At 42.1% G+C, this 130,199-nt stretch overlaps 1 protein-coding gene across 2 annotated transcripts; it reads left to right on the forward strand.

The window, feature by feature from the left end:
* The first annotated feature begins 27,733 nt into the window (after positions 1 to 27,733).
* LOC147894724 (arginine--tRNA ligase, chloroplastic/mitochondrial-like) lies at positions 27,734 to 89,142 on the forward strand. Of its 2 annotated transcripts, XM_087384430.1 has the most exons (18): positions 27,734 to 27,777; positions 27,936 to 28,032; positions 28,125 to 28,261; positions 28,344 to 28,419; positions 43,124 to 43,225; positions 55,698 to 55,913; positions 56,177 to 56,257; positions 57,623 to 57,706; positions 73,405 to 73,509; positions 85,578 to 85,756; positions 85,990 to 86,074; positions 86,509 to 86,689; positions 86,773 to 86,842; positions 87,015 to 87,084; positions 87,283 to 87,372; positions 87,509 to 87,577; positions 88,424 to 88,522; positions 88,720 to 89,142. In XM_087384430.1, exons 2-18 carry the CDS (start codon positions 27,994 to 27,996, stop codon positions 88,828 to 88,830), a joined length of 1,794 nt encoding a protein of 597 aa, XP_087240556.1. In that variant the 5' UTR covers positions 27,734 to 27,777; positions 27,936 to 27,993; the 3' UTR covers positions 88,831 to 89,142. The 2 variants fall into 2 exon arrangements, with proteins under 2 accessions (XP_087240556.1, XP_087240555.1); XM_087384429.1 differs by lacking the exon at positions 27,734 to 27,777 and having other exon boundaries at positions 27,795 to 28,032.
* The last annotated feature ends 41,057 nt before the right edge of the window (positions 89,143 to 130,199 follow it).

Genomic DNA, 130,199 nt, shown 5'->3' on the forward strand with positions numbered 1-130,199 from the left:
AGTTCGTGCTTTGTCTACAGTGTCTGTTGTTTCCAAAACTTTGATTTTGAAATTTTCTTCGAAGGGCTTGTAACGCTGCAAGTCCTCTTTCATTTTCGCCGGTGGTTTTTTATTGTGCTGTTTGATCCTCCGTGGCAGGTCCGTCGTGCTCCCTATGTATTTTCTGTTGTTGGGCTTGCACGTGATGCAGTAGACGACGAGGCTCGCGCGATTCCCTTGCGCGGGCGCTTCAGTGGAGGCTCCTCCTTCATCTCGAGGCTCGCGTCTTTCAATGTCGTACCTGCGTAAACATTGACAATTACGTTAGTCATCGATGTTTTCGGTCTTTTTTTTTGTTTGAGGTCCATAATAGAATGCATTTATTTACTTGCCCTGGTTTTTCTCTGTTGGCGTGAAAGGATCGTTTCCAATACCGAAGCGCTCCTCGTATAAGTCCCTGTCGAAAATATACGTAAGCTTCTCCATTGTCGTCACCGGGTGCGTCGCGTCGTGCGTCCCTCCAAATTGTTCCATGAATTGTTCGAGTATAGCTGTTCCTTGATCGCGCGTCGTGTCCATCAGCAACTCCAAGGATACGTTGTACCCGTAATGCAGCAGCTCGCACGCATACGCTGTGATCCCTTTCGTCTTCGTGTCTAGTAGCTTCTGTCCCTCCAAACTTTCCATAATCCTATCGGTCTCATCGAACTCAATGTCAAGCTCGACAAGGATCTCTTTGAGGAGTCCTGCAGGAGAAGTGCAATCCATGATGAGTTTGTTGTTCTTGCAACTCGTTAATTCTTTTTCTCAATTGTTGCGGTTTTTTTTAATTTTCGGAAGCATTACGTACCATTTGCGAATCTCAAGCCTCCCGGCTCTCTTTTAGCTGGCAAACGCCTATTGCAGTTGTCAATGAAGTCGCGTAGTTCCGCATACGTGTTAAAGCCGTTGATGTAAGCTCCCGGACGTTCTCCTGCATTGTTTGCTAGCCGGAATTGCTTTGTGGTTAGGAAGAACCTCCTCTTTGCTGGTGGAGGTTTTGTTGCCTTCGCGTTGCTTTTGTATAGCTCAAATAGCTGCTTGCAGGCACAAATGAGCCGTCTTTTTAAATCTTCAAGAAAAAAAGATTCTTTCATGCTGGTGGAATTTACCTTGTCTGCGTCCATGTCTTATGTTGCAATGTCCCGAGCTTTCTGATTCTTTGCACCTGTTCTCGACAACAGACAAGATATTAAAACCATTTTCCTTGCACGCATGTTTGACGTAACATATTCATGACTTGCTTCTGCCTTTTTCAATCTCTGGTAGTGAATACCTTTATGCACGTGGTTGTGTTGTCGGCTGTGAGAACTCTCGTGGAATTGGTCTGAATATGTCTGGATGTGGGCAATGTAGTATGCGCAGCCTTGTTCTCTCAGTCACTCTGGACAACATCACGTATGCTAGGCCAGGGGCAAACACTCCTCGAAATATGAGCAGCGCTTTGTTGGATATGGTTGCGCCTTGGGATTTGTGTCCCGAGATAGCGTATGCTAGGGTTAGTGGAAATGTGGACTTGTGGAACCATTTTCCATTTATTGCCTTTCGCTAATGCTTCCAGCATCGTAATGTGAGCACGGCCGCTGTGTGTCCACAACGACAGTGATACCGTTGATTTCTCCCCTGCTAGTTGCATCGATGCTCTTGATTTTGCACATTGCTCCATTTGCGGCACCTATTGCGAGGTCGATGTTTTCCGTTATCATTGCCTTCGCCCCCATGCAAATTTTTCCTATCTCGTTGAAGCTTTTGTCCTCCAACCATTCTTTGAGAGCTAGTTCGCTCGCGGCGTTACTGTGTATTTGAACATGCACAATCATCTCGGGAGTGTTGAATTTCTCCACAAGCTCATCGTTGAAGGTAGCGACATCAACTCTGTGCGTGCAAATGATGGTTGTTTCGGCATCGATGAAGTGGCATGCACCTTCCTTGTCGACAATGCACTGCCCCAAACAGTCGGAAATCTCGTCAGTTGTGGGCATCCTGAGTCTTATGGTATGCAAGAATGCCAGGAACGGCATGTCTCGTGCATGTCGCACCGAGAATTGCATGTGGTACATTTTCGCTTGAGCCCAGTGCGCGGAGGACGTGATGTGGCACGGCTCGCAGAGATCCTTGCGGTGTTTGCAGACTGGCGGTAATTGCGCCAGGTCACCAAAAATTATGAGCATTTTGTGTCTGAATGGCTCATGCAATGTGCCATTAGTCACATTGACGATTTGTCTTACCACGAGATCGAAAGTCATCCTTGTTAGCATGGACATCTCGTTAATGATGATCGCGTTGGCTTCCTTGATTGCGAGGTGTCGCTCATCCGTCTCATGGATGTTCAGTGGGTACTGACTGCTGCGCACAGGGATCTTGAATTGGTAGTGTACAGTGGTTGCAATCCCGCTCAGCCGCGTCGCAGCCACCCCTGTTGATGCACAGAGTATTGCCGTTTTGTTTTGCGCTACCAGATGCGAAACATAGTACCGTATCAAGAAGCTTTTGCCGCTACCTGGTGTTCCACAGACAACGTGCAGCCCCGAGCTTGTTGAAGCTAGGCTTTCGAAGACTCTTTGTTGTTCTACTGTTAATGCGGCATTGGCGACAGTGCGAAACTCGGCCATTTTTTCCAACATCCTCGCACGTGTTGGCCCTTCGACGGTTTGCTGGTCGATGTTAGGTGCTTCCATCAGGCAGTCTCGGATGATCGCAACCTTTTGCAATATCATATTGATCAACTGGTCCGTGTGGTCAGTCGCTAGCAAGTTCCTTTGCGTGTATTCGGTCACATACATCTCGAGGTCCTCGTCGCTCAATATGAGGCCGCGCATTTGGCATTCGACAAAGTAGGATCCAGCAGTGTTGGCAAGTGATATGAGCTCCGTTTCATTCCTGAAGCTGAGTTTTCGCAAGAGCACGTTGCAGAAGTACCCCTCTGGTTTATGTCCAGGGTGGTAGTCAGTGAATCTGACTACTCGCTCACATTTTGCGATCCTGTTGCCTAAGAGGTCAAGACCGACCGTTCCACGTTGCGTTTCCTTGGGCTTTCGGATCACATATTGCCTATGGTAATCATAGAACGTGCTATCCTCGATGACGCTCGGTCTCCCGCAGTATATGTCAACCGGGTGCAGGGTGACGGTGTTGTTTCGCGAGACGATGCGTTGTCTTAGAGATGGTGGCGAGGAGTCGACATAGTGAACGGTCTCGCTCCTTGTGATTGTTGGTATCTGCATGCAATTTAGCGCGGCCTCTGTTAGAGAGGTTGGTTTTGATAGGAGGCTTGCGGCGATGAGATTCAGCTTTACTTCGTCGAGATGTTGCAACCCCAAACGCGAGGCATCTTCTGAACGGATGTTCAGTTTGCCCATTGGTTCAGATTTCATCGCGTACTTGAGGAGGTAGTGAGAGATTGAAGAGTTTGTCACCCGCTATATGTTCATGTGCGCACCCCACAACAGTAACACGGAAGGGTGGTAAGGGACGATGTTTCGGTGATCATGTCCCGGCCGGTAATACAACCAACGTTGCATCAGAGGGTCAAGGATGGGTTCATATTCTGGCTGTGTTGCGAAAGGGAAGCCGTGCTTGCAACTGTGGTGTGACGGTCCGACATAGCACGCTTTCCTGCATACGTGCAACTACTTCCTGAGAACTAGTTCTCGCAGCCTTGTGTTTCGAGGATCAAGGGCCTCGTCCCTGGGGACGTAAGCCGCAATCTCATTTGCAATTCGTTGACGGTCATCATGGTGGACCCACAATATGACATGGGCATGTAGGGAGCCCCTGTTTTGTATCTCATAACAAACGACATGGTGTTGTATTCGGCCAAGCAGACCGTCGGATGAAAGCAAATGCTTGCGCATGAACATGTGGAAGTGTGCGTGGAAAAGTGCCATGCATTCAACAGGACAGTCCTTCCAAGTGAATTGCGCATTATAATGTGTTGCGATGCTCTCGATCACATTAATTTCTTGCCACCGTGTATCGGTGACCTCGTCTGCAGTGAATGTCAGAAATAAATCTGGGAGGCCCCAAGCATCGACCATCGTTATGAGGTCCTTCAGTTGCCGTCGATGCCACGATGGGGACCCCGGCATTGTTGATGGCATGCTGTAGCGAAGCACGTGTCTCATTGTGTCTTCATCGGTCGTGGCAGGGTTGGCTTTCCTATATTGGTCGATGTCTCGTTGCAAGCATGTAGAGTTGCTTGAATTGACAATCATCACTGCCTGTTTTAACTGGAACATGATCAACAAGTACGGCTTGTAGAGCGTGTAGATAGAGAATAAGGTGCGTATTCTCATTTTCACATAGTTGCTGAACTGTATGCAGCCATCATAGTAGCCCCGTCCGAAAGGGAACAGGAAGGGGAACACTGCTGACTCCATGGTTATGTCAACGCACGCACTGCCAGCTGCTGCTACTCCATCGACGTGGAATGAAGCGACCCTCTCTGAAAGCATTTCTGTACCCCGTAGCTGTATGGAGGCAAACTCATGCTTGTCCCTTGCATCAAAGGCGCGACGGTTCGCGGGGTCCACCATGTTTTGCAAAAGCAGGAGCTCAGGCTGAGATTCCGCTATTGACATTAACTCGAAGGGAGCTGTCTCATCGTGTAGTTCCAAGATACCTGCAATGGTTTGAGGACTCAAGATGCACATACCCATCTTGATGTCCGCACGCTCTGCTAAAGAATTGTACTTGCGCAATATTGGATTGTTCTCGATGTTGTATGCGAGCACACCTGATAGCTCGTTCGTCACGATTTCTTGAGCCGAGCTTAGTGGGACGTTTCGCCAAGATATCAGAGGATTGTCTAGAAGTGACCTTCGATCGAGTGTGCCACGAGCAATCGCATTTGCAGTCGTGGTAATTGAAATGGATATATCTATGATGCTTAGCAGTTGCGTGTGGAGGTGGTTTGTTTTAAGCAACTGCCGAGAGTACTGTGGCATCAACCGCACAATGTATCTGCTCCGCTGGGCATCTCGTGTGCAGCTTTGGCATTTCCAGTAAGTCACTTGCATGCCCATATTCTCGCAGGCATCCAAAAGTATCATGTTTCCGAGTGCGGCGCTGTGGCTCGAGATGCCTATGCCTTGCGAAGAAACGATCCTTTGGTTTGCAGACAGTAGCGTGGTTATGCCACAGACACCGCAGATTTGAAGGCTAGAGAAAATAGCCGCGCAATTACTAACCCATTACTTGTATCTATCTGCGATGGTCAACCACGATGACGTAGCTGGCCTCAAGGACATCTTTCTTGATGTTATATCAAGTTGAATAGCTCGACCTCTGGCTGCTCTGAGCGTTGACGAATGGTCATGTTCAAAGGAGTTTCCGGTGGTCATTTCTACATCGTGACATGAATCGATGTCTTATGTTCGGGTTTAAACACCTACAGGGATTAATAATAAAAACCATCCGAAACTTTGCTACAATTTCACTCACGTGGTTTTGTCTAAACGCAACAGGAAAAACAAAATGGACTGAACCTCTATCTTTAGAAGGTGAAAGAATTGATAAAATAACTTGAATCAAGCAAATACATTTTGTTGTGCGTACCTTTAGGAGAAGACACTCGTTTGGAGGCTGCAAACATCTCGAAAACAGAAGTGTTGCAGACATGATTAGTATGTTGGTCGAACCAAGAAAATGTAATGTTCCCTTGCGGAAACAGAATGTGCGAAGAAGTGTGCGTGCTCAAGATGAGGTGTTTTTTAAAAAAAACCATACGTAATGTATGGTGGAGAGCCGGCACATGTCTCTCCAAAAATTATATATCATAGGGGAACGTGCCATCCCCCCGTTTTGAATAGTCACCTCCAGTGTTGGAGGTGTAGCGCATTAATGCGGACCAGAGCAACAGACGATGCAGAAACATTTCAGAATTGAAATGACCGTACATTCTACTTACGTGGAGTATCCTTTGTGACGTCCACAGCTCGACGAGAAGTCGCCTATTTCTTTGCTGAATGTTGGAATGTGAAAAACAATCATGATTAGTCAATATGCATTCCTCATGTTCTGCATGTTTGGATATGTTGGTTAGCATATGTGCAATTTCCTAAAGATGATAAATTCAAGCACAAAAGCTATACACAATCCAACGATCAAAGATGTAGACTATGGTCGTGTATGATGATGCCGACTATGTAGACACAGTACCTACGCATAGTAGAGAATGCATGCGCAACTCGAATTAAGGAATGAAAGCACTGCAATTCACTGCACTTCATCATCAGCTAGACGGGGTGCTTATGCACAAAAGAGACTAATGCCTAAATCCTCGCGGTCGACTACGATTTAGTGTAGAGCACCAGAAACGACGTCACAAATTATGGGAGCTATTGAGAAAGGATCGCAGAGACTTTTGGCAAGCTTACAGCTGCAGTTAGTTACTGGAGCATTGGCAATATATAGTAAGCTAGATATAGAGAGATTCAACCATTTATTCAGGCCTGGGCGAATGCCTCCTTTCACACTGTAACTAGCCTTGAACCTTCATCTCCTCCATCGCCAACCTTCCAAGCTTCATCTCCGCCATAGCCTAACATGTCTCTCTATTCCATCTCAAAGATTTTGTTGAAAACGTGTCTTGAGGAATGGATCCAATTTCGAACTCTTAAATTAGAATCGCAAAGTATGCCGAGAAGATTCGACTCGCCAGAGTCACCACCCGACTAATTGAAGCCAGCACTTACACATCAGTACTGCCGCAAGATATTGGGCAGCATAACCTATTAAGGCCGGTTTGCTTTTTGCATGGATACGAACTTTGCGCTACGAGTTGCTTTCCCATCGTCTTCAGCTTCAGCTTCAGCAATCGTTCTGCTTTGCAATCGTCTTCAACTCCAACGTACCACCATGCCACCATGCTCCAGGTGCGTACCTTTGTTAATGGGCTTTTTAGCTTCAACTGCTTTTCCTGACGATGGGAGAGCTGCTGGTGTGCTGTGTGCGATTTGGGAGAGATTTTCTTTTTGAGCCTACATGCAGCCCTGGAATAGATCTGCGACTGTTCCAGGCTATTTCAAACCTCCAAAATCAGCGACAATGCCTACCTAACCAGTCATCTAAGGCTCAGCCAGTGTTGGAACAGCAACGAGCCTATTCCTTGAGCCTATACACACAGACAGCGGGTTCTCTTCTATTATCGAAGAGAACTTGCTCGGGGCAACGCAGAATGGACGACCCAATTGTTTTCATGTCCAGGTTGATTGCGGAGTTGTTGGAGCTGTGCAGCTCATTGAAGGGTCTGTTGAGTCCCAAGGGCCGGAAGCGGTGGTTGCAAACGGAGCTTCTTCGCTCGAATTGGGGAATGCAAAAGCTCCACCAATTTAGAGCTTGAAGGAACCGCTTGATATGATGATATGAGCACTTGCACGTCCACGGATTTTTGGAAAAAAAATCTGGGCGCTGAACTACACGACCTCGTTTGGATGAGGAAGAGAAATGGGATTTAGAGCATGCAGGGAGGAGGGAGGCGAGAACTACACGACCTCGTTTGGATGAGGAAGAGAAACGGGATTTAGAGCATGCAGGCAGGAGGGAGGGGAGTGAATGAAAGATTCCTAAGAGAAGGGAGGCAACCAAGGTAGCAATAACAGGGATGATCTGAGTGGACAGTTTCACCTATATTTATAGGTTTTGCCTTGGCTTTTTACGCAGTTGGCTTTTTACGCAGCTTTTGGGCTTTCAGAATTTAAAAAATCTAAGGGTGAGATTCCTAAGAGAAGGGAGGCGACCAAGGTAGCAATAAGAGGGATGATCTGAGGGATGAGGAAGAGAAACGGGATTTAGAGCATGCAGGGAGGAGGGAGGCGAGAACTACACGACCTCGTTTGGATGAGGAAGAGAAACGGGATTTAGAGCATGCAGGGAGGAGGGAGGCGAGTGAATGAAAGATTCCTAAGAGAAGGGAGGCGACCAAGGTAGCAATAAGAGGGATGATCTGAGTGGACAGTTTCACCTATATTTATAGGTTTTGCCTTGGCTTTTTACGCAGTTGGCTTTTTACGCAGCTTTTGGGCTTTCAGAATTTAAAAAATCTAAGGGTGAGATTCCTAAGAGAAGGGAGGCGACCAAGGTAGCAATAAGAGGGATGATCTGAGTGGACAGTTTCACCTATATTTATAGGTTTTGCCTTGGCTTTTTACGTAGTTGCCTTTTTACGCAGCTTTTCAAAAGCTTTCAAAGCTTTTGGGCTTTCAGAATTTAAAAAATCTAAGGGTGTATATTGTGCCATGTGGAAGCACAGGATTTCAGAATTTGAAAAAACGTCCTAGTGCTGGCCAAGTAAAAAGGTTGACATACTGTGAACCAAGCCTTTTCTTTTGACATCCAGACAGTAAAAAAATCGTAGTAACGTGCCCTGAGATACTATTTCTTGTAAAGTGGATTTTAATGCAGCTAGTATGCTAGTATGGCAGATTTTAAATCTTAACATAATTTTCATGTAAATAATGACATATGTTTGCAGACTGTGGTCCCTGAGGTTTCAGTATAGACGCAGTACTCAGCCATGTGCACCTTGCTATTGAAGCGCTCCAGGTTTAACAATCATTATGCAGACTGGTCCCCGAGGCATCAGTATCAACGCAAGAAAGTATTCTGCCATGTACACATTGTTATTGACGGGTTGCATGCTCTAAGAAAGTTTATGCTGCATTCATTCTTCTGACATCCTATTGGAACTTGATATGTGCATGACATGTTATGGACAATATTTTTCTTTGTAATCTTGTTTACCTTCATATTCTGAGAGATCATCTCCATTTATTGAAGTGATTTTGCCCTGCAATTATCGAACTGGAAGTGAAAAAAACACACAGTTTATTGTTCCAAGGTCTCTTTAAAAGCCAAACTTTCAAAGAGAGAGTATTAAAAAAGGATTGACACAAGGGTTCATCACCTAGTCTCCTACTTAGTATAGGTATTAGTTGTAGATACTAGATGTACAATAATTAAGACCATGCTTCCCTTACTGTCTGATAAAATTGCAGTTTTATTGTTTCAAAGTCCTGTCTGTCACCATCAGTCCTTGCTGAATGCTAAAGGTTGCACGCTCTGCACCTTTTTCCTAAGTTTAAATTCAATGTCCTGTCTGTCACAATCAGTCCTTGTGGAATGCTAAAGGTTGCACGCTCTGCATCTTTTTCCTAAGTTTATTCAACACAGTTGATACCAATTTTCGGAATCGCCCAAGAGAGTGTTTTGTAGTATCAGAATCCAGAGAAGGCCTTATCGTATTCTTGCTCTGAGGTATGCCGATGTCAAGTCAGGGCCTACCTCAAGGATAGTTCTTGGAGTTAGACTTGAATTAGGTATTTCTTTTAGAAGAATAAAAGAGTGTTTTGTAGTATCAGAATCCAAAGAAGGCCTTATCATATTCTTGCTCTGAGGTATGCCGATGTCAAGTCAGGGCCTACCTCAAGCATAGTTCTTGGAGTTAGACTTGAATTAGGTATTTCTTTCAGAAGAATAAAATGTTAAGATTGTGGGTATACCTTAAAAACCCCTTCTATATAATTCTTTCTTAATGAAGAATAATGCTAATTTTATTTTAGCCCAAGGTGGACTCTCTCTCTCTCTCTCTCTCTCTCTCTCTCTCTCTCTCTCTCTCAGCCTACGCCCGTCTTTCAGCCTGCGCCAGTCGTTGCCCATCGGCCGTCGTTGCTCGTAGCTCGTAGTTGCTCGTAGCCCATCGCCCGTCTCTGCATAGCCCGTCACTGCTCTCTACGTAGCCCGTCGTCGCTCGTTTCTCTCAGCGTACACTCAGCCTACGCCATCTCTCAGCCTCGCTCAGCCTCGCTCAGCCTACCCATCTCTCAGCCTCGGCGTCTCTCAGCCTACGACATCATTTAGCCTCGCCAACGCTCCCGCTCCCCTACGCTTAGCCTCTGGTGAACTAACTCTAGTTAGTAGGCTAGTTACAGGCTAACTAGACTGTCAGCTAACCAGACTAGAACCAATCAGTCTGGTTAGTGTAACCAAACAGCTACTCAACCCCCAAAAAAAAGGCGATGTCACCTGTCATTTTTTATCTGTCAAAGACAATATGTACCTGTCAGAAAACAACATAAGAATTAGAGAAAATCCTTCTCCATTCCCCTCCACATTCACCCATTCTCCTCCGCCCCAACCTACAACCCCGCCTTTTGCCCCCTCCATTGAGCTCTCCCGCTCCTTGCCTTTTTTCAACCCCCTAGGGGTACCTCCCATCATTGGGGGGGGGGGGCTCATGCTCCCGCTCTTGCACTAAGACCTGCACCGAACACAGGTCAGTCAAACGAAATGGGGAAAGGTGGCAAAGATACGGATAAAGCCGCCAAGAAAAATGACAACAAAGCCAAGAAACAAACAGAGTTGAAACTTGAGGATGTGAACACACGCTACAACCGCAGTGGGCTCGGAGTTGACAGCAAAGCAAAGGCGGGGTCCACCTCTGCCTCAGCTTCAGTCTCAGTTTTAGCTTCAGCTTCAGTCTCAGCTACATCCTCATCCTTAGCTTCAGCGTTAGCTCTAGTTCTAGTTTCAGCTCCACTTCCATCCACAGCCTCTACAGTTACAGCTACTAGCTCTGATGCACCCCTACCCATGACATCGATTGCTCCACCCTCCCCTATGATAGAGGGGTTGTCACATTGACACCATCTCTTCCTTCTTCTCTCGCTACAGTTCTCTTTGATTACGACACCTACTTTGGAGGGGTCATACACTATTCCGCACTACTCAACCTTTTTCTCCCCTCTACCTCTCAGTCAGCCCACGTTCCACACCCTGTTGGAATCGTCTCCTCCAGGCCACTATCATCTCCATACCACACCCATCTCACCCAATCATCACCCAGCCTCCAGTCTCATCATCACACTTTCATGCCACGGTCCTTTCAGTTTTCGCAAGAGCACGGACGAACTACATCAAAGGCTTGGGAGAACTTGCTAATGGAGGTTCATAGCATCCGAGAGCGCGAGAGGGAGTTGTCATGCTTCGCACAGGATCAAACACACTTCACCCAAGAGTAGGCGTGTCTCATACAGGAGCACAGTCTCAGGCTATCCAAGACTAGGCTGATCTTATTCAGGGGCTCAGACAAGAGATCTTGCAGCTCCGACAAGAGGTCACTCCTATACGTACAGTCCCAGGGAGCACCCCAGTTGTGGAGGCACATATTGCGAGCATGCAATCTGCCATTGAGGAGATGTCCAGATGGGTCGAAGTAGCCAAACAGAAACCTGCAAGGGTAACCATTTCGGCTACCCTCCTGGAGCAGCAATAGAGAGCCAGCAAGGCTCTCAACATCAGAGTATGTGGGATCCCACGCATTGAGGCTACACTGATGGCAGATGCGACGGCCTTCATGGCCACTACTCTAGGGGCAACTGAGCATAGGATTGAGAGAGCATGGCGGGTAGGGAGAAACCCCAACCAAGAGCAGCCCCTTATCATACGGTTCCATGATGCTTAGGCACGACTTTTGGCTTTACGTCGTAGGTCAGCCTTACGAGACCAGCCAGTGATCTCCATGGATGAGGATCTCACTCCACTACAGGTTGAGGAGAGGCGCTTTCAGTTGCAGCAGCAGGATTAGGCCCACAAGGAGGGAAAGTGGGCAGCAGTACGAGATGGACGACTCCTTACAGGCCCCTGTCAGGCACCCATCTCTTCTCCCGCATAGGGAGGCGGGGTCTATGAGACTCAGATATTTGAGACCCTGTCCTGTACCATCTAGAACTGTAATGGTACCTTATGGTCAGAACCAGGGAACTTCTCGGAATCCTATATAGGTCACGACATAGTCTTTTATACAGAGACACATCAGAGTCTAGAGCACCCACTACCAGTAGTCAGCGAGTATACATAGGAGTCTACCTACAGAGATGAGACAAGGGATACAGGAGGGGTTCGAGGGTCAGGAGGAGTCGTAGTCCTTTATAGATCCACACTTTTGGGGGCCATCTCAGTGGAGCAGAGAGATACACATTCCAGGTTTCTCTAGATCCGGATTCGGCACATGGACAGTCGGGATCTGTTTATCGCAGTTTGCTACTCCCCCCCCGAGACCTCCCACTTTGCCACAGATATTTGAGGGGAGGATGAAAGATCCCCATTTGCTACTCTTTATCAATCCATTGTTGACTTCTCTAGCCGTGAAGAAGTCATCCTAGTTGGGGACTTCAATGCGAGGATAGGCACTCATCAGGCACCACTCGACTTCAAGGATGATTCCACTCTACTGCCAAACATTAACCTCGAGGAGGTAGGTATGCTACGAGTTTCGGATGATAGACGAGGACTTTACATCTTCTGGGCAGGCCCTATTAGACCTCGGCAGGATGCATGATCTCATTATTTATAATGGTCTTGACAGATGGCCTGTATCAGGTGGCTTCACGTGCTTTTCACATGGGGGAGGCTTTAGTGTTGTGGACTACATCATGGGATCCCCTACCTTCACATCTCACATCACTGACTTTACTGTAGCACCTCTCCCTCCAGGGGCTGATCATACCTATCTTTTCTTTAGCATTTCTATCCCCCGTCGTACAACACTTTCTACCACGTTGAGTTCTTACTCCACCTACCATGATATACGCTTTGATCGCAATCACTCGCCTACTTACTCTGGCCGTTTGTACATACTTCTCGCATACATTGATTTTATACCCCTATGAGAGAATCGTGCTGCCCTAGTCACCCACTCACTACACGAGGCTGCTCTTCATGCCTTCCCCCACACCACCCGCTCCACCTGCCCACCACCACCTGGGACTGTACCTTGTAATAGCTAGTACAATGATGAGTGTAAGGCTTTATGCCGTCAGGTCATATTCGAAACCAAAAACAGTCTTTCGAGCGAACCAGAGATGCTACGTGAGTACTGCCGACTAGTACGCAAGAAGAAACTTGACTTTGTGTGCGGAAACGAGGAGTTACTGAACATTCTGTTGAGTAACAACTCTAAGGACTTTTACCGGAGATTTCTAGAGGGACAGTCCCCCTCACCACTCACTGACACTCAGGTGTGGTTTGATATGCACACACACTCTATGATATCCCAAATCAGCTAGTTCCCTAGCCTATCACACATGCCACGCCCCACATCCTGCACCCTCTTCACTAGGGGGGGGGTAAAGGATGTTGTAATGAAACTTCATAATGGCCGAGCGAAGGATCGTGAGGGACTATGCACTGAGTTCATTGCATATGGGATTAACCTCCTAGCCCCGGTCTTAGCAAAGTTGTTTGCTTGGGGTTTCGACTTAACACGAGGGTGGGGGAGATAATGAGTAAGAGGTGGAGGCTAAGGAGTCAAGCAAGTGTGAGTATCTTCAATACCATCACTTGCTGTGAAGATGTCTGTGGATGAATATTTGTGATTGTGGCATCATCATCCATAGGACAGTGGTACTTTCTCAATGCCGCATACTTTACTTCTCTCTTCTATGGGCTATGCTCAAGAAATTTGGTACTGGAAGGCTGGCACTTAGCTCAAAAGTGAGGAATTCCTCATCTGGTGGAGGACAAAGGCATATAGCATTAATTTCCTTGTGAAAGCATACCAGAAAGGCATGTACCCATGCCATCATTTTACCATTCTCTGCCTTTAAAATCCAAGACATAGGTTGCATGGACGCATGAATAGTTTTATTTTGAGTGCATGTGCTATGATAAGTGTGCACTCAGCTTGTTTCATTCTGGCAGGATCTCCCAAGATGAATATTAGCCACATGATTGGCTACCCACCAAAGTCCACCTACTATTTATTACTCTACATACATCTTCAATGCCCTCATTAGGAGTGGGTATAGGTATCAACTGAGGAGGATTCACCAAATTGAACTCTTTAGAGTAGCTTAGGGTTGAGCCTCCCTTTCACTAAATGTTCTAATCCCTTAACCAATCAACAACTTCATTTGAAAATATGAATTTCTGATCTCAAGCCATGTCATCCATCTAAGCTAATCTCTTAACCATAAGTTGGCCCAAGATTGTAACCATAGACATCCTGACTTTGCATTTTATTTCTTCAAATGTAGACCAAAGTGAACTCCACAACTAATTGCCTTTGGTTGAGCAAGTTTCAAAGCAACAAGATAGGATGATTTTTCCATTTTAGAGCTCTTAGAGGCCTAACCTACTGAAAGTTTCTAGCCAGGAGCTAGGGGCCATTCCATCTCAAGGCTTAGCATAAAAACTTATTGCCTTTGTAGAAGAAAGACAAATAGAAAGTAGTGCCTTTAGGAATTCTTTGCCAACCTAGTTATTCAAGTAAAATTTGACTTTTACCAGTGGCATAACCAATCTTCAATTGGTTTATTTGAGATCTTGATAGCATGCTCCAACTATATCCGTTTATACAACTATGGTTTTTTGCTATAGTTACTTGCTTACTCCCTCTTAATGAGGATGATGTTCAAAGGCACTTCATGTTAAAATTTCCTTATCATAATGTATTGCAAATATATTTTTCCTGCCCCAAAGAAATAAAAGACACACTTGGTGGACTCATATCCAACTTTGCCTTGAGTCCATTGAGAGTGTTTACATAAGCAAGAGATCCAAAATCTCTCAAATGACTAACAGAAGGCTTCACAACTACAAAGCCATCTTCTAGACTAAAATGCTATTGAAATTTTATTCATGAGACAGTCCATAGTTTCACATGCTTTGGACATGTGTCTGTTTTTTCAACAACCCCCTTGAAAAAGGAGTGCCTAAGTAGCCTATCCTACCATCCTCACCCTTGAGAAATGATAGACTAAAGTGGGTGACCGTGCTCTAAATTTGGTGGAGAAAAATGGCCATAACCTCTATAAAAGCCTATTTTAATGCAAAGTTTACTAAATGGTGTGTGTAGTCTTGACAGTGACTCACGTGTCATGGGGATCTTGAAGGAAGGTCGATGGAGCCTCCACTCCAAGCTACTCCTTGTGAGAGCGTTGCAATGTGTTTCCATGATAGAAGGAAAGAAAGGGGAGACGGGAGAAGAGAGGAAGAAGGGGAGGAGAAGAGGAGAATGAATGGGGATGGAGTGGCAAACACAAAGGAAATAAGAGAACACCCAAAAACACTCTTGGAAGAGAAGAGGGAGTTTGTATTCCAAATTTGGTCGACTAAAGCCCACAAGGAGCATGGAGCAGACATAGGATGTACATTTACAGACAAGACCAGCAATAAAAAACATGTCTCTCAATGGTAATGTTCATGTCAAGGTGAGCTACTATGTTGGCTCCGTTGATTTCATAGGGTCACTTGTAAATACAACATTGTTTAAGGGATATCTCAACAAGAATCTCAATACAACATTTTTAAAGGGATATCTCTGAAGAAATGTGCCGTTGGATTGATGATAAAATAGGAGACAAATAAGTAATATGGCACTATTGTAGAAAGCCTACCTTTTGTGTTGGCACTTGCAATTGCCAAGTCTACTATGTCATGCCACATGTGTAAGCCATGAGAAGATTACCTTCGGGACATAATCATCACTACCCTAGTCAACTACCATAGCAAAAACCAAATGTATTTCAAGTGCTGCAAAGGATGAAAAAACTTTTGCACTCTCTACATCAATTTTCTTTCACAAGGTTCTTTCCTAGGACAACAATGGATAACGATGAACAATGATATAGTTCTCATTACATTCCACATCGACATGGCTTGTACTTTCACTGGAATGGTTGAGTTCTCACCGTCACCTAGAGCAGATAGCACAACATTAAAGCTTTAGGAAGTGTAAAGAGGGTGCTGAACTTTCCAAATATTGACAACTTACAATCACTCTTTCTTGAGCTAATTTAAGTGACTTACTAGAGTGGGTGGTGGAGGTATCATCAAAAGGACTGCTTCCAAATCCATTGTGAAAGTAGGGAGAAGATGCACCAATTCAATATGAGAGGGCATAATTGTTGTTACAAAAATTGAGCAAAAATTAAAATTAAACATGATCACAAATTCATGATTTACCAAAACCATAGAAACCGAGAACAAGGAAACAAGTGGGGGAGAGAAGAGAAAGAGAGAGCAACACTACATGGGGTCCAATCTGCCCCCCTAGATGGTGGCTCTTACTTCCCATCTAGAGTATTCATAATTATAATTCCAAAAAGAAAAGAGCCAATAATAGTACATCCAAAAGCATCCCTTGTGCACAATTAGAGGGATTGCTCAACATAGCTCCACGAGCTCAAAATATCACAAGGTTTAAAATGCCCTCATCCACAATTAGTAAAATAAATTAGCCCACGGCTTAATATTCATTACTATACAATATGGCCCATTGCCTTTGGCAACCATTCGATACTTCGATCAATCCAAATCACCTTCACCATCTCCAAATCATCATCTATACTCAAGCCGCCAATTGTGTTAGTTGTTGCAATCAGTTTTGATAAATCATCACACCAACTAATCCCAACCCAATTGTACGCTTGATATACATACATCAAAATACACACATTGCAACCAATTGCAATAACACCAGAACACTAGCGACATTAGTATTAACATGGAATCACCCACAATACTAACCATTTAACCTAGCAAAAACATAGGCTAGTTAGGCATCCCCAACTAAACCACACAAAGCATCCACTAGGACACCCACCGCATCCAGTGCGCTCCTATGGAATACTTTGCCATAGTCACACTTGACTAAAATAAAATAATTTCCGTAGCAAGAAATAAATTCCGTAACAAAAATCAAGCAATATGAAGGAAAGGCCAAATCAATATAATATGAAGAAGAAGGCACTCTGCTCTGCTTCATGACACTCCACCATAGGAGAACTATTGATGTGCTCATTGAGGATCGAGCTCAACACCTAGCTTGAAACAAGGCAAAGATAGATGGGTTCAGTCTCTCTAGAATGCTTGGTTGGAGAAATGAAAAGCAACAATGCAAAAAATAAAACTTGCAAAGCCATGAAGAATGTTCTAGAAAATTGTGAAGCACATGGAGCAATAATGGTGAATGTAGTGTAGCACATGGTGTAGTAATGGTGACTATAGTGGCATCACATAATGAAATGAAAAAATTTGATATAAAGAGTGGCCCCCATTCCTGGAAGCACCCAACATCTAGCGATATTTTGTTAAATGACAAAAGAGTTGTGATAATAACAAAATTTAATTGGGTGAAGGTTGCATTTAAGTGAATATTCTAAAACATTGTGGAGCACATGGAGCAGTATTTGGTGAGTGTAGCGTAGCAGATGGTGTAGTGATGATGAGTGTAATGGCATCACACAATGAAAGAATAAAATTGATATAAAAATTGCCCCCCATTCCTTGAAACACCCCACACATTTAATATGATGTGAAAAGATATAGTGAGATATCATGTTTAATGAAAAAATATTTGTGATAATAATGAAATCTTGTTGGGTGAGGGGTGCATCTAAGTGAAATGCAATGGCTTTAATGTGTTTCTCTCCTCCCATCATCATTCTTTTCAAAGGATAATGGCTAGTGCTTGATGCTCTAATGTCTTATGTTTATGTTGAATGTATAATGACCAATGGCTTTCTTATGGATAAAGGCTTATCCACCATACTCATGGCAATGCCTTAATACCTTCATGGATTTCTTTTGCTTACGCCTTAATGGCTTTTCCACAATGATCTTTCAACCTCTTCAAGTGAATCTTTTTTGCTGAAAGAAAGGAAAATATAGGAGCCCCTAAAACTCGGCTAGGGGCGCTAGGGGCGGCATTGGCACTAGGGGATCCTATTTTTGCCTTTCTTTAAGGCAATTATAGAGCTAAAAGATGTTCTCATGGAATTTGTACATAGAGACAAGACATGTTTTGATACAATTGGGCCTTCATAAAGGCAATAGAAGGAGCCCCCAAAGCTTGGCCAGGGGCATTTGTGCTAGTGCAACCTCTAGACACAAGCTCTTAGAAATCCTTTTTTTTTTTTTGTTTGCGACTTGAACATGCAAATGTTGAGCTTCAAAAACCCATACAAAGGAGGACCCCTAAAGCTTGGCCAGGGGCTACACTACTATAAGCATAGCCACTACCCAAGCTTTGGGGGCTCTTCTTTTTGTGTTCTTGAAGCTCAACAATGGCATAAAAGGCCGTTTATTATGGGGATATTTTCATAGGAACATAGGTCATAGATCCAAGGTCTTGACTGCATTGGAACATCATAATACAAGGCACCATAGAGATCACATTATTTTGTCTCATCTTCCATTTTTTTCTTTCAAGGAATAGTGCATATATTCTCATGATTCAATATGGCATCTTCATCTCTTGTGATTAAAGATACATGAAGCTTTGACCATGCCTGAAGAATATTTAATTTGAGTAGCAGGTGAATGGAATCATATATGATATTATGTATGGAGTAAAGTATGATATTTCAATGTCTTCAATGCTAGTCATTTGGATTTGTTTTTTCTTGGAAGGCCTCTTGTAACCCTCATTGTCATCTCTATAATGTTGGGTAGCCACTGCCATCTTCATTGCAATTCTCATTATTTGATGCATTCTTGATTTTTTGTGCTTGTCCATGATCTTTGTTTATTGGGTTTAACTTCAAAATAGGTGTGTCTTTTCACTTCAAATATTAAGTTCATGTCAAATGCATGGAAGGGCTTCTACTTAAAATGGATATGTTGTGATTTTGTAGGACCCATTCATGCTTGTTGCAGTGCATGCAAGCCTTGGTTTCATGATTGGATTGCTTGCTTGGAATTCATGATTCTTGTAGTCTTTGTAATGCTATTGCTTTGAATACATGCATGGTTAGAGTATACACCTTGTACTCATGCTTGGAGTGGATGCATTGCACGAATCCATGCTTGAATTGTAGGCTAAAAATGCATGCCTTCCACTTCCAAGTGCTTTGAATATATGGTTTTAATCATTAAATTGCTTTTCCTTTCAAGCGTGCATGATTGGAATTCATGCTTAGAGTGCTTGCTTCCAATGGAAGATGCTGTGTATACCCTACTTCAAATTCATGCTACTATTCAAGATCATTGGCTTTCAAGACTAGAAGCTTTGAAGGGTTGGATACATGCTTTGAATGCCTAGAGGGTTTGGTTTCATGTTTTCACTTCTTTGTACTCTCAATGCATGCTTCATGCGGACTTTCAACCCATGCTTGCAATAAATGTTTTCAATACAGGATTAGAGTGCATGCTTAGAATTCATGCTTAGAATGCATGCATGGAATGCACTTGGAATAATTACTTTCCAATACACGATGCACATATCCTCAAAATATGCTTCTGATGCATGCTACTAAACTCTGCAATGCTTTGAAGATGATTGATTTGAGTACATACATAATTAGAGTGCATGCCTTGAATTCATGCTTGTAGTGCATGCATTGAATGAATGCAAGCTTTGAATGCATGACTTCCAAGTAGTTCAAATGCATGCTTCTAATCATTACATTGCTTTGTACAACATACTTAAAATGCATGCTACTGCTATTGAGGATTGCTACCTTCCAATACATAAGCTTTTAAGAGTTGGACACATGCTTTGAATGCTTGCTTAGAGTTCATGGTTTGATTTCATGTTTTCATCGCTATGTAATCTCAATGCTTGCTTCATATGAGCTTTCAAATAAATACTCCCAATATAGGCTTCCTACACATGAAGCAGTTCAATATGTGATGCTTTTTCTTGGGTCAGCATGTGAGTAGGTGGCAAGTACTATCAGCTCAGGTGCTCTTAAGTTTATGTCCTTTTTTAAAATTATTATTTAATAAATTTTCCAATTGACTAGATTGGATATAGCATGAAATGGGGTCAACAAGAGCTATGAGTAATCGTGAGAGAAAATAATAACCTCTCTTATGTTTATTTGTTTTGTTACTCTTTTTTGCTTCCAACATCGTTGAAGAATGCATTTCATTTGGCTAGGGATTTGGCTAGGGATTAATAATATTTAATCTGATATTGAAACTTTGTTCCTGAATTGGTTAATAGGAATATCAAAGTTGTCTCAAGTTGTCAATCTCTTCAACAAGGATCGTGACCAGGCTTTTAAGGAGCTTTAGATGGCCTCTTGGCTTTAAACACCAAGTGTGTCTTCGTCGACTATAGTGAAGAATCAACTCTTTGATCAAGTCAAAAGGAAAAATCTCCAGAGATGTTATTGATGACATAGCATTATATTTTGATAAGCTTACCATAGTTTAAGTAGCACCATCTACAACTTTGGCGAGTCAAGAAATTATATTTGAATAGTTTCTAGGTCACTCAGAAAGTGTTTAGTCCATCATTCATGACATCAATTCATCTTTTTCACAATTTAGACCTCTGATTGAATGCTCGACCGTATAAAGTTATGTTTCTCACTCTCATCTTTTCAATTTTGAGCTAGAACGAAAGAAGATCATGGATTTCTTACAAGGCCCAAAATGACCTCTAGGATTTGTTGTACAATCAATTGTTTGTTTCATTGTCCTTAAGCCCCTGAATCCACATCAAGAATCTTGCCATTGAGCTTGAGGGTAAGATGACATTACATGGAAAGAGGCTAATCCAATACATGTAAGACAAAGAACAAAGCACGAGGTAGAGTCAAATGCAAAACAAAGACTGGAACAAAGTGTATGATAGAATGAGTAGAAGCAAGAAGCACAATGTAGTCTATAGAGCAAACAACAAAGTGAGAAGTAACTTTAGAGGCTCCATTCTACTTTAGATCAACTGAAAGGACATGCAAAAAGAAGGAAGAGCTAGCCACCATGGCAAGAAATCGGGAACATTGATCAAGAAAGGAGAGTGGTAGATCGCCCATCCTCTCTACATCCTTGTTCATCATGCAGAAGAGATATTGAAAAGTAGTCATGAAGGTTCAATTTAAAAATCTACAAAGATTTAATTCAAAAGGCTATAAAGGCATTGTGTACCAAAAGGTAGATCATGTATTAATGAAGGGTCTAGTCATCCTATTACCTTGATCTTTTGGGAAACATAGATTAACACCTCAATCCTCAAGATCTTCTACATAATGCATGGTTCAATTGAAGAAAGCTACAAAGAAATGATGTACCAAAAGGAAAATTTTCTATATTACCTTGATTTTTCAAGAAACCATAGATCAACACCTCAATCCTCATTCTATTGTGTCATGCAAGGGTTGTAGTCACTAGGGGAGGGGTGCGAGGAGAGTCAAACCTTTGTATTCGGAGGGGGGAAAACAAAAAGAGGAAGGTCTACAAATAGTTTTTCTTAGTTGAAACATGGGCTAATTCACTGAACATAGGTAGATTCATTAAAACAAACACACACACACACACACACACACACTCCCACATTGCAACAAAGATTAACAAACCCTCGATAATTTGTGAGTTTTTCTCGCAATTGGTTTGTACTCTTTCACATTGGGCCCTGCACACTTAGTAATATAATGCTTACTATCACCTTAAAAATGGCATCTTATACATGGAGCATCTCTACTCACATCATTTTTTAAAGCCGGGCATCTTTATGGGATGCAATCGTCTTGTGTCTGTGCCACCAAATTCCACATAGGATCAAGTAGCTTAGTTGGTTTCTGTCATGTACTTTGGGCTATTTATGACACACTTTAGAGGTTATGTAGCCATGGTTACTATAACTACCACAACGCAACAATTCCTTCCTGTATATATAGAGCCTAGGTATGATAGTATTCCCATGAAAGAGAGAATATCTCAAAACCCTCCTTTACATTCATCTAATCCCTGATGATGCAACCAAGTCTAATTCAAAGCACACGAAAGCCTATATTCCGCACTTGTGGAACGTAGAATTCTAGACTTAAAAAACACCTTTTAAACTCTAATTTCCTTCAAAGAATTGCCCAAGTCCCGATACTAAAGAGGTGAAAGTCTTCACAATCCCACAAACCCAGATGTGTAAAACACCCCCTAACTCCAATCTCTTTTAAACCCAAGCCTCAATGCTAACAAAGTAAGAGCTCTCAATCCCAAGAAAAAAGAGATGCTCTACACATCCTGTATGTTGTATTCTCTTTCTTAGAGTTTGTGTGTGTTCTGTATTTTGAATGTTTAGTGACAAATAGCACGTGTGCATGAGAGCCTGGGTTTCCAACCATGTCTCTCGATAAATTCAATGCACATGGTGTAAAACACTTTTTATATATCGAGATGAGAGTTCAATTGCATGTTTCACATCTTAACTATAGTGCTTAGATAGAATAGACAATGCGTGTGTGTAGATAGATACACATACACGCACACACTCCAACCATGTCTCGATAATTTCAATCCACATGGTGTAAAACACTTTTTACATATCGAGATGACAATGCAATTGGGTGTTTCACATCTTAACTGAAGTGCTTAGATAGAATGGACAATGCGTGTGTGTAGACAGTTAGACACACGCACATGCACACGCACACGCACATGCACATGTGCACACGTGTGCGCAATGCCCACATGCACGTGCATCCATGCACACACGTATATGGTGTGCATGTGTGTGCACGCACGTGCATGCGTGTATGTGCGCACATATATGGGGGTTGTATGCGTGTGCGTGCATGCATGCTTGTGTGTGTTGTGTGACGGGCGAGCACTGTTTTCCACCCTTGGAGCACCAACTCAATATGTATTATGTTACTACCCTTGTCCAAAATTGGGGGTATGGGGGGACAAGGTCCATATAGAATATGCATGGATTTCCTGCAAATTTTTAAAATATGGAAGGGAGAAATATGAAGATATTAGGTCCCCCCTCCTACAGAATAGAAGGTATTTACCTTGAAAAATATGCAAAATTTCATGATTTGTATATATTTTTCATAATATGTGAGGCCCAAGGAGGGAGGTCTTTTGGATGAGGGCGGATCAAACAAAAAATACACTAAAATATGAAAACCCATCTCCTTTTAAAATCATGTAGCTTTTTCATGTGTTACCCAAATTTCAAGGTGTAAAAGATATGTTTGAAGCTCTTTTATTGTAGAACACAAGCATGCTAATTTGACTAATTTTTACTCATGGTTTTGGTAAATTCATCTCAAAGTCAAGATTCTGATAGGTATTCTTATCAAAGGGAGTTGGTGCCCCAAGCTTCCACCCTTGGCCACTTTGGTTGCCATCTGACAGGAAAGTTTTTACACCCTACACGCCAATTGGGAGCGCGGGACATCATATTCTAGAGTGACTACCAGAAGACGAGTATGCTTGACTTGCATGCATTTTCTAGATTCTAACTTCACGTGGGATTCAATAGTTGTATAGTCCTTCTCCATGGCTATTAGCCCCTATTTCAGAGCTTCCCTAGACAATGAGTTGGGTTTTCCGTAAATAGGCTGGTTTTTCTTTCAGGTAGTATCATGTTATTGTTTCCTATAATTAGCGCCTTAGGGATAATGAAGCAAGCTATCATTAGTACCATGAGGACATAGCTTCAACAAGAACTAGGGATAATGTTGAGTCCCTAAAGTGAAGAAATTCAAGAATGAAGCAAAGGACAAAAATAAGGCTAAGGAAAAGGATGAGTTGAAGGACAAAGCAAGACAAAAGTTTGAGTTGAAGGGACTAAGCCCTAGTAAGCCTCAAGATCGAGGGAGCTAGCGATACAAACACATCAAGCAAGGTGGTTGAAAGTCACACGGGACCCCGCCACAAGTTATAGTAATAACGTCATGGGAAAGTCTTGGTAGAATCGCCAACAATCAATAGCAATAGTTTCGGCATCATTAGGGAAAATCATTCAGGAGAGATTCCTAGCTTGGAGAATACATCAAGCTTGATGGAGGTGGAGTACTTAGGTACTCAATTTGTAACCAACACATGCTGTTAGAGATAAATGTCTTACATAGGGTGCGTCATTTATACAAGCAAAAACCTACGAGAAGGTCTATCGACCGTGTTTTTCAAGTGGTTTTTTTCCCTAGAACTAGATCCCTTTATCATAAAAATATACAGAATAGTCACTCATTCACTTTCACATAACGTAAATTTTATTATTCATAGACATCCTTTGTGCCTCTGTTATTACCTAAAAAGAGTTTTGAAAATTAAATTCTTTAAGAAACATCCTTATAGTCACTCTCAATGCACATACATAATTACTTAGCTATTAAAACGTTTGTATCAATATGATAAGAGCTTTCTAGTGCTTTTATAGCATAAATAACAAGACATTTATGAATACATTTCTAAAGAAGATAAAATTACTATAAATAAGTACTAACTTTGGCCTTTCATATCTACTATCATAAAATACATGTAGGATTTACAACCATATATGCAAGATTTTGTAAAATATAACCTTGTAGATGTGCTCAAATGGCATTTTTCAATCAATTAATGGCTGAATGACTATATTTGGACATTGTATGTGAAAGTTATGACACTTTTAAAAGTGTTGTCTAAGGTAGTTTCGCCAGTGAAACTACCTTGGAAGACCTACTTCAAAGGGGTTTCGCTAGCAAAATTACCTTGTACAGCTTGATTCAATGAGGTTTCTTTGGAAAAAACCTTTCATGAAGATGGGTTGAGAGAGGGTTTTCAATTTCACTCCCTATTAAGTAAAAGTTGTAAGAAGGATCATTAGGGAATTTTTATAGATAAAAATACTCTACATGTGGGTTTCTTCAAAAGCCATCCCATTACATTATTCACCAAAAGATTTTTGTATCAAATAGGCATTCCTATAATACTTTGCATATTTCTAAGTGAAACTATGTTTTCTTCTGATCCATTCTTGCCATGTTGTTACATAGTTGGAAGCTTTTTTTTCCCCTTCACTCGTACGCTCGAAAGGTTTCACTCAGAAAATGGTCCTCGCCCCTTACATATAAGCCCCCTTATCATGAGAAGGACAATGAGGTAGATGATAAACAATCTTCAACCTTCCCCATAATGCCAACATATGAAGTAGTATTCAGCCTTCTCACTGATGCTGAAGTACAAAGATGTATTTGGCTTCTTATGAAACCTAAATCACATGGGTATCCCAGATTGGGTTTCGAAATGCATCTCAGATTTGATTTGGATGACAAGTAAACCTCTAGGTAACCTGAACTATGTTTCAAAAGGTAAGAGTCCCACATTGGATTCAAACAGCAAGCTAACCCTCCAAGCATCCTAGTTTGGGTCCCAAAGTTAATTGTCTCGAATGACTACTGAAATTACAAATTAAAACATTGATTTAGGGGTTGGCTCATAAACAAAAAATCCAGAGGTCATCTCTTCACGATTCTCTAATAAAATTTGTGGCATTGACCAACTGACTAACACCACTGCCATTTATAAGATGGTGTGCAAGAAGGGAGCTCTCAATGAAGGAATTGCAGATGGGAGATGAGGCTTAGTAGTGTGCAAGACATGGCTTAGCCATGTGCAAGACGTCACAAATCCACCATCCAACAACTATGAAGCTTAGTAGCAAGTGAACACCCACAACCAAAGCTACTAAGCTACGCTAAGCTTGAGTGACATGCTAGTAGTCGCACAATGGATGCTAGAGCAATGGGCTAGAAGTCACACAATGAGAGCCCTTGTGTAAGGGGAGTCAAACTATCCAAGGAGCTGTGAAGTTAAGCGAGCACAAAAAATCCTATTGAAAGGCATGCACGATCAACAACATCTATTCAAAGTTGCAAGGAAAGTGTTGTATATTCTAGTAGGGTCAAAATGATTGAACCTCTTTGAGAGCAACATGTAATCAAAAGCCCATTGATAGCTATGTAATTATGAGCCCCTTGATCAAGGAACAAAGTGATGTGATCTTCAGTAATGAATTCGGCATTTTTTCTTAATGTGCATCATTCCACTATATTTGGTACTAATCGAGTGTAGGGCCAAAGAGAGGCTTTTGTGTTGTGTTGTCAATGAGTTTTTGCTATGTTTCATTTGAGGGTGATTGGTCATGATCTCTGACACAGTATCAAGAGTCCCCATGCTTTCTAACATGGTATTAGAGTGAATAGTGATATCTAACATGGTATTATAGCCTTAGTATTAAAAGTCTGCATCAACCTTGAATGAAGGCATCCTCTTGTTGAGGAAGCTCAATGATTAATGCTACCCCATTCTCACTTTTTCATTTCTTTATTCATGGGTGTGGACTACCCCCATATATGTTGTCTTTCTATCTTAGGATATATCATGCTTAATTCTCTCCTCTAAACTTTGGGAGATTGTTTGGAGATGGGCATGGATGACATAGATGCTTACAGTGGCATGGACTACTCCCCATCGTGGAAAACACATCTACACTTTCATAATTGTATCTTTTTAAATACTATCTTTCCTTGAAATAGTTCTTGATATCTATATGTCCTACAAGCATGGTCATCACATGAACCCTTAAAAGAGTAGGTCCATGGATCCATTTTCTAACCAATTGTTGTTGTTGCTGTTGCGAGTTGATCTCTTGCTACTTTCACCTTTGTGATGAAGTCCTACAGAAAGATCCGTATCATGAACAAGCATTAAAGCTTTTTTGTTCACCTCAAATGTCTCCTTGAGCACCTTCCACGCCTCTGCTAACATTTTGCTACTTATATGTGTGGAAGGATAGCGTCCACGGTCGTGCCGATGATGATTGCCATGGCCTCTGCATCCCACACTACCCAATCTTTCACAACAACAAGATTTGCTGTAGTGGGTCATGACGTCCACAACGTTCGTGATGTCCTTGGATCTCAACTCCATTCTGGTAGTGATTTGCCATACTCCTTTGACAATAAGGTAACTATAGACCTTTATCTTCCAAAGTGGTTGAGTTAGACACATTCATCTTTTCGGTCTCCGTGAATCTTGGGCATCAACCGGCCAAGGCGAACTTTCTTACTTTGGTACTTAACTCATATTTGTCTTATAGATTAAACTTAACAAAACCATGACATAGTTTCTGGGTATCTTAAGTAGTTTTTAACAAATTTTTAAACATAGAATTCTCAAGATCATAAAAGATCCAAGTTAGTTATTATAATCAAAGTTGAGTTTACTAAGCGAGTTCATCTTCATTGAACCATAGACTAGGTACCAGACTATAAAGTGCAATATTTAGAACTCACCACTCAACCATAAGGCACTGAACTCATCTTTGCATTTGAGGACATAAGGAACGTCCATAGCTTGACCCTAGCTTAGTAGACCATTGTGTTCCATACCGCAACAATCCCTTCCATGAAGGAAGCATTGAACATGCTTGTCAGCTAGTTCCATGTGACTAGCAGCTTTGGTGTCTATAGACGTCATATAAATGATTCATGATATGAGTAGTACACTACATGGTCATTTTCAACAATCTACTCAACTTAGCAAACTTGTAGGAAATCGAATTTTGAGTGAGCAAAGGTGGCTCATTACTGTGTTAGTGTCATCTCTGTGCCATTAAAAAAAAAGGAACCAAAAAGGATCTAACATGTGGTAGAAGATTAACAATTATACACCAATACATCTAAAATCTTTATTGTTCTGTTTTGATATACTGTGGTGTGAAGAAGAAAGATTCATGTTTTGATATACTGTGGTGTGAAGAAGATTCTTGTCTTTGATATATTGTGTTTGATATACTGTGGAGTGAAGAAGGAAGATTCTTGTTTGGACATACTGTGGTGTGAAGAAGATTCCTGTGATATCGGAATACAAATCTGAGGACCGGAGCCAATACAAAGGTTGCCTTCGAAACAATGATACCTAATAGAGGGACGTGCCAAGCAAGCTAAGGAAGAACGTAAAAAAGTTAATAAAAAGAAGAGTTATAAGCGTGTTTTTCGTGAAAGTGGAAAAATTGGTGTGTGCTCTACCCAACCTCAGGTACGATTCTAAACCCTAACCCTAATTTAGAGTTCCGTTCCTCCTTCCATGGCAATGCTTTGCCCTCCACTCCATCCCCTTCCCCGAAGAACTTCCTCATTCTTTCAACAAAACACTCACTCCTTCACTTCTTCCTTCCTTTCATCTTCCCCTTGCAGCAATCTTTCTGTGCAGCTGTCCACTCCTTGTCGTCTTTCTTGCTCAGCCCGCCTGGCGATGGCCGGGGATGTCCTTCAGCAGAATGGTGAACATACGGTAGGCTTCCTTGTCTCGCGAGTTTCAGTGAAAGTTTTCCCCTTGATTTCCGTCTGCTGCCCGTGTAATTAGGCCTGTTGACATCCATTCAGGCTGCTGCTAGCGGCGGATCCGTGCGCCACCAACTTGCAAGGCTCGTCAGAGAGTCTCTGGCCGCGACATTTCCTGAAGAAGGTGGTATGGAGCCCATCGTGGCTGCATGCACTACTAAGTTTGGGGATTATCAATGGTGCGTTCTGACTCTGTTTTCACAATTCTGTACGTGCTGATATTGCGAATTTCAATGAATCATGGCTCACTGTTTTTTGCAGCAACAATGCCATGAAGATTTGGTCGACCATAAAAGGGAAAACTTCGGACTTTAAGAGTCCAAATGCAGTGGGCCAGGTAACGGTCCTACTATCTCTTTTGCGCTGAGTTAGTGTTATTCGAGCCATGACATCGAAACAAGAGCAATTTTTCCAGACCTCGTATCGTCATCGATGTGTAATTGTCGACACTTTCTCTTGCAAGATGCATATAAAGTTCCCAAATGAAGGCAGCCTGATTCATGGAGCTTTCTGTTTTGATAATAATCCACCGATCCCCAAATTAAAATTGGATGTACAGAACGTTCCATTTAACATTTTACTTTCTCTCTTCAAAGAAAGTGCACTTGATTTAGACATTGGATACGTGAGGCACACAGCTGGCTTGTGGAACCTCTCTCTTTTGATTTAAGCACCGAGATACCATAGTGTGCTCCTAAAGAATGTGTATACAAAATGAAAATGGCTATCAATTCTCTATCGAAAATCTAACTTTTGAATGTAAAGGTTTTTGCCTCTTTGAGGAAACAATCAAGACGCCTAGACTAATGGAACTCGGTGTATCTGCTGTAGAGTACAAAGTAGAGTAGCATATGGTTGCAATTAGAACTGCCAGGGGGTTGAATGTTATAAAGCACCAAATACCAATCTAGCTGACCTTTTAATCAAATTTATGCTTGTTTTTTAGCAATCTCTAGATCTATCAATCTAGAGATAGTCACGATAGCTAGGATTGGTTTACACCCTATGTCCCCACTTGGAAGTGCAGGACATCGGATTCTAGAGTGATTGCTGAAAGACAGACACATTTTTACAAGGCTTGGCGCATTTTCTACATTCTTGTGCCGTGAGGGATTTGTTGGTTGTGAGTCCTTCTCTCTGGTGTTAGCCCCTATTTCAAAGTTTCCCTCCAGAGATGGCCGTTATCCCGAGGGCTGACTAGTTTCCCACATGGAGGGGAGACAAATTCACTTATGGACTCCCCACCCTTTGTATCATGTGTACATGACTCACTATTCCTCCCCCCACTTGGCACCAACCACTCCTATTTGAACTCAGCATCTCGATTGCCATGCCAATCGCAAGATGGAGACCCTTTTGCCTCTAGTCATGCCCTTGATGCCGTATATATGAGCCACTTGACTTGTGGGCTATGATCTCGCTTGGTGGTGATGCAGATCTTACCTGTCTCAGATGTAGCTGCCAGATCATTCCATATGACCTGCTCTGCATCACATCCCCTAGTTGGGAAGATGGCCAAGAACCCATGGTTTGATGAGGAGTGCCAATCTCACCTCATGCCTGAGTGGGCTTTGGGGCTCTTGACAACGCTTGAGGTGTAGCACATCTCATGCCGCCTAGCATGCCGAAAGAGGCAAGCTTTCCTCTCACAAAAGATGGATGAGGCAATGCAATCATTTTGAGGAGAGCACCCTACCATTGCATCGGGGCTTCTCCCCGAGGGAATGCCATCATAGATCCTGGTGCTTGGCATACATACATGACATCACTCTACGATGTCCTGACCCAAGCACCTGGATAGATCGCATAGAATGTGGAAGTTGCAGTGCGTCGGCTCCACAATCGGAGAGCCGACATAGTTTTGCTTATCGAGGGGAGTTGCTAGAGATCGTGCAGTCCTTCACTTATTTATGAGTAATCTTTATGAGACCAGTTTTCACGATCGTTCATGTAGCTAGGGCATGGCTTACATGAGGTTAAGGAGTTTGAGCCTTTTTGCACTCTTCCAAGTGCTACACAAACCAATGCTTTAACCCATTAAATTAGTGAAATGCATGGATTTCTAGTTCTTGACTAATCCTAGTCTCTTCTGGGAGTTCCCACTCTTCTCTTTTATCAATGCAAAGCAAAAGGAAACTAGATTTGCGGCAGGTTGCCTTTCCATCGTGGAGCACGAACTACTAACTCTAAATTGAAGTTGAATCCTATTATTTTATCAAACTTTTCAAGGAAAAAAGCAAATGAGTAAAATAGTGGACATGAAACGCGACGCAGGGTCCGTTAGGACCCAATCCTCCCTGCAAATGTCAGTGGTGGTAATTTATTATTGATTTTGTGATGTCCATATTTCGAAAGCTGAAGTCCAACAAATACATGAATAAGGCGATACAGTAACTGATCCTCGTTGCAGTTTATACAATATTATCAGGTTGACTATTAGTCGCCCTTCAATCTTGCATCCATCTTGGATTTCTTGCTCTCTTGCATCGATAACATGCATTAAATGAGAGGAATGTTGTAAGAATTCAGACTAAAAACAAGAAATTTTGAATGGATGAGTAATTAAAAATATTTATATTATAATATATAATATATAATTATTACAACCACACAGTGTGGGCGGGGAGGCGGCACACTTCCTTTCTCAAAGAGTTATAATCGCAAGGAACAGGCCCTTCCCTGGGTGTCGAGATAACGCCGAGAATATAAAGGCCAAGAGTATTAGCGATGAGGATAAGTCTCACGAATGGATAAGAAATTGGCATATACTTGAATGTCAATAGTCGTAATCGTAGTCGAACGTCGAGAAACAATATGTCAAAAATGTGCCAATGTGAGCCTGAGAGGATTTGTGCGTGTCCGTGAGTGAGATGATTCCAACATGCTTAGATTGTTCAGCAGACTCTGGTCTGCACAAAAAGACAACTGTCATTAGAGGAAGAGCACGTAACATTCTCACTCCTCTTAGCGAGTGTTACGTGGCTCTCCAATCTCGGGAAAATAAGAGTTTCATCATTGTAATAAGTCGAGCTTTGAGGCTTGTCAATCCCAGACATAACTCTTCATCGTAGTCCACATGTAACTCTTCGCAGTGCGGTAACCAAACGTGTCTCCACATTTGTCATGTGCACGGATTGGTATCCGAAGTGTACTGGGTACACAAGACTAGTTCAGGTAGCCTGGGGAGGCTTAGAGCTAGGCAGGCTTGATTCTCGGGTTGAGTGGCAAGAGTACGAACCAGTTAGAGGTCTTCGCTATTTTCGGCGCTTGGGGCCCGAGTCTATATAAGGGGCCCAGAGGTTCAGCTCTCAGAGAGTCGAGGGGAGCAAGTCTCGTTCCCAGGTGCTAGGTCTGATCCTGGATTGAGTTGCGGACGCGCGCCTGCATCATAGCGTAGCCTAAGGCCCAGCAGCAGATCCCAGGCTTCACAGTGCCACTTGGTGGTATGGGACACTAGGCTGGTTAGGATCTGGTTGGGAGTTCGTGCCAGTAGCTCAGCTCGTGGCTCGGAGGGGACATCTCCTGATTCGGGATCACATCCCGTAGATGTCATGGTTGGGTGGCGAGCAGCCTGCTCAGCTTCCTCACGTTGGTGTGTTCTTGTGTTTGCTTGCAGATCAGAGGTTTCAAGAGTGCTGGGGATGTGTCAGTTGGTATCAGAGCCAACTCCTGAGGTAGGAACTTCTGTTTCAAGAATTTTGGACGATTTTTTCCTCTAGGTATGCCCTAATTTCGAAATTCATGTTTATTACCCTGCACGTGCCTTATGGTTCATGGTTAAGGATGGCGGTTAGATGGGGAAAGAAGGAAGGAGAGAGAGAGAGAAAGGGTGAATTCGCAAGTAGCAAGGTGGAGTGGAAGAGAGGCCATGACAAAGGTCGTCAGTAAGGGGAAGAGCTTGGGAGCAGTTCGTTAGTTGTAGGAGTTGGCGCAGGAAAGAAGTAGGAGCGAGTTTCAGAATAAAAGCAGAGAGCAAGGACGGGATGGAAGGCAGCGGGCAACCTTCAGGATGAGAGTTAGGGAGCGGGTATTGATGGCTGGAGTGAGGATGGAGGTGCGCAGCAGATGACAGTCTCGAGGGACTGGCTTGGGCGCGAATCAGGCTGGGGAAAGCTGCGTCCAAATTTGGGCTTGGAAAGCTAAAAAAAGCAAAAGCCCTACCAAAAGTAGGGGTCTGTTTTTTTTGACGTGCAGGCTGCTATAAGCCTGGAGTATGGCGCTCTTTGTTCAGGCGGCCATCTCGCATGCTCTAGTTCGCAGTCCATGAGTGCGCATAGCCAACCATCCACCCGCCCTCACCTAGTATCACCCGTTAGCTCAGGCTGCTGAATCGCAACTCTGAGTAGGAACATCCCTTCTCTCATAGCCTTCCAGTTCGCCATCTTGCTGCTCCTCTGCTTCAACGCTCTCCCCTCTAACAAAATGTCCAGGCAGATCGTTGTTTGCTGCCTGCTTTGGGATTCCGTTCTCTGCTGCCCCCTCCTTTCCTCACGACTCTCTCCTTTCCCTTTGGCCTTCAGAGCTCCTTCACTCCACATCCTTTATGGCTGATTCTGTAGACCCTGAGCTTGCGATGGGAGACCAGGATATGAACTACCATGTGGAGGATGACCAGGGTCTCTACGATGATCTGATTACGAAGAAAGCCTTCAGTGAATTCACCACTGCTCTTGATGGCAAGTTTGAGCAAGTTAACACGAATCAAACAGGGTTGACAGAGGAACTCCAAGGGATTCATACTACACTCACACTTTTGACTAGCACTGTTCAGGCGCTCACGCATGTGGATGCCATGGCTTCAGTGTTAGGTCCGAACATCACTCCAGATCCTTTTCCCGGAGACGAGAAGTCTCGTACCAAGGAGGTTGTTGACACTTGGTTGCACAAGTGGCAAGTACACTTCCAGTTTCACCCTTACCCAGATGAAAAGAAAATACAGCTTGTAGTCGGGTTTATGTCAGGAAAGGCTTTATTGTGGTGGAAGGAACTCCAACCCAAGTCTGCAACATGGATAGAATTCGAAGGGGTCTTCAGGAAAGAGTTTCTGAAGGAGAAAGATTACGATATCGTAGGCAAGCTCAAACCCTCGATATGTCCAAGCTGAATTTGACTTTTGAGGTTTATCTTCAGAGGTTTCGGGATTTGCAAACCAGAGCTACAAAGATGGATCTAGTGACCTTGTTAGGTTTCTGTGTGGATGGTTTGCCTGACTCCTACAAGTTACAGATCAAGAACAACTAGTGTACCACGTTGCAAGAGGCCATGAATTACGCGCGTATTTATGATGATACCATGGCCAGTGCAAAGGGAACCACAGTTGCCGACACGGGTGGGAAGAACAAGAGGAAGTTCTTCCAGTCTACCACTGGTATTGGGGGGTCGAAGTCTATAGACAACGCCTCCAAGAAACATTTGACTCAGGCGAAGAATGGTCGTGCTCGTTTCCTTCGTACCTTGAAGCTAAAGAAAGAGGGACGTTGCTTCATCTGCGAGGAGCGGGGCCACACTAAGAATGATTGTCCTAAGCGCAAGAACCATAAGCAAGCGTTGGGATCGAAGCTCCAGGCGGGTTTGGGTACCAAAGCTAAGGGAGCTAATAAGTGTCGATGACAGGTATTTCTGTAAATGTCATTACCTGCCCACTTTCTTGTAATTGCACTTTTAATACTTCGTTATTTGGTTCCCATGATCTTTTCCGAGTTTATGGAGAAGTTAGGGACCAAAGAGTTCACATTCTCTTTGACCCGGGCAGCTCTCACAACTTTGTTAATTACAAACTTGTGAAGAAGATGGGGCTGTCCACGATACCTAGCGATCACACCTATGAGATGCAGCTTCTAGCTGGGAAGCAGTTTTGGGATCGCAAGATTGAAGCGCTATCTATCCGGATTCAAGAATACACAGTGGCTCTTACGTGCTATGTCATGCACTTGGAGCATGTGGACTTGTTAATCGGAATAGAGTGGTTTAAAACCCACGATATTCGGATTGGATGGAAGGACCATACTCTTTCTTTTTTGGATAAGGACACCCAATTTTGTATTCAGTGTGATAATATTCCCTCTTCTCAGGGACCTATTGTATCTGCGATGCAGCTTCGGAATATATTAAACACTTCTCATTATGATGTCTATAATTGTGTTTTGATTCCGCTTTCTTCATTTGTTTTTTTGGATAAGGACACCCAATTTTGTATTCAGTGTGATAATATTCCCTCTTCTCAGGGACCTATTGTATCTGCGATGCAGCTTCGGAATATATTAAACACTTCTCATTATGATGTCTATCAGTGTGTTTTGATTCCGCTTTCTTCATTTGTTGTCTCTGTAAATAACAAGAATGATTTAAGTGTGTTTGAACACCGTGAATTGAGAACGTTGTTAGATGATTTCATGGATGTATTCTCTGCTCAACTGCTCGAAGGTTTACCTCTAGAACGGGCAGTAGACCATCGCATAGATTTAGTACCTAGGGCTCAACCTATTAGTGTTCCACCTTATGGGATGAGCCAGCTTGAGGAGGATGAGTTAGCTTCACAGGTACATGATTATTTGAATATGGGCTATATTCGCCCAATTAAATTACCTTGGGAAGCACCTGTCCTCTTAAGAAAGAAGAAAGATACTTCATGGAGAATGTGTATAGATTATAAACGATTGAATAAAGTGTCAATTAAGAATCGATACCCTCTACCTCGTTCCGATGATCTAATAGACCGTTTGGCCGGAGCGAAGTATTTCACTAAGATTGATTTGCGAACGGGTTATCACCAAATCCGTATGTATGCTAAACACATAGATAGAACCGCATTTCGAACTAGGTATGGCCACTACGAGTTTCTTGTATTACCTTTTGGTTTGACCAATGCTCCTGCCACCTTCCAGCAAATGATGAACGATTTGTTCCGAGATTTTCTGGGCAAATTCGTTGTAGTGTTCTTAGATGACATCTTGGTATATAGCCGAATGCTAGAGGATCACATAGGACACCTCCGGATTGTCTTAGTTCTTCTAAGACAGCATAAGCTCTATGCCAAGATGAGTAAATGTGACTTCTTTATGAAGGAGATCATTTATTTAGGACACAAGATTTCTTCTGAAGTTATTAGCATTGATCTGGATCGTATCCAGAAGGTTTTAGAATGGCCTATCCCTCAGACTGTGAAACAACTTTGTTCTTTCCTAGGATTTATGGTATTTCTATAAAATTCTGCGCGTGATTATTCACACATTACGGCACCCTTGACAAACATATTGAAAGGTCGCGGACGCAGGTCTAGTCAGCCGATCTCTTGGAATGATGCATTGAACAAGGCTTTTGAAACCTTGAAGTTAGCTATCAAGGAAGCACCAGTTCTTGCATTACCTGATCCTACCCGGCCTTATGTTTTAGAGGCCGATGCGAGTGATTTTGCAATTGAGGCAGCTTTATTCTAAGAGGGCAGACCTGTAGCTTTTGAGAGTAAGAAGCTAGACGACACCCAATATTGTTGGTCCACACTAGAAAAAGAACTCTATGCAGTCGTGTATGCCCTGAAGGTTTGGTGACACTACTTGTATGGTTCGAAGTTTCTTGTATTGACCGATCATCAGTCAATCAAGTATGTGTGTGATGCGGGGACGGAAAGCTAGATGGGCAGAATTAATGCAAGATTTTGATTTTGAAATACGTTATCGCAAGGGTTCGTTGAATAGTGTGGCGGATGCCTTAAGTCGAGTCAAGTTTGTAAATGATGCTATGTCATTTACGGAAACATCCTCAGACCTATTTCAATCCTTGAGAGGGCTTTGCGCAATTGATAGTCATTTCAGTTCTTATTGGCAGAAAGTCCAGGATGGGAGCTCCATGGTTGACCAAGACTCAGGGATTGTGCCTCCTACGGTACACGCGGCGAGATGTCAGTGGATGATTAGGAACGGCTTGCTGTGTGCCAGATGTTCTGGAACTTCGGTCCAAGATTCTCTGGGAGTGTCATGATGCTCCTAGTGCTGGATATCCGGGTATACATCGGACTCTGTCTCTTGTGAAGCATACCTTTTATTGGCCTAAGATGCGTGCATTTATTGAAAACTATGTGGTAGGTTGCCAGGTTTGTCAGGTTACTAAGGCAGAACGCCTTAGAAGCGCGGGTTTATTACAGCCATTGCAAATTCCATGTAATAAATGGGAAAGTATTTCCATGGATTTTATTACTGGTTTACCTCAAACGCGCAAGGGTCATGACTCCATTTGGGTCATAGTCGACCGTCTGACAAAAATGGCTCGATTCTTACCTACTAGAACAACTATTTCAGCTGATCAGCTGGCTCACGAGTTTGTGGACCACTTGTTTAAGCTGTATGGTTTGCCCTCTGACATAGTCAATGACAGGGACTCAAAGTTTACAAGTACCTTTTGGACACTTGTTTTTGAGAAGTTAGAAACTACTCTAAGTATGAGTTCAGATCATGCACAATTCGATGGCAGTACAGAGAAGATCAACCAATTGGTTGAAGATATGCTTCGGGCATATGTTTGTAAGAGATCATGGGAAGATTATCTACCTATGATAGAATTTGCTTATAACAGTGCAAAGCATTCGAGTACTAGTTAGAGTCCTTTTATGCTTATGTACGGGTTTCAACCTAAGTCACCAGTTATGGTTGGGTTAAAGGGAATCCAAAATGATGCTGCAAAGACCTTCTTGCTAGACATGCAGGAAATGTTGCAATTTGCCAAAGAGTCTATTAGAAGTGCCCAAGATCGGGACAGATTTTATGCTAATCACCTAGAGAGTTCTCTGAAGGAACGATGATATATTTGCGAATTCCCAAGGAATCCAAGAGTCTGACTACTGGTTTGGTTCCGAAATTATCTCCCAGATGCTGTGGTCTGTTCAAGGTTATTAAAAGAATTGGACCAATTGCATATCGACTAGAATTGCCTCTTGATGTTAAAGTACATCCATTATTTCATGTCAGTAGACTGAAAGAAGTAGTGGGTGCGGACGATCAACTTGTTTCTCCTTAAGAAATAATAGAATTTACAGATTTGACTTTTATTCCAGACGAACCTGAGTGTATCCTTGAATTTCGTGATAGACAGATTCGTAATAGAACTATCACGGAATACAAGATGAAGTGGAAGAATTGTGTTGAGGAGGATGCAACATGGGAGACATTACAAAACCTCCAGAGGACATTCCTAGGTTTTTAGCGAACTCAGGAGTGAGTTCTTAGAGGAGGGGAAGTATGTCATGTGCACGGATTGGTATCTGAAGTGTACTGGGTACACAAGACTAGTTCAGGTAGCCTGGGGAGGCTTAGAGCTAGGCAGGCTTGATTCTCGGGTTGAGTGGCAAGGGTACAAACCAGTTAGAGGTCTTCGCTATTTTTGGCGCTTGGGACCTGAGTCTATATAAGGGGCCCAGAGGTTCAGTTCTCAGAGAGCCGAGGGGAGCAAGTCTCGTTCCCAGGTGCTAGGTCCGATCCTGGATTGAGTCGTGGATGCGCGCCTGCATCATAGCGTAGCCTAAGGCCCAGTAGCAGATCCTAGGCTTCACAGTGCCACTTGGTGGTATGGGACACCAGGCTGGTTAGGATCTCGTTGGGAGTTCGTGCCAGTAGCTCAGCTCGTGGCTCGGAGGGGACATCTCCTGATTCGGGATCACATCCCGTAGATGTCATGGTTGGGTGGTGAGCAGCCTGCTCAGTTTCCTCACGTTGGTGTGTTCTTGTGTTCGCTTGCAGATAAGAGGTTTCAGGAGTGCTAGGGATGTGTCAACATTGTCCCCTACTTGTAAACCGCCAAGATTGTGAGCATGCGCTTTAAGAAACAAAAGAGTGTGAGGATGTGTTTGAAGAAAACAATAGAAAGTTATAACATATATGTAGAACTATCGAAACAAGGAATACATAGTTACCGATTTTTATTAACTTGATATATTGCAGGAAGTATTCACGTGTCGAAATTAGTCTATTGTAGCTTAAATAAACATTTGGTGCTAGCTTTAAAATACGGTATTGAACAAGTACAAAGCAATGGATTTGGACGCCATCATTACCTTAGTGCGTTCTTTGGTTGATTGGTTCAACTAGTTTTTGGCTATTAGTGCATCAATCACTGCATTTTTCACCAAGTAGTGATTCAACTACAAGCTCGCCAAGGTCTCGCCAAGGTCTTGAGCTTGCAGTTACGGCCCCATCTTACTGACATCATCCACGACACAGACGGGGTTTGTCTAGGAGCGCAGCATCCTAGACAACATCTTCACTTTTTGGGAGGCAGTGGATTGGTCCAAGGAGGAGTCATAGCCGTTGGCCGTTCTTCCCTTGGATTTTGAGAAGGCGTATGACAGGGTGGAGTGGTCCTTCCTGGAGGGTACTATGCATAGCCGTTGGCCGTTCTTCCCTTGGATTTTGAGAAGGCGTATGACAGGGTGGAGTGGTCCTTCCTGGAGGGTACTATGCATAGATTGGGTTTCTCCGATAGATGGATCAGAGGAGTTTCAGCGCTCTATGCGGGGAGCTCTGGCCAGATGCTTATTGGAGGACACACGAGCGACCTTTCCTCTGTCGTGCTCGGTCCGCCAGGGCTACCCACTCGCTCCCTTCCTCTTCTTGTTCGTGACAGAGGCTTTAGGCTACTACTTGAGATCATAGGTGGCGGGTCTCACAGGGTTGAGGCTCTTAATCCGACAGGAGGAGGATCTTTTTTACTCTGAGTTTGCATATGACACGGCCTTGTATGTTGAGGGTACCACAGTGAGTTTGGAGAGAGTTAGGGGAGCCCTGGCTATCTACTGCGAGGCCTCGGGTGCGTGGGTCAATTGGACAAAGTCTACAGGTTTCTTCACGGGTCATGAGGAGACACATGAGATCCGTGAGTGGGGGAGTGATTTTGGCTTCAGATGGATACTGCGGGGCCAGAGATCGAGATACCTCGGTTACCAAGTTGGTATTGATATTAAAGCAGAGCAGCAGATTGCTCCAGTCCTTGAGAGCGTTCGGCACAAGCTTCTCTATTGGAGCAAGGTGAGTGGCAAACCAGGTCCTTCTCACAATGGTCTGGTATATCATATCGCCTCTTGCTGGTGCTTTCACAGAGGATGCATCGGGCAGCTCCGACGGTTGGTTCGGAACTTTCTTTGGGCAGGATCGGACGGCAAGCGGAACACTAGAGCCCAGGTCGCTTGGTAGACGGTGATGCAGAGCAGAGCCCTTCTAGGCAAGTTGGTTGTTCGCGGCCTCACTCCAGGTGCAGAGCCTTGGAAGCTCCTCTTACAGAGAGGGCTTCTCAGGAACACCCCACGTACCGGAGGACAGTGGCAGCCTTCACACATGTGGATCTTCTTAGAGGCTTTCCTTACAGGAAAGAGTTTCCCTTTGATGCGGAGCCTTCATAGGGTTTGGCAGAGACTAGTAGGGGGTCTCATTCGCGCTCCGCCCAAATGCAAAGAGGAGTTTGAGCGTCAATCCCTTATGTGGCACCCAAACATCCGAGATCAGGAGGGGCGTATGCTTGGATAGCCGACGCACATTGGTTGGGCATAGTGGGATAGTGGCCAGGTCGGGTCTTTTGCCAGATGGAGCAGATTATCCATGGAGGCAGAGGCGAGGCTCGGTGTCGTAGCGCATCTGCGAGGGACAAGGCAGCGGATGAGAGAGATCGATCTAGCCATCCCCGAGTCCTAGTGGGAGGGACTCCACGCTTGGAGGGACAGCACTTGGCTGGTGTAGTTTTCTTGAACTAGTGTCCCTTTAAAGATGATGATGCAGAGAGGTAGAACGCATAGTGGGATAGTGGCCAGGTCGGGTCTTTTGCCAGATGGAGCAGATTATCCATGGAAGCAGAGGCTCGGCTCGGTGTCGTAGCGCATCTGCGAGGGACAAGGCAGCGGATGAGAGAGATCGATCTAGCCATCCCCGAGTCCTAGTGGGAGGGACTCCACGCTTGGAGGGACAGCACTTGGCTGGTGTAGTTTTCTTGAACTAGTGTCCCTTTAAAGATGATGATGCAGAGAGGTAGAACGCATCTCGGCTTCTACCGTGTAGGTTGTGGAGGCCTACTTCACCCGCTCACTGAGAGGGACCTTGAGATGGATGAGAGTCTTGATGGGATTCACTGGCAAATGATTAGAGTGGTGGGACGTTTGGGGAAGGAGTGGCATATTGACCCTCTCAATATTTCGGAGGAGGATGCCCCTAGATGGCGCCTTTGGCTATGGGAGAGTAGACCCTTGAGGGAGGTCCAGTGGGATCCGGGAGTGTGGCTCTGGTCCTCCAGGGGCGGCCTTGGCGAGCAGAGGGATGAGATGCCCTTCTTTTCCTATACCATACGGATTGGCAGGAGGCTTCAAATGGACTCTTCGAGGTGGACCCCCTCGAGGGAGCGGCATTGGGTGACCCAGAGAGTGCCTCGGGATGTCCGTTCCAGGTTTTGGACACAGTTATGGTTCAGTTTGCAGCCAAGAAAGATATCCTACTTCTTCTAGCTGGCTGCCCACGGAGGCTTGCCCATTGAACTGTGGTTGGAGCAGATGCGAGTGGAGGGGTAGTGCCATTGTTGCTCTGGTGGTTTCCTGGAGACGATTCCACATTGCCTTTGGAGTTGTCGCAGAGTAGCAAGGATCAGGATGGGAGCCCTCAGGATTATGACCCGCATGCAGAGTCTTTAGAGGGACTACATGTGGAGGATGGTGGCCTAGTTGACGGAGGGATGACACGCGTTCTAGATCGATGAGATCTCCCCAACCTACCGGATACAGGGTTAGAGCATATAGAGGATAGAGCTCCATGAGGCAATACCTCGTGATAGCCTAGCTCCCCTTTCTCCTCTGGAGGATAGCGTTTGGGAGGTGGTAGCCAGTATCATTGCGTGGAACATTTGGGTGGCTCGTTGCATTCTCGTGATGGGTGAGCATCAGGTTCCACCGGCGGCTACCATGGTCGCCATCTGGAAGGATATCATCTATACTCTACGCTTCGCCTGGGAGTGTGGGACTCCAGGCTCTAGAGCGACTATTGAGTGGCGTGCTCGATTCTGCAAGGCTTGGCCTGCAGGAGTCTTCTACATCTTCACTCCGTGAGGGATTCGCTAGTTGTATAGTCTCCCCACTTGGCTGTTAGCCCCAGTACCAGAGATTCCCTAGGCAATGAGCTGGGTTTCTCTTGAACAGGCCGGTTTTTCTTTCAGCCTTTTCCTAGTTTTTTCCATACTCAGCACCTTTGGGGCTATTGTTTGAATGAAGTCTTTCAAGCATTAATAGAAGGTTCCTTTCTTTGGAAAAAAAGAAGGTTAAGTATGATGTACAAAAGACTCTAGGACTCTTGATGCTACTTCCGATATTGCAGAGGCCATGGGAGAGTATTGCTATGGATTTTATCTTTGATCTTCCACGATCAAAGAACGGGAATGATGGGATCTGAATCATAATTGATAGGTTTAGCAAGTAGGCCTCCTTCATCCAAGTCGCGAAGACTATCAAAGCGGACCATATGGCGCACAGATCTTAAGGCTTCATGGGATGCCTAAGTCAATAGTAAGTGACCCAGATCCAAGAATGTCTGGTTTATTTTGGAGAGCACTTTTTGATAATATGGATACAAAATTAGCGCTCTCATCGACGTTGCATCCTCAGACAGAAGCCTGTTCTCTCAGCCTGCTTACTATACTAATGTGTATCTCAAGAGTAGACCCCTATACCTTGGCCATTAGATGGTTAACCATAATAGTCTGGTGATTGCTTGCATCCATGGGAAGTACCTCCCATCCATGGATTAGGAGTTTTGCTTGGAGGCCCTCTTGATCCTTGGTTTTACGATTTTGGAACTTTTAAGCAGCAGGCTATGGTGAAGAGCGCGTGTTGGGGCGAGGGATATTCTGCAAGTCAAGTATGGGCTGGTTAGCAATATCATATAGTATATCCACTTAAGCTTTCCAGAGGGTGGGCTCGATGATAGGACATGGGTGATTTCTTCTTTTAGAATTCTTAGGAATTACTATTGTAATACACACTTAAGAGATCTTCTTCATGGCAGAAAAGAAAATATCGTTTCGTCTATCACACGACAAACGGGAAAGGTAGTGCATTGAGTTGTGGACTAGCTCCCATTCTTGTTTCCTGATGGTGGCCAATACTCTTTTTCAATATGATTTTGAGCAGGGAGTTCTTGGTTTGTCTTAGAGTGCCACTGTTGCCTAAGCGCTTTTGCGCTCTTTTCATACCAACTAATCCAAGGTATGGATCCTTCATGTGACTTCCTGTGTTTTTAGTTGTGTATGGAAAGGAGCGCTGTGCTGCGATGTGGATTGTGTTAGTGAGGAGAAGAGCTTTGGCATCTCTGCAAATGTGCGCTAAGAAAATGACAAGATAGCTACCATAGATGCGGTCTAGTAAATGTTGTAATAAACAAATGCTTATCAAAATTTACTATGAAGATTGTAAGTTATTCTTTTTTTTGTCCTTTATGAAACATGGAATCGCTGCGAACGTGTTTGCTTAGAGTCTTGTGTGTTGATAAGATATCTCCAAGCTGGGCACTATCATGTTTTTAAGACAAGAATTTTCGTCCAAGTGGTGGCCAGTTGCTATGCTTCAATGATTTATCTTATCTTTTGAGGGTGCGTATGCTACCTTATTGAATTCGCTTGTATTATATAACATTTTAATTTGGATATATTCTAATCTTATGAAGGTATGTCTTTTTGTCACCTTAACGGACATGCAAGTTCTATAAGAATTTTTGTCCAAGTAGTAGCCGGCTATTGTGCTTCAATGATTTATCTTTTGAGGGTGTTTATGCCTCCTCCAGCTACATTATTCACTTGCTGTATACAAGTTTTAATTTGTAAGATTGGATATATTGTAGTCTTATGAAATATATAATATTACATTTATGTTGGTGCATAAGAGGAGTAAGCTTGCTTACGAATCACATGCTTAAAAATATAATGCGTGACTTGTTTTTAATGCTCCTACTATTTTCCCAAGTAATGCGATCTTTCTTGTACATTTTTAGTTTTTGTAACACTTTCACTAAAGAACATGTTGGTTCTTGTAGGCTATTGCAAAAAATCTACCTTCGTCTCTGATGATTGAAAAGACAAGTGTCGCAGGGCCTGGCTTTGTTAACATTGTTCTCTCAAATAGATGGCTTGAAGAGGTTTGTCAGGCTGCTTCATCGTTTTCATATCTCTCTCTAGTCGATGGGTTACTTTTAAATTACCATAGTTGTGTGGATTGAAACAAGCATGCTTCTCATTTTTTGGAGGGACGTGTTGATTTAAATATAACATTTGCTTCGGAGTGTGAAAAGCGCACACGCACACTCTCTCTCTTTCTCCCCCCCCTCCCCTTCACCCCCCTTTCTCTCTTTTCTTTCTCAGAAGTTTTTCTCTCAAAATTTTTGATTTTTGAGATTAGATATGTTTGTGTCAGGAAGGTATATTCATATGCATGGCGCTTTATTCTGCACAAATAGGTCAACTAAAGGTGAAAGGGATTCGTTTCAGTCACTAAGTCAGTTATCAGTTTTATTGTTGCGGTTGCAAGCACATATGCATTGAAGGCAAAAGGTAGTTACACAATGCTTGTCTTGGCTCCACATGAGAAGATTTTGAAGTATCTGAAAAGTATAAAAGAGGAAGTTGTTGCATCCATATGTGATGAAGCAAGGATGTCCAGTTTGCAAAGGTTTATGCATGATGAAAAACCCAAGCTCAAAGCTTCTAGGTGCAAACAGTAGGCATGGTGGCATGTATGTGCTTGATAGTGAAGGATGGAGAAAAAGCATGCATGCTCCACTTTTAAATAGCACTCCTGCTTAATCCTTTCGGTGAATGCCTCTCAAATGAGGTCTTAAATGGCTTAAGGAGGAGCCCCTCGGACCTTTGTCAGCTCCCCTTCAGCACCTCTTTGATCTGCTCACTTTTTGAGCTCTTCACTACTGCTAGGGTCTGCTGGATCTGCTGCTGGTGCCTTTGCTGCGCCCTGCTGCTGCCTTTGGTCCATCTTCTCCAATGCCTGGAAGATGGTTGGGAACTTCTGCTGTATGCTGAGCCTTATCGCTTCCGTTCTCTTCCCTCATTGATCCTCCTACCTTGTGTGGATTCTTTATAAACGGCTTGGCGAAAGAGCACATATATACCTTTGTAAGACTAGAATAAGTGCAGGTAAAGAACAGTCTCAGTAAAAACCTGAGGATGCTATTAGATATCCAAAATCTACAATGACACTCTGACCAAAGGAGTTTGTTCACAGAAATCTCAGCCTACCACAGGTGTCAAGCCAAAGAACTTTAGGCAGAAGAGGTGATTCCTCTTACAAAAGGCTATCGAGACTGAAGCTCCAAGTCCTTCCAGTTGAGGCGGTCTACAAAGCAACTTAAGAAATCTGAGCAAACCTCCACATGTTAAGGTAGTCCCGGTACAAGTGCCATAGGGTTTTTCGGTACCATATTGTACCATACGGTACACGTACTGTATGTCTGGCTGTTTGCATACTTACCTTACCCATCGCGATTCGTGCTGCCTTGCTGTCTTTTACACCGACTGCAGCCGCTCCTTGTTCTTCAGTTCCCCTAAACTCTTACAGCTCCAACCTCCCTACAACCTCCCTTCAACTTCCTTCACCTCTCCTACAACTCCCTTCAGCAGCCAGCTCTCCCTAAAGATCCCTTCCTTCAGCTCCCTTCCCTCACTCCTCATTCAGCCCATTCCCCTTCCCTCACCTCGGTCCTCTACATTCAGCCTTCCTCACCTCAACTTTCCCTCCCCTCTACATTCACTTCTTCATTCAGCCCCCTTCCCTTACATCTACATTCGGCACCTTTTTTTCATCTCTACATTTAGGCTGCTGCTGCCTATTTCAGAATCAAGAACAGTCCGCCGTCCCCTTTTGTTGTTGTAGCCCGTTGCAGTGTGCAACAGCCCGCTGCACTCTTTGCAAGACATAAGGACATTCAACTCACGAAGCTAGTATTTATGATTCTTTCTTTTTTCTTGGTCCCCTTCATCTGTGTTTGTAAAGCACACCATTATTTTTTCATCAAATTCAAGTGCAAGCAAGATCAAGTGGAAGGGGGGATTAAGGTTGCATTGCGATGCCACAGGCGGATGCAGATGATATCTTGTATGAGTATGCAGTCCAATTTATGATGACTTGGCTATGGCTACTGTTGCTACTCACGATCTTCCTCTTGACGATGTCAAGGAGAGAGAGACCATCGGCAGGAATACTAAAGAGTGTTGTACCGTTGCTTCTTCATTTTGATATGAGACTACACATAGCTGAGTTTGAAATGAGCAAAACAGTAGTAGACGGTGATCTCTCTTTCAACGTCTTGCACACACACCAATGGAAAAGAATGGTCAAGGTAGTTGTGGAGGTGGGATCATAGCATATGGGATTGGATTGCATTATAAGAAGATACATACCACCATGCTCGAAGCTTCCACTTCAGCCAATTAGTGAGGGATGAAAAAAGTATGGGGGCAGCATACTTTCGGATAGATGGATTGATGTGAAGAAAAGGAGCATTATTAATACCTTGGTCTGCTCTTGTCTAGGCACAGACTTGTTGCGGGGTGTTGATTTTATGATGGTAGAGTGGGCCATTGTAGAGATGGGCATAGAGAACGCCATTTCGGATAATGCTTCCAATTGCAGAAGGATGGGAGATATGGCAGAGGAGGAGTTTCCTTCCATATTGTGAGACTTATTGATGGAGGACACATGCAAGCTTGGTTGGGTGTTACACTAACATGAGGGAGGCAAATAATATCCTGGTATTCTTCAGGAGAAAGCTCAAGTCATTGTCTATTTTTTGGAAGTGCTCAAGGATGGAGATACTGTGGTCCTTCAATACTTGATTCACTTAGATGTTACTTTTCTTGGAGCGGCTGTATGCTGTGCACCATGACTTGCGCCAGATAGTGGTATCTGATCAGTGGACACTTTGGGACAGCTCATAGATGCCCTTCATGTGCAGGAATAGAGGCCATTGCGACTTCTTTGAGCTCACTGTTTGTGATGCTTTGTGTGACAGACATGGACAGATGCACCCTTGGTCTTTTATACCACTTGATGCCGAGGGTACATACAGAACTAGACAAATGTACCAGCCCTTCTACATCTAGATAATCATATTTACCCATTGTGGTAATTTGGAGGTTTATTGAGGTTAGACCTTGTTACTAGGGGATGCATTCTTTGAAGCTTAACTCTTAGAACTTGTTTGAGGATGAGGATGAGTAGGTTGGATCGGAGTTAGAGATTCAAGAGTGTGAGTATGATAGTGATGATAATACCGTCATTGATGGAGATTTCGACTCCACATCTTTCTCCGAGAAAGAGAAAGGTGACATGGAGTCTTGATTCATGTCCACTGTCCATTGTCACATGAGTTTTGATTTTTAAACGACTTGGACATGATCATTCATACATTTGATATGTGACATGTCACGTACATTATAACTTCTATATCTATTTTGTGATTCAATTAGACTACAATGGACTTGATGTTTCAATTTTCTTTATCTTGAATGCTCAATGTTCAATCTTATTCTGTAAATAAATATGTCACATGTGACGCGTGTTTAAACTTTAAAGTTAACTTGTTTATATCTTGTGGATGGTAATCTTTAAAGTTAACATGTTTATATCTTGTGGATTGCAATGATTGTTTTGTGGATTTAAATTTCATACTATAGATACTAAAATGTTTCTATAACCCCTCCTCTCTCTCTCTCCCCCCCTTCTCTCCCTCTTTTTTTGGGAACAAAAAAATTACAAAGGCGGTGTACCTGACGTACCTACATTTATTTTACGTAGTATGCAGGGTACCGGTACTCGTGTTGTATGTATCATAACTAACATACGCTACCAAGGAGCAGTCCTGCGGTGCATAGTTTTTAGAAATGCCATTTCGGGGCTTTTGAAATGGTATAACATTTTAGAAACATTTCTTGAAACGGAAACTCTGTTTATGGGCAAGCATTTTCCTCTGTCCGAAAATAATGTGCGAGTGCCTGTCGCCATTTCGTTCTTACTCCCCCTTGTAATGGTTTCGCTTCATTTCTGCCTCCTTTGGCAGCTCCCCTCCTCCACCCGCTCCCCTCATGCACACATTGGCAAGGGTAGCCTGAAATCAGAGTGTCCCAATAGAGATTAGGGGGGGGGGGGATCTGTTGCCCCCACTTCGACAAATCCAGAGGAGCAAGATCATCCCTATGATCATTTGATGCTGACATTTAGGAGTCGAAGGAGACAAATGACTCCATGGATGCTGATGATCTTGAGGAGTGATTTTTGGATTATGCTATTGCACTTACCTCTATGATTTTATCAGATTTTTGGATCTGATATGGACCATGTTTTGTATTGACTACATCATAGGCTGTCGTACTTATTTCTAGGATATTGTCATGTGACATGGATATGGATCATGGATCATATTTCGTATTAATTTTTTGAGGCTTCTACTTAGGCCCTAGACTATTCGTCATTTATGATCTATCATCTATGGTAATTGATGTAGCCTGTGTGGCTTTGTCGAACTTTGAATCTCTGAAGTTATAAGACATTGTGAAATTCGGACTTGAGCAAAGAATCAGGATGTATGCAATATCTTTGAATCTTTCAACTTTCAAGCTTCCGTAATGTCAGCATTAATGATACATGTATGACATATATATAAATAATAAATATATATGCTTTATTAACCTTAACCAAAACTCCGTTTCCATGGTTTCTTCTGGTGATCAAAACTCAGAAACACTGTTTCTCTGTTTTCGAAACTCATGGGAACTTGCTACGGTGGAGGACAAGATTGCCATGATGGAGACGGTCATTGAGAAGGCCTCCACGTGGGTGGACTTGTAAAAGGGTCTTGCAAAGGCAACCGTTTCAGACACTCTACTTGAGTAGTAGCAAAGGGCTAGCAAGGCTTTGTGGGGTCACTATCACTTTTGTTACCCTTTACCTTGGGTGTATTAGAGTATGGTATTGAGGGTGCATGATGGGTCAAATGAGTTCCTACCCAATATTAGTCTCTTGTGATGCGATTCAGAGACACTCAGGCCGAGCTAAGGACACTATATAGGCAAACATCCCTACCAGCCCATCCATATATTAATATCATGGATGAGGACCCTACTCTTGTATATGTAGAGAAGAGGCGAGTCCTCTTACTGTAAAAAGTTGTGGCATGCGAGAGTCTTGACGGACTTGGGCGGGGGTCTGTTGATACACCCGCATAAGGATGCGAGGTCTATGAGACCTGCAATATTGAGACCTTGGCATGTATAACTTGGAACTATAATGACACTTTATGGTTAGAGGTAGTAGGGCTCTTGGATTTCTAGGATGAGATATTGCTTTCTATCTAGAGACTCATCAGAATTCAGAGTGCCAGTGTGTGGATACCCATAGGAGTCTAGCTATTGGGATGAGATCAGGAAGGGTGCGGGGACTATGTGGATATGGTGTAGCAATAGTTTTGTATAGATAATCTGTTACAGTGATGATCATTTTTTGCGGTGGAGAGACGTGACTTGATGCCAGTTTCATGTGGATCCGGACTAGGAGCTTGCAGGCTGCTACTTTCTTTTAGACAACATCACATTTTGTCAGGGAGTTTCAAGAGGATGAAAAGACATCTCCATGCACTGTCTTATACTAGGGTATCATGGATTTTTCGAGCCGCCAGGGAGGAGGCGGGGGGCGGAGGGCGAGGGTTGAGGAGCCGGCGGAGGGGAGGAGGTGGGAGGCGGAGGAGATGGCGGAAGAGGGTTTGAGGAGAGTGCGGTAGAGAAGGGGAGGGGGGTGGATGAGACGGCGGGGGGAGGAGTTGACAGGGTGGAGGCGGCGGAGGAGGAGGGTTGGGGGTAGGTGGAGTAGGATGCAGGAGGGAGGAGTTGGGGGGGCAACATGCAGTAGCTCCAAGAGCTCCTCGCAACGGATCGGCTTCCGTCTTCTAGTTATATTATAACTTATCGGTCCTGTGCTCGTACGATATGTGTGTATGGTCTTGTGCCGTCAGCTCAGGTTGGAGAGCAAGCATCACTTCTGATTGTGATAGAGTTCACATGAGAGTATCATAGCTTGGTCTTTTCGAAGAAGAGGAACCATATTCGTTAGAATGAGAAAGAACTATTGGCTACCCTTAAGCTAGACAATGGTTGAGCCAAAGATATAGAGGGGCTTTGGACGGAGTAGATTGCACATGGTACTAGTACACTAGTTCTAATCTTGGTAAAGCTATTCAATGAAGTAGTTTGCACCAATTTCTCCCTCACTCGGATGCGTAACACCATTATTGCAATTGACAAGGTAGGAGATCCCATGAATCCAAAAAACTATAGGAACATTATGATTGAATTTGTTATGTCTAAGATTTATGAAGCGCATTCATGCTTCCCTAGAGATAGAGTGTGAGGCGGATTAAGAGAGATGGGGGAGGTAGGCTTTTGAGTAGATCATGAGAAATGGGTACATTGACCTTGTTTGGCTTGTAAATGGACAAGCTCGATTCCTTTATCATGACTTTGGGACGTGTAGGTCCCCTACCAGTTAGCTTCTTGGTCAAGCTATATGCAGATGACATGTGCTACCCTCCTTCTCGGCTAAGGGTCTTCAACGGCATTTGGATGCGCTCCAGTGTTTTTGTGATACACAAGGTCATGATCTTCAACACATCCCAAGCGGCCGCAATAGAGAGTAATTTATCTTCGATGGGGCTCTGATAGAGATGGTTTTCATCGTACACATATGCATGTGTTCTCTTTTTAGGTCGAATCTTTATGATGCAACCAACTATGCTGGCACGTTCGAGCAGGGAATCTGCCGCACTAGCCAGACTCGAGTGTGAGTGCTTCCACTCAACATTTTTAGGATCCTTAAACAAGTCTCTTTTTTGGCTCACTTATAGAGACAAAGTGGTCCCGCATAGAGAGACTTCAAGTTTTTCTTTTTGCTCGGATGATCTGCCATCAAGCCATTGATCTTGTAGCAGATTGTACTATTAGAGTTTGGGACTACTACTCTACAGTTTGATGTAGTCTTCAAAGTGGTCCTATATCTCCATTTGGTCAAGATTTTGGTAACAGGACATCCGGGCTATGCGGATTGCAATGACTACTGTTGACTTCATCTATGGCATTGGGATAAGAGAAAATGGTATGATGCTTAGATACACAAGTAGTCTGCAAGGTTGGGACTAGAGATGGATGGATCGCCACCATTTCAGTATAGCTTGGAGGCACCATTCATTCCGCTCGCTTGTCAAGAGGTGAATCACGATATCAGAGAGGATATCTTACAGCTCCACACATGCAGGTTAGGCCTGGTTAGCACCTACTGAGCTTCCGGTTAAACTCAGCTTCTACAAAGATCATTGCTTACGGATATCAAAGTAAGGGTTCATTGAACCGCTGAGCTAACATCCAGATTCATCTCTTGCATGCAATAAAGATCTTGATTTGTGAGTTTCGGGTATCTTCACGCATGCTACGGGTTGAGATAGGGTGGGCAGAGGGCATCCCATGTGAGAGATGGGTCTGCTCTTTATATGATATGTATGAGACCGTGACAGAGGATCCTATCATTTAGATGCCTTGTATACTATGAGATCCATGGATGACACCACGGTCTTTTTAGTAGCGGTTTTGGCCCTCTTAGAGAGTTCTTGGCATATTCGAATTCTTGAGGCCTAGAGTCACAGAGGCTAGTGTTTACTGTTGGAATGGTCACCTCCCCATCTGTAAGCCCCCATATGAGGAGAGCATGGGGGAGGTAGACCTGGAGATATGGGGCTACCACATGGGCAGCACATGAGCTGTCATGTGGACAGCACAAGAGACCTTGTGCAGGAGAGATAGCAAGGGCATGAAGCCCTGGATCTGACCTGGCAAGACGGAATTGCAGAGCAAGCGTACGGACTGCAGCAGGGCACGATGACATCAGCAGGGTGTACGGAACTGTACGGCGCTGGAGAAGGGCCTGGCAGAGGTGCAACATGGCGGAGATTACCAGCACCCTGGTCGGCCAGGTATAGGGCTGGTTCCAGCCAGCCTACCATGCCTAGAAAATGGCAGGGCAGAAGGGGGCTGGACCCTGCATATATAAGAGGGCATCAGCTCTTGAAGTGAGGGCCAAAAGTCCTAGTTTTGTGGGCCAGGGGCCCTGGTTATGGGAGCCCTTTTAGGGCGGTTTTGTAGCAGCCTGGTTGGCCTATTTGGGTCGGCTAGATTGAGGCCTATTTGGGTCGGCTAGATTGAGGCTGCTGGTCAGTTTCTACAAGGGGCCCTTGAGGGCCTATAAAGAAGAGGCCTCAGGCCTCATTTGATATCCAGCCAAGCAGTTTTGGGAGGAGCAGAAAGGAGAGGCACATCCACCATCCTTGGGCCTCTACACAGGAAGTGAAGGAGAGAGGTGTTGCTGCAGACTTAGCTCCAGGGAGTGGCTGAACCTAGACTGTCTTACAGGGCAAAAGGTTGCTGAGATCATCATCTTCTGGAGCAGCCATTCACAAGCAGTTTGGAGCAGTGGAGCAGCTATCTTGGAGCCTACATTCAGGAGGACCAAGGGGACCTGTGCGCTGCAGACAAAGCTTGGCAGGGGCTGCCCTCCTAGGCTGATTCACAGGCAGTAAGGTGGAGAAGAACACACTAGACAGAGAGTCTACAAACGCTTGAGGTGGAGCACTTGGGCTCAGAGATCTAGAAGTGCTTGACATCTAGTAGGAGAACCTTTTGGTATTGTATCCTGTCCTACTTTGTGGACGGAGGGAAATATAAAGAGTTGCTGCTATATTTGTTTCTGAGCATGGTCTATTTACTGGCTTGCACATCTTTGCACATTGGGCAATATTATCAGTCTTCCGCTGTGCATACCCTCTGTTGGGTCATTTCTAACATTTACATGCACAAAGGAGGGCACATGAGAAACTGATTGAGCCCAGTTAAAGCACTATCACATAATTTTTTCCGATGACCCAAGTCTGGGACAACAGGGACCAGATGCAATAGAGTGTCGGGACTCAGAGAGCACCAGGAAAAGTCAGCCAAGAGGTTGGCTAGCATTTGGATGGAGGCCATTGAGTATATGGGAGTTATTACGAGGGTGAGAATTGCACCAGGGCAGCTAGGAAGATTCTTGACAAGAAGTACTCTCACATTACTTTTCACTCCTTGCAGGGCACACTGGCTGAATAATTTGTTGAAAGATATTAGTAAGCTGGATGGCTATTTTTGTCAAGGTATCTCAAAAGAATCTCTTGAAGTATTTATACACATGCTTTGCTTATAATTTCCTCATGCGACCTCTCGGTGGAAAGAATATCCTTCACCTTTGGAGGTTGCAGCCTTTATTTTGGGCACTGATGAGAACATCGGCATAGCTTTGCTTTGTTATTTTTGATTTTTCTCATTTACTCATGATTTTTTCTAAAGCTGCTTACAAGCTCCCTTCTTTCCTTTGTTCTTACGCTTTTTCTATAAATTTTTTTAGTTTCCAAGATTGGATATTTACTGGTCTTATGAAGGTAAGAGGTTGGCTAGCATTTGGATGGAGGCCATTGAGTGTAGGGAGTTATTACGAGGGTGAGAATTGCACCAGGGCAGCTAGGAAGATTCTTGAGAAGAAGTATTCTCAGAATACTTTCACTCCTTGCAGGGCACACGGGTTGAATAATTTGTTGAAAGATATTAATAAGCTCGATGGCTATTTTTCTCAAGGTATCTCAAAAGAATCTCTTGAAGTATTTATACACACGCTTTGCTTATAATTTCCTCATGCAACCTCTCGGTGGAAAGAATATTCTTCACCTTTGGAGGTTGCGGCCTTTATTTTGGGCACTGATGAGAACATCAGCATAGCTTTGCTTTGTTATTTTTTATTTTTCTCATTTACTCATGAGCTGCTTACAAGCTCCCTTCTTTCCTTTGTTCTTAGGCTTTTTCTATAAATTTTTTTAGTTTCCAAGATTGGATATATTTTGGTCTTATGAAGGTATATATATTTGTTTTGGGTCTAGAATTTTAAGGGAAAGGGTAAGAAATAGATGCGGAGGTGGTGGAAAGATGGGAGATAAGTATTTAGACGACTTGTTTTAAATGTAGGTGATAGGAGGAAAGTGCAAAAGGAGCTACAAGGAAAGAATAGATTTGTTTTTAAGCATGCACATGTGACTAGTTTAAGATTTTCTCCGTTCGTTGGTGGGAGTAGTATTGGACAAATGCTCCATTGTTATAGAGTTTGACCGTTCTTATACTCAGCCAAGATGCTAGCTCTTCGCCAATTGAGTACTTGTGGAGCAATTTTAGAAACATTGCATCTAAAAATGGTTCATGCTTGGGGTAACTGATCTTATATTTGTGAATGTAAACTTGAGTTTGCTTGACATGTTTAGGGAAGAGTGCACTCTCGAACATGTATTTGATTGGGACCAGAGGAAGACTCAGATAGTGGTGAAGCAGAGGATGCTCATGAGCATGAGGATGATGATGAGGCCAAGGATCGTGATGATGAGGCTCAAGAGGAGTGGAGGCCTCTATCACTATGTCACCTTCAGACCTTTAGGATTGACCATACTTGGTTGTCGAGTCATTTTTTCTAAGCCCAAGGCTGCAGCCTTGAGGCATGGCCTTCTTTGCTTGTATTTTGCATATTTATACGCTCTTTGATCTATAGTATTTGGACATCTGCACCTCTATGGCTTTACTCTCATTGCAAACATCTTCATCAATGTATGTTTCAGTTTTCTATGTATTTTTGTGTGTTCAAAGTTGAAATGGAAAGTTTAGAACTGTTAAAAGTGATTTTGTTTTCATATTTTGCCATATTGCCATGGCATTCCCTTTTTCCCATCCTGGAACGTTCCTGTTCCGACATTGGACATTCCTAGAACATTCCCATTATCTCTCTCTTTCACCAAGTCTTGGAAAAGTTTATAATTGTGTTTCTTGATGGTAATTGATGGGCCTTGTTGACCCATTAGTTAAGGCTTGGGATGTAACTTTATTTTATGCCGTCCATCATTCTTGATGCAGCTTACTTTTACATGAGTAGAGCAGCTACTCTTGTAGCTATTTTTGATGGCGATACTAAGAAATGTGTGAATTAAAGCTAGCAGTGGGATATAATGAGATGGTCAAGTTGAGCAACCTAAGGGTGGATGGGGTGGACGGGTTACAACGTATAGGAATTTACATTAGTTTCTTGTAAATTTTATAAATGAAGGGATTTCAAGACGTTTTATGAATGAAGAGATTTTGGACTACTTTTTGATTAGCCCTCTCCTTTAGTGCTAGCCTCTGCTCTTCACCTCTGGAGTGATGACAGAAACTCAGTACGAAGACTTTGTATAAATGGATGCTCAAGTATGTGTGGGTGTGGATTTGTTTTTGTGAGAGCATATGTTATACTATGGTCTACACCCACTGTTGGGCGTTGATGATGTCATAGTAGCTAGTCCCTGCTATGCATGATGGAGTTTATGGTTTTCACCTCATGAGTGACTATGATGAGATTGAAACTGCTCTATGTTGTGTTTTTAGAGGATGAGTTTAGGCAATTTCCTGGATTGATCTAGATACATGCAAGTTGCAACGCCTAACCACAGGATGCATAAATTGATGGTCTTAAGCACACTTGAAAACCTTGTGCAATCTCGTATGCTCTTGAGTAGGTATATAGGTCTTTCACTTTTTGAAGAGAATACTAGATGGATATGAGAGTAAAGGATAACATTTTCCTTGCTCGTATCTTACGGATTTCTTTAAAAGTTTATATAAATCTCCTTAGTAGGGAGGGCATATGTTTTTTATTCCTAAGGAGTGTGACTAAGTTTGGTCATCATTGGTCTACACTTAGGCTGATGTTTTGTAAGATTTATAACTTAGCAATTTTGATTTTTAGAATGTGCAATTTACAGGGCGTTGTGAGGGAGGTTAAATGTGTGTGCATGCTGTTTTTGATTGGCATGGCATCTAGTCTATCCCATGCATGTGGAAGCCTATGGTTTGAATCATCTTGAGTCTTTACTGAGAATGCTGAGATTCTTTTAGATAAGTTAAATTTCTGGACTTTGACTGAACAAAGCAGTTTATTTGATTATTGCAGTGAGCTCTTGGGTGGTAGACCCTATGTGGCTTTGGACTTAAAAGGAGTACCTTGAATACAAAATGCATTTAAAGCCAAATACTTTGTAGTATTCAATAGAAGTTAATTGTGAGGCTTCTTCTAGTGGGTGATTCCTTGTCTACCATCTCCTTTTTCTGTACTTAGATATGGCAATTGCTTGGAGGTTTCACAGTCCAGCGAAGGCTACGCAGTAGTAACACAGCTTTTGCTGTGCCATTGATTATGAGATGTGCTTTTGTGATTTGCAGCTTTTAGTCCCTTGCTTGAGAGTGAAGAGCTCTACAATTGTGCATTTGCATTTAGATGAAATTCGATGGGAGTCGCAAGCTTCCAGTTCGTGCCTTTGATGTGTACTTTTTGTTTTGTCTTTAAATATGAAATTGACGGTACTCGTGTATTTTCTGTCTCTCCCTCCTGTGATAACATCTCTACCTTTTGCGCTAGCTTCAGCGATCAATTTATCATTTTCTTATTTTTCTTTGTTTCTTGTGCAGAGGATTCACAAGATGTTGATTGATGGAGTCAGTATATGGGCACCCATTCTTTCAGTGAGAAGGGCTGTGGTGGATTTTTCTTCTCCCAATATAGCGAAAGAAATGCATGTTGGTCATTTGCGATCAACGATTATTGGTGACTGTATAGCAAGAATGTTAGAGTACTGTAACGTGGAAGTGCTAAGAAGAAACCATGTCGGTGATTGGGGTACACAGGTATAGACTTGGTTGTGCATCTCACTTTATTATACGGTCAGGGTCTCGTGGTAGTATTTTTGTGTTTAAGCATGTTTGAAGTAAACATTATAACTAAACAAGAGATGTTGAAGCATGTGTTGTGTTTTTAGAGGATGAGTTTGGGCACACTCCTGGATTTAATCTAGATATATATTATAACTAAATAAGAAGCCTCCCTCTCTTGTGGTCGAATTCCATTTTTTGTATGTACCTGACCAGGATCTGATGCTGAATGAATGCAGTTTGGGATGCTAATAGAATATCTTTTCGAAAAGTACCCCAACTGGGAGGAAGCAGGTGATCAGGCTGTTGATAAGTTGCAGGTGAATTCCTTCAATTATACTTTGAATTGATGATTTCCTGCATCTTTAGTTGTGTTTTTTATACTATCCTCCCTCATGACTGAGTCTGCCCGCCCTTGCTGGAGTCTGGAGCTTTGACAAACACTTGCTACTATGGATATGATAATATAAATACTTGCCTTTTTGTATTATGTGATTGAGAGCCTACGCTATGTATGATGGAGTGACTGGTTCATGACTAGCAAACGCCCAATGACCCTGGGGGAATCTCTAGATGTCATCCATCTAAATTTGGATCGGCTCCTTGGTTTACCTCTACCCGTTATTTTTTTGTAGTAAGGCAAACTCTTATTTCCATTGTGTTGAACTAACTAGAAGGTGTTCGCTTACGTCCTGCATACATGCACTGACCAAACGGTTATTTTGTTAGTAAAACTAAATAAGCAAGGCAAAACTTACATGGCATCATTTGTCGTAGCATGCTATGCACACATGTGATGTTCAGTCTGGATCAAAAGAAATGTGAGCTCTATTAGAGCCTAAACAAATTAGTCAATGGAGCTGCAATGTGTTAGGGCTCCTGACATTATTTTTCTGCTTCACCTTTTGTGGCCAGCATCTGTGGTGAGGGTATCTTTGTGAGGTGTACTGTGGAAGGTAAAGGCATGGACTTTATACTGTACAGATGTCTCTATGGTCGAGTGGTAAGTTTTCTGATGATTGAATGTGTAATTGTTGTTTTGAATTTTTGTTAGGTCAAGCCAATTATTATTGTCCTATGTTTCTGGTACAGCTGCATGGGCGACAATAGATTTCCCAGTTAGTCAGGAAATGTTGTTGCTTCAGGTAAGTGTAGGTTGGCTGTGCACTGTTGAATGCTGCTCACTGCAGTTAAGGGGAAAAACACAGAAAGTGTCAGTTTATGCGTTGGAACTTGGCAGAAGGGTTTCTATATTTATCATTTGTATCAAGTTTGTGGAAAATAATATCAACGGTATCAGGGACTTTTCACATGTAGTTACAGGACATTATCTTAAACGTGAAATGACAATTTACAAGAACTTTGAGAGATGCATGAATAACAGACTGCTTAGAGAATCTGTTTTTATGCAGTAAAACATGTTAAAATCTACATACGTGCTTGCTACCTGTAAATTTTGTTGATGCGTGACTTTTCTGAAGCTGCCTCAGTCATCAGTGGCTCATTTACAGACATGCTGCAGGCATGCAAATGGGCGGGAGTAGGAAGGGAGAGAGAGAGGGAGTATATCAAAATCTCTTAAAGAAGCTGTTTCTTGTAGTTTAGAGATTTCTCACATTATTAAATGTCTCCACCAAAAACTGTATACTTTGGATTGATTTTTGGTTTCTAATTATTTGGAGCAGGAGTTCTACAAAGCCTCGAAGAAAAGATTTGATGCAGATCCTGTATTCAAGGAGAAGGCACAAAAGGCAGTTGTTCAACTCCAGGTATGTCGATGGTGGAAAAATTGGGGCTTGGTATTCCTGTTAGAAGCTTTTGCAAGGTCCACTTATGGGTTCCATTATTACTTCTCTGCTTGTCCAGCTGCCCAAGTTTTTGGAGCTCGAGTTCTGAATTGGGGCTAGCAATGTTAAAAACGTAGTTAAATAAACAGAATTGTTAGGTTGTTTAATGTGTTGCCCTTCACACGTGTAAACAATTGTTATTGCACATTTTGTAATCTTTTTTAGTTGGTTAACACTTCTCTTCTGTAGGGTTCACAACAAAAATGAGAGCTATGGGTTAGGAAAACTTGTTTCTAGGAGTTCTGGTGTCTTGAGTTGATGTGCTAGATGTGTGGGGTGCATGTATGAATGCAATGCATGGCCTTGCAAACATCTGCATGACCACCAGCTTGGAAGGGAGAGGGATTGAAACCCGTGTTTTTCAAATTCACAATCTGACACTCTGACTCGGTGTCGGAACGGGGTTCCGGTAAGGGGGAATGGGGGAACGGGATGTCATGAATTCACATGGAAGTATACCAAATTATGAGAAGAAAGCCACTTTTAGCAGCTCTAAACTTTCCATTTGAGCTCTAGACTTTTAAAGACACTCTTAGAAAACTCGAAAATGGAATGCACATGTTTGCAGTGTGCTTAAAGACGAAGTCTAGAATACTATAGATCCGAGAGCATATAATTTTGGGATGGCATTTGCCTCTTGCTTCAGGTTTTAAAGCATGTTCCTTTGATGTTGAGGCTTGTCGATGGAGATAGTCCTTGTATTGGGAAGGTATATGAAGCAATGGATAGATGATTGAGACCATTCAAAGCAAAGATGCTTTGTATCCTTGGAGGAAGGAGGAGTTGAGGACACTTGCAACCCCTTGATGGACAAAATATAATTCATCTTTGGTGCTGCAGCCTTTGTTTTGGATCCAAATTTTCAAGGGAAGGGGCAAGAAACGAATAAAGAGGTGGTGCAAGGATGGGAGAAGGTATTGAGACGTCTTGTCCCAAGTGCAAATGATAGGAGAAAAGTGCCAGAGGAGCTGTCATTTTATAGGCAAGGGAAAGGGTTGTTTCATTTGGAGGATGCACGGAATGACAGGTTCAAGATTTCCTCCGTTCGTTGGTGGGAGGACTATGGAGCATCTACTCCATTGTTGCAGTGCTTGGCCATTCATATACTTAGTAGGGGTGCAGCTCTTCGCCCGTTGAGCAGTTGTGGAACAATTTTGGAAACATTGCATCCAAGAAGAGGAACAAGCTTGGGGTTCAGAAGGCAAATATTCTTGTATTTGTTAATGCAAACTTGCGTTTGCTTAACAAGTTCAAGGCAAAGTGCACTCACGAACCATATCTGGAATCTAAACCAGATGAGGACTCTGACAATGATGCAGCAAAGGATGCTCTTGAGCATGAGGATTATGAGGCCCAAGAATAGGAGTAGGATGATGAGGCTCAACAGGATGAGGGAGAGGTCATGAGGATGATGAGGCCCAAGAATAGGAGTAGGATGATGAGGCTCAACAGGATGAGGGAGAGGTCTCTATTGCAATGCCACCTTCAAACCATTAGGGTCTGACTCTCTTTTTCTATATCCGATGTTTTGACTCGAGAGTCTTGAGTCATATTTTATATTGAGGCCTTCAGGCCCGAGGCATAGCCTCCTTTTTTTATATTTTGCGTAGTGTACAAGCTGCACTAGGGTAGGGCTGGAGCAATGGAGGAGCTGCAGAAGTAGGCACCTGTGATGCAAAATGGTGAAAGAAACTTGTAATTTAGGACTTTTTTACCAGGCCGCCTCCAACCCCAAAATGGAACCGCCGACATTAGGGCTGGAATGCATTTTCCAAATACCTTACCTGGGAATGTTCCGGCCACGTTCTTCCATGTCTTGTGGCCGGAACAGCATTCTAGTTGTTGTAGACGTGGTTACTATGGACATTGGAAGGGATCTTAGTATGCAGACCATTTAGTCCAGTGGGAAAGAGCTGTTATCTTCCCTTGTGTCCTATTTTCTTTAAAATACAATAGTACTTTCATGGTTGTTGTAGAACAAGAGTATTACACGATTTTTGTTTTATTCAAGCAAGTATGTTTAAAAGAGCGTTAGTTTCTTAGTATTTACTTTGACCTCTGTATTGTGTGGTATATTGGGTTATCAAAATTACTCACAATGCAAGTGGACAATAGTTGTGCTTCGAAAGACCTGTGGATTATATCCCTAGTTGAATGAGTCTAGCTTAGATATCAGCTCAGTTCTACCGGTTGCACTACAATTATTTGCACGAGGTTGAAATGGTCTAGTCATATCCTCTTTTGAAAACATAACTATTGATGGTCTTGGGGTGTGAACATCAAGGCTATGTCCTCCCAAAGATGCATATTTGAGATGGCTAGGCTAAGGTGTACAAGAAGCAAAAATCCAATCAAGAAGGCTTTAGAAAACTTTAAATTGACAATTACTCTATTGAAAGCACATAGTCACTTTGTTGTACCATTGTACATACATATTGAGACATTGAACTAGCCTACATCCTCAACTTGGAGAAATTGCCAATGTTATTGAGATGGTAAGGTTGAGATGTCCAAGAAGCAAAAGAGCCAATCAAGAAGGCTTGAGAAAACTTTAAATTGACAAGTACTCTTTTGAAAGCATATAGTCACTTGGTTGTATTGTTGTACATACATATGTAGACATTGAACTAGCCTAGATCCTCAACCTAGAGAAATTGTAAATGTATTTGAAAGTAAATAAGTGGACTTAGCTAGTTTTTGGCAATTTTACAACTATACTCTTTCAATTTTAGTGCTAGCCTTTGAAAGGGCTGAGCTTGCGTACTATGAGATCCGAGGACGTTTCCACTGCCTCTTCAGAGATAGTTATGGGATTTTAGCCAATTTTCTCTCCTACCCAGACCAGCGTTGTTTGGCAGGTTTCATTCATGAGGCACTTAGACACGGCGAGAGGATACTCACGAGCACGGAGACAGGAGCAGAATTCTTCCTCGGTTGATCCCTCTCAGAGCTATATCACGGAGTTCTTTCAGCTAGATCACATGGACCCCAACGAGACGAGGCCTCGACATGACCGTGACTCGGAGCCCGTGACCCGAAAGCTCAGACAGAGGGTCGACACACAGATCACACTTGGAGACATCCCCTCCTTGTTTAGAGTCGGAGCCCGACCAACGGGGGTCACAGTAGCCCTGGTTAGACACAGAGCTACGACCAGGAGACGTGCGAGGACGTCACCTCTGAGTGGCCGACAACACTCTATTGCCGACTTCATGCCTCCACGGCCTCATCCATCTTGATATCTTGCCGTTGCTGGGGATGATGATGATAGTGATGATGATGCTGAGATTGATATATATAGTCGACCATCGACATGACTATGTTGTACTTAGGACTTAGTACTGCCATTCTGCATTTTTGCATTTTTTGCATTTTGCATTGGTATGGACGCTCGTTTAGTAGCTCCACTACCACAGCTCGTTGTATTAGGATTTTCACAGTCTCATAGACCCATAGGTCTTCTGAAGACTTTTATAAACTCTCTTTCTTTCTTTCTTTCTTTCTTTACCTCTAGAGTGCCAACATAAACTCAGTACGAAGACTTTGTACAAATGGATGCTCAAGTATGTGTGCGTGTGTGGATTTGTATGTGAGAGCATATGTTTATACTATGGTCTACACCCACTGTTGGACGCTGATGACGTCAGTGGGGATGTCATAGTAGCTAGTCCTTGCTATATGTGATGGAGTTTATGGTTTTCAACCTTATGAGTGACGATTATGAGATTGAAACTTTACTATGTTGTTTTTAGAGGATGAGTTTAGGCATGTGTCTGGACTCATCTAGGTATATATATACACTCTTTCAAGACTTGGATATGCTTTTGTATGCTTCTTCGCCTTTTGGGCCATCTTTGTGTGGCATGTTTTAAGTATACATGAAATGCTGATGGGACTCTTTGCATTTCTTGCTACACCATCTTTTTTAGGTTCTGTCCTAGAGAGATCTTGCTTCAATGGTGCATCTGTTAGAGTTCATCTCCTGTGTCCTTGAGTGAGGGCCTTGGTTGTGGGTCTGCCCGCCCATGTGAGGGAGTGTCAGGGCCATTGTTGTGGGTTCGCTCGCGGTTGTTCACCATGGAGGCCTACGTGTTCATGGCCTTGGGCAAGGCTGTCTGCCCTTGTTTCGAGGCCTTGGAGGGGCCGCCATCAGTCCGGAGCACTTTGGCCTTGTTTTGTGAGCACTTTGGCCTCCCAATAGCTGACCCCACAATTGACCATCTTGTCGGCCTGCTCCAGACAAGGCCGGCCCATGTAGTCAGCCACCTGCTCCCCCTCGGTCTGTTTTTGGGGTAGGGGGTGATCCTATAAATAGGGTCTACTCCCTCCCTTGTTTTTCATTTCAGCTCACCGTTGTTCACACATCAGTAGAGGGTTTTCTCCTGGTTGAGGAGTTTTTCTTGAGATCATGTGCAAGTCTCTCTTGTTTTCTTGTAAGTGTTTGCTGTTTTCTCTCCGTTTCGCTCCGTGCCACTGCACTTCTCACATGGTATCTGAGCTTAAGGCTGACTAAAAGGGCCTGAGCTGTGGAGAGGGGATTCAACAAGGTCTGCTCCAGACAAGGCTGGCCCATGTAGTCGGCCACCTACTCCCCCTGAGTCTGTTTTTGGGATAGGGGGTGATCCAGTAAATAGGGCCCCCTTCCTCCCTTGTTTTTCATTTCAGCTCACCGTTGTTCACACATCAGTAGAGGGTTTTCTTCTGCAGTTGAGGAGTTTTTCTTGAGTTCATGTGCAAGTCTCTCTTGTTTTCTTGTAAGTGTTTGCTGTTTTCTCTCCGTCTTCGCTCCATGCTGCAGCACTTCTCACATGGTATCTGAGCCTAAGGCTGGCTAAAAGGGCCTGAGCTGTGGAGAGGAGAATCAACAAGCTATATCAACATCTTGGGAAGCTGTTCGTAGTGGAAGTTGAGAAGGTATGGGCTGCTATTGAAGTACATAGAAGGATAGTTAATCTGAAGGGTGTTTTCAGATCGAAGGGGAAGTTTATGTGAAGGCCAGTCGCTCAGAGGTTGAAGGAAGCATTCTCTTCAAACCTCTTCAGCCTTTTCTCCTTCCTCCTTGTTTCTTTCTTCATTGCTCTTCCTCTATTCCCCTTCTCTCTCACTTCTATCCCATTGCTTCTCTACAAGATTTGGCAAAAACAAGGTGAAGATTCATGTCTTACCCACGTTCCCTGTCGACTGACAAGTGGACGAGAACAATTATGGCGTGTGGCTTGTTATGATGAAAAGCAGATTACGGGGAAGTGGGATGAGACAAAAGTAATTGCCATATCTTCATATGAGATCTCCTTTCCTACTAGAAGTATCTCCTGTTAAAATTCATGAAGCTTATTGATATGTTCCCTCATGGAAAATGACCTAGCATGATCTAATATCCGCATCGGAACCTGAAGAGAGACCCTCTTCATCGGAGAAGTCCGATTATAGAGGGGACCAAATGCTCCTAGATACTCTTTGTAGCCGACATGTGGTTAATAATATGAGTAGTACAGTTCAAGAAAATGAACGAGCGCACCCTTGCATTGACACGGTCCCAGATCTAGGCCAGATTCTTGGCCGCCTTCTAATCCAAAATGGGATGCCCAAACTTTCATCGAAGGGATCTGGCCTTGTTACACCTACCAGGATGAAGTCTGCCAGGTCATAAGATTGCAATACTTCTTCCCTAATCACTAGTGGCACGATGTGTACTCTCACCTGGGAGGGATTGGTGCCTATGGTGCTGGATCAAGAGGAGCGGTTTCAAAGTTCTCCCCATGGCGGTGGCTCTGATGCTTTGGCATCCCCATAGTCGGCAAGTTTCAAGGACGTTGTACCCTTGATACGAGGACTGGATCTGAGAAGGAGGCATTGAAGACGCAAAGGTCGTGTAATCACTGCGGCGAGAAAGATCATTACTGGCAGAAGTGCCCGTATCGGGCTAACAACAAAGGTCCCGGTTCTTCCAAAGGGCCAAGTTCTTCCTCTGCTGCTATCACTCCCACTTTTGTGCATATTGAAATGATTGATTCTCTTGCATCCTTTGTTGGAGAGGGGTTCTGCCTCTCCAAGCCTAAGACGTCGGGACCTGGATCATTGATAGCGGGGCATTTCAGAGTATGAGTCCTTCTTCAGCTGGGTTGAAGGATTTTGTGATTTTCGGTGGTGATGTCTGTATTGTTAGAAACATGGTGAAGAGAGTGAGGAAATGATGCTCAAATGAAGACATGAGGAAGGATTTCATTCATTCATCAAGTATGATAAGATAAGTGAAGTACAAACCTTATATATCAGCTACTCACTCACACACTAGCACCTAGTGCATATGGGATGAGTCCCATGATGACACGTGGCACTCACACAAAACTCGCACTCATAAACTAGTACTAGATCACCTAGTACTTCACACCAACACACTCTTTGGCTATGATATCTCCAACACCCCTCTTCAGAGCAAAGAGTGTGAGACCAACACGCAAAGAGTAGACCGATCCCCCATCCACCGCATCCCAACTGTCCAACACCTCTTGTGTGATAGTGACTTCTTAGTCAGCTTGCGACCGGCAAGGGAAAACCATCACTCGTCACCCCCCTTACTCTAAACTGGGTGGTCAATACCATCAAACCAAAGTAAAAGACAATACATTCATTTTGGGGGGACAACCCAGGGCAGAGTACCTCTTACTAACTCCAAATACATTCACTTTAGAGGGACAATTCAAGGCTGAGAATCTTTAATGACTCAACACAAGCACACATAGCATAGGGGCCTAGAAAGCCCAATCCTAGTCAAAAGGATCCTCGTCGTCAAGAGAGAGGCCGTGCATCTCTTCTGTAGCTGCATGTATCTCCTTCGGGGGCTCTTCAGGTTCAGCTTGGTCTTCATCTAGAAGATTGGCATGGTGCTTCTCTTGTTCCTGTGCTTTCTTCTTGAAGAAATGGGCTTCAATGTGTCCTTTCCTCTTGTAAAATCTGCAAATAATGTTCTTGTTGGTCTTCTATTTGCTTGTGGAAGTAAATGCATTATCAACATGAGAGGCAAGAGCGGCTTCCTTATTGTGATGGTCCTTCTCAATGAGGAGTGCCGCCATATCATCAAACGTGGTAGTGGCAAGACGAAGGATCTCAAGAGTGTGCTCAAGGGAGAAATTCCATGCATACTCTTCATAAGGACATCCATCTTATCTTCATCATCAAGGACACTTCTCAAACTTGAGAGTTGTTGAACAAGAGATTGAAACTGGGCTAGATGATCACTCAACCCATCACTCTCTTCCATTTTCAGATCATAAAATTTGAGCTCCAAAAAGACTATAGAGTTGGTGATTTTATTACCAAAGAAGGTCTCGAGGCGACTCCAAATCTGCTTAGCTGTTGACTTGACATTGACACGATGGATAAGAGAGTCAGCTAAGCAATGACCAATGAGGGCAATGGCCTGAGCATTCTGTTGCTGGATGAGTTTGGGAATGTTCCTGGATTCATCTAGGTATAAGCTTCTGCTGTATTAGCAGACATGCAAATTTCACCTTGTGAAGTTTTCGTCCAAGTTGCAGCTTGCTGGTATTGCGATAATTCTTTCTATCTTAAATGGTGCGTTGCCCTATCAGCTAGATTTAGATGCTCGTTTGGGAGAGACTAAAATGAAATCGTTTAGACTTCACAAGTAGTTGTAGCTTGAATGAAGAGATTTGGACTACTTTTTTATTAGCCTTCTCCTTTAGTGCTAGCCTTCGTCATGGCTGAGTTTGCCCTTCACCTCCGGAGTGCCGACAGAAACTCAGTACGAAGACTTTGTATAAATGGATGCTCAAGTATGTGTGGGTGTGTGGATTTGTATGTGTGAGAGTATATTTTTATACTATGGTCTACACCCATTGTTGGGCGTTGATGACGTCAGTGGGGATGTTATAGTAGCTAGTCCTTGCTATGCGTGATGGAGTTTATGGTTTTCAATCTTATGAGTGACTATCGTGAGATTGAAAGTGCACTATGTTGTGTTTTTAGAGGATGAGTTTGGGAATCTTTCTGGATTCATCTAGGTATATGAGCATTCTGTTGCTTCCAAATTCTTTGGTGTTGTTGATCAAGTAACTCAAGGTGATCATCCTCAACAACATCCCAAACTCCTTCACACATAAGGAGAAGCTGCATTTTGGTTTGCCATGTGGGAAAACCTTCCCCCTTGAACTTCTCCACGAGGAGGGAACTTGAAGACAAGGAAGTCATGATTGAATAGGACTTCGTGAAGGCGGGCAGCAGCCTGAGAAATGCTTAAATAAATGTGATCAGCAACTTTTGAATGACCTCGGAGGCTTCCAAATGCAATAGCAGCCTCACGTGTGCAAGACAACTGAAGAGGTGCTCCTGTAGATAGTTGCAGTAGCTGGTCGAAGGCCTGAAGGACTCCAAAATACTCACATAGGTCCTGTGGCTGATGTAAATGAGGCAATAGCTGTGGGTGCTCCAGATGCAAAGGTGGGTCTCGAAATCTGCAAAGCGGCTCAGCAAGGCACTCCAAAGTACTGCAGCAGGTCACCACAGTAAAAGTCAGCTGGTATATGTATGCTGGAGTGCTTGAAATAGCTCGGAAGTGGCTCTGTTGGAGGTGCTTATGCAGCAGCAGCACATAAGAGGTTGATTTTGGCGATGGAAAGCTCCATAACGGCCCTGAAGGTCCACCCGTGCAGGCACAATGAACCGACCAGCAAGTAAGAAGGCCGCAGAGCACTCAAGACAGCTCCTAGGCAATCCGGATGGGGCAGGCTGTGAAGACTCTAAGCTGATGCAAACAGGTGCAAGGAGGAGGTGAATAGAGGCGAGACAAGCTGAAAGGAAGAGATAGCTAGAGGTGGAAATGAACAACGGGCGAAATGGAGCAGGGCTGAGGCGGCTGTAGGCTTACAGCAGGAAGAAGGGCTGAAGCAGAATTAGGGTTAGGGCTAGGGTGACGTGGCAGCTATGGAAGGTGGCTTTGATACCATGCTAGAAACATGGTGAAGAGAGAGAGAGAGAGAGAGAGAGAGAGAGAGAGAGAGAGAAGGAAGGTTAGGGTGTGAGGAAATGATGCTCAAATGAAGACATGAAGAAGGCTTTCATTCATTCATCAAGCATGACAAGATAAGTGAAGTACAAGCCTTATATAGGCTACTGACTCACACGCTAGCACCTAGTGCATATGGGATAAGTCCCGTGATGACACGTGGCACTCACACAAGACACACACACACACATAAACTAGTACTAGAGCACCTAGTACTTCACACCAACACACTCTTTGGCTATGATATCTCCAACGTGTATTGGTGATAGCTACATCAAAGTTCGTGGTGACGGCAACCTTGACATCATTCCCAATGGAGAAGGAGTGATGCACTCCTCTCGAGTTTTGTTCGTTTCCTCTTTTGGATTCAATCTGCTGTTTGTTTATGAGAACGACAGCATTGTTTGATGGAAACTTTGTGGATGTTCGAGATAAGGCTACCGGTTAGGTGGTACAGACTGGTACAGCTAGTCATGGCATTTATACTTTGTTAGCACTTTCCACGATCACGTCGTCTCTTTAAGGTGACCTTTGGCATTTTTGGTTTGGTCACTTGAATGTTGATGCTCTCCGGTGTGCTGCTCGAGAACAAATGGTCCTCGGACTATCGGATGTGGGCAACAAGCACAGTCAGTGTTGGTCATGTATTCAAGGCCAACAACACCGGGATGCGTTCTCGAAGCCCGCTTCACGGCAGGCTTCCTTCCCGTTAGAGTTGGTCCATATTGATCTCAGTGGACCAATGTTTGTTGCCAGTCTTGGTGGGGTTCTCTACTTCATGCTACTGATTGATGACTTCATCAGGTCTATGTGGATATACTTCTTGGCTCAAAAATCTCTGGCTTATTCTCGCTTTCGGAAATGGTGTGCCTTAGTTGAGAATGAATCTAACTTCCATGTAAAAGCTCTTTGGTCTGACAAAGGTGGTGAATTTGGTTCTCATCCATTTGAGGAGTTTAGTGTGACGAAAGACATTCAACGGGAGTTTGCCAACATCGACACTGCCTTTGAAGTAGGAGTTGTTGAGCGCAAGAATCGTACTGTGGTTGAGAGACCCCGACAATGATCCAGATGATTCCCCACCTCACTAGGCCGTTGGGGAAAGTTCTCGGTCAAGCTCTCAGAAGGTACCTCGTTGGTTGATTCAGATTCTTCGTGACTTCGGTGTCATCGACATTCCTTCCTCATGGCTTCGGGAGGAGGATGGACCTCGGCGATCCCATCCTAATAAGGAAAAGGTTCTAGAGGTAGTTCTACTTCAGGTAAACTATTTCTTGATGTCGCGCATCCTCAAAGACAAGGAGCCTTCAAATGTTCGGGAAGCCCTCTCTCAGACCCACTAGAAGCAAGCCATGGAGCTGGAGTTGGATTCTATTGAGCGGAATGGGACCTGGGAGTTAGTACCACGCCCTAAGCGTCATTCCGTCATTGGTGTCAAATGGGTTTACAAGATCTAGTATTACTCCAATGGAAATGTGGATAAGCACAAAGCCCGACTTGTGGCCAAAAGGCTACTCTCAGTGCCTTGGGATTGATTATGATGACACGTTCGCTCCTCCTGCCAGGATGGCCACTCTTTAGACAGTATTAGTAGCTGCAACTCATTAGCAATGGCCCATCTATCAGATGGATGCTATACTCAGCAGCTTTTGAAGGGTTTTCATACGTTCGACTGTCGTGCCATTTCCTTACCCATGGACCCCAGTAGCAAATTGACCAAGCATGACCTCAGTGATCTAGTGGATGCAAGTAGATATCGTAAGTTGATTGGTTCTTTGATTTGGCTCCTCAATACCAAACTAGATCTTTGTTACTCTGTTAGTCTTCTCAGTTCCTTCATGTAGACACCTAAGAAGACTCATTGGGACGCTGGTGTGCGAATCCTTCATTATCTTCAAGGGTCTCGCAATTGAGGCTTGTTCTATCAGTCTAGACAACATTCCGGGATCTAGCTTTTAGGTTGGAGTGATTCTGACTTGGGAGGAGGTTCCGACACCTCGGCCTCCATCACTTGGAGCAGTAAGAGGCAACCAACGGTCGCTCTATCTTCTATCGAGGCAGAATATCGCGTTGCATGTTCCGCTACTTTGAGGCACTTTGGCTCCGACAGTTCCTTGGAGAGATGGGTTCCCAGAGACATCCCTGACAGTCATCCACAGTGACAATCAGAGTTGTATTGCTCTTGCCAGGAATCCTGTAAAAAGAAATCTGTTGCTGACATGAAGTGCAATTCACTGCACAACTTCTATAGCCCAAGTTTTAGTGTAATTATTGCAAATTTTGCATGATTTTAATTTTGCTTCTTGGGAAGAGAGGAGTTGGATGTACAAAAGTAGTATCAAGTTGCAAAAAGTTATTAAAAAAAACAATTGCCAGGTTAATTGAAAGTTCTTACTTTCCGTAAGGCATTGAGATGTAAGAATTAGCAAGAACAGTTTATTTATTGGAAGATCTCCTCTACAATGCTCCAAGTGCAGCCTTGTGAGAGGCCATGTAGCGATATTTCAATTCTTTGCACTATGTACGAGCAACTTGATAAATTCCTTTTACTACATAAGAAGAGATAGGCAATGGATGCTTCCCCTCTCAATGTCAAAGTCAAGCGACCCATCTATGTGAAACTATGTTTCACGTGATTGTGGTTCAAAAGTATCCTTGATTTGATGAGAAATAATATGAAGTACTCGTTAAAATTGTAATAAAGGAAAAATGGTTGTATATCATTGAGTTACCTTTTTCATCCATTTTGAGGTTGTGCTTGTCCTTCTATGATAATTGAGCTTGAGAACCATGGGATGATTTGGTTAGGAAACAAATCTTGCTTCTTCTCTTTTCTCGATCTAAAATAATATTGATAAACTTGTTGTATTAATGCATTGAAGAATATAGTGCATATATAGTTTAATTGTAGTTGGTGGACCCATTGGGGTAGTCCTTTTTCCTCAAAGACAAAGAATTTTGATTGAGTATTGTTGCTTAATATTGGAGAGAAGGCTTTAGAGATGGTGCTTTAAGTAACAAGAAATTGATTAATTTATAAGGTTCTTTCTTGTTACGGTGTGGGTTTTGGCCATCGAATGTAGAATGATAACAAAATTTTGGTTCATTTTATGTAAAGGGAGGCCTTTGCAGCCTAAAATCTTTCATTTTTTATTTAAAATGTGGACAATAGTTGCATGAAACATCCTCACTTGCATAGGTGTCGTCGGTGACATGAGCTTCTTCGCCCCTACTTCTATCTCTTTTTACTAGTCATTGTCCACTTTAACCTTTGTGTTTCCCTCTGCCTCTACTTGGACTATTACCTTCTCCTATATTGTAATACTTTTTTTCTCAGCACTCTCAAGCAAACCAACTTCTCAAATGATAGGGAGTGCTGCCACTAGTCACATAAATGGAAGTGCACGATTCATTCCATTCCAATCTTTACAGCAAGTTAGTTTCAGGTTTCTTTGGTTTGCTGATGTAAATTCAATAATCTCCTCGGTCTCTTCCTATCAAAGGGAGTACAACCTGTTCTTCAAAGCAAACGTTCAAGCTTAGAAGTCCTTAAAGACTTTTCAAAAGTGGCATTTAGATCGGCTTTCGCCTAATTGTGAGAAATACCATGCTCTCGTAGTGAGAGATTGATGATTGGAACTAGGTATTCTCATGCCTTTGGGTTCTTTTGTGTGCCATCTACTTTTTTCCCATAAAGTAAGAGCCAAGAGATAATCTTGTGCTTCTAGTGTACTAGTTTGGAAATTTGCACACATGTTGTCATGCTGGATTCCAGTGTGTTAAACGGCGGATTTGAGCCAAATTGAGTCTATTGTAGGGGGCATTCGAAGCCACAACATTGGCATTATTCTTCTAGAAGGATCTATTGGTTTTTCTTCTTGATTTTGAGAAGACCTATGATAGGATGCATTGAGAGTTTCTTGAGAGGACTTTGGACAGGATGGGCTCCTTGAGATAGTGGATAGTTAGGGGTGTCAATACTCTACTGGTCGTCCGTCATGTGCTATGACGAGACCTTTGGATGATCGTTATCTTTCAAAAGAGCATGCCCACACATGCAGCATGCCAAATCTATATTCCAATCAAGTGTCACAATGACCGTCCAAATCTAATGGAAACATCCATTTCTTCATCTGGATGATCACTTAGGGTCATAGGGATCAATGCCCAAGGTGATTCTATATTTGGCTTCTCCAAGTATATGTGATCAACACACCGAGCAAATCCTAGAGCATCATTGATGTAACATATCATGTATTGGCCTCTCAAAGTACTGCAACCCCACATGAATGCTTTGTGTTCTTCAACAAAGCTGATTTGTGTGTCATGAATGAGGTTCAAAGAGGCCGTAGACGTAGGCTGAATACTCTGTCTAAATCTTTTAGTTGTTGTCTAGGTGGATACTTGGCTGAATGGCATCTAGTAGAGGGAGAGGACATCATAATTGGGTCAAAAATCTATTGGTAACTATGTCAAAGCAATATAAGCCACATAGGCTCAATGAGGCTGACGTCAAAGAGACTTTGAACTATTACAAAATGTGGATGTAGGGCCCCTATGAGGGAGACTATCATAGCCTTCCTAGAAGAGAACCAAAGAGTGTATACAAGCATAAACATGCATTTTAAAGGTGAGAACAAGGCTGCTTTGACTTTCTCTCTACTACCTTAGGAATGCATGAGACTCAAACTCAGAATGCATGGTGGTTAAGATACCCCAAGGAACCTTACTCATAGATTTTGTTTTTTAAAATGCCAGGCAAATGATCCTTAGAGCAAAGAGCAAAATATGATAGTTGTGCAAATTTTCATGGCACAGGGTCTTACCAAGCCATTATTGGAAAGCCAGAAGAAATGCATGGTGAAATTATATGACGTGATGATGGCAAGTGGGCTTTTTTAAGGGTTGGTAGGATGATGCATACCTCTGATAAATATCAATTCAAGTTCTATTGGGGGAGGGGCGGGTGGGTAGGTGATGGGGTCTCCTTTTGTTTGAATCATTTTTTTAATAGAAATAGATTGATGTTGTTCAAACAATGTAACCTTTGAGCTTATATCTCAAACATGAATATTTACTTTTTTCTTTGTGTGACAACACTTGTGACAAGTAAAAGGGATTGTTATAGGTTTTTAGGTATACTTGTGAGTTCCTCATGCGCCAATCGCAGGATCCATGTGGTGGAGAGGGTATAGTGCTCATTGGCTTTGGTGGGGTGGCATGTCTTTTTCAAAGCATGTAACACAATCTGAAATGTAAGGTTTGGAGAGGTTATGTTGACTCCTTTTATGAGGCTCCTCCCAAGACGTTCTAGTCTTCACGCCAAGCTCATAACTTCTCCCTTTTCAGTGAGAGGCTGATCAACCATTAGTTGAAAAATAGGGGAAGCTACAAATAATGAGAATTTACAAGTCGAGTTTCTCACGAACAGCAACCTCTCGTTTCGAACCTGGTGATTTTTGGCCTTCTCAATGGCTCTGTTCGGAGGGATTCCCTTTAGCATATTGAGTGTATCTCCATCCCTCCACAAGTAGGTGGCTCACTAGGGATACCATTATTTGGTTGCATAATCGGTTTGGGAGAGCTATCAAGATCTACATTAGGGAGTATCCAAGGGCCTTTGTTCTATGAGCTAGAGGATAGACAGCCCTCATATATAGACTATTCTATATTGGATAATGTTCACTCTCCAGGCTTTGTAAAAGATGCAAAATCCCGCAAGGAGGAATTTTTTAGTTGCTTTGTAGATTTCATGATTTATTACCATGGGTCTTATTGTTTCAACGCCTATATTGGCATGGGCTTTCCAATGTTTCCATAGACTTGCATATGGGAAGTGGCACTATTTGTTGTGTTTTTAGAGGATGAGTTTGGGCATGTTCTTGTATTCATGTAGATATATGTTCCTGCCATATTAGTGGACATTTCTCCATGTTGCAGCTTGCTGATATTGGCAATGTATTCTTTCTATCTTTACTTAGCAATGCTAATCTCTGTGAGACTAAAATGAGATACTATAGATGTGCACAAGCAGTTATAGCTTGAATGAAGAGAATGTGGACTACTTTTGATTCACCTTCTCCTTTAGTGCTAGCCTTCATCACAACTGAGTCTAGGAGTCCTGATAGAAACTTACTATGAATATTTTGGTATAAATAGATTCTAAGTGTGCGTGTGTGGATATGTATGTGTGAAAGCATTTGTTTATTCTATGGTCTACACCTGCCGTTGGATGTTGATTACGTCAATGGGGATGTCATATTAGTAGTCCCTACTATGCGTGATTGAGTCTGTGGTTTAAAACCTGGTGATTTACTGTCATGAGATTGAAACGGCACTATTAGTTGTGTTTTTAGAGGTTGAGTTTGGGCATCTTCTTGAATTCAGCTAGATATAGAGACGGGCTTGTTTCTAATCTCTATCTTACATTGTAATCCATTCTCACCACTTTTATGTTAGTTTAAATGAGGCTTTACATACACATGTGGGTGCTTGTAATCCTTGAAGGGCCTTGTACATTTGCATTTGATGTTTGAATTTATTTAAATCCTGACTATGTTCAATGTCTTAAGGCATAAGGGTTTTTGTTAATTAGGGTGGAGAGGAGAAATATCGAAAGGCATGGCAGGAAATTTGTGAAGTTAGTCGAAAAGAGTTTGATCAAGTCTACAAACGGCTTAAAGTTAAATTAGAAGAGAAGGTATCGTTCTTATATCCTTTGTTGGGTTGCATCCTCATGTTCAGTTATTTGATATCTCCAATTGTTTTCATCTTTTTATTCTATGGGGTATTTGAGCTTTTAACTTTTAGACTATTTATCTAGATATGCATTTTTATTTGTACATGTCTTTGCATTACTCTTGTCTCACTGATAATCCCCTCCTTTGGTCTATTTAAAGGGACCCATGGTGCATCATTGGATCATAGATTTTACAATATTGGCAGGATTAAAGGATTCTTTAAAGCCATTTTGAAGTGTCATGGTTGTTTGGACAGACTGCTAGTGAAGTTCAATATTAGATGAGTATGATGTTTTAGCAAATGCATATGCTGGTTTTGTTGATGCAACGTCTTTGAATAGCTTGACTAGCAAATGAAAGCATAAAGAAGTACTATTAAATACTATCTTGGAAATTATTCAAGGACGTAGTTTCCTTTATGAGGGACTTTCAAATTCAACTTTAAGCTTGAAGAGATGTGGCCATGGAAGAGACTTAGAACAAGCCACTACTCGTTTTGGGGTTGTATATGGGTTAACACAACAAACAATGTACCAAAAGTTGAGCCTGGTTATATGAGGTAGTTAGTATTCCCCACATAGAGTGGTACCATTATCTGGCTGGTCCAAACCAGCATTTAATATCAACATAGAGTGGTATGAGTATTTGGCGTCCAAAACAGTATTTAATTTTAGCCATATCTTCTTTGTGCCTCATTCAATGTGATACAACACATGGAAACCTTTAAAAATGCATTTCCTCTTCTGCGGATATGGTAGCGAGATAGATCATTAGCCCCCGCATAGAATGGCATGAACATCTGGCTGGTCCAAACCAACATTTCATGTCATCTTGTTCTTCATTTAATGTGATACAGTCTGTCAGGCTTGATGCCGCTCACTAGGCCGCTCACTGGAACCGAAGCGCACACATTCACGGGTACCCAACACCTGACCTCAAGGAAGCCTTAGGAACTGTTAAACCCTCAGCCAGGGTTAGATCTGATTTGTGGTACAAAAGATGTTGTGGTGCCACCATCTATGTGTGAAAATGAAACTGCACTTCTACGTGCTTCGTTATGGCAGGAATTAGAGGAATCTTTGCAAGGTATGTTGTCCAAAATATAGTTTTATTTTCAGCTTGTTGTTTTGATGGCACCGAACATTGTGCTGGTTTCCATAATAGCGTGCATGGAAAACCGTATTCAATTTATGCAACATTGGAAGGCTTCAGGTGTCCCTATTTCTTGTGCCAAGAGCCTCGTCTTCTCATTGTTTGCAAAATCGCTTGCTCAAATCTGGACATGTTTTTACTTAAAAGGAATTAATATCAATATAAGGCCTTGATTTGCCATGATTTTGCATGTTTATTTTTTCTCTCATTCATTTGCTGCCAAGGTTGAATTAGATCATAGAGAATGGTTCATCTTTGATCATTGTGATGGATGGTTGACTCTAGATGCCTCAATTGATTCTTCAATCATCATTGCAGTACCATATACCTCTGTTATCCTTTGTCTGATCTTTCATGATTGCCAAAATTTGCGGTTGACACACTCTGATGGAGATCCATCATTGCTCCATGAGTGACTGCACATTGTTGTATAAAGTTTTGTCGTAGCATGGGCCATGAGCTTTGTATTTCCCCATCCATTTTGCAGTACCAATCAAATGGTTCTCCTATGAGAGCTTGTGGGAATATGTCAAAATAATTTTCCTCCTACCTTGAGGTAGGTATATAAATGGATCTTGTTGTGGATCTACCATTTGCACTCAAACAAAGCAATGAATTCTTCGGGATTACCTATGCCAGAGAACACAGGTAGTTATATAAGTGGATCTTGTTGTGTGTCAAGTTCTTGTGGAATTGACTCCAACTGGTCCCTTGGATTGTTGGTATACATGTCTATGTATTCTTGGTAGTCCTCTGGAAGTTGATCCCATAAGGGTTCCATTGTGGGATGTTGAATTGCACCAATTGATGATTTTTTTAAACATTGCCAATTTGTTCATGATGTGTTGCCCTTGGAGTAATACATTCACAAACTTGCCTAATAATCCTCAGAATTTCTGTAGATATATTGCATGTGAATGGCTAATCATGTTGGTGAAAATTGCAAGTAATTCTGGTACGTTTCGACGAAGTTATGATCATTTTTTTGTGTTGAAATGTGCCTCAAAATGGAGCAATGATTGATCTTCAAAATGATGTCAAGAACTAGACCCAAAGTGGTGGAAAAATTCTGTAAAACATGCTCTTTTACTGTGTGAAAGGTGGGCTTTGAAAGGGTCGAATTTGGGTCCCAAATGGGCATGTTATGATTGGGTAAAGGAGGGGTTAAAAATGGCCTTTTGGGGGGGTCTTGAGTCTTAATCTTAGGTGTGAATGCACTTAATCTTAAAGAACCTAAGGAGGCTTTGATAATCTAACTAAGTAGTAAGTTTAGCTGTGCGGTTAACCTAACTACCTAACTGTTTAGTTAATCTAATTGACTAGTTAGTTTCACTAACCTAATTGAACCGGTCAAACTAATTATCCAGTTAATCTAACTGTAAGTTAGCCTAACTAGTTTCACCTAACTCCCTTGTTACTCTTAACTTGTAGTTAGTCGCACACCTAACTGGCCCGATTAAGGCAACCTAGTCTAACCTAACTAACTATTAGTTAAGCTACTCTAGCCTAACCCAACCTAATCTTAGTTCAACCTAAGCTAACCTAGCTAGATTAGTTTTTTTTTTGGGGCGGTAGTTGCCGTCGGCAGCCTGGTGGTCAGAGTGTTAAAACATGCTGGAGATAGAGGGAGAAAAGGTTAGGGTGTGAGGAAATGATACATGAATGAAAACATAATGAAAGGCTATCTTATTCATAATCATGAGAAGTACAAGCCTTATATAGGCTACTCACTCACACACTAGCACCTAGTGCATATGAGATAAGTCCCGTAATGACACGTGGCACTCACACATGACACATGAACTAGTACTACACACTAACACATCACATCACCTATCTTTGTCTATGAAATCTCCTTCAGAGCAAAGAGTGAGACCCAACACGTAAGAGTAGACGGATCCCCCTCCACCGCAATACTGCAAAGAGCAAGTCCAACTATCCAACACCTCCCGTGTGATAGCGACTTCTCAGTCAGCTTGCGACCGGCAAGGGCAAACCATCACTCGTCACGGCCCCTTACTCTAAACTGGGTTGTGAATACCATCAAACCAAAGTAAAAGATAATACATTCATTTTTAGGGGACAACCCAGGGCAGAGTAGCTCTTATTGACTCCAAATACATTCAGTTTAGAGGGACAACTCAAGGCTGAGAAGTGCCCCGAAAAGCAGAAATAAACCACGAGGTGAGTACTTGTGGGCGTGATAACTGCCCAAGGTGCTGCAGCAGGTCCAAAACCTACGGCTAACCAGGAGACTCCGAAGTGCAAAAACAGGTCAACAATGTGAAAGGCGGCTCCCTAGAACAGCTCTGAATGATATAGCAGGTCTCTGATGCAAAAAACGGCTGATGTAGATGTGCCGGAGGCCAAGGAACTGCTTGAAAATGATTCTGTTGTAGGCGGTTCTGCAACAGCAACCCTAGAACACCTTGAAAATGCAACGAGAGCTCCAAAACTGGTCGAAAATGCCTCCAAATAGGTCGAAAATCTTGCAACCAACACGTGTGGATGGGCTGCTCTGCTGCAGTGTCTTGGAAACCCTAAAAACGGAGATGAAGATGCTCTGAAATGCCTCAAATTTCCACATGTGCTGCTCCTAACAAACTTGAATGGAGGTGGCTATGAAGGGGAGGCAATGGAGAGGCTACACGTGAAGAAAGGAGAGCAAACGGGCTGCAAAACAGAGGCGGAATGGGCAGCAAAGATGGCAGATGTGCAAAAACCCTAAAAGGGTAGAAAGCAGTTGAAAGGAGACAGAAAGGAGGCTGAATCTGAGGTGGAAATGTGCAGGGCTGAGGCGTCTGCAGGAAGAAAGGTTTGAGCAGAAATAGGGTTAGGTCTAGGATAATGTAGCAGCTATGGCAGGGTACACCTGCTCTGATACCATGTTAAAAACATGGTGGAGAGAGAGGGAGAAAAAGTTAGGGTGTGAGGAAATGATACATGAATGAAAACATAATGAAAGGCTATCTAGTGCAAGCCTTATATAGGCTACTCATTCACACACTAGCACCTAGTGGATATGGGATAAGTACCATGACATGTGGCACTCACACATGACACACATGAAGTAGTACTAGAGCACCTAGTACTACACATTAACACATCACATCACTACACTCTTTGGCTATGATACTCCAACACAGAGGGTGGTCGCGAGGGAAGGGGGTGAGATGTGTGGGTGAGGGGATAGGGAGTGTGAGGTTTGTGAGGGGCAGGGGTAGAGATAGAGAGGACGAAGGGTAGAGGTGGCTGCGGGGTGGGCGAGCCGCTGCAAGCACGAGAAGAGGGCACCATGTGGGTCGGGCGCTAGACGCCGCAAGCAGACAGGCAGAGAGGGGGGGGGGGGGCGGAGAGGGTGGTGGTGGAGGGGGGGTTTACCTTGAGTGGTGGAGATGGAGGGGTTTTGATGAAAAAATGATGGTGGAGGGGGGGTGGATGCAAAAAGTGGTGGTGGTGGTGGTGGTGGAGGTGGTGAGTGGGAGGTGGAGGGGATGGATGACGGAAGTGATGGTGGAGGGGGGATGTTGGACGAAAAAAGTGGTGGTGGAGGGGGGTGAGTGATACCCCTTGTCTGGTGGTCCCCTTTGAGTAAAGTGGGGATAAGCTGAAACTCTATTGTGTGTGCTTTGGTTTGTCTCTACACAATGCATGGTCTTTGTGGCTCTAATTTTTCTGTTGTTTGTTTCCTCTTTCCGCTAATCTACGTTATCCTCATCTTGGCTTGCTTCTCCTCCACTCCACTGTGACCGGATTTTGATTGGAATGTGTAGAAGCATGTCACATGCTGTTGTGTCTGGTCTAGCTGTGTCTCCCATCTCAGTGTCATCTCTTGTTGTTTGATTTGTCTCAATAGAGTCTCTATATGCCATGGCATCTCGATGAAGTAGATGCCGATGGAGACCTAATCATGGAAATGGATCGACAAAGTTTTTCGAACCCATGTCCCTCCTAGACGAGAAAGCAGTGGTATTGTTCACGAATCTCATAGTAGACTAGGAATCTACACTAAATATGTTCCTCTGTCTCCACCTCCTCCAGTGTGTAGAACTTGCAGATCTTCTGCTCCCTAGGTGTGCTTGTAGCTTTGCCTTTCTCAATCATCAACTGATGGGATGAGATTTGCAGTTGTCGAATGGGATTCTCAATGCACGTGAGACTTGTCTATGCTCCAACTGTCATGTGCATGGTGTACCTAGGGTTGGATAGCAGGTTAACGTGGGTTACGGGATAGCATAGGGCTGGATGGCTATTTTTAGCCGAGATTGCTGTATATAGAGATTGATTCATATATAGGAGAATTTTTAACTAGATGATTCCATGGTTTGTGTTGACTTCCTTGACTTTGAAATTTGGTAACAAAAAGGTACATAATAACATTGCTCATTATTGTTTTGTCTTTCAAAAGCAAAGATAATGTATGACTAAGTCTATGGACATAATAACAAACACAGTCAATTGCCTTACCAACTGTGCATGATTGTTTCCATGTAATGAAAATTCAGTTTGTTGGAGAAATGCTTGTCCACTAGACAGTTTGCCAATGTCTCCCACATTCTTTTTGAACAGGAGAATGTGACGAAAAAGGTAGTGGTCCTAATTGGCACATCATAGCAAATGCTTCCTTTTTTCTTTTTTCAAACATAAAATGCCGACTTGTATTATATAAGGAAAATATAAAAAAATTGGTCATCTACAAGGGGCAAGCTGCCTGTGACCTACACCATAAAGGTAAAGATCTCAAAAATTCTAACTAGCCAGTTTACCCAAATAGTCTCCCACCACGGGATCCTTTTTCCCATCTAACCACTGATAGTAGAACAATAGCTCTTATATGTTGCCAATAGGCTGTTAGAGTAGAAGGAAGATCTCTAGTATCTCCCAACATAACTAGCTTCCAATTCTTCTTGATTGATAGTCTATGCATCAATCCTACCCACCCGAATTTCTGCAAGCATCACACACCATATTCTTCTTGTTACATTGTACTCCCACAAGAGGAGAATTGTGATTTCAACACATCGCCCACACAATAGCTATTCTTAAACTACTATGCATTGATAACTAGTTATGCAGGGTTTCCCATAGGAAGAAGCTTGCCTTACCCACCTAACACCCTTTCCAAATCTCCACACGTCTTTGTATCCACTCGCTTTATATGGAGGGAGCTATTCATAGCATTGTGCTATCTATAGCAGGTTTCCTTCTATATAGAGGGAGGGCCAGTGCTATTGTGTAGATCAGTTGAGTGCACCTCAACTGATGGATGGGACGCCTGGGTTAGATATGGGCCTATGGATGAGTCGCGAGCTGTTTCCCACGTGCTCGGGGGTGGTCGGGAGGATCGAGGCACCTGCGCTATGATTTTGGTTGTATTGAGGAGGAGATTCTAGGTCAGTGATAGGGTCAGATCTTGCAGGGTCGTGTCATCTAGTATCAGAGCCGTCCTATCACAATTGAATTCAACGCGAGGTATGCAAAAAAGATGTCTTCCAGGTATGCTTTTTTAAGATTGCTCTTGCAAATCTGCATTTCCGCTCATGTATGGGCTGAATTGTTGGCTGATGTGCGCTCACGATTGGGAGAGTTGTGGAAGAAATAGAAGTCCATAGGCTGTGTGCTCTCTCGGTTGCTACGTGTTTGGAAATCGTGATTCCTTGAGAAGGGTAGGTGTTGAGAAGACTCGATGCTTTCAGCAAGAGATATGAGGATGGATTGTTTCTGACGTATAACTTCCCACGCTTGGGTTGTTGATGTGATTGGCTGTGTGGGGATGTGTGAGAGTGGGCTGGTTAGGGAAAGAATTTGCCCTAGGTTCTCAAGGATGAGATTCCTACCCTAGAGACCCAGATTTGCTGCAGTTGAGAAGGAGGAAAGAGAGGGCGTTCGTAAGCCAGAGAACGTCTTGTCTAGGAAATTCGAGCATCAGAGATAGGGGCGATATGATTGGGGGCAGGCGCTTGGCTTTGGGAAGGAGCGTATGGCCTGATTTTAGAGCGTTTTGGCTATTTTTGGCTGGCTGGAGAAAAGCGGGACCAGATCTATTGAAAGCGAGACTGTTTTTGGTAAAAAAAAGCAGGTTGCTTTTTTGTTTTTCTCTAGCAAGGAAAGCACTTGCTCTAAATCAAGCACCCACCCTAAATTCGCCTAGCTTTTGATGGCCCTTCCTGGCTATTTATATACCCGGGATTTCTCTCTCTTTCTCACTTCAGCACTTCAGCGCATGAAGGCGAATTTCCCACCCTCTTTCCGTTTGAGATCAGCCTATCAGATTCCGCCATCTTTCTTGCTGTCCTCTACTCGCCTTCTTCCTTGATTCCACGCAGCACCAGATTCTCTTTTGTTGTGTAAAGAGCACGCGTTTGGACGCAGCTGTTTCTCTTCTAGTCCCTCTCTCGTGCGAGATATTTTCCAGCCATGGAAGGACATCAAAGTAATGAGACACCTACGTTGGATTACTGTTTTATTGAGATGGAGGATGAGGCTTTATCGGTGGTTATTCCTCATAGACCTCATGACCTGCTACGAGAGATGGATTCCTTGATGGATGAACTGTGGGCAGCTCTTCACTACTATAAAACCCCTGAGTACTAGAAATATATTGAAGAAGGCTCATGCTGTTCTAAATGTAGACAGCTTGTTTTAGAGTCTTTATACCGCTTCCGTGCTATTGCGAAGCGATGAAGAGGTTGACATCCTCAGTTTTGACTGACACCCAATTATTTTTTGGCTCGACTGGATCTTTTGAACCACGTTTGGTTCAAGAAGCTTCCTAATTTTGTATGAATTATAAACTGTTTTGTTATTAAATTGACCAAGTTTTGGTTAACTTGGGTTTCATTTGTAACTAGTGGCATCTATAATTTGATGGTTTTTTTCAAATTATACTTTTCTTGCATATATCTTGAAGTTTTTTAGATATATGGTACATTGATGGTGCCTGAGTATTTGTTACATATTAGACCGGATTTAACAAAGGCAATTGGATTTCCCTTTCTCGAATCTTGGTGCGTAGATTCCTGTTTGGTTTCTATTTGAAGTTTTGATCTTGATGTGATTGTGAGTTATGGCGTTTCTTCAAGTTACCATTTGGACATATGAAGGTTCTTATTGATTAGACCAAGATGAGTCTTGATGGATACCTTCTTTGAATCATGTCCAAAGGCGTGGTCATCTGATTCTCACTCTTTTAGCCCGAGGTCGTGGATAGTCGGGATTCAAGAGTTGTTAGGGATGCTACCTATTGGTTTTCTTCTTTGACCTTCTTTGAATCATGTCCAAAGGCGGGGTCATTCTGATTCTCACTCTTTTAGCCCGAGGTCATGGATAGTCAGGATTCAAGAGTTGTTAGGGATGCTACCTACTGGTTTTCTTCTTTGACCTGTTGGTTGGGGTATTGTAACACAAGGGGGTGATATAATCACATTAAGAAAAGGATTGAGAACGGATTTGCCACCTTGACTCAATCTGGGATCATCTGAGTTGAAGAGGGATTGGCTACCTGATTTACTCATATTGTCCACTGAGTTTTTTATTTGCACTATACTTTGGTGGTATGGGACACTGAGGTATGTTACATTTAAGATTCTCTGATGTGGTGGTATAATCCAGCGTGAAATAATACCCAAGGACCTCTAGGGTGAAGTCCAAGTAGGCTGAATTGAATTGGGGGTAACCTGATTAGATTTTTTTAAAGAGGGTTGACTAAGATTCTTTACCTTGAGAGAAGCCATGTATTTTTTGGGTTCAACCTTGGAGCTCCATAGTCTAGACTCAATCTCAGGGAGGGTTACCGCATCTCTTCTGATGATGGTATGTCAATGCCTTGTTTGGAACCTGGTGTTCCTAGATAAGAGATCCTAAGAACTGGATGATCCTGTGATCGGAGCGGTTTATTGTGCACAAGTTTATACAGGATATTCGGTAGTGGATCTTATTTTTTAGAGATTTCGGATTGTATATTTCCGCAGTCTTTGGATGACATAGTTTATGCAACGTCTTATTTCTATCAATACCTGCCCTATCATTTTACATAAGCTTAGTCAAGTTAGGTGTTTTATAGATGATTTATTTGTACGAGATGTTCCTAACTTTCAAGACTTTATGTACAAAGACGCTAGAGCTTTTGGAGAAGGAATCTATCCTCGTGACTCTTGTGAACTGAACTGCACTTCAAAAGGGGATTCTTGTGTTTTCTTAGATCTTAGACTTTCTCAATCTACCATAGGATTAGAGGTTGATATATACGATAAACGTGAACAACCTGAATATAGTGGTTTACACATTATAAAAATGCCTCACATTGACTCAAACATTTCTGATTTGGCAAAATATGGAGTCATTTCTTCCCAATTCCATAGATTTTCCCGCCTTTGTACAACTAAGGAGTCTTTTATCACTCATTGTAGTAATTTGATCACTTTACTATTACACAAGAGGTATAATCCAAGGAAAATAATGAAAAAAGTTCGCACATTCTTAGATATGAAGTCTTTTATCTATGGTGTTTCGGCCTTAGGTTTGTTTAGAATGATTGAACTTAAGCTGAAAACAAAAAGCGGGGAGCTGAATAGCCCGTTTTTCTTTTAGTTTCAAAAGAGAGTTTGTTTGAGTATACTTGTGCTTTCTAAGTTAGAAATGTATTTTTGCCTCTTTGCAGAAACGAGACATAAGTGTAAAGTGCCATTTAACTTTTTATGTTTTAAATAAGAGAGAGAGAGAGAGAGAGAGAGAGAGAGAGAGAGAGAGAGAGAGAGAGAGATTCTAGTTTTTTGGAAGTTTTTGTTTCTTGACTTGCTTGTTTATTTTTGCTTAAGTCACCTGCTTCGTTTCTTCTTTATTTCTTGTTTTCATTCTCTTTTGTTTATTTGACGTATTTTAGCAAGCACTGGGTTTGCCCAAGAGACTCCGCGGGTCTTTAGAAACCCAGTATAGCTGCTTATGCTTGGGCACTGATGACGACATAAGTGTTGCTTTGCTTGCTAAGTATGTCTTCCTTTTGCTTTTCATAAAAGTTTTTGTTTACCTCTTTTTTCTTCTCTTTCATTTTCTCTTTTATTTTCTTTGTAGATTTTTGATCTTTAGAACAACAAAAAATTCTAAATTTGTATGATTGGACTTATTCTAGTCTTACAAAGGTATATGCTATTCCTATGATGGTTGACTATATACATGTCTAGACCAGTACCATTGACTGGATATAGCCAACTGAATTTTTACTGATTATCCTCATGTAGGGGCATTTTGAGGATAGATCAAGGGGACCATATCTTTGGTCAGGATTTTGTCCATTGATACTTCCATGAAGATTCTTCCATCATGAGTTATGAACGGACACCTAATGGTTCTGCAATGGAAAGTTTGTCATGTATTTCAACCCAAGAATTTGAATTACAAGGGTATTCCGTTGAGGGATTTTCTGAATACTAAGTAATTTAGAACATTAGGGTTGATAGAAATTGCAACCCAGAAATTGACCTCGAGGGGTTTAATGGATGGGGTTGTTCGAACAATGATTCCTCGATCTCAACCTAAGATTTTGAGTTCAAGGATACTCAATAGATAAGGTTGATAGAATCATTTACCTTCAGGTACAGATTTTACTATGCTTGTGTACGGATATGTCAACGGAATTAACTCTGAGGCGTTACTTGATTTCTCGAGGAGACTACTTGACGATATGTAACCTCGTTTAGATTGAGAGATTTATTTTCCTTGGGTTGGTTATCAAAGATTGTGGCTTTGGCCTTATATTTTCTTTGATTTGAATCTCATGGAAAGTATAGCACACTCAAACTGATAGTCAGAGTATAGTTATTGGCATGGACTCATCTTCACAAAGAGTTTTCGGGCTTTCTGGTGAACTCAGGAGTGAGTTCTTAGAGGAAGGGGAGTATGTCATGTGCATGGTGTACCTAGGGTTGGATAGCAGGTTAACGTGGGTTACGGGATAGCATAGGGCTGGATGGCTATTTTTAGCCGAGATTGCTATATATAGAGATTGATTCATATATAGTGCTCGCTTTATATGGAGGGAGCTATTCATAGCATTGTGCTATCTATAGCAGGTTTCCTTCTATATAGAGGGAGGGCCAGTGCTATTGTGTAGATCAGTTGAGTGCACCTCAACTGATGGATGGGACGCTTGGGTTAGATACGGGCCTATGGATGAGTCGAGCTGTAGCCCACGTGCTCGGGGGTGGTCGGGAGGATCGAGGCACCTGCGCTATGATTCTGGTTGTATTGAGGATGAGATTCTAGGTCAGTGATAGGGTCAGATCCTACGGGGTCGTGTCACCAACCTTGGTGAGGAACTTGCTACATGCACGGATGCATGCATACGAATTTTTGATTTATTTCATGCTTTCTCTTGATCACGAGTCCATGGTCTTGGTGACTTTAAATTTAGTCTAGTTTGTTGACCTCTTAGTTGTATGATTGGACTTATTCTAGTCTTACAAAGGTATATATAGCTTGTTGACCTCTTAGTTGGTTTGTGAAGTTGTATATTCAAAATTTCTCAATGCTTCTTCTTGATTTGAATGCTAGATAGATCTTGATCTGTCAAAAATGTTTTCGAGTCTGAACATTGTAGGTATTATCGTACTTAGTTATACATCTGTTACATTTTCTCGCCTTTTGAAAATTTTAGGGGGACTGGAATTTATGATTTTGTTGGAAAACGCTTCTGGAGTTATGAATGAAACATTGTACAGTATGAATATGTTGTAAAATCCTTGTGCCACAGCTATGTGTTAAACAATTGTAACAAATAAAGACTTTAATTTGCAAACCAGACCCATTTGGGAGGGAACCTAGGTATGAGCTATTCCAAATGCTATGATTGTTTGATATTTTGATAATTGTCTTTCTACAGGGTGAAAGTTTCTACAATCCTTATATCCCTGGCGTGCTAAAAGAACTTGAGGGCAAGGGCCTTGTGGTGGAGAGTGAAGGTGCGAGAGTCATATTGATAGAAGACCAGAATACTCCATTGATTGTAGTGAAGAAAGATGGTGGATTCAACTATGCATCTACTGACTTGGCTGCGCTTTGGTAGGTAACTTCTATTGTGAACTGACCACATCTTCAGGATTTAGCTTTGTGAAAGTGATATAACAATCTCGGGTTTGTTGACATCCATCAAAGGGAAAACATGAAGTTTTTCTTGGTAGTGAAGATTCATGTGGTGGTTTGCCGCCATGATGCAGTCCGGTTTTATGTCTTTATGAACGAAAAATCTGCACTCGTGCATTTAGAAGTTGACATTATGTTCGTGTCTTATGCAGGTATCGTTTGAATGAAGAGAAAGCAGACTGGATAATCTACCTCACAGATGTGGGCCAGTCCTTGCATTTTAACAATTTCTTCAGTGTAAGGATAATACGTCCTGATGCTGGACTTTACCTGCTGTCTACTGTACATCTTTAGTTCATTGTGCCTTTTGGACTCTGTAAAGCAGTACATGATAGGATGCAAGGGAGGGAGAGGGGGATTGGGGGAAGAGATGGAAGGATTCTGTCCATTGAAACCTTTGCAGTTCTCTGTAATGTCAACATTCCTCCGAGTGTGGGATGAACTTGGCGGACAATTGACTTAACGAGATCATGGATATACTGAATATAGCTCAAAGTATGATTCTTTGTGATCAGTAAACTATGCATACATCTGATGAAATTGGTTTTAGGAAATGAAGTTTCTGGGAGAGGAAATTGATTGAAATTATCTAGTGGGCTGTGCTGTTGTATCTGGCTCGTTTTTGTATGAGAGGGCGTGTCTTAGTAGCGATTTTGTTTCCATTTTGATAGGCTGCAAGACAAGCAGGATGGCTCCCAGAAGATGGACTCCCTAAAACCACCCATGTTGGTTTTGGGCTTGTTCTTGGACTTGACGGCAAAAGGTTTAGAACTCGTGACACTGAAGTGGTCCGTTTAGCGGATTTGCTTGATGAGGCAAAGACTCGGAGCAAGCAGGGGCTCATTGACCGCGGTAATCTTGTTCAAGGGAAGCCCAAACTTTTTAATGTGGATCCTGATGAAAGCTTTCTACTCAGTTTCCCCATTTTTAAACAGGTAGGGAGGATGAGTGGGACTCTGAGGAATTAGAGGCGGCGGCGGAAGCTCTGGGATATGGAGCAGTCAAGTAAGGGAAAATATTCCTGTTTGCAGCTCTGGTTGTAGATGGATGTTTGTTCCTTTTTTTTTTAATTGTGACTTGTGATGTGCTATAGTGTGTTTATCAATGTTAAAAGCTTGATTTGCTTGTTTGTAAGTCTTCTAAACTACACGATGTTCTGGAAATTGTGCTGCTTTAGGTATGCTGATCTGAAGAACAATCGTTTAACAAACTACACTTTCAATTTTGATCAAATGTTGGATGTTAAGGTGAGAATTTGCTCCTTCAGCTTGATAATGTACTTGAGAAGGCTGCAGCAAGATTATATATCAAGTTTGTTTTTGGAATGGACAATTGGTCAAACCTAATTGCTTGCTTAGGTCTTCAATTGAGACCTATAAAATTTGTTGTAACACGGTCTCTGATCCCTATATATTGGTGCTGGTGGTTTATGTGCAATATGCCAGGGCAATACAGCTGTATACCTTCTTTATGCCCATGCACGTATCTGCTCAATTCTTCGAAAATCTGGGAAGGACATTGATCAGTTGAAACAGGTAAGTTACTAAGGCATTCACCTTGAACATATTTCTCATAGATGTACATATCATGTGGGCAATCTTGTTAAGGAAATTATTAACATAAAATCGTTTCTCTGCCCCATATCATGATTTGTGCCTCAATCATGTGCAGATTGGAAATGTGAGGTTACAGCATGAAAACGAGCGGCAGCTAGGGTTTCATCTTGTTCGCTTTTCTGAGGTATATCTAATAAAGGGAAAAAGCTACTTTGAGAAGGAACTCACTAACTAAGAATATACTGTTGTGGCTAGAGGACGATAAGTTGTCACTTTTGGAAAGTATAGTAAATGTGACGAATCTCCTATTGCTACGAGATATAGCATGTCACTGTTTTTCCTGCAGAGTCCTGGCAATTCTTTTAGACAGACTGAAGCTGTGTTTGAGCATCTCTTTACCTTCGTTACTGCATTATGTGGCTTTCATGGCACCTGTTTTCTCTCCTGAAAAGAATTTATAACATTTTTGATGTTTATCTGCAGGACTCATATTTGATACACGATATGATATGATTTAAATTTTTGACTGGAGTGTTGTGCTATCAAGAGTTGTGTTGACCTGGAAACTATAATGTCAATGAGCTTTTTTTGGATTCCTTTCTTATATGGTTTAGGAGTGGAATTTGGAGATGGAAAATTTCCGATAACATTGTTGATTGAAGGTTTTGTGGTTTAGGAGTGGAATTTGGAGATGGAAAATTTCCGATAACATTGTTGATTGAAGGTTTTGTGGGTAGATTTTGTGCTTTGCAATGATGGCTGATTGAAGCTTTTGTGGGTGGACTTTGTGTTGTACTATGATGGCATCAAGAATCGTGTTTCCTAGCAACTGTATATTTATCAATCAACTTATTTTTTGCGTTTGCGCATGCATGTGTGCATAGTTCCTTACAGATATCTATATATGTAATGTTCTATCTATATCTATTCAATACAGGGGCCTAAGGGGTGTATGCTTTGTTGGTGAGAATTTGTGCACGTCTTAGTTTTGCAGATGAGATAGGCAATAATGTGTTTGGCTTTGCTCCAGATTATAGAGGATACATTGAATGATCTTCTTCCGAATACATTGTGCGAGTATCTATACAACTTATCAGAGATCTTCACAAAATTCTATTCGACCTGCAAGGTGCTTACTATTCACTAAGCTATTTTTTAAAATTTGGATGGGCCTAGCAGACTACACTAGCAGGCCATTCTGCTGTGATACTGAGGAGTTTTGATTTAAACTCGACAGAAAGCAGTCCTCAACTGTTCATTCAGAGCCTAGTTTTTCCTCCATTTTTTGTCGGTGAAAGCTAATACCTGTGCTGTCAAAACGATCAGGTGGTGGGGTCAGAAGAGGAGACAAGCAGGCTTCTACTTTGTGAGTCAACAGCTGTGGTAATGAGAAAATGCTTTGAGCTGCTGGGTATTACTCCCCTCTATAGGTTGTAAATTGTGTACATTCAGGAGCATTTTTGTAAAAAAATATTCACGAGCCATTAATATTGTTTAGCCAATATGAACTGTGTCGTCGGGAAACATGTAAGAAGCTTGGAAGAGTCTAAGATATCTCCAAGGATATGCAATTTTGAAAGCGATGCTAAGTTCATGTAATGCAAATCATTTTATGGTTATATGTGGTTCTATATAACCATGCACAGTAACCATGCATAGTGCAGCCTACATGTAAATATGAATCATCATTGTTGTTATCACAGGATTTCTGTAATGTAATTAAAGTATTTAGCGTTGAGTTGGAGCTCATATTTTCCTCTTTATATGCCAGAAGTTTCCAACTCATATTTTTTACTGTATATGCCAGAACTTTAGTGTGCAATGCTAGAAATTCACTTTATATTCCAACTTATATTTTCTACTTTTTACAAGCAATGCAATGAGTTGCATCTCTATATGTCGAGCTTTAGTTCCTTTTTGCTTGATTGTGAAAAAGTTGTGTCTACACAAGGGGAACCAGTCTTTGAGTTGATCTTTGTATACCTTGCAAGCATTTTTGTCCAACAAAATGCATAAATCTATGGGATCGCCTTCCGTTGAGCTTAGACTCTCGTATGGCGGAGTGGGTTTGGGAGGTTCGATGAGTTCATTTTACTAAGCATGTTTGAGGTTTAACAATCTCTCATAGGTGATTTATCTATGTGGATAGTTAGCTTGTTGGTGATTGCCAAGGAAGTCCTATTGCACTTTCATGAGTGGCTTTTGTGCCAACTCATTGTCATTCATATCTTATTAGAACTCTCACTAGTCCATTGGTCCAATATTAGCGTGGAATTCTTCAGTGCAAAAAAGACCCCATGCAAAGGAGATTGTATTCCGATACTCACTAACCATCTAATACGACGACAAAATGAGAGGCATTTGTTTTGGGGACATGCATGTGCAAAACCCCCCTAAAAGTGGGTTCTTAACCAGAATACTTTCAAAAGTACATAAACAAAAACCACTTAAAAAGGGGCTAGGCAAAGTAGGATGGGAAAGATTGCAACCATGGCTCAATCATGTCATTTAGTGTCATCACCGCTATAATTGCCTAAACACGACGTGGGACTAGAGATCTTGAGACATGGTTCAACAAGAATGCAAGACATGTATTTATGTGAAGCAACAAGCATCATTCTAAAGTGGAGAGAATTGGATATGCATCGCTCAAACATAAAAAAGCCCCAATTTTAAAATTATAGAGGAAAGATTGTAAAATTTTTTAACACAATGAAAGAGGGGAAAAAAGAAGTACCATCAATTAGAAAAAGGATGTAACAATGACTAAAGACTCGGAATCACTCAAACATAAAGAAATCCCATTGGAAAACCAATAGCAAAGTTAGAAAACTTATAAACACAATGAAAGAGAGGTGGGATTGAGGAAGAGCAAACCTACTAGGAGAAGAACCAATCACAAGGCTACATGAGAATTGGATTCCTCTTTCTTGACTAATTCAACCATAAATAATCTTTTAGTTGAGAAACTCTGCCCTAGTTTTGATAAGCAGGGGGCTACTTATCACTCTATTGGGCATATAAAATGGACAAGGGCCCTTGTGTCAAGAAACATGCATGCAAGTCCATGTAGCTTTGTGGGTCGAGGCCAGATGACCATAAACGTCCTTTTTCCACTGTTTAGCATCAGAGCTGGTCAGTGTGTGTATTCATTCCATCTACACAATGTAGGAATGAAATGGCTACCATTCCAATACCTCATTCCATATTGTGGGTATTGCAATTCATCCTTGTGCCTTTAAGAAATGATCTCCAAGGGTCTTGTACTACCTAATAGTAGTCTTGTGCATAGGGCTCATATTTATCTATTTGGATAGAGCTTAGGTGTCAATGCACGATCGAGTATAGCCAATCACGGAACTATTTTAGGAGTAGTTTTGGGGCCACGACGCAATGCGTGGTTGGGCGATATTTTGAATTTCAAGCGACGGACTCGTGCTCTCGTCGAAAATTTTTTCGACGTAATGATTGCCTTACTGGCGTAATGCGGTACATTTTGTCAAAAACTTGCTATTCAGAACATTGCAGAGCTTGACACATGTCACTACACAAGCAGTTTTGCCCTTGTTTGCATGGTCTCTGTGCTGCATCTTTGTGCATCAGATTGCCCACAACTTGTCCTGTCATCTATCCGCAGCTAGCTACCTGTCATCTACATGTAGCTTGCCACTTGTCATATATCCATAGTTTTTTCGCTCTAATCTAGCTTTGTAACCAGTGCACTGATGTTGGCTTGGTGTGACCACCGCTTTGGTTTTTAGAGGTGGCTCTAGCGACTCCTAATTAAACCAAAGAAAATGTATTAACTTTATCTACTTGTGTCCCACAAATTTTCATATATTTTGCATCGAGGGGTCCCCTTTCTTCTTAGCATGCCATGAGGCAAGTTTTAAGTTGGTTAAAACAGCATGTTGTTATAATGTAATGAGAGTGTAATTAATAGTTTAAAACAAGTGGTTAGAAGTTAATCCTAAACGAGCAACCATCGCACTGGTTCTATTTTAGTGTGGGTTGCAGTTAATCTTAAACCAAGGGATATGTATTTCCTTGCAACCAGCGTGTTGGTTTTTGGAACTACTTTAGTGCTGCTTGCAGTTGGTCCTAAACCAATTTCCTTGTGTAACCACCGCATTGGTTTTATTTTAGTGCAGGTTACAAGAAAATGGATTTCCTTGCAACCACCAAGTTGGTTCTTGTTGGAACTATTTTAGTGCTGCTTGCACCGTACATCTTCTCAAAGACACCCTCTCCATATGGAAAGACATACCTGCAGCACAGAAAGCTTGTAAGCATGACACCAAGGAAAATGCACCAATTGCTTGAGCAATGACTGTAACCAGTAAAACGGTTGCAATAATAGTATTATTTATATTAGATTACACTCGGCAAGTATAACAACTCAACCATTGTTGAGAGCAAAAGTTGAACAAACAGATTACATCCAAATAGAGTTTATAACAAATAAGCAATTGTTGAGAGCCTCATCAAGCAAAAATTGAACAAAAAGATTACATCTATATCTAAAGATATTTTATAAAAACTAACTTCACAATTATTGAGAGCCTCATGGAGCAAAACGTTGGCTTTTGAGCAACCATCGCGCTAGTTCTTGGAATATGATGGAGTTATTTTAGTTAGGATTAAGGATTTCCTTGTGCAACCACCTAGACCACTGTGCTGACAAGGTGCTGGTGTTGGCTTAGAGCGACCACCGCGCTGGTTGTTGTATTTGTTTCATTTTAGTGCTAGTTGTAGTTAATCCTAAACCAAGGAAAATATATTTCCTTGCCCTTGAAGGGTCCCCTTTGAAGTTGATATGGGCCTTGAGGGGTCTCCTTTAGGAGCAAGGGTCATATTGACATGCCATATATGTCGATATGGACCTTGCCCCACTAAAGGGGACCCATCAAGGGCCATATTAACAATTGCATTTTTTGATACTTAATTTTTTAAGATGTATTTTCTTACACCACCATGCTGGTTCTATTTTCAAGCTATTTTAGTAGTCCTTGTGCAACGACTGCACTGGTTGTAGTAATCCTATATGAGGGCAAAAGTATGCCATTTGTACTTCTTTAGAGATTCTTTAAGACCATTTTCACTACCAAAGTAATAGTCATAACAATTGGAATTTCCTTATAGCCAATGTGCTAGTTCTTGGAGCTATTTTAGTGCTTCTTTGCAGTTAATCCTAAACTAGGGAAAATGTATTTCCTTAAGCAAAATTGCTTTTGCAACGGCTGCATTATTGTAGTAAATCCTAAAAAAGGGCAAAAGTATCCCATTTGTGCTTCTTTAGAACCATTTTCACTACTAAAGTAACAATAGTTTTCATAGTAAATTGTAAATGAGGGCAATTTGTGCTTTTTAAAAATCACTTTCACTAGTCGAAGTAATTTTTGCGATAATAGTATCATCTTAAAGTTGAAACAAAAGAGAGTATATTGGGATGAAAAGTTGAACAAAAGAGTTTACATCCAAAGAGGAACTTATTAGCACTCGTTACATCTTTGCGGCACTTCTTTTAGCACTTGTCAACTCAACACCATCTCGGGAGCAGGACTTGTGTCACTTTTTGCTTTGACACAAAATGTGTCTCATTTCCCTTGCCTTTTAGGACATTTTTTCCAAAATTGTTTAGCCAAATTTTGTCCGAAGTTGTGCGGCCAAAGTGTCTCAGCAGGAGGTGAGAGACCTTGGCTCAAGCGTTCCAATATTTCCATGAAATCTACCCAAAAGTGGGAAAACCCTGATTAATCGTCTAAAAAGTGGAGCCACGATAGTATGAGACATCTTCAGACCTTCTAGGTGAACAGGGAATGGAAAGGCTGCCTGGTGCCTTGGCTTGACCATTCCCTTTTGGAATGGTAGCTCGATGACGGGTTGGTATGAGAACCAAAAGAAGGGTGTGCAGTGTGTGCTCTACTAGGATCTGGCTCTCCACCTCTGCATGGTACCAATTCTATCAAGCCTTTTTTGAAAGCCCTTCAATAAGACCATTTCCCTTGGCTGCCCATCTTGCACTTCCCCTGGTCATGGCAATGGTTGGTGGAGTGTTATCAGATGGACAACCAAGGTAAACAAAAACCTCATCTTTCATACCTTCCTCCTCTTCTTCCTCTTCTTCCTCTTCAAGCTGTCCCATAGATGATGTTTTACATGCTTCTTCGAGCACCACAACCACCTTTGCCGTGTGCTCCACTTCTGCTATGTGCTTTCCCTTCTCCAATCTTGCATTGGACCACTCTAGAGTTAGGGCGGCTTCTGCACATTGAGATTCTCTTCAACTTCAACATCTTGCTCTACTGCTAGAAGAGGACATGGCTCTACCTTGATGAATGGAGGTGCATCTGCGTCCTCCATTTCCAGAAGAATTACACAATAGGATATTTCCAGGGATACAAAACGGGTTCCTACAAGACCCGCTTGCAGATCTAACTCTTCATCCTTTGAAATTCTTCAAAGATTTTTTGGACTAAGGGATTTACAAATTCTCTTCAACCTATGCCTAAAAACACTATCAACTGGTGATATTCAATGAGGAGATTGATGAGAACCCATTCTACTCTATCTATGTCTAGCTGGATCATGTAAGGCTTAATTTTCTCTCTAATGTAATCTACCACATCTCTGAAAACATCTAGGTGCTTGTGGACTATGCCAATGACATCTATCTTGCAATCAAATCTCTCATACAACTCCGCCTCTACTCGAATAACGAGTAGAAGTGATGAAGTCACGGTATGCCTTGCGAGGTGTGGCCATTGGAGGTTTGTGGGAGATGACAAGAGTAGGGAGAGGTTGTGTTTAGGATATGAGCACAATAAAGTCTATGTTCATACCTATAGCCCTTTATATAGTTGACTTCATACTCTTTAAAGACCCTTAAAAGTCTACTTCAATTTAGGTAATAAAATATTGGACATTGTATTATATTGGCTTATTTTTTAATAGATCTAGTTCAAATCCATCACCATGATTATATAGTATAAAATCATGAGCATAATTTAGCACAACAATGTTGCCGAAAGCAATCATGATGGCCTAGGTCTCCATTTGCTAGTGGAGGCAAGAGCCTATATAGTATCCGCTGAATAGGATGGAGTTTCCTTGTTGCGGCGATCTTTTTCAAGCAAAAGAGACACCATATCTTCGAATGTAGTCGATGCAATGCGAAGTACTTCAAGAGCATTCTCAAAGCGAGAAATCCCTTCCATACTTGTCATCATCAGGACAGCCATTTTGTCCTCGTCATCCAGGCAACACTTCAAATTGGAGAGTTGTTGAACTAAAGATTGAAATTTTGCTATGTGCGCACTCAAAGTATCAGACTCTTCCATTTTCAGATTATAAAATTGCATTTTTAGAAATACCTTGGAGTTGGTGATCTTGTTACCAAATATATTCTCGAGGCGTGCCCAAATCTCCTTTGCCTTGGATTTGAAGTCGATGTGATGAATCAATGAATCATCTAGGCAAAGCCCGATGACTGCGATGGCCCTCAAATTGTGTTGCTTCCAAATCTTTAATGTTTGAGGCTTCGTTGATGCCTCAAGTGCTTCATCATCTTCGATGGCATCCCAAACATTCTCCTTCATGAGAAGGAGTTGCACTTTTGTTTGCCATGTAGGGAATTCGTCCCCCTTGAAACTTTCCACAAGAAGAGAGTTGGTGGAAAGTGAACCCATAAAGCTGGCAACTAGGAGAGAGAAGAGTGATGGATAGAATGAAGGGCACAAGTGAGCTGAGGGAGAAATGGAGGGCTGAGGAAGAAATGGGAAAAAATGGCGGACAAAGGAAGAAATGGGAGAAATGGTGGGCAAAGGAAAAAATGGAGCGCACAATGGAGATGGAGAGGAAGGAATGGCGGGCAAAACAGCAGTGGGTAGAGAAGAGGAGTGGGCAATCTATACGGGCAGAGAGTACGCGCGGATTGCGCGGATTGTACGGCACAACATTTCATACTGTTGTACGACTGTTCATACTATTAGTATGGACAGAGAAGCGAGCAGAATTGACGGGCTTGCTGCTTGCTGCGAGCTGGGCACTAGGCCAAGAGAATGGCGCCTAAGAGCGAATCACGGGGCTGGCACAAAAGGAGCTGAGCTGCCTCACACCATTGGAGTTGCCACGAGCCTTGAGTTGAGTTGCCATTGTTGGTGAGGCTTAGGGGGAGGAGTAGAGCTCAAGATAGAATTGGAGAAGCTATTCCTCCAAGGGGAATGAGGGAGAGAGGCTTCAATGTCCTCAATCTCTTACCTCAATCTCTTGGAAAATAGTCTAGCTCTGATACCATATAAAGATGCAAGACATGGAATGGAATGGAAGGAAAAGCAAGACTAGAAAAGCAGAGGAATAACACGGAGGCTTCCATATGCACCTTCTCTTCAAGGTACTTGGTAAGATGAATTATAGAAAAAAATACTAGACTTTGTCAAGAAGGTAGAACTCCGTCCTGAGAACATTAACTCCTCGACGTTTGAATGCAAAACTTGAAATGTTCCTGTGAGAATATCCAAAGGCTGAGTTTCAACTTTGGTAGAAGGAAAGATATTTTCATAAAAAGTAAAGAAAGATGTTAATGGGCCAATCAATCTCTCTCTCTCAATCTCTACCTACGACATACACACACACACTCCTCTCTCTCTCTCTCTCTCTCTCTCTCTGTCTCTCTCTCTACTTGTTGGGGTAAAGGCCAATGGCCTAGGATATACCTTTTTGTACCATACATACATAATAAGAGCTTACCTTGATTTGGGTGAGTTAGCACCCATAATTTTCGGTGTTCTTCCTTTCTTTGTTGCTCTCCGATGAGACCTCCTCTCCATCAACTGGTATCAGAGCTGGGTTGAGTGAAGCCAACAAGGAGACTATAGCATTGCGGTGTTGATGTGCCAAGAGCCCAAACTTGTTGCGTGGAGTCTCCTACTACCTGTGGGCTGCACCTGGGAGCTGTATTTTGACATATACTAGCTCGTTTTTACTATTTTAGCCATATATATCAGGTTGCCTCGACTATTCCAGCAATCTATTGCCTTGTTTGAGTGGGGGAGAAGGAATATTATCCATCTACAGTCAAAAACGACCTGCTGCTCTGCAATTCCAGCCACTGGAAGTTGCTTTTTTGGGGCCCGAAAGTAAAAACGTCTTTTGCTTGTGGCGGACTCTAGTTGATCAAAGGCGGCTGGTACATTCAGATTTTAGTTGGGTTTATGCCTTCAAGTTGATGCATATCAAGCCAAAGGTTGGCTGAAAGTGATTTCTTACAATTGATGCATTTTGAGCTTTTGTTTAGCTGAGAAAATAAGCATAAGTGAGTAGTGTTTTTTTGAAGCTGTCTTGTATCCTAGGAAGGGATTATTTTTTTGAGTGCAATACTCTTCCCACTAAGGGAATTTTTTGGACAACAATTTTAAAAAATTTTGGGCTATTTCATTGGAGTTTATGCCTCAAATGCTTCAGGAAAAGTTGGTGATTGGCAGTTTGCAGTCTTGTGATAGCTAGAAAAAGTGAGCAGGTGGCTGTCTTCAGAAGTGAATATCAGAGAATCCATGAGGAATTGTCTTCTGAGTTGAACTAAGAAGTTTTAGTTTTATGGACAATCTACAATCTTGTTTTTGAAAGCATTTCAATTCAAGATTTAGAGAAAAAGTTATGATGCCCGATATGGCCATGATTTACAGTTTTGACAGTTTATGACAGCAGCTAGAAAAAGTGAGCAGGGGGCTGCTTTCAACAATAAATATCAAAAAATCCATAATGAATATGGACCTGCAGTAAACTAGAAGTTTGTAGATCTATTAGTTGTATACAACTTTGGTGTTTATAGTAAAGGAAACCGAGTTACAGTTGGGAAGATATTGACAGTTTAAAACAGGCCAAAACTGTTGTAGACTGTTATTACAGTAGTAAAAGTTTGCAGGTGGTATCCAATAGCAGATATAAGGAAATCTGTAAGGATTCTGGACTTGCTGTAAACTGAGAAGTTGTAGACTTTTGTCAAGCTACATTTCTTCTGTTTACACCTTTTGCATTGGAGCTACCGTGCAAAAGATACCTTCTCGGAATGGGGTTGCTAAGAAGATGAATAGAAGTATTCAGGAAAGGAATATAGGCATGCTTTCTAATGCCGGTCTACATCATGGCTTTTGGGCTGAGTCTATCAAGACAGCAGTACATCTTATCAATAGATCGCCTAGCAAGGCACTAGATGGGAAAGTGCCAGAAGAGGTTTGGTCAGGCAAGCCATCATCTTGTGGGCATCTTCGTGTATTTGGTTGTGAAGCTTATGTTCATATCCCTAAGGAAAAACGCAGCAAGCTTGATCCTAAGTCAAGGAAGTGCATTTTTCTTGGATATGGTGATTCAGGCGAGATGGGATACCGATTCTGGGATCTAGAGGCCAGGAAGATAGTACGCAACCATGATCTTATCTTTAATGAGGACAAGATGAACAAGAAGCTAGAAAAGACTATTGAGATACTCAGAGTGGTGTTTCAAGAGGATGGACAACCACCATATGAGAGGCATGCACAACTTGTTCCACATGATGCAGGGCATGGACAACCCATAGATCGTGAGGTGGGAGAGCCACATCTAGGTGGACAATCTCAGGTTATGCAGGAAAATCAATTGGGACAACAAGATGCTCATGGTGAGCAAGTGTTGAGACGTTCCACTAGAGTCTCATGACCTCCACAGAGATATGCTCCATCTCTAGATTATGTCATGTTGACAGATTGTGGCGAGCCTTCATGCTTTGAGGATGCTATGTCTAGGAATGACAAGCATAAGTGGGAGAAGGCTATGCAATCAGAGATGGATTCTTTGATGAACAATGCTACTTGGGATTTGGTTTATTTGCCAAAAGGAAAGCATGTATTGCCATGCAAATGGGTTTACAAGTTGAAAATGTCTCCGGTAGATGCATTGCCTAAGTATAAGGCAAGGTTGGTAACCAAGGGTTTTAAGTAGGAGAAGGGTATTGATTTTGATGAGATCTTTTCCCCAGTGGTGAAGATGACTACCCTTCATATAGTGCTTGCATTGGTTGCCAGAGAGGACATGGAGCTTGTCCAAATGGATGTAAAAATAGCTTTTCTACATAGAGATCTTCATGAGAACATCTATATGTAGCAGCCAGAGGGGTTTGTTGTGTAGGGCAAGGAATGGATGGTATGCAAGCTTCAGAAAAGTCTTTATGGGCTGAAACAAGCTCCTAGGGAGTGGTACCATAAGTTTGATGCATTTATGCGATCCCAAGGTACACACGGAGTGAGACAGATCATTGCCTCTACACAAAGAAGGCATCATATGGCAGCCTTCTTATTTTGATTTTATATGTTGATGACATGCTTATTGCTAGGAAATCTACTTTGGATGTGGATGCCTTGAAGAAAACGTTGCATGAGACCTTTGACATGAAGGATTTGGGTGATGCCAGTCACATACTTGGCATGAGGATTGTTCGGGATAGAAACAAGAAACTCCTTCATTTGTCACAGAAAGAGTACATTAGCAAGGTACTTGAGTGTTTCAATATGGAGAGGGGGAAGTCCATAAGTACTCCGTTGCCTCCATATGTGAAAGTCAGCCAAGCAGACAGCCCTAAGTTAGATGAGGAGCAGGCTGAAATGGCAAAGATACCTTATGTATCCACAGTAGGAAGCCTGATGTATGCCATGGTTGCTACACGTCCAGATATTGCTTTTGCAGTGGGAGCTGTTAGCAGGTATATGGCAAATCCTGGCAAGAAGCATTGGGAGGCAGTGAAAGGTATCATGAGATACTTGAATGGTACAAAGAACATGTGCATTTTCTTTGGGAGGAAGGACACATCTGTTGTTGGATATGTAGATGCTGATTTTGCAGGGAATGTAGACACCAGGAGGTCTACTATAGGATATGTTTTCTCATTCACTGAAGGTGCAGTTTCATGAGTCTCTCATTTGCAGCCAGTACGGCTTTGTCTACCACTGAGGCAGAGTATGTTGCAGCCACTGAGGCATGCAAGGAAGCTATATGGCTTACTCGTCTAGTGGGAGACTTGATGAGCATTGCAGGAGAGGTTTCAGTTTTGCACTGTGATAGTCAGAGTGCCATCCAGTTGGCACGGAATCCTGTCTTCCATGCGAAGAGAAAGCATATTGATGTGAAGTATCACTTCATCAGAGAGGTGATTGAGGACAAGTGCATCCAGCTTGTCAAGGTTCACACAGATGAGAACCCTGCAGATCTTCTTACAAAGAGTCTTCGGTTTGCACATTGTAGAGTATTGATGGGTGTCGGATGACATTAGGATGCCCATCTTCTCCCTTAAAGGCGCATTGGCCTTTAAGTGGGAGGTTGTTGGGGTAAAGGCCAATGGCATAGGATATACCCATTTGTACCATACATACATAATAAGAGCTTACCTTGATCTGGGTGAGTTAGCACCCACAATTTTCGGTGTTCTCCCTTTCTTTGTTGCTCTTTGATAAGACCTCCTCTCCATCACTACTCTCATCACAACACACAAACACATACACACATACAATCATTAGAATGCATAAATGAAGTGACATAATGAAAAAAAGGCCAATGTAAAAGAGAGATACAATTTGAAGGAAAGCATGCAGGGTCCAAGTTCATGTCTAGAGCCATGTACACGTGTTGAACCTTGACATTAAGCCCTTTTTTTGTATTACAAAACCCAACAATGCGACTCTTCCAATGCTTCTATTTCTTTGCTCTATCCTTTCTAGAAACCTTGAATGGACCTATTGTAGATGGTTGCATTATGACCCAGGACATTAGCCTAAACTCTTGAGGGAGCCAAACATCACTATCATCCTTAAAAATGTGACCCACACAAGATTGAATCGATAGCTTTGGCCTAGGGGAAGGGGAGTGCTTCACCATTGTAGAAATAATGGAAGCAAGGAAAGAGAAAGAGGTTGGGAGGAGGAAGAGGTTGAGAGGAGGAAGAGGTTGGGAGGAGGTTGAGAGGAGGAAGAGGATGACAGGAAGGTGGGGAGTCAATGGGGATAGTTTGGGGAGACTCTTGGAAGGTGTTTGGGGTGGTAGGGACACTTTTGGAAATTTTCAATTTTTTTGGAAGGGAAAAAAACTCGCAAATTTGGGGGCCTACCAAGAGAGGGAGGAGGGTATGGGGACTAGCCAAAAGTCAAGGGGGGGAGTAAATGCCCAAGAGGTGCTGGGGGTAAGAGGGAGGCAAGTGGGAGCCTAGTGGGGACCAAGGGGGGACTCTCCACCATATGGAATCCTCCATTCTTTTAATGCCCAAGCCTTCCCATTGGCTGGTTTGTTGATCAGAAATCTTAAGGGATTAATCCAAGAGGTCGTTTTTGAGTCCAAAATTTTGGAAGTGGTAGAAGCAACGTGTTTTTCATCTCAGGCATGTGATTTTTCATGACAGTGTAAACATATGAAGGCCACCCTTGTCTTTTGATTATCCATGACTGCTTCACATAGAAATGGAAACTTGTGTAAAAGAAACACAAGCTATCATACCTTATATTCATGACACCTTCCTGGTTTCTCCACCACACAATCTTTAGTCTTTTTTGTGAGTTCCTTATAGCCAATTCCTCCCCTCTTGTTGAGTATGTTCTTGTTGTAGGAATGTAAGACTTAAAAGTCTCATTCACACATACACTTATGCATGTAATGTGAAGGGGTGCAAGTTCCTCCTAAATGCCACGATACTCATACAAGATATATTCCAAACATTCAATCAATACACTCTATATGCCATGTGCTCTGTATCAAGAAAAACAAGAAGAGAGATATAGGAAGCAACCAGGAGGGAGCAACAGTCTCCTCCACAATCAGCTCATATTCACCCCACACAATACAATTGAACACTACTAAGGTCACACCCATACATAGTAGATAAGAACTAACTATGGTTGAGTCAGTGTCACTCACCTTATTCACCTACTCACACAACAGGAACAATAACTGAGAGCTTGATTCCCAACACTCCGACTCAAGCTCAAGTAGGGAGCATAACACCAAGTAGCTTTGTAAAGCATGTAAACTTATCTCTACCCAATTGTGATAACACCATCTCTCTGATGAAATGGTAGTGTACCTCAATATGCTTAGTTCTAGCATGATAAACCAGATTACTTGCCAATTGCACACTACTCATGTTATCACAATAAAGTCTGACTAGTTTGTCCACATGCAGTCCGAAATCCTGCAAAAGCTTCTGAAGCCAAGCAATCTCACATGCAGCCAATGCTGCACCTCTATACTCTGCTTTTGTACTAGACAATGCCTCTGTGGGTTGCTTTTTGCTACTCCAACTAACCATAGCACTTCCAAGGCTGAATGTATAACCACTGGTGGATCTCTTGTCATAGGCACATCCTGCCCAATCTACATCTATGTATCCAACCAGTTCTATATCCTTTCCATACTCATAAAAGAGTCCATACTGATATGTTGCCTTGACATAGCGCATAATCCTTCTCATTGCATCCAAGTGAGGCTTCTGTGGCTTTTGCATAAATTGACTAATGAGTCCCACAGCATATGCCAAATCAAGCCTAGTGATTGTTAAATATATCAAGCTGCCAACCATCTGCCTGTACATGGTAATGTCCTCAATCTCAGCTCGAGAATCAGTCATAATCTTCAATTTTTGACCTAAGGGGATATCCATTGGTTTGAAATTGAAATGGTTCATGCAGATGGTGCCGAAGGAGAGCTGAAGAAGATCAGTCACGACAAATGATAATCCAGATGACCATGACCAAGGAAATGAAGAATAAGACAAACATGATGATGGCAACGATCTAATATGAATGTATGCATAAATAGTTTTTCACATTTGTCTGGAAGGTGAAAAATGTCCACCATGGCAATTGAGACATCTCTTACATAGACTATTTAACTTGCCAAACCTAAGGGCACGGGCATTTGTCCATAAGTGTTTGTGAAAATAGTGGTAGAAGGATACTAAGAAAAAGCAAATGTAAAGAGATTAGATTGGTGAACTCAATCTACTCTTGATCCTTTATTGATTTATAGGTTTTAACTTTGTTGTGTTGGTAGAATTTTGAGAGTAGTCTACCCGAATTAGTATGCAAATCCGATACAATGAATTCGAGAAAGATTGCACACTTGGACTCTCCTTGGAATTTTGAGGTTTCATAGTTGGTATTAAGGTCCACAATCAACATTCTTCCTCTTTGCTATGTCAATGTGGACTCCTCTTGTGTCGTTTCCTCCTTCCCTTCTACTTGTACGAAGGTGGTTGTTGGTTCTTGCACTAACCCCCTCCTAATCGGCATCATTCCTCTTGCGACCATGTGGGAAAGATGTGGGCGACGTTGAAAGTGCATGTGGGAGGGCAAGTTGGAAGGCAATCAATTTGGGAGTGTGATGGGCCAAGTGTTTGAAAGGTATAGAGGGGGGGGGGGTATAAATCGCGAGGTATGTCGTGGGAAGGAAACGGTTACGGGGGGGGGGGGGGGGAGGGGTAATACCAAGCAAAATACGTATGTATACGTATGTTCTTGAAGGGGAGGGGGGTAAAAGCTAACCTAAGGTCAAGTGGAAGCTTAACAGAACCGACTCTCTTGGCCCTAACCCCTGCCCGGGAAGAGCTGCCCGCTCCTGCCCAGCTGCCCCGGACCTTCTTTGAGAGAGATCGTCCCCCTTTCCTCTGCCTCGTCTTCTTCCTTCCCTGTACATGTTTCTCTTCATCCTGGCTATGGTGGATCTCTTCTCTCTGTTTTCCTAGTCCTGGCTATGGCGCACATCCAGCTCTTCAATCCTCTTCGTCCTCCAGCTGCAGCTCCATCGTTCTTCTCCCACAGTATCCGCAGCAGCAGTAGCAATACCATCACCAGGAGCTTCATCAACGTTCGCATTCCATTCCTTCTCCCTTCTTCCAGCTCCACTACACTCCTCCATTCTCCATCCCTAGCTCTTCACCTCTCCGTTTTATGATCTCCTGCATCCCCTGCACCAGGATTCTTTCGAATTTTTATTTAATCGCTTCTCCAGAAAGATTATTTAGCTAACGTCCTGCAGCTATGCCGTTTTCCGTTGCCTCGCTTTCATAATTCCTCCTCGTAGCATCTCGTTCATCCTGTAATTTACTTCCACTGCCAGAGTCAGCTTCTTCTTTATTATTTCCTCGCTCGCAAATTATTCCTTATCAGCAAGAGTCTCCGCACTCAAATTCTGTGTGCATATTTAGCTAAATTACTCGTCCAGTAGGATAATGGATGATCAACGTCGCCATTGCCATTCGTGATATTAAAACGAAAGAACACTGGTGATTCATCAAATAGTCACGCATTGCATTCACTACGACTCAAACTACTACTCAGTTCGGCTGGACACGTTGTGGTTGTCTCGGAACCGCTGTATTTATCTGTCATGGAGGTCGATCTCGACGACGTTTCGGCCGGAAAAGAGAATATGGTTTCCGCGAATGCGCTATTTAATGGATCAGAGATCCTGTGTCCAGTATCGACAAGCAGTGCAGTTGCAATCTTTGAACAACCAGAGCTAAGGTGCAATCCCGTTTTCAAGACACGCTTGGTTCTACGAGCTACATGCTAGAATCAACGCGAGAATTTAAATTCCGTTGAAGCGTTCCTCATCTTATAGAACGCCTCGAGTTTCTGAAGTTTCACAAAACTGTTTAGCTGGTCGAGTGAAAGGCTGATACGTATCAACATTATTAGTTCGCTGTCTTGAGCAATCCGTTCAAGCCTCAAGGTCGATTCAGTATCGGACATCAGAATTCTAAGTGAAATCCTCGTTCAAATCTGTTGCAGGGCTTACAAGCTAGGAAAGCAAAAATGCTCCTACAATCAGGTAGAGCTTCTGATCAAAGACGTATGCGGGATCAGCGGCAAGGCGTCTGAACTAAAAGTATCAGAAGCGATCGAAACGGTGGTAGGAAACGAAGTGGACGAACTCTTGAGAGAGAGCTGTTTGAAATTCAACGTGAGGTTTGTGAACAACGTTCGGATTCATCTATACATATATGTGGTGTATGCGAGCCCGTATTGCAGCGTTCCGGGGCCAGAAAAGCAAACGATCAAGTATTACTGGGTGCCAGTGACGCGCTCGAAGTGCAGGAAAGGGTGCAAGGGTCCTGTGATAAGGGGTCTGCAGCGATTTGGGAGGATGTCAAGGCGGGGCGCTTGTTCAGAAGGAGATCAGGATTCATGGAAGGAACCGCGGCATTTGTATATAGCAATCGATGAAGCGAGTACGCATGTCTGCCCTCGTCCTGAAACCTCGAAATTCAGGCTTCTTGTGGCCGCTTATGCTTATGACGATCAGCATCGCCTTCTCGGCACTACCGTCTCCAGCTGCATTCGCGTCTTGGCGAACAACGACGCCCCTCTTGGGGCTGCCTCGTTCAAGCTCCATTGCCACATCAAGGGTAAGCCGGTCGACATTATTTTTTATGAAGAGTAGCTCCATTCCCATCTATGAAAGACGCTAGGATTTGAACCTCCTAATTTCTGCTCGTCAGGTATCGAAAGACCACCTTCTCCAACTCCAACGCGGCCTGGAGTTCTCGACAGAAGAAACTGCTGTCGAATTCCTCTTCAAGGTCAGAAGCCGGGTGCAATTGAAGGATTATCTCGTGTCGTTTATACAATTGGCGATGTCCATCTATCGCTCATTGATAGCGCGACGTTCATCTTCAATGATAGCAACCGGAGGAAATTGCTGCTAACTCGTTTCGAACTTGCTGCAGATATCGTTCAGAATAGTCCCTCTACGGCGTGCCCTAACGTGTTAAGGTCAGACGACACAGCTGCGTTGGATACCCAGACCTTTCCAGCCGAGGAAGAGTCGTACGAAGATCAGGTCTTACAAACGAAGAACCCTTATGCTCTGCTCCAAGCACACGTGTTTCCAAATTCCTTTTCAATATTGTATCGGTAATTCTTAAGACCAACTAAACAGCCAAAATCCCTTACGTCATAGGGAGGAAATCAATGTACATGCAACTGCACTATATGAATACGATATAGCAGGTTATGCTGGATATTTTAGAAGCGGGCTGATTCCTAATCAGAATCACTTACATGCTTTCATCATACATTATCACAGGATGGAGTCATTACGTCGGATTCTGATCGTGGTTCAGAGAAATGCGCCGTGTATGAGGACGAGGATTCACTAGATGCACTTTGCCATAGGTAATCGATTTACAAGCCACTATTCAATACATGCAATTCCCAACCTGCGCTTGGAGGGGGTTGTGTACTCTTGCTAAGCGATATTGAAGATCTTGTGACAGAACTAGGAGTCTATTAATGAGCGTACGGTTACCATGATCTGCAGGCTTTTCGAAGCATGCGCCTGTAAGCAGGAGGGAGTGATAACTCTGAGAAAATTTGCTACAATTCTTGGTAAGGACCGGGGATACGATGTGTTGACAACCACAATGCCTCTTCAGTGTGTTTTTGCTTTGCTCATCGCTGAGCGCCCGCAAAATTGATCAACTGGCAATTGTTCTTGATGTATCGAATTTCAGGTGCAAGAAGAACACTGTTATTGGAAATATTTTCCGTATTGGAAGTCCTTGAAGTTATACAAGGACAGGGTAAGGAAAGATACATGTGGCTGGGCAGCACTCGCATCCGAAATGCTCTGGAAAGGCTGCAGGTTAGATTTTCTTTCCCATGAATTCTTATGCTTGGTGCGGATACGTTTTCAGCGGATGTTAATCCTCTGTTTTCACTGGCTGATCCCAGGCTGGAATGCGCAAAGCTGATGCAGATGGATCATCACCTTCAATGGATCTTGCAATAGGCGACCTTACGAAACGATTTTGCCTGTTGTTCCTCGCTAATAATGTAAGTGATATGCTATTGTTCCTGGCTAAGTTTGCTGCTCTCTCGCTCTGAATTGTTATCTCTGTTATTTGGTGATCAATTCAAATCTAGCCCGTGCTTTCAGGGTGGCAATATAGGATGGGACTATGCTGTCGATGCAATCCTTGGTAAACAGGAGATTTTTCCTCAAGGATTATACGAAGGTAAGTGTAATCTTTCCGTCACAGCTCTTTTGTCCTTTGCAGCTCTGAATACTTTACTTCAATTTCAAGCTGCTTTCGTGGATCATAGGTAGCCCATAAAAAACTCACTGTCGTTGCCTGGAACTCGCAGTCAAAAAAGGCAGCTTGTTCAAAGTCGCGTGCATATTGCGTGCTCTGCATCTTATTGCAATGAGCACAGGACCCGTTTTTGAGTGGATCGGAACTGAGGGGGTGACAGACCATCCCAGAGCAACAGGTGAGCACAATGAGAATTTGTACACAGGACGATTTCTACGTGGGTCTGAATATATTTCTGAAAGGGCCTTCTTTACCACCATGCAGGTCGTCCTGCAACTTGGTTGAAGAGGTGTCAAAGCTTGAACGTTCACCGAACAAGTCCTATAAAACGCAAAAGGACAAGTTCAGAAGATGAATCGATAGGAGCCGAGTATGTTGAGGTGGTGCGTGACGATCACAACCCTAGCAGGTCTAGAGGGTCTTCGGGTACTAGTGCAGAAGATGTTGGTTGCATGACACTAGAAAACGACAAGGCGATTCATCATACAGGAACAGAGCAACAACCAAGAAAGCGTATGAGACATTTACTAGTAGCATACCCCTGTGATGCTGATGCGCGAAGTGCAGAGATGCAGCAATCTTCTGTCGAAATTGCGGGAGTTGATTCTGCGGACAGGTCCTCCAGACCATGGCTAAGCAGGACTGGGAAACACTTGTGCTCGTCGAGGTTTTGGTATGAAAACGAGGGTGACATCCACGATTTCTCTGATCATAATAGCTCGGGCGGTCCCACTGAAGACCGGAACCCCAGCTGCAAGCCGATCTGTACGCATGCGGAGGTGTGTAGAGATCAGCAAACGAGAGAGAGTCTGTTGAGGGGGATCAGGCATTTTGTTGAGCATTCCATGGAGAAGAACCGAGCAGTTAATCATGAACAGTCGATGAGGGCACCATGGGTTCAAGAGGAACACGGAGCAAAGGAGGACTGTGGTGATATACCCATGTTGAGGTGCATGCGAGATGACTCCACAGGTTTACTGACTGACAACCTCAAGACTCATCGGCCCAACTCGGCACAGATTATGGAAGGGCAGTTCGATCCTTTCGCATACTTGACAGAAGTGTTAACCCCTGAGCAAGTGTTAATCCTGCAGCAACACAACCCAGGTACATTGCACAAGCACCATGCCTGCTTGGCTCATCTTTCCGAGCACCCGCGGAATATACAACAAGAACTTTTATTTTGCCCGATTGTTACTGATTTCACTAATTGATCTACTTCATGATCTCACAGATAGAAGAAAACTTTTATTTTGCCCAATTGTTACTAACTTATCTGCTTGATGATCTCCTCAAATCTTGTGTTTTTGCAGACTTCTTGTTCAACTACGTACGGTATTATCGACAACTGTACCACATGTTTTCTTGCGAAACAGCATGTGTTGCCTTTCCTCTACCGACGAGGCCCTAATTATCTCCTACGAGTTTATGAACTGACCTGAAGATGCAATGCTGTAGTGAAGTAAAACCACCAACATTCCATAACTTAAGCTCTTTGTAAAGGGCTGCATCCGTTACCTTCATCAGTTTTTGTGGAGAAGCTCCTGCTCATGCAATTTGCAAAGAGAGACGCTTGTCAATAGCTCACAGATTGCGCTATGTATCTTTATTCATTTTCTATCTTATTTGTATGCCAATTGAATTCGAAGCTCCACAAGACAAGCTTCCTAACATTTTTCGAGTCAGCTGGTATTGATCATACCAATGCTGGAGCGAATTTCCTCCCTACCATGTGTATTTTGGATCGCAAAGGGTTGGCATTTGAAGATTGCATTCGTTATTGGAGGAGTTATGCAAGCAAATGATCAATGTACTATTTGTAAAGTTGTAAAGATCCGTGTTCAATAATTATTGAGGTAGAAATACAGAGAAAGAATAGCAACTCTATGTAAGGTTGATTGTCCTTCAAAACTATAGAAAACATAGTGTCAAATTTCCATACATTAAGCAATCTAAGAAAATGAACTCATACAAATGTTTAGCAAAATACTATTTTGTGTTTAAACTTATAAATTTTAGAAAGCATGAGAGGGCAATCACATTAGGGAAAAAGGGAACTCATTTTGGGGCCCTGTAAGAAATTCACTATTTTTTGATTTATTTCTCTCCTAAAAGTCCTCAAAAATAGTAAAATACGGAAACGTGGCTCAGAACTGTCAGTAAGGACTACAGAACTGTCAATTCAAAAAGGAATAAGATAATCTTTTGTCTGACTAACACGATTTTGCATTAAATATCTCCTTAGATTTTTTTTTGTTTACCAAAGATTCCGCATCTCTTTTGCCGACGTGTGCAGGCCTTTCATAAAGAGTCCATCATTGAACTTGGTGATTGCAAGTTTTCAAAATATTCACATGGATACCGCCACACTTCCACGATTCATGTTACAAAATGACTATGAGATTGAAAAACAAACTTCGCAACGTCAGAAGCACAAAAAATGGCCGATACTAGTGAGTCACTATCTCAGAAGAAGCGATTACACCATCTTCACATCGACTTAGAAGAACAATATGCTCCAGCATAAAAAAGACGAAAGGATACAGTGCTGAATGCTCAACAGCGGGAAAATATGAGAAGAGAAGGGCTTCAACATATTGACTTATGGTGCGGTGGAAGCATATATCCAAAATGTCAAGTAAAAAACTCTACACCTCCATTTGTCAATCCCACCACATTACTGAGGTTTGTCGGCGATGGACAAAATGGACTTCTTGGTTATATTTCAGCGCAGTCTGCATTTGCGGAAACGTATAAAATGATGTACCTACAAGAAAAGGGGGCCAAGATGCAGGCGATAGCCATTCGTGCAAAATTGGAGCAGCAGTTGCAGAATGAAATTGAGGAGCATTCAAAGAGTAAAAAAGAGTTGACAAGAGCAAGAAAGAAGAGAACCGTGCTTGGAGACAGACTACGTAGCAGGAAGATTAAAAACATTGCAAATTTGAAGGCTAGGACTAGTGGATGCAAGCGACGAATTCAGGAAGCAAGGTTAGATTGAAATTTATCATTTTGTATACTCAAAAAGGCTCTCTTCCAGACTATATCTATTTCGTCGATTGTCGCAAAACAAGAATGGAGGTGCTGAATGATATAGGCATATTGTGTTGTTACTACAGGAAATTATTGGAGCCTGCAAAAGAAAATATGGACCCGAACCTTCTTCCTGTTAAACAAATGAAAGGATTGCTTTCTTGAGGTGTAGCAAAAGGTTTGATTGAGGAAAAAAAATACAAAACAGTCAAACGCAATGTTGTAGAGGACTTTGTATCCAATAATCAAGTTGATGGCACTATAATCCAAGAGGCTCTTGATGTTAGTGGAGTTAGCAGGAAGGGATATAGTTCGATTTTCCATGCGATATCCTCAACTTTGAAAGATCAAAGGATTAAACGAGTTTTACTGCCAAATCCAGCAACCGTGTGGAGGATAAGAGGTCATTTAAAAGAAAGTATAGATGAATTTATTGGGCAATATATCCATATTGAAGAAATATTTCATGGTGTTAAAGGAACCACTGTGTATGATCCTTGGAACAATATATTTTTAGATCTGCAACAACTTCAAAAAAGAATGGTCGAGTTTTATGGAATAACATTTGAGGAGTGCAAAGGCATTTTGAAATTTGTTATCAAACTGGATGAGTGTGAGGTTGTAAAGGAAAAGAAAATGGAAAGAGTTACTATTACATTGATGAATGGAGCAATTGATACATCATTGACTGAAGCGAGTTCGAAGTATTTTAGTGTGCAGTCAGAGAAACACATATGGTGGTTAGGCTCGTTCCAGGTATGATCATTTTTTGTTTTATACTTGATTTTGGTCATTGTTTTCAAATCTGTTATAGTAATACTTTTGTTTTCTATAATCTGGCAGGTGAAGACCGAAGACCATGAAACACTAGATTGGGTGTTTCACCACACGGAAATACCAAGAATAATCAAAAGACAAGTGCAAGGCGAGAATCTCCATGTTGCAGGAAAAGGTGATTTTCAAGTAGAGTGGCACATGGCCGGGGATCTTAAAACACTTAAGTGCATGTATAACATTAGTAAAGGAGGCAACTCAAAGTCTCCTTGTCTTTACTGCAAAGAATCAGCTCAAGTAATGGATTCAAAATGGTGGAAGAGAGCACCTAATAGAGATAAAGTTGACCCTGACTTCAAGGCCATTCTGGACATTCCACTATGTAATGTTCACATCTGCACATTGCATGGTCTATGTCGAATTATTGAGAAATTGGTATTTTTATATATTGGATTTGCTTGGAAACTCCGTCCCGAAAAAAATAGAAAGGATGCTCTTCAAGCATTGGAAAAAGTGTTATCCGATATAGGTATGCATGGAGGAGATGTTCAAATCACAAAGGATTTTAAAAAGTCTACCAATGGCAAGGAGGTACCAATCAAGCCCTCTATTGGTGGTGTTAAGGCAAGAAGATTCTTGTCTCGACCCAAACACAGTAAGCAAGTAAGGCAAGGTAGAACAGTTTCAAAGATTAATTATGGATTGTGGAAGCAAGTCCATAATGCTGTGAAAGATCATGAGGCAGATGGGGAAGCACGAAATAGGAAGGCAGAGGTGTGGAGGTCTCTTGATCAACTCTTCATGTTCTGTGACAAAGTAACATGGACAAAGAGTGATTACAAGAACTTTGAGGAGGCAATTAAACATTTTGGGAAGTCAATGAAAGACGCGTGGATAGCCTGCAATATAACTCACTACATGGTAAGGTTCTGTCTTTTTCTTTTACTTAAGTGTGATCCTCTTTTTTTAATTACTTACTATGCATTCTTATGTCTTACGGCATATCATATACAACCACCTTCCCTATTTTGTCAAAAAGTATGGATGCCCAGCTATTTGGTCTACCCAAGGCATGGAGAAGTCTCACTACATGGCACGTAATGCATTTTTTAGACACACACAACACTATGGAGGGAGTCAGAAGGCAAATAGTCTGAAGGAAGTCTTCCAATGGTTTTACCGAGGCATACTACAGAGGCTGCATGCTAAAAGAAAAGTTGCTAGCTCCAAAATCAAGCTTGCTTTTCTTCTAGCCCAAAAGCAAAGACGAAGACAAGCTCTAGACAATTCAATTGCAGCAGAGAGACATACACAATGGAGGGAATCGAAGATATTTAGAAACCATAAATGGACAAGTAAACATGAATAGGACTCATTTGTAACTTATTGGTGTTATGTCCACATGTTTTCAAACTCATTCAATAGAAATTTTTTTAGTGGAACAAGTGACTCTTGGTGTTATGCATGAAAAGTATTTCTTTTGTGAAACATATGATCTAAACTTAATACAATTTGTTCACAATTTCAATATATTGTTTGTTTAATATTTAACGACACCACTCTATGTAAATGTACAAATCATTTCATCATCAACTTATTAATCATTTATACAAGATCATACCAGATATCAAAGACTTTGTACAAATCAGTTCAAATTTAATATAATGTTTGTGCTATATTTGATGACTAAATCCTATTTCTCCCAAGGCCTGCCGATCGGAACTCTCTTTTTGATCTTGATTGGAGTCTTTTTCTTCTTTATTGGCTTGATGTCGACTGTCTGTTTATCAATGCTTGCCTCTGTTGCTTGTCTGGGAGGGGTATCCTTTTCTTCAGCTCTCTCCACCTGTTCCTCTTCTTGGACTGTGTGGCCTGATGCAATCATGGGTGGCTCTCGAAACCTTACGAGCTGGTGTTTTCCATAGCCCTCCAGATATTTGGGCTCCTTAACACCACATGCTAATGCATAAGAAGTGTAAGACAAAAAGTAAGCGGCCCTAGAGGCCTGCTTATTCACATAATCTCCAAATATATCTATGGCAGACAACCTCTCTATCAAAATGATCTTTTCCTTTTGCCATGAAAGAACATGTCCACCTAAAGCCCTGGACAAACATTTTAAGAAGTAAACAATGGCTTCTCCATTGTTGCTCAACTGCCTATGGTAAATCAAGATCTTGGCACTGCCTAGATCATGAATATAATGAGCTAGGCCTGACATTTTGCGAAACCCAACCTACCTGCTTCCACTTGATCTCTGGAGGAATGTGTCATCCTCAATTTGTAGCTGCCACATATCAAAAGATTGGAGTGAGACAATCTACAAAAACAAAGTTAAGCAGAAGTCAAAGTATTTGATTTGAAGTACCTTCTCATTTTCATCAGCAACAAGCAGTTCATCTTTCCAAAGATTTATCCCTCTCCCCTCTTGTCCAGCCTCTTCTTTAGGCTTTTCTGTGTATAGTGCTGAGAGATTCATAGCTTCATGTGTGAGCTGGAAGGCAGCTTCATCTGGCTCTTGGAACTTTTCAGCCTCTTTGAAACAAAATGTAAGGGCCTCTACAGGATCAAAAATTGTTTCCAAAGCCAGTAGTGAGTGGTCATCCTCTATGCCAACCTCCTTGTCAAGCCTTGAAGCCTGGGCAATAAGGGAAATGGCATAGTCCTCCCTCAATTTGAACATACACTCTATATCATGGAGGAAAACATAATCCTTTCCACCAATCAAGACACCTGGAAGCATGGGCACTGCATAGTTGCTGCTCTGAACATCAAAATCTTCAACTGGCTCTGCTCCCCTCAGAGTTTTTGTCCTCAGTTGAACAAGGTCAAGAGCAGCCACTTGCAGCCCCTCATCCTGAAGGTTGATATCTTCTTCTTGCTCTGCCATTTCTGTGACCAAAGAAACATCCTCCTTTTCCTCTGCTTCAGATGTGTCTTCTTCTTCTATTTCCTGCCCTTGTTCATCCAAAGACTCCTGACTGAAGACAATGTACATAAGAAATGCCATGGTTTCCTCTAGCACTCTGCACTTTCTGGTGTGCAAAGTACAGTTGAATTTATATTGATCAGGCAGGCTGTCAAATCTTCTGTTCACATGGTACCTCAGCCTGTCATTGGAGACGATATGATTTATATGCACAAAAACCTTTTCTCCTTCCACAATTCTTCCTGCCTCTGTCAGTTCTTTGAAGGTATCCCAATAGTCTGAAAGAAAATCTTTGTGTTGCTCCAGTACAGAGCTCATTGTGAACTCCATGTTGAAAATACTGTGGTATATATGGAAGTTACTCTGAGCCTTGCATTTGTGAAGAAACTCAAATAGGAGCAAGTCTGGAGAATTGTCCTCTTCTCGTTCCATTTGTTTTTTGATGGAAGAATCAGCACTCTGCTCCAGTCTCTTCTTTTTGCCTGTTCAAAAACTTATATACTATGAATTCTATATGCTGACATATGCAATCAGTGAATGCATTGTATATCACCAGATAATTCCTTCATGACATCTCATGACTCACCTGGTGATTGCTATGGTCTAATAATAGCAGCAGAAAAGTCCAGCTTCCTCTTGAAAGGTGGGGCCTGGGAGCCAGCTGTTCCAAAGCAAAAACATTTCTCATCATCAAGGAAGATTTCCACAGGGCTAAAGATAGCAAATTAATGAGGTAGAAGTGAGAACCAAATCAGACACAGGAATTTGCAGCAAAACGCGATGGGAGACCATTTGGAAAATATAAAGCACTCTCCTCGCATTTTGTTGCAAATTCTCCAGTTCTGTTCATGTGCATGTCAAATCAAACACTAGGTTCATCTAAGTGATTCTTGGACACTATGATCTCATATGCAAGAGAAATGCTAGAGCTGAGTGAAACTTTTCATGAGGAATGTGTCAACAACAGGAATTTGCAGCAAAATGCGATATGGGCTATTTAGAGATTTATTTAAACCACTCTCCTCGCATTTTGTTGCAAATTCTCAAGTTCTGTTCATGTGCATGTCAAATCAAGCACTAGGTTCATCTCAGTGATTCCTGGACACTATGATCTCATATGCAAGAGAAATAATGGAGCTGAGTGAAACTTTTCATGAGGAATGTGTCAACAACAGGAATTTGCAGCAAAATGCGATATGGGCTATTTAGAGAATTATAAACCACTCTCCTCACATTTTGTTGCAAATTTCTAGTTTCTATTCATATCCATCTCCAATCTAATTCCTGGGTGATTTACCACATTCTTGGACAGTATAAATTGAAAATGTAACAAGAAGGATGGAGCTGAGTGAAGACATTTGGACATTAAAAATCCAATGGATGGAAGAAATATATGTTAAAAAACATTGAAACCAATCTAGAATTCTGACCTTTTTTTTCCTTTTCCATGCTGTTGGAGTTGCACTAGTAAATCTCCTGCTCTTTCACTAGCTTGAACTCTGCACTCTAGGTAACCTGGAGATCTGGCAGTAGTAGTAGTCTTTAGGCAGGTTGTAGTCTGGATGGAGTGTGCTGGGTAGGAAAGGATCAGAGAGAAGGAAATGGAAGATGAGAGGGTCGTGGCAGGGATGAAAGATTGGGAGGCAGGGGAGGGAAGAGTGGTTGTGGTATTGATTATGAAATCATGAATGGCACAAGTTCCAAGGCATAAAGTGTACTTTCACACGTGCCAAATTTCAAACTCCACTAAACCTTTCCCAAGTTCCTTCCGTTTTGACTGTACTTGAATTCTCTACCGATGAAATAGAAGAAGCAGGTCGATGGGGTAAGGATGTTTGGTATAATTCTGCCTTCGTAGCATTATCATCCACAGAGCGTCTTCCACAAGAACGGCCGTGGTTTTGGTTCACCATGGAGATTTTCTGAATCTGTAACAATAGCAAAGTAATGTAACTAAGATAACAATTTGAAGTTTCAAGAAAGAGAAAGTGGCAGACAGACAGTTGACGAGAAACATCTTACTCTACGCCAAACAGGATCAAGGGAGCAGTTTTGGAAAAGAAAGGCTGCTGCACAATGAGGCAATGGTGTAGAATGGTAGACCTTTCGCACGAAAGGCGGCACAACATTTCAAAGTTCAAAGGAAGGTGGAAGCGGGAAGGCCCTTGTCAGATAAAATGTCAGTTTAGATTCTATCTTCTTGTCCAAAGATCTTCTGAGAATAAAAAACCAATCTCCACATTAATGTAGCACGCTTGTACCTACATAAAGTATTGTTTCTTTTTTCTATTTTCTCTTATTTTCGTGAATTTTCAACGTTACGTTGGCCCTCTATTGATTGGTTGAGAGCTTATTTTTCCAAACTGTAAAAGGCCCCAAAATGAGCTCCCTTTTTTCCTAATGAATAGGTTATAACTTTTATGATCAATTTACAAAACTACTATTAACATTTTAACATACAAATTTTAGAAAGAATGAGGGGCACCTTAGATAATTTTTGGCTATGCTCTTTAAAAGAAGATCATTGGCATTGACATATAAAGCATAGTGTAGGGTGAAGCAGAAGCACCATCTTGTCTGCTCAAGTGAAATCAAGGTTATCAAGAAAGTGTTAATATAACTTAAGTGTTAAGATGTCATGCTTCAAAAGAATATACATATGCTGTAAAAAGAACCGTCCTCCTCAAACCTGTAAACTTTTTCTTGCCTTTACTTCGTATGGTATATTGTGATTTTGCTTAGTGTATTGCATGAACATGGCATGTACAATGGAAGTTTCATATAATATGAACATTGGAAGTGCGATTATATGATGAGAGGAGCATTAACAGAAGTGCTCGAGGATGGTGTGTTAGGACTGGAGAAGACTCCTAAAGCACTTTGCAAGACTTTTTTGTTGTTGTATGATCCTATAGATGAGACTAATCACCATATACTCATACTAGAACGAAGTAATGCTAAAAGGACAATACAACCACCAAATACTTGCTATGAATAATGCTATGATGAACCTATCTCTTTAAACAAAAATTACTTGAGATAACTAACTACTTACTATGATTCATCAAATACTTGAGCCTCAAATTCTATACTAGAGTAATTTTCTTCCTAAGACACATCAATAGATGACTTCTTCTCTAGGAGGGGTGGTGTACGTGTACAATGTTCATACACATTAATGACAAACAGATAAGTGATTGCTTTATTCCAAAATTTTGTTTACATGAATTAGTTCATCTATTCTACACTTTTCTCTACATTTTCTCACCCCCTGATTGTGACATTACAATAACATGTACCTCTAATTTCTCTATACTAACAGGCTCTTGACAAAAATATCCCTCTAGACTAGTCATGGAGGTTTAAGTTATAGCCTCACTGCCTCTTATAAGTTCTACCTCTGTTTTGCCCCAACTTCTCTGCATCCTGATCCTTCAAAAAGGACTCTCGATGCCCCTTCCAATTTTACTTCATGCCCTTCCATTTCTATAGACTTCTCTTTCTCTTTTTTTGTAGCAGTATGGGTTGCTTTCTCAATCTAGCCTTCCCTTACGAAAAGTGGAAACTCAACAACTCTTTGCAACAACTCACCCTTTCCCATACATGTTTCTATACATCGCTCCTCACTAGATCCATTTGATGTAGAGCTACCATCCTCATCACTCTAGCTCGAATCAACATTCCTTGGTTCACCCTCAATGTCCCATACTTTTCCTCCATTGGTAAGCTTGTGTACATTCTCTTCAACATTGCTCTCAATTGAGTCTCAATTTCATTCAAATTTTCTTGGTGCAATTGAAGTATATGTTGAAGTAGAAAGGAGTCTACTAGATATTTAATTGTGATGATGTTCACATCAATTCACATTAATACCATTGAACAACAATATCGAGCAGCAACAATAAAGCCCATTCAATACAATGTCCAGCCATACAGCTCTCTTGTAACATATCTTCTATCAAGGCAGGAGGCTTTGGTTGATAGTCCATATATTGAACATTTAATTTAGCCTTTTCTCTCTCTTGGAATGAGATCCCAAGGACCTCCTTAGCAACCTTTAGTGGAGGACCACTATGCAAACATCCAACCATTATATATTGTAAGACCTTAATGCCAATTCCTACTTGACAATTTTGGTCATTGTGTAATGCCATACCATGAAACACTTTTGCAAGTTGATCCCCAAATGCAAATGTTAGACTAACATATAATGGATCCCTCTATGCTTTTGTGGTAATAATGACTAATATTCATCTTTTTTGTTGTGCCAAAGAATGTTTAATGACAAATCATATAAGCTTAACAATCCTTTACACTGCAAGGTCTTGCAATTCATCAAATCTGAAGGATACACATGATTCTTCCAACTGTTATTGCTCATTGTTACAAATTGCTCTACATCAATGCCACTAACCAATACTAAATTTGTAGCATCCTTTGACAACAAATATCATAACTGTAGAAGCTAAAAAGTGCTACTCCTTGTACCCTCATGGTGCTCTTCATGATGTTCTTATTTTTCTTTGCATACATCATCTCAATAATTTTTTGCTCTTAATATATTCTTTGTTGGTGTCTCATCACTTTCCCATGACTTCATCCAACTAAGAGCCCAAGTCAAGGTGATTCAAATGGAAGAGTGTTGTAATGCCTATCGATAGGCATTCTCCTTTGCAACCGAAGCAAGTGATCCTTTAGTCTGACCATGAATCCTAGAAGGTGTAGAGCCTACATCTATGTACGATATGGAAATGATCGTGAGCCTTGGCTCATACATTGGTGCTGCAAAGAGTGGCTCTTTGTCCAATGGCATTGATCCCATTGACCTTGTGTTCCTTGAACTTGACCTCAAAAAGATCAACATTAAGAAATGTGAAGATTTTGAAGCCTATGATAGAGGTAAAAGAAGAATATTATGGGTGTCCATTGATGTCTCCCGTGACACTTTGTGCAAGGCATATAATAGGCTATAGGATTGTGGTTTCTTTGTGCTCTTTTTGGAAAGAGTGCCTAACGAGGATAAGTTTACACATTGTTTTGCTACTACACATCAAGGCAATTATATGCTGGTGAATTATCATTTCATCGGATACGGTTTCTTCCAAGACTAAGTTCATTCACTTGGTGAACAAGACTATAGTTACTTTCAAGTTTGGTTGGATACCGAAGTTCCTAGGGTCCCTTGAAGTGCTTCCTTTAAACCCAAAGAGGTTCTTCAATATGAATGCCCTATCTGGGTACATTTCCGTCGTATCAATGAGCTCTCAATGAGCTACTTGTTCATGAGATTGAAAAGCTTGCCTTGCTATGGGTGAGGGCTCTTTATATTCCACCAATACAACAAAAAAGATTGTCACATAAAGTATGCATTTTGTGGGATAGGAGGAAGATCCACTTGAGTAAATGGATTTGACTCTTCCAAATGATCAGAAGGTTTTTGTTGAAGTTTGTTTGGAGTTTTTCAAGATCCCTGTTCTCTTTGCAAACAAAGTGGTCATTTTGCAAGAGCCTTGTCCTACTAGTAGGAACACCTTGGGTGGAAAAATTTTGGCTACATCTTTTAATGTTAGCAGTTCAAAGCATGAATCTAACTAATGCAGCAATAATATGTGTCAGACAATGCAGATTGAAAGGAGAACTGAGGAGAGTGATTCACACAAAGGGCAAAATATAGAGTCACAAAAGCAGGTGGTGAGGAGGATGTTGTGGATCATGATGATGTAGACAAGATCACAAAGACTACTAGTGAGTTTAATTGGCATCTGATAGCACTAGAGTAGGAGCTTAAACACAAACTTCTAGTCATACACCCCATAATGACATGGCCCATGTAGAAAGAGTCCCCAAACCGGTAGTACCAAAAGAGAGTCACTTAGGGCCACTAAGGGAAGGGCACAAAGTGTAATTGTCTTTGTTAATGTCTTGACTCTTTACTCCTTTGACGGAGGATATGAATCAAAGTAGCGCTCCTTTTGATGAATAAACAATCTTTATCTCCTTGTTTTATCATGATGACCTCGAACGTGCAAGCAGCTTGCTCTAGGTGGAAGCATAATGCATGGAGAAGTATTTTGTATACATCCAAGTCGAATGTTTTCATGCTTCAAGAACTTAAATTGGAGATAAGAGTTCATATAAGGTTTGAGATAAGAGTTCATATAAGGTTTAGATCTGCCAACCTATCAGGTGTTTATTAACTATCCAGGTTTCTCTCAAAAGTGGGGGATTGCACTTTGATCAAGACTGCTCTTTGAATCCCTTCCTTGTTTACTCTAATGTGATCGGGGTGAATTTCTTCTCATTCAAATATGTTTTCAAGGAATTAGCTTTCATGTTCTTTCTATCTAGGCTCCTGAGCAGTCAATTTTGTGGGTTGATTGTGGGTAAGACTTGGAAGAAAATCACATCATCTGCTTAGGAGAGTGGAATGATGTCTTTGATCCCGCATAGTGGTATCAAAAATTCAAGCCAAGAAGAAGAAGTTTGGTTTCTACATGTTCGTTTGTTGACTAGACAAGCTTTGAAATTTTAGGAAAGCTTAAGGATTTCACAAATTTTAGTAAATCTTAAGGATTTCGCTTGGCATAATTGGCACTCAAATATGCTAATTGGTGAGTGGCATAGCTAGATAGAATCTACTTCACTAAGAATGCTTGGTGGCTTGGTCCAGTCATGCAAGGGAGTACCTTAACAAATGTGATCTTGTCAAATCATTTTCCTATTTTGATGAGCCCTGATCTAGCTGTAGTGCATGAACTGACAAAAAGGCTGATCCCTTTTAAGGTCATTACTTCCTTTTTGGGATTGAAAGGGTGTGATGGTTTGATTCAACATGCATGGATAAGTGTTACTAAGAAGCATATATGCCTGATTGACAGATTGGATGCTTGTTTTAAATAATTTATGAAAGTCACTACTACATTTCATAGAAGGAAGACTTTGCAAGGCTCATTCTAAGAAGAATAATGCTACTTGGGCTCCATCGTGTGTGATTTTGGCACTTTGGGTTTCCCCAAATGATCCAATGCTTTCCCCTCTTTTGAGTGCTACTGAGTTGTTCTTAAGAGCTCTAAAACATTCTAAAATAGTAGCTATTAAAATTCAATTAGGTTTGAGGTGGTTGGATGAAGGGGATGGGCCCTCGTCTTTCTTCTTTAAGATTGTTAGAGATAAAAAGTTGTAGAAGACTATTATGATGGTCCATAGAAAAGATGGATTTACCTATTTTATGGAGATTGCAAGATGGTTGAGGTTCTTTCTGCCCATTTTGCAAGTGTTGTAGGGTCAACACAGACTCTTCATCCTAACCATGAGAAACGTTTCACTTTTGTTTTTACAAAACTCAAGCGAACTATTTTCCCTCGTGAAGCTTTGTAGCTACAGTGTCCAATTTTTAAGTTAGAGATCAATGTCAATGGCCAAGGGCAAGGCTCCAAGATCAAAGGGAATTTCGATTGAATCTTTGTGGATATAATATTATTTATCTTATTAACTAGCATGTTTGTGCTGGCAATCTACCTCGTGGGTAAGATGAAGCTGATTCTTAAAAATCCTAATACGCTTTTATTTTGAGTCATTGGAGACCCTTATCAATGCTTAACTGTGTATATTAAATTATAGCCAAATGCATGGCTAACCGTGTCAGTTCATTTTGGCTAGAATCATCCATCTTATACAAAATGGTTTTGTTTGGGCGAAAACATTCATGATGCTACTCTTAAAGCTTGTTGGCAATCGATCATGTTGTATTGTAAAATGAGAAGTTTTTCATGCTCAATTCGGATTTGGAAAAAGCCTTGAGAGGATAAGTTGAGAATTTGTTCTCATAAGTATGGAGAAACTTGGTTTTTGTGAGGGATCTTATAGAATGACTCATAATTGTTCTCTAATGCCTATGCCAAGTTGGCTTTAAATGGATATCACCATGAGAGCTTTTCTCTCCAACATACTATTCATTAGGAATGCCCATTAGCACCATACTATTTACCATTACTACTAAACCTTTTTTAAGTCACTTGGATTATTTTCATAATTTGGGTATTATCAAGGGTCTCCCTTGCCTGATGGCTTGTGTTTCTGCTAGAAATATTTCACAAATGACAATACAAGTATATTGTCTGGGAATAAATAAAACATAAGGAATTTTCTCAAAGTATATGAATAATTTGCATTTTTTTCAAATTCTAAGGTGAATCAAGCAGAGACTATTGTGCTATGAATTGGGTGGAATGATTCCCCTAACTAGACTTGCAGCATTGGATTCAAGTGGATTCGCCCTAGAGAGGTGATAAGATACCTTGGTTGCCCTATTAGGATAGGTCTTTCTCTCATGAATATGTTTGAGTGGTGTGTTTGACAAGTGGAAAGGGAAAAAATTATCTTTTACTAATCAGCTAGTAGTTATCAAGCATGTCCTTTCTTGTTTTATAGTACAAGTTCTATTAATGTTTCCTTTTTTTCACTCTATTGAGAAAAAGTGGATGGATTCATCTATGACTTTTTTGTGGAAGAATTAGTGCCAAATCATAAGTAATTATGCCTAAACAGGAAGGACTACTCGGATTGGAGGCAATGAAGTCCTAGTGCAATCAGGTATGCTCTAAGCGGATCCTCACATTGGGATGCATACAAATGTGGCTATGCTAGGCTAGACATTACATTTGTAGCAATGGATTGGGGTGTATAAATGGACCCAGTACTTCATGGCAAGCCTATTGGTGCTATCTGAGTTTTGGATCAAAATCCCACAATCTGACTTACTGATCAGAATGCTAGACACCTAGAAGTCTAAGTTTGCTAAGTGCTATTGTGTTGGTTTGTGCTCTTATCAGGTGATGCATCACTAGGCAGATTTATGTGGCTCTTGTAACTTACACAAGGTCCTCCTTCACTCAAGATTAAACCTTGATGTTGTTCAGAAAGATTCACAAAAAGACATCTGGATTCGAAATGATGTATGGGACCAAAGAATAAGGGAATGGTTAACCATTGATGCTATTTAAACCTATTACCATCTAACTATTATTGAGCAAAGGTTTATGTAGGAAGTTATGAATAGGGCTCAAAAAGATTGGCTAACCAATACAATGCTAAAGATTTCAAATGATTTTAAGGACTTTGCATGCAAATCAGGTAAACCATTGATAGGTGCTCTTTAAAAGATGTGCTAGATCTAGGTGATCATTGGATAGCTTCTTCCTGGGACACCAACTCCCTTTAGTAAGAAAACCTATAAAAATCTAGAGTATTAGATGAATTTAACAATATGCCATGAGTAGAAGTTATTCAAACTAATATGGTTGTGTTCTTCACTAAAAGAGCTTCGAATATGTCTTTACACTGTGAAATTTGGGTAACACATGAAAAAGTTACATGAATTTGAAAGGAGATATGTTTTCATATTTTAATGTATATTTTGTTTTAGCCCCCCTCATCCAAAAGGGGCCCCCCCCTTGGTTCTCACATATTATGAAAAATATGTACATCTTAAAATCTTGCATATTTTTTAAGGTACATACCTTATATTTTGTGGGAGGGGGGTCATGAAATTTTCATATTTTTCCCTTGCATATTTGAAAATTTTAAAGGAAATCTATGCATATTATATATGGACCTTGACCCCGCATACCCTAGATTTTAGACGAGGCTAATAACATATTACATATTGAGTTGGTGCCCTAGGAGCTTCTTCAACTTAGAGACTATGATCTCCAGTAGATTATCCTTTGTAAATTTTCTATGAGAATGCAAATTTAGAAGTGGAATCCAAATGCTTCTCTATTATGTTCTCTCTACAAGGTTAAACTCACTTTCATCTTTTTTGGGAATATCTAGATGTCTGTGCAATTTGGAAGAAAGTGTGTGCCATGTGGAAAAGAAAGTACAGTTTGGGAATGTTTGGAAGTTTGTGCACTTTAGAAGAAAGTGTGTAGGTGGTTTGGAGTTGCATCTATTTAATCTAGTTGTCATGGATGTAATCTATTCTGGGTGATAGGGGGAGGTTAAATGAGCCTATCATGGAGGTATGGTAGTTGGTTCAGGCTTTGGTTATCCATTGTATTTAGAAATATTGCAATACATTTACATTTGAGAGGGCCTATCTATGAAAAGGTTATGGAGGTTTTCACAAGAACCACAAAAGTTGGTGTTACATTCTGATGGGGAGATGAAACCTAGCTTCAAGCACCTCACAAATATAGTGGGTAGGAGTATTGGCACTCTTTGCACTTACCCTTCACCATCATGAAATGGTCATGGAATAAACAAACTATAGTGAGAGTGTGAAATGAAATATATACATAAATCGCGCTTGACTCTAATTACGAAATGCTTTGGGTGACTTCAATCTCCCCTAAATATTCATCATTTCTCCATCTTTTGAAAGGCATAAAAGTGTCACCTCTAATACATGGTTGACACAGAGTAGACACAAAGGAATGCTAAAGACTTTGGATCCCTCCTAGTGTATAGCTTGCCTAGTGCAAACATTACGTGACTTCTTCTTGCAAAGTTTCAAAGTTTTGATTTATGAAAATCTCGTAAGAGAGAAAGCATAACATGTTACATTACGCGAGGCTCTCCTTTACCCCAGTGGCTTAAAGACCAAAACTAAATAGCAGTGAGTCAATAGCCCTCAACAAACACACCTACGAATCATCCACAGTTCATTCAACGTCATCTAGAACCACTCTGGGCCTCGGGTTGAATGTATAATGCATGGCTTGGCTGCTTGGGAGTCCCAAGGAAGAGTTTGAACAGTATGCTCCTCGATGCGCATAGTATTTAGACATCATTGCACTGAATACTCAAGCTTGGGGGATGAGCCTCCTTGCAAATATGAAGCTGTGAGTGTGGGCACTTCTCCTTGAGCTGTGTGAGTGTTCAAACCAAAGTTGGAAAAGAGGTGGAAGATGTACTTCCCCAAGTGGTTCCCCCAGTAAAGCATTTAATGGAGCCTTCAATTCAAGTTCAGGCACTATGGAGTACTTGGATGTTTTCCATTTAGTCCCGAACACAACTATTTGGATGGGCCTAGTGGTCCTGTATGAAAGGTAAGTAGAAGTATTAACCCTCTCCAACCAATCGGCGGAGGGTAGGAAAGCTATGATAATCAAGCCCAAGTCCCATCAACCCATTAGTCAGGGACATCCATAGAGTGTATCAAATGAAAGTCCTATGACTAGTTGGATGAGGCAATAATTACGAAAGACTTTGAATGGTCCCAAAATTCTTGTGAATCCATGCTTACGATACCCTCATGGACTTTTCCACCGAACATCATCATGATAGCTTGGTATGCAAATCGACGGGATGGTAATGGAACCCCGTAGCCAAGTTTGGTAAGGCCCTCTGACCAAGAAGGGTTCTGCAGGAGATACATGCAAATTTGTCAAGTTTGGACCTTTGAAATACCAACGAAGTTGCAAGTGTGTGTGTTACCTACTACTTCAATGAATCTACATCTCCACTAGTCCACATTCTTAGTCAAAGCCTTGCAAGGCCCTTGGCAACCATTGCTTCATCAAGACTATATTCACAAGTAAGTTAATGCTTACTAGTGCAGCAAAGAGAATCACCATGCAAAGAGAATTCCATTTAATTATTCTAGCTACATTTTCATTAGAGAACCCAAGGGAACAATTTCTTGTCAATTCCTCCAATGGTAAAACCCTAAGACAATTTTTTAACTGAGCAAGCTTTAAGGTAGTTCATTTTCTAGTTCTCACTGCAAACCGATAAACTTATGTAAGTGTGTACAATAGGGTTGAGAATACTGTCTTTCATCATAAGTCATCCAATTGTATTCTTCAATGTTGCCAACATCTTTTTCCGTGATATCATGCCCAAGATCCTGTTTGCAAATCCAATGGAGAGGTGTGCCAACTCACCTGGAACCATCACAACAAAAGTGAAGGTTAGAATGATACATTTTTGTTGTGGAAGCCAAGCTTCAGGTCGGCACATAGTTGTTATCCACGTCACTCTATCTAGATTAGCAATGAATAAATCTTGGCATTTTAATACTCCAAAAAAGTAATGAGAGGTTGGCTACTAAAAAGTTCATGAAATGTTTATAACATGCTAGAAAAATCACAAGGGAGTATGTCAACCCATCTCAAATAGATAAAAGAGGTATATATTCTTCTTTTGGCTCAGCACAAGCAGTAGAATTCACATGATTCAAGAGACTCAAAGGGCACAAAAGGCACGATTTATAATAAAGAAATGCTCAAGGTAGCTCCTAGCTTCACTAGTTTGCAAGTAGGGGGTATCCAAAGTATGAGCATATATGGGTATACCATCTATTTGCATGCTCGAACTAGATAATAAGCCATAGTCACCCTCACCATAAGAGAAGCGAGACTACGAGTGGCAAGAGTGTTAAAGCCCATTTTTAATAAGTATAGAACAAGTATGCAAGAGGGTAGTAGGGGGAGAGGCAAGCCAATACGAATGGCTCAAGATGCAAAAATGTATATGCCCTTCTCATAGCCTATACTACTAAATGCAGAGCTAGATTGAAGGTTCCTCTACCCTGCATGGGCCTGGTGAACACTTTCAAATGATTCTACCAATTCATGACTCAAGCGGCTTATCATTCAGCACTTCTATAATGACAACACACCAGTAATCAATGGCTAGCATGGCATCTCGACTAATCTAAGCTCTAAAGCAATCTACTTGGGCTGTAAGGTGCCATCTCTTTTTTCGCAGCCATCTGTTCTTTCGCAATGAGATGGGGCCTACAAACTCATGCGCAGTGAGGGATCTCTACATGAGGGCAAGCTAACATTGACCACTATCTCCAGGGCCAAGAGCACCTTGGAGGGTCAATTACCCTCAGGGAACCTTACCGTCATGGAGACCACCCCTCCTCCCATCAAGCTTAGAAATAAAGTATGGCTCCAACAAGGGAAGCTCATGGAGTCTCTACTTGTCCCTTATGCATTACTCCTATGATGATACGTCAAACACTTCTGTGTGTGACACATTGTATTTTTGGCCTGCCCTCTCAGGGTAGCCTTAGCAAAGAGTCGAATTTGGGAAGGCTAAGAATCACCTTTTTAAACAATTTAAAAGTGGCAGTGCAGATGATCATAGCTCCTATATGCACACCTAGATCGAGTCCTCTTTCCATTGGTAGCATGAGTGAATGACAAGATAGAAAGAGCAAAGAACTAGGTAGCACAAATGAATATACCAATACTCTTGCCATGCAGAAGCAGAGTAGAGAATGTGGCTTCACATATGGATGACATGCAAAGTGAGGTTCTAAGCACCTTTGTGGTAGCTACATGGCAAAGGAACAATTACCATTAGTGCAAATCTTACTGATTAACTGACAATTAAAAGCTATTACTAATCGGAAATAATGCTATTAAGTACTAAAACTACTATTAACCAATCTACTAATCTCTACAAATCCTATTAACTAAGGTACTAGTCTCTACAAATCCTATTAACTAAGGTACTAATCTTTAAAAATCCTATTAACGAGTATAACTAATGGTATGCATATGGCATGAGTATGTGCCAATTTGAATGATGTGGACATGTAAGATACCTTTGCAAGGTGGCAAGTGTAGAGGTGACATGCCATGGTCATAATGTGGGTGCATGAGCATGGGAGAGGTATTACCATATATATGCTTCATGTTGCATCCTCCATTATCCCATGGCCACCACCTCATTCAAGGTGTACCCCCCTCCTCCTCCCCCTTTCCCTTTATTCTACCACCCCTTCCCTTCCCCTCTTCCCCATTTCCCCATCCTCTTCATCCTTGCCTCCTCCTTCCCCTACTCCCCCATATCCCATGTTCTTACCCCTCCTCTCTTACTCTCCCCTTCCCCTCCTCCTCATACTCACCCTCTTCCCTTTCCCCTCCTGCTCCCTCTTCTCCCCTCTTCCCCTTCCCTTCCTACTCCCTCTCGTCTCTTTCACTCCTCTCCCTTTGCCCCCCATTCTATATATTTTCATCACTCCTTGTCCATCTCTTCTCTCATTTCTATCTATAGTTGGCACGTGGCTACTAACCATGGAAGAATGCATAATAATTGTCAAATCCCCTTGTCCATATCTTCTCTCATTTTTACTTATAGTCGATAACCATGGAAGAATGCCTAATAATCATCAAATCCCCTTCTCTTTTGGTATGCAGTTGTATGCAAAGTTTACATTAGGACATTGAGTTGATTACAATAGCAAGAAAATTGGTATCTCCTTGGTAATGGAGCTAGTAGTAGAAGGATGCAAGACCATCCTTCAACTTGCTATGCACGTAGTCAAGTCCATTCACCATGTGTTGAGTGGTACTTCAAGATTTGAGACTCCCATCAGCACACTATATATACCTCTTTTCTTATTTCTTTTCCTTCTAGTTGCCAGTTGAAGTTTGTGGGACTTATTTATCTTTGAAATCTCATGCAAGTACCATCATTGACTCCTTCTAGTGGTGGAGATGTAGGATTTGTTTGTGGATCATCATCTTCATCCCCCATTAGTCCTAGAGGTATGTGCCGCTTTCTTTTGTTTGCAATAAGCTCAACTTGGATTTTAGCTTTTAATCACATGTGTTGGTAATTATTTTGTGGTTCTTCAATATTTTTTAGATTTCTTTAGTGCTTGTTTTAGATCTTATTAAATAGTATAGACTTAGTTTTCATAATTGCTTTAGCACGTGTGTTAGTTGAGCCCATGTGTAAGTTAGTATATTAGTTTTGGCTAGCATCTTAGTCATTTATATGGCCATGTAAGGACCTACATGGCCATATAAGAATTTAGTCAATTAGGTTATCGTATGAGGGCCTATACATGACCTTATAGAGAAGTAGTACATGTGTTTTATAAGGACCTTGCATGTCTTACACAATGGTGCATGCCTTGTTTAAGGACCTACATGGCCTTATAAGGACATATTAGGACCTCTATGATCCTTTTATCAGGTCCACTTAAAAGGATATTTAATTGTTGGCCGTGTAAGGATATGCATAAGGATTAAACCTAAACCTATGAATTTGGCTAGCTTCAAGAAAACATTCACCATGATCCATGAAGACACCTTTAAAATTCTCTTCCTCAATGGCTTTTGGAAAATTAGAGATGTTCTAAAATTCTCCTCCCAAAATTTCTCAATCAAAGCCCTAGTGCTATCATCAAGCAAATGATCACTTTGAGGTGCATGATGCTAGATGCCCTAGTGCTATCGTCAAGCAAATGATCACTTTGAGGTGCATGACACTAGATGCCCACAAAGCATCAACATCATTGGCATCCAAAATCTCCCTCCTGATCATGCCCACTCTTAGCATTCCTGGTGCTATGTGAAGGATGCAAGATGTGGCACGCACATACCCTCCACTTCTAGGTCTACTGATCATAGCTACAATAGCACAACAAGTTGCCAAGGCATCTGTAGTGTTCCTCTTTTTGATAGAGGCATATGAGCAATTGACACTATTAATCACCTCACTACTAAGTCAAGATGATCAATCAAGGAGATAAGAACAACTCACTACGATGAAGGCCTAATATCTCAAAAGGATAAGTGAAAGATCATATTGGCATGATAACATATCCTTGACTTCTATAGGTTAAATCTCAATCCATCCCTCTCAATAATAGCAAAGGCCTCCAGACTAGAAGGAGGAGGGGCAAGGGAAGTAGGGGAATTATGGGGAGTTTGCAAGATAGGCACAAGACAAGGAGGAGGAGGAGAAGGAGAGGAGGAGGAGGAGGAGAAGGAGGAGGAGGAGGAGGAGAAAGGGAAGGAGGGGGAGGGGCCATGTCATGAGAAGTCCCTACAAGAGGAGAAGGTGGTGGAGGAGAGATGGAGGAGGGGGAGGAGGGGGAGGATCAGAAATATTATTAGTAGAGTCTCGAGATTGTTCTCTCCATGCTCTCTTTCACTCAAGGAAAAAGAGGGGAAAGGGGGATGGAGAGTAGGCTAAAAGGGGAAAGAAATGAGGGGGTAAAAAGGCTTGAAAGAGGGGAAAGGGGAAGGGCCTTAATGAGAGAAAGGAGAGATGAATGTGAGGCTAGAGGGAAGAAAGGAGGAGAGAAAGAAGGGGGACGGAGAGGGCAAAAAGGAGGGGAGAAAGAGAGGGGAAAGTGGGATGGGGAGATGGTTGCAAGGGAAATAATGGAGGGGATAAAGAGGGGAAATGGGGAGGGCTAAATGAGGGAAAGGAGAGTTGAAAATGGGGTAAAATATAGAGGGTGGGATGCAAAGGGGAAGGATAAAAATATAAAAACAACAATAATAATGTAAACTTCGAGAGATTTGAGATGGACACTTACTTGTATTTAGGTCTTGGATGACTTGGATGCCTACAAAAGAAAAATAAATCAGTTTTAAAGAGAACAATGGAAAATCAAGGGAAGCAATGAAGCAAAGAGCAATGAGACACAACTAAACCAACAGCAAACAAGAGGTACATTCTAAATTTCCTCAAATGTTGCATCATCTACTCATTATAAGCCATGTTTTTGCTTGCATGCATGCAAAAAAACATAGGGAAATTAAGAAAAAATACGAGGGAAGCCCTGTTGGTTTGTACTCTTCAAGGTAGCCTCTCCCTACACTGCTAATTTGGGTTGGTTGGATGGAGAGGGAAAGGGAGACCTTGAGCGTGGAGAGCTTGAGAGGATATAGAGGGTGTAGGAGAGCTGGAGTATGTAGGAGAGGGTGCAGGAGAGGCATCTTTATAGGAACCTATATCAAGAGAGCATGTATTTCTTTACCTTGCATCATCCTTATATCTATCATCATACATTATTATGTCACTCTGTTTGAAGTCTTCAAAAGCCTTGAAGAAGTCTGCATGCTTTTGAAAGGTGACATGTTTGAAGTCTTCAAAAACCTTGTAGAAGTCTACATGCTTTTGAAAGGTGACATCTGCTAATATATGATCATCTATGTGAGATCTTCTAAATAGCATATGACATAAAGTGTGTTGGTTTTA

Source organism: Dipteris shenzhenensis, chromosome 14 (genome assembly GCF_047967505.1).
Source record: "Dipteris shenzhenensis isolate YYH24624 ecotype China chromosome 14, Dip_SZ_1.0, whole genome shotgun sequence".
Classification (NCBI taxonomy): domain Eukaryota; kingdom Viridiplantae; phylum Streptophyta; class Polypodiopsida; order Gleicheniales; family Dipteridaceae; genus Dipteris; species Dipteris shenzhenensis.

Coding starts and splice junctions, on each gene's coding strand:
- LOC147894724 (XM_087384429.1), top strand. CDS start 27,826: ATGGCAATGCTTTGCCCTCCACTCCATCCCCTTCCCCGAAGAACTTCC. Junction 28,420..43,123: donor GTCCAAATGCAGTGGGCCAG/GTAACGGTCCTA, acceptor TGGTTCTTGTAG/GCTATTGCAAAAAATCTACC. Junction 88,523..88,719: donor AATTCTATTCGACCTGCAAG/GTGCTTACTATT, acceptor CAAAACGATCAG/GTGGTGGGGTCAGAAGAGGA.